This window comes from Sander lucioperca, chromosome 15 (assembly GCF_008315115.2).
Source record: "Sander lucioperca isolate FBNREF2018 chromosome 15, SLUC_FBN_1.2, whole genome shotgun sequence".
NCBI classification, from domain to species: domain Eukaryota; kingdom Metazoa; phylum Chordata; class Actinopteri; order Perciformes; family Percidae; genus Sander; species Sander lucioperca.
In genome coordinates, this window is record NC_050187.1 from 20,378,661 (window position 1) to 20,522,839 (window position 144,179).

Here is a 144,179-nt window from a genome sequence, read left to right on the forward strand (position 1 = left end):
AACCATCTCTGGTAAAAGTTAGGTGCTGAGGCGGAACTGTTGGGGAACATATCACAGTGGTTGCTTAAATGCCTCACATGCTGGTTCGTTTGAGTATTATAGCATTTGTGTTATTTTTCAGAATGATTTAAAATCAATAACAATAAGCGATTTTCTAAGGCTTTTTACAGTCATGTCTTAGACCAGTGATTCCCAACCTTTTGGGCTTGTGACCTAATAAAACAAATCTACTTGTGACCTCTTGTCCCAAAAATTACCTTACTATTCACAAGAAAAAAAGCCTAAATGTAGAGAAAAGTCAGAAAAAAATCAACCTAATTTGGTGCAATAAAACAGACAGACATTTATATGGGGTGCATTTGGGGGACTCTAGGGCTCCATTTCTGCCTAAAAGGCTTGGATCAAAAGCACTGAAACAATCCGGTGATCTGAATTCTTTAAATTGGAATTTAAAGGATGCATTGCCCATAAGAACAATGGGATAAGGTTGAAAATCATCCACACCCTTTCTTTGATGAGGCTAATTTGCTTGTTGACATCCAGAACAGGGGAGCCAGGTGGTTACAGGTGAGCTCCTCATCGTCTCTACTCCGCCCTGAACTCTCAGGCTGAGAGATTCCCGCCCACTGCCTCCTGTCCACTCAATCACCCTGGAAACACAATATGGGGGCTTCTCTTCTAACCACAATAGACTGCCACCTGCCTGATTCATCCATGAAAGAGGAGCTGTATAAATGGCGGAATTACCTTATTTGTTAGAGAGATTTGATTTCCACAAGGTCTTAAGGAGCAAAAACCCCTGTCAAAATGACCAGTAATGTTAATAATCCATATAGAGTTATCCGAGCATCCTGCAGGTGTGATAGATTGGACGGTGATATGATGATACATTTACACATAAGTGTTCATGGAGAAAAATGGTTTTGTCTTGACAAATTGCATCTTGTTTTTAATCTTTCTGGCAATGTGTTTAATTAATCAGTCCGTTTTCTTTGGTTTGGACATGTGGTCCATAGTGAAAAAAGATTTCCTGGGGATCTTTGTTGCATTTCGTGCCCTCTCTCTCTGCCCTGATTTTCTGTCATCTCTCTATTGTTGACTCACTTGTAAAGGCATAAATCACCAAAGATTCTTGAGAAAATGACAAGTGTTTCAAGAAAACCCCATGATTCCCATTGATTTCTTCTGCTCCTTATAAGAAATATTTTATGACTCTATGACATTAAAGAGCTAATTAAGGTGGATTCTCCTGCAGTGCAGTATTACATCTTTACCACATATGTGATGTAATCAGTCCTCTATACTATTATATAAAACTGTAAACAGCTCAAACATTTTTTTTTTTTTTTAACATTTATTTTATACAATTTTCAAACTCAAAGTACAGCTAATATTTTACACCTCTGCCTCCACAGCATCACCTTATGTCTTTGATGTTCAGCCGGCCCTCCTGCCTGAGGAGAAAGATATTCAGGAGTTCTGTCACTGCTGAACTCCAACTGACCTCTTCTCCTCTGCGTACAACATACCAATTTATATCCTGCACCAATGCCAAGTACGTAACCACACCTCTCCTCCTCTGCCCCCCTGTTTCTCCTCCTGCTCATCTCTCCCTCCAGATTATCACACACCTCTGCTCTTTTTCTTCTCCCTAATCCCAAGCATCTCTTCCTTCTCTGCCACATTCAGCCTCCGCCCTCCCAATTCACCATTTCAGCCCTACTTTTCTCAATCCCTTTCTCCTTTAAATCTCCTCCATGGTTAATTTCAACTTCAGGCTTCGGCAGCCCACAACGCTAATATGATTTCCAGCTGAAATGAAACGTGCAAATGTGCTGCAGCGTCTCCTTTTACTCCAGTGGGTTCCCATTGGAGTCTACTTCATTAGGCTGGGGTGGCTGGATATTTTTTTGAACTGCAGAAGATTAAAGTTGAACATTTTATTGGCTTCATGTTTGTGGGTAGAGCATATTTTTCCAGCATTACAAAAGCAGAGTTAGTTTATTGCCTTCTTACATAATATGCAAATATGTGTGTGCAGCTATGTGTGTGTGTGTGTGTGTGTGTGTGTGTGTGTGTGTGTGTGTGTGTGTGTGTGTGTGTGTGCGCTTGCTTGGATCCTGTGTGCTCAAGTGTATATTCTAAAAAAAGTCCTTGCCCTGGGCAGCCCATGAGGTTCATACAAGACAAGACTGTTTATTTCATATTCACTGAGAGGTCAATGCTGCATTTGCAAAGCAGAGAAAACATTTCTGCTCATCCGATTTTTTGTGATGTTTTTGCTAATATTGGGTGTTTTTAGCGGTGTGGCTCCAGGAATGGCAAAATCGGTCTCAACAACTATTGGGTGGATTGCCATGAAATTTGGTACATATATCCATGTTCCTCAGAGGATGAACCCTAATAACTTTGGTGATCTCCTGACCTTTCTTTTAGCACCACCACAGTATTTATATATATATATATATATATATATATATGCTGCATTAGTCCAGCCATCCACAGCAGCTCTGATACCGTGAGAACAGGCAAGGGGCTCCTAGAGGGGGGACTCTGAGAAACAACTCTACTAACACATCTCACACAGTGTTTGGTGTATCAGCTTCTTAAAGCAGCCATATTATGCTCATTTTCAGGTTCATAATTGTATTTTAAGGTTGTACCAGAATAGGTTTACATGGTTTAATTTTCAAAAAACACCATATTTTTGTTGTACTGCACCGCTCTCTCTCACTGCTGCAGATCCTCTTTTCAGCTGGTCTCTGTTTTAGCTACAGAGTGAGACCTCTTTTCTTCTTCTTCTTCTTCTTCTGTACTATCTTTGATTGCACTGCACATGCTCAGTAGCTCAGACGTAGATCATGTCAGCTAGCTGGCTCCATAGACAGTAAAAGAAAGGCTGTTTCTACAACTTTGGTCAGTTACAAGGCAGGATTAGCTGGGAGACTTCTAAATGAGGGCGCACATGTAAGTAGTTCTTTTGTAGATTATGGTGAACTTGTGTGTGTTGTAGCAGTGCTTTGCTATTGAGAACGAGGTAGCATGCTAGCGTTAGCATGCTAGCATTAGCCATAGCGTTAGCATGCTAACGCTAATGGTTGCGGTTAGCCTGCTCGTTTCGGCTTGTGACGTCACAAGCCGTGCCGATTTTGAACAGCTCACCCAGAGACTGAAGGCAGGACACATTCAGGAACCGTATCTCACTCTAAACAGCATGGGTGGATTTTTTTCAAAGTTTGTATGTGTGTGGAAGCACCAGAGACACAACATAACACCCCAAATCCCAGAAAAAGTGATTTTTTCATAATATGGGCACTTTAAAGCAAGATGAAACTTTAATGGATTAATGGAGAATGTCTCACACCTCAGCAGAAATAATACACTGCAAGCCTTTGTTTCCAGTCAGCTTTGGTCTGTCTGTGTGTGTCTGCATGAAGGGCTAAAGCCTAGATCATATGACTTACACATGCTCTGTCCCCTCAGGGTCTTCGTCCACCGCCAGATACCTGAACAGAGCCCGACCCTCGGCCTCAGCATGATTCAGAAATATCAAAGTTACCCTGGCGGTGTTTCTAAAATTATTCACAAGAACTTGACAACATTCCTCTAGTGCATTATTGCATTTTTTTTTCTTCTTCTGTTTGTAAATAAAGCACCCTTTACTCATCCAACCTTAATGTTTAATTAATCATAGTCTGGCTCAACGGATGTAAATTGCTGGGATCAAGTCTGACATCCAGCGGGTGAAAGATGCGCCGGATGTCCCTCCCCTCTTGCCATCTCCTCTATCGGGGCCTAGCGCTGCCCAAGATGGTTGTGATTGATTTTAAGAAATACAAACAAGCCATAGCGTTTTTATCCCCTATCCCAGAATCGATGGGTGGTGTTACAAGACCATACTCCAGCGCTGACACCGTGCTGTGGAGATAGGTCTGGCAATGCAAGACTAAATGACTCATGAATTGTTCATGCCTCGTTTGCCAAATAGATGAATTTTAGCTATTCAATGAACAATGAAGCTCCAGGATGAATCTGCCAAACAAAACAACAATGTGGGATTTTAAATAATGCCATTATCTTTGTTTGGGTCCTTTAAAAATGCATCAAGTACTCTGACATCTCTGTCAAGTTCCCAATTAGAGCTCCCCAATCCCAGAGCTGAAAGGTCAGCACTCGGTGGAGGTTTATTTACATATTTCTATAATGGTCAAATCAGGAGAGTGCAGTGTAGCATGAAACACTTTATTACCTCAAATTCCAGCTCTGAGCCTGTGAGCTCATCCAATGTCAAATTCTTTGTCTATAAGCAGAATGAAAATGGCTGGGAAGCAGAGGAATTGGGGCAGAAAACAGCTTCATCTCTGTTCTGATACTGCAGTCTGTTCAGAGCTTCTCATCTCAGCTCAGTTTCTCAGTTTTTGACTAATTCTATGAAATACTTGCTGCTGCTGCAGTCGGGGGCCGTGGCAGCGCAAACTCCCTCACACCGTGCACTGAAGATGATTATTTAATACCACTTTTCTACACATACTCAGTAGGAGTATGTCTTTGCAACAAAAAAAACACCTAGATCATTTATTCAGTCGCCAGCCACCACTTTGATCTTTCTTTTATTCTTCCGTCCTAATGCACTTTGGTACATTTTTAATTACTGTCCCATATGTTTATCCATCCCCTGCAACACTGGTAATGTAGCTGAACTCTGACTTATAACAAAATCCCTGCATACAGGCAAGATATCACTAATACTCATAAAATATAGAAATGCAACCATAACATGCTTTAAGAATGACAATAACAGTTTGGGACAACATTTTCCACTGTTCCAAGAACCCAAATCACCAGCTGATTCACTTCAACATATGTCATAGGACATATTGGACTCCTCAGAAGAGAAACGTCTCTAAAGTCATTCCCACTCCCTATTGCACGTTCTGTCAACCTGAACAAATTGGAACTTCCCTGCACATGGTCTGGGAGTGTGAACAGGTGCATGAGTTCTGGACCTGAAGTTATTGTTTAAAGGACAATATGCTTGTAGTCAAATTTAAGCTCCAAATTACTGTTACTGTAATAAAACACCTTGCATTTCTGTAATGTAGTTTGGTGGTGCATTTTTCTGGTTGGCTTAACATAAATGATGTGACCTAAGGTTGACATTTAAAGTCCAGCAATGGTACAATGTAGTCTGATTGCAGAACAAAATATGGCAGTCTAAAAGCATGAATGTTAGTTTTATTGTCAGAGCTTTTAGTTAGAATCAACATACAAGGATTTCTTTCTCCATTGACGTTTGAAAATCATAAAGGGAGAATCAACTGAACAGAGATCAGTGAACTACAAGTTTTGCTTATAAGTAATGCTCCATCAAAAATCATCTTTATTCTGCACCTCCTTGTGATGTGAATACACTGTAAGCACAGCAGAGAAGATTTCCAGGATACCAGATTAAAGCTAACTACCTTCAATAGCAAATACCGCTTCTCAGCCTCAACCTCTAGATTCAGGATTTTTTTTTTTTGTTGCAGCGGTTCATTTTCCTCACTGAGCTGAAATGGGATGCCGAGAGCAATCCTCCCTGGATTATTTAAACAGCCACTTCAAAGGAGAGCAATTATAATCCTACATTATTGATATGGGAAAATACAGTGAGTAAATGTCATAGTAACTAGAAGGGAACTGCCACAGACATATTGGGACGAGCAGAATGTGAGTGCATGATAAGTGCTTTTACGTTTGAGGGTTTAATTTCTTTATGTGACATAAGACGGTAGGGTAGAATTAATCTTACACCCTGTTCGAATACACAAGATACATCTACTTGCACCCACATACACTGTTAAATGCTCTCACTTGCTACGGTATATTTAGGAATACATGGATATATGGGCCTATTTGTGCACTTGGGTCATGTATTACCTGTAATTCTTTGTATTTTTTTATGAATCACTGGAGCAACTATTAAAAATATATAAAATAATAAAATGCAGTTCATACTTATACACCAAATAGCTGTAGTGTAGTTTATAGTTTGTATTTTTTGTTAAATGAAACCGTTTTGTGCTCTCACATTTCATAGTAAGTGTACTGACCCAGATTAGAGCATGCATGCGCGCGTGCGTGTGTGTGTGTGTGTGTGTGTGTGTATATAGTTAGTAGTAAGTGGCAGTAAATTATGCTGCGCGTGTCCCAGAGACCTCAGTGCAGATGGTTATTTTAGTCAGGCAAAGGCTGTAGGCAGCATGCTGTCATGTTGTGTAAATCTGGCTGCAGGAAAACACTCCATCCCTGCAGGTTAATGATGGGACTACTGCACGTTTTGAGAAATGATGAATGAGAACACTGGAGAAAAAAAATGATATTATGTAATGCTCAGCCAAGCAGTTGTGATTTTACATTCTGTAACCCATAACAACTTTCTGTTCATTGCCATCAGCTCTGCATGAATAATAACATTTTATGCGTCAGTGACCTTGGTGGATTCAAAGTTTACTGACCTTTGAAATGTCTGAATCAGGACCAAATGCTTTTTTGTCTTCAGACCTTTAACTCCCTTTTTCAGCTCACTCCCATTATAAATCCATAATATATGTGTATACAGTATAGTATATATATATATATAGTTTTCTGATGACTCTGCAGTGGTTGGGTTTATAAGTGATATTTGTAAGAGATTGTAAGAGTAGAGAACACTGGAAGAAATCAAAATCTGAACGTGGCCAAGACCAGGGAGATGGTGATCAACTTAAGACGGAAGAGGACGGCTTCACAACATCTGTGTGTTCTGGGAGGGGATGTTGACGTGATGGAAGACTACATGTACCTGGGCGTCCACATCAACAACAGACTGAACTGGAAGACCAATACCGAGGCTGTATATAGGAAGGGGATGAGCAGACTATTTCCTGAGGAAGCTGAGATCCTTCAACGTGTGCAGACGTCAGTCTGTTGTGGCCAGTGCACGGTACTTTGCTGTAGTCTGCTAGCTCCAGACTTCATTGAAATTGTGGTGAAGAGGACACTGAATAAACTGTTATCCATTGTGGATTAGCCTGATCACCCTCTCCACCACCTACTGGACCGACAGCAGAGCTCTTTCTCAAACAGACTGGTTCGGCTTCGCTGTCACAAGTTTACAGGAAATCTTTCCAAAGCAATAACTCTTTACAACACCTCATCTCTGAAAGAGAACTCTCAGAACTCTATCTATCTATCTATCTATCTATCTATCTATCTATCTATCTATCTATCTATCTATCTATCTGTCTGTCTCTCTCTGTCTGTCTCTCTGTCTGTCCGTCTGGCTTGTGTATGTTCACAATATTAGACATGTTGAAGGTTGGACAGTGACATGTTGATGGGGTTGACTTACTGCTTCCTGCCTCGATGGCAGGATCAAGCTACCAGCATGTTTCTAATATCAAAACAGATCAAGGACATGGCTGCAGGACAGCACTACTCTTACAGTAAATCACCTCCACACCTTTCCACACTGACACGTGTGTGAGGAAAAAGACACAAAGATGCCTTAGTAAGGAGTTTGTGTGTCTCCATACTCATTCACACCACATACAGGAAAATAATATATCCAATAAATATTTCTTGAATCAAGCGAACTTGCAGACAGATGCGCAGCTGTGTGGAAAACAGAATGAGGGATCTTAGTTTCACAGTTTTTCTCATCAATCGACTTAGCATATTTACTGAAACAAACTTACAATTAAGTACAATCCTCACACCACGTGGTACATTCAGCACAACACTCAATGTGACCTGCGAAAGGTGATTACTCAATCAAAAAAAGTAACTCGTTTTTCAAATGTAAATATATCCATCAATGAATAAATCATTGTCATCAAAACAGAAGGTTACTTTATCATTACTTAGACCAAGACAGTCAAAATGCTACATCTTGTCAAATGACTGTGTACTCTGAAAGTGTGTTTGTTACCCACTATGTAATATTTTCCAGTTGCTAACATTGTATATTTAGGCAGCTGAATAGTATTGATGTCAGCCATGGCACACACTACACTTTCAACAAAACATCTATTTCTTATTGTATGTACACACCAGCCAAACCCAAATACATAAAGAAAGCAACCCAGTAGCTTGTACAGAAAAAAATATATACTGTACAACATCAAAATTATCATGAACTACTGCATGATATGTGCAAAAAAAAAGAAAATGTGCTGCAAATGTATGAAGCTCATGGGTCATCCAATCTCTCCTCTCTGTCTGGCCACAACATTTTATCAACATCACACCTGATATCCTCCCTTGCAATGCAACAAGGTTGTTTCCATCTAGCCTAAGTCTATCCATCTGACAACTTTTACAAGTACCACATATGTATTATGTATCTAATATATATGTGTGACAGGTTATTGTGATTGCTGGTTGCTCTATTTTGCATGTAGGGATTTACACAATGAACATGTGTATAATTGCATTTGAGAGTAATATGATTCAATAGCAAATGAATGCAAACTATTTTTGATTGCAAGGCTTACTCAGTGCATTTTGTGCCCGAGCAATTATAAAGGACTAGGTTTGATAGTCAATCGACGATTGTGCCAAAGCGACTGTAAACAGCAGCTGTGGAAATGTTTAGGTTGGCTGAGGTGATGCAAACAGCGTGACTGTCTCCAGACACTCAGCAGATGTACACACACACACACACACAAACACAATCTGCACATCCTTTTACTGTCACAAACAAAGAAGCTGTGCATGACTCATACTGTGTTCCTCGGAGTTCAAAGACCCTGCAACAACAACATTTATGGCTCCAGTTCAGACATACTGTAGCATTAGCAGGACAGGCACTATAAATTAATGTCTTTGTGTGTGTGTGTGTGTGTGTGTGTGTGTGTGTGTGTGTGTGTGTGTGTGTGTGTGTGTGTGTGTGTAGAAGACAGTCTCCTGAGCAAGAAATGGAATACATATACATAATACATACATACAAACAATACATACATATACTGTATCTGACCCTGACCTTTGACCTGGCGCAAGACAAAAGATTATTTCTCCACCAGTATGAATAAAGTAATATTGTTATTTTAACAAAAATGTTCACTATTACCAGATAATGTATCACCCACACCCACCCACACACACACACACACACACACACACACACACACACACACACACACACACTCACTCACACACACACACACACACAATGTATTGTACTGTTGTTTACGACAGCTTGACTTTAGAAGGTTCATCTCACTTGTTTTCATTTTAAACAAATTGTATATCGAAATACAATACCCATTTTCTATACTGTAGGCTCAGTCTGCCACTTTTTGCAATCATATTTCAGGGTGGGGGCCGGTGCCACCTAGTGCCCCCCTTCTAGCCCCGCCCCTGGAGTTGAGGAGGAACTGAGAGACTTTTTATGTCACAAGATAAGAGGTACATGAGAGAGGAAGAGAAAAAGTTAGAGGAGGAGTGGAAAAAGGGTACACTGCACTAATGCGGGGAGACAGGGCGAGTCTAGGGAGCATCTGTTTTTAGAGTCTCTAAACACTCTGAGTCTCTCTTTGATTTTGTGCCCTAAACAGCCTGTGTTTCACCATCAGAAAGCAAAAACCAGGATCTTCTCCCAGAGGAGTTGGATAACGGCAAGCCGAGACAGCAAGGCTGCAGTTATTTTTTGGCAGCCCAGGGTCAGTCAGGGCTGCTCTATTTAATAGCAGAAGGCTACAAAAATATTGAAGTGTTATTACAGTGGGGGCTTGAGAAATAATTTAAAGCGTGTGTGTGTGTGTGTGTGTGTGTGTGTGTGTGTGTGTGTGTGTGTGTGTGTGTGTGTGTGTGTGTGTGTGTTTGAACCATTATTACATAAGAGATTAGCATTTGCAGGTCTGGATGCAGAAACAAGGATGAGAAAGAAATGAGGTGAGGTTTTAGTCTTCTGCCCTTGTTTATTTCTCGTCGCCATTCAAACGGGAGAAAATCTGGAGATGATTTGATGTCAAGCAAATCTCAATCACACAACGGTCACAACAAGTTTATTTGATGGTTGTTGGAATTCAGCCAACTGAACTCTGCTCTTTGTAAAAAATCAAAATAAATCTCCCTTCTCGTCAGCACGTTTCTTCTTATTTCTCCAGTGTAAAGGAGGATAATTTGCTGACAACATGCTTGTCATGCTCCTCCCATGTCCTCCTCTGAACCACAACTATTTCCCTCTGTTTGCCCAGGACCTGAAGGCTCCAAGTGGCCTCTCAGGACAACTACATCATTTCATCCTTATACATATTTCACTCAGAGAGAGAGAGAGTAGGACTGGGTGTGCAATAAAAAAGAACAAACTCATGTAGTTACCGAGGCCCCTGGGTTGACCCTGGGCTCACTAAACTGAGACACACCTTTAAAACTCCCATCAGCCATGATCAGGAAGGAAGGAGAGAGGAGAATTCAGGAAGAAAAGAGAAGAAAAGGGCTCTCTGTAAAGTCTTAGAGCTGCACTAATATCAACTCCGGAGACTGTCTGACCTTCGCTTTCAGCTTAAACAAAGCACAACCAGCAGTAAGAAGCAGAACCATATCTCAGAAATCTGACTTTTGGTGGAACATACTGACATTTCTTTAGCAGCTCTGCTTGTTTGCATAGTTCTCCTCAATCCTTCTACGGATGCGAGCCACGCTGTTGTAAGACCTCACAGATCCTGGTGATTAAAGTTAAGTTGATAGCTGTTTGCTTCCTAGATGGATCTCTAGCAGGTATGATGCTCCCAGGTTATTTGACCAGGTATTGATGAAGATGATGATGAAGGAGGGTGAAGGGGAGTGGGGGGGTCATTGAAACTGCTGCAATGCAGAGCTCTGAAATGGATTCACGCACACACACACACACACACACACACACACACACACACACACACACACACACACACAGAAATTGTTCCCTGCTGATTGGACACCTGGTACTGTTGTTTCTATTACAGTAATCAATCACCAAAGCAGTAATACCCACACAGATTTCTTCATCATTTTATGCCACAGTTTTGTATGCTTTTGTCTGTGAATCATTTTGTTCTGGTGCTGTGCTGCTGTGGTGCGTGTGTGTGTGTGTGTGTGTGTGTGTGTGTGTGTTTGTGTCCAACTGGGTCAAACCCCTCTGTTGCCTCTCAGATAGTCTATTGGGAGATAAACACAGAGAGATGAGCTTTAATCCAGGATTGGAGCTGGATCCACTAACTCATTTAAACACACACACACACACACACACACACACACACACACACACACATAGCAAATATCAAATCTCCTAACTATAACCAACCCTAAAACTAAATCTAACCCTTTCATCGCCCTATCCTAAACCTTCACATTCACTTACACACATTCATGCACCACACTTATGTATGATCTCTCTCTCTCTCTCTCTCTCTCTCTCTCTCTCTCTCACACACACACACACACACACACACACACACACACACTGTTATCTCTGTCATCTGTGCTCTACTGCCTGTATTCTGGTGTCTGTGTGCTGTGTGTGATGTAACAGCAGTCTGTCAGAGATTGCGTTGTGTTTTTGTCTTTCACTCTAATAACTCGTTAGTGTCCTTAACAATGAAGTAAGCACAACAGTATTGTAAATGGACCAAAGTGTGTGTGATTTGTTTTTATTTGATAAGACCCTCTCAACTCAAGGTTCACTTACTTGTTTGTTCTAGAGCTCTTGACCAAGTTTCAAAAACATTATTTCCTATGTTTATGTTGTTTAGGGCTTCAGATTGAAAATTCCAATAATACTTTTTTTAAATAAATTAATAAATAAACTCTTAAAGGGGTGATAGAATGATTATATAGGGTATTTCACACTGTTCCTTAAGGTCTCCTAATAGGGTATGTAACATTGGTTGGGCTGAACATTGCTGGAATGCTATTTTATGGGTCCTTAACTACCCTGTGAATATGGCTCTATTTGGAACAAGAGCTTTTCTTCCAAATATGGTATGCTCATGAATATTTAGATGAGCTGTGCGCTGATTGGTTTGAGCGAACCACATACACATCCATTGGAGACTAGACAGCAGGTCTCATATTTCAGACACTGCAAAGTTATACATTGTTTTTTCGGGCTATTTTCATTATTAAATTCACTTCTGAGACTTTTTTTATGTGAGAAAGCAACTATATAAAGCTAATATAACATATACCCCAAGGTCTTATAAAGCTAACAATGGTGTCCGATTTCAATTTAATGCATTTTTGTGAACATTAGGGATTTCGTTAGCTGCTACTGTCCCTTCAATCCTATGGATAAAGATCGCGGCTAGCTGCAGGCCCTGGAGCTCCATCAGGGCCTCGGCATTTTGTAGTCCAGTAACCCAGAAACGGTGACTTTGCGCAGGTATGGAGCGCCGCGGGCTTCCCTTCGTGACGGAGATCCAGCTAGCTCACGGCGAGCCGGAGTCTATGAAGTAGGACACGCCGGGCGGCAAGGCAGCACTGGCCGCTGTCACGTAGCCTGCTGAGCTCCTGCTGAACTCCGACACACAGTCGGACAAAATTTGCAATTAGCCATCAATTTTCGTAAAACGTCCCATATTTGACCTCTACATAGTTGATTTCTCACATAAAAAAGTCTCAGAAGTGAATTTAGTAATTAAATAGCGGACCTCTAGAGATCTGCATGACCTAGCTAGATTCAGAAGACTAAGCTGACCTCAGGTCAGTGGTGTAGCCTATGCAAATGTTGGGGCGTGACAAAGACTAGGAGTTGAGATGCTTACGTCAACTTTTAGCTTTGTTCAGATTTGCCCGTTTTCAGCGGCAATTTCAAAATGTGAGATTTGCATAGTAAAGGGGTATCAATGGGATTTTGAGCTTCTATGTATGTCCTATTTACCCACCGAACTGTCGTTATTCAACTATGACAAGGTAAAATCGGTTTTGCATTCTATCACCCCTTTAAGATTTAATGCACATGTGGCAAAAGAAGGCAGGCCTAGGTCAGCGTGCCCTCCACCATCATCCATCCATCAGTGTTGATGCTGGTACTGCTGCAAAAGTAGCAGTAAGTATCAGGTATCAACAAAGAATATTTCATTTAAATAATTTGACAGTGTATTGACGCAAAGACAGCTCTGACAACATGTGCTTCCAATAAATGGCAGGACGGAATGATGGAAAGAGGTAGAAAATGTTGTAAGTCAGCAGAAAAACACACATGTCCACACACGCAGGCACGCACGCACGCACGCATGCACGCACACACACACACACACACACACACACACACACACACACACACACACACACACACACACACACACACACACACACACACAATGTCTGACTTCTCCATCCACCTTAAACAAGAATGACACTGAAATACAGACACGTGTTATTGTCGCTGAAGCTTGAAATTGCCTTTCCTTCCTGCTGTTGATTGTGTTTCACACTCAGTGAAACAAGAGCTGGGACCCCATGACAGATTCAGTGTGTGTGTGTGTGTGTGTGTGTGTGTGTGTGTGTGTGGATATCTAGTCTTATTCATTTGTGCCACGCTCACACCAATTTGAAAGAGAGTTGACATTCTGCTTGCGAGATTGAATTTATGCATGGAGGTTACCCGCTGATCAACAAGAGAGCTTTCCGGTCAGTTAACCAGCCACCAATCTAACTTCTCTCCAGTTAGCACGACAGGACTGCACTGAGTCCTGTGGCTGTGCAATGTAATGCTCCAAATAAGGTTAAACTTTATTGCAAATTAATTTATCTGAAACACCAGTTCCTTACTAACAGTCTCAGCATATAGTAATACTGTATATACCTGTTTATTATATACTTTATAATATAGCATTTTGAATATGGTCATGATGTATAATGTGTACTTTTACTTTTGCTGGTTTAAGTACATTTTTGTGACAACACTTATGTACTTTTACTTGCAACAAAGTAATTTTACATTGTGGTATTTCTACCACTTGAGTACTTCTTCCACCATTGGTGTTACTGGTTCAGTGTGTCACTGTTATCCTGTAATTGTCACTTGTGGCCACAGTGGCTGCTGTTAACAAGCATGTCTTGTTGTAAAGGAGCAGTATTTGGGCTGTAATTTTATTTTGGGATGTTTACTGGTTTTAATCTTAGTTGCTGGTTTACACATTACTTTATATATTGAGGAAGTTGTGTGAAACTGTGATTGGTGTGTATGAAAAAAATACAAAACCCATTGACAGTAATATTTACATCAGTTATGTTGATGTGGTGCTTAACATTTGCATTTCCTTCTGGGTACTTTTCTCATTGCACAGGAAGGTCAGAGGTCAGCTATAGAACAGCGCCTCTTGAGCTGGCAGGAGTGACACATGCATCAGGTTGGTTTGCTGACATGTAGGATTGATGCCAGGTTTTCAGGTCAAGGTCAGTCTCCGACTCACTATGCCAATCTGCAGGCTTGTTTTAGTTGGGGTTGTGATTGTCTTATAGGACAGGACAACGAGAGTTGGACAATTAAAGGAAATCAACTCTGGCTTATTTGCCATAATCTGAATTGGCCTCATGTAGAAGAAACACAAAACGTTGGCTCTCCATTCAGACTTTCATCACTTACTGAGGCTGTTTGAGTCGGGTCTGTTCCACAATCCACCTTGCATCAAATATGTGGAGAGAGGTAATCCTGCTCCTTCAGCCAAGATGTCATCCAGCCAGGCAGGCAGTGAAAGATTTACTGGCCTCTGGACTAGGAAACAGTTAATACTAATACACACATAATATATGAAACACAATTAGATTACTTACATCTCTGATTGTTTTGTCTCCTTGAAATTATTTCAACAGCTGTTTTTTCAGACAAATGTGTCCAGCCAACAGGGAAAATATGATTGAATGTGTAGAGGCAGGAAACCTAATATTTTTGGAGTTATACTGCAACTTTTAGCATATATTCCAGTATATTTGCTGGTGATTTGAGAATTTATATTGAAGGATTTTCCACGGGCAGACTTTCTATGACCTCCAGTGGTAAACAGCAGAAGTACATTTCACATTATTAAAAAGAAAGAATCACTAGGTGGCGCCACAGGTGTAGGAATGAAATGTGTCAGGGTGTGAGATCATTGTCCAAAGGGTAAACCAATGCATGGCCTCTGGGCAACACACACATACAGAAGAACACAGTAATTAATGAAGCACACGTGATTAATACCATAACATGCAGCACAGCTTCCTGGGCCCCAGTTTAAAAAGAGTGCTCTCTTCTGTTTGACCAGTTTTAAACATTAAAGCTAAACAAGACATGTGCTCTGGGCTGAGAGATGTTTACACACCGTCAATATGTCAAAAGTCCAAAGGTCAAAGATCAGACATTTTGTCTCTGTCTCTCCAGGATGTCAACAGACGCTGCTCTGTGTGAATCCTCTTTACATATAGGTACCCAACACCTGAGCAGCAGTCTGTGTTTGTCTAAATCTGTTCAACTGTTATTAATGCAAAGGCCAGGAACTAAATCGTAATCAAGAGCCAGTTTCGATGTTATTGCTCAGAAAGTTTCAAGTGAAACTGCAGTGAGCTGCTATCAAAACAATCTATCTGGAGTGAAAAATCAGAAACACCTGAGACACTCACTGTGTGTGTGTGTGTGTGTGTGTGTGTGTGTGGTTGAGAATGCGGTGTGACTATTGTCATCCAGATGACGTGTCACTAGGAAACAGTCACCTAGGTGTGTCTGGTGCGGCTACAACTTTAATTTCCTTCTCCTGTTACTTCCTCCACTCCTACTGAATGGTCAGAAAACCACATGGTATTTTTTTAATGCACTTGCTTTGAAAAAGCAGCCTTTGTATTGATTTTATTGGATGCTGTCAGAAAGAAATTCTGAGGAAATTGGCTGCTGTTTAGGAAAGTACTGCAAAAGCCAAAACCCTAGAGTGGTTTCTTCTTCCTGGCTTACCAATACACTTTAAATGCTAGTTTGTTTATTTAGAAAATATTTTTTTATCTCCAATAAGTAGTCATGGGGGTTTCTAGGACAAAACTTGAAATTCTCCACAGGTTTATCTGGTTTATCTGCAAATGCCAGCCTGTCTGAGTTTGACAGGCGTGTGTCTCGTCTGAAGCAACTGTGACAGACAGACAGACAGAAAGCCGGCGAGCCAAGCTGAGGAAGCAGATAATGGGCTGATTGATATGGGAGTGTGGCGTGTGACAGCAGAGACACGTGGCTTTTCTGGCTTCAAACCGGTCTGGGAGGGAGGCAGAGTGAACCAGCAACAGTATCTGTTTGTTTTGGGGGGGGGGGGGAAAGTGCAGTGACACACTTCCCTTTGTCAGTTCAATAGACAGGCTTTCATAATGGTGACATCCACAAAACAATTTCAGAGTGGAAACAGCAACTAACATTATTACGACCCTGTGGCTGTACAATGGCTGCACACAGGAATAACAGTGTACTCTGAACACCATTAGTGTTTCCATTAAATCAACCCACTGATTGAATACAACATTTGGTTTTCTCTTACTTGTGTATCCATTTTTTGGATGTGAGACCACAGGGAGGACTTAAAGACGGCTCTGTGTCACACTTGTCCCAGTAGCATTAGCTGTACTGCACTGTACTTTACTGGAACTCCAGATCCTCCTTATTCATGCTGGCTGTCAAAACTCAAAACTCAATACCACTTCTCTGTCTGTGTGACATTTCCAACATCACATTGGGAGCAAAGATTCAGGCAACCAATGCAGAGTCGGGGGATGCCTTTTGATAGGTAGATGGGGGGGGGGGGAACAAAGGTTAGAAATTAACCTTTAGGCATCAAACATCAGACATGAAACCTTGAATTCAGCTGAGTAGTTCTCATTTCTTTGGTATATTGTATCCTCATCACAAAGCAGGGAGTGTATTCAGCAGTTGTGCGGGTAGATCGTCATGTAAAAGCTGTCATTGTACTTTCGCCAATCTTAATGACTCACACTGACTTTGCTTTCTGATTTGTTCCATATGACATTTTCCACTTGTGCAACTGTGGTTTAATATGTATTAGGACACACACTTTTTTGGGTGTGTCTTTTGATTCTTGTTGTTTCTCTGGCAAACACAAAGGCACTGCTGCTGCTCTCGTCTAAATGAGAATTTAGAGCCATGAATAAACAAGACAAGAGCAGAGATGATATAGCCAGCAGAACAAAAAAATAAGAACAAGAGGAGTGGGAACTATGAACTGCACCAATATGATTCCTACAACTCTACACTTTCTACTATGTCTCACTGAAGGTTACCTTGATATATGATTGATTGTCTGCAAGCTAAAATCTTATTTTTCACTATCATCTGTCACTGACAGCCCTTTCATCTGTCTCTCCTGGGATGATATTCACAAGGAAGAAAAAATATCTGTTGAAATCATTTTTCTCAGAGATGTAAATCTAGCCCAGGAATAGAATAGATGTTTTAATCTCAGACTAAGTTACCTGACATGTTATTTCTATGAGATTCTTTACAAATAGCACAGGCAGATAAATCGCTGTCAGTGTGTCTGAACAACGAAACAGCCCAACTCTAACAAATAAGATGCAGTTGTAAGTTGAATAATGATTAGAGTGATAGTGATTAATGTTGTGTTCAGTCCTTCATTGCCTCTTGGAAGAATGTCTGTCTGTTGCACAGTATGTTTATAGTGTATTTAATGTGCTTCTTAAATGATTTTGCATGTAACTTTTACTGTTATTTTTGTATACTTATTTTTAAGATAGTTGCAGTATCTTTGACAAGACTGTTTCATTGTATGCAATAATGACAAGAACGTTGGACTGAATTGAATTAACTTCAACCAAATGAACTTCTGGGAATTTTTCCCCAAATATAAACTCTCTTGCAGACCTTTATGTCACCTCCTTCACCTCATCCCAACCAAACTCTAATCTTAAGTGGCTAAAACCTAAAGCCTGTTGGAAGCAGGACAGGTATCTCAGCCTGGGAATCAATTCAGGGCAAAATATAAATAAAATCCCTTTTCCACCTAAATGTCTACAATCTATAGGAACACAATGTCTACTTGCAACCCCTTGTCACAGGTTGATGCAGAGCAATTTGTTTTCCTTGTTTTATTGAAATCATTTTCAGAAGCGCAAAGAGGCAAAATTATCGAGTTATTCAAGAGAGAACAAGACTGAGGCTGTACATTAAGCTAAGTACTAATACCACCATGCTGACATGCTCACAATGACAACGCTAAAATGCTAATGCTAATCATTGGTAATGTTAACATCATCTCCATTGTAGTCCATATGTTTGGTAATCAGCAGCACACACAAAGTACAGCTGATGGGAACGTTATTAGTTTAGCAAGTTTTTAGTCGTAAATGATGGCGCTAGAAGAAAAGTCAGGGGATGACTAAAGTCATTATGATTCACCCTTGTGGTTATTTTTTACAAAATTGTATGTGAATTAATTAGGTACATGTTGAGATACTGAAGTAAGATTTATCTTGTGGCTGTAGAGGATTCCCTGCCCAGTCAGTATAGAGAATACTCACAGCCATTGGAATGGCAGGAAGTGAGAGGAAGTCAGCAGCTCGCAGGATGGGGGAGGCAGCAGAAAGAGCCTCCTGCTGGTTATGGAACAGGAGAGAGGAGCCAAGCTAAAAGCCAGGAGGAGGAGATGGGCAGTGATTTGGCCACCACTGCTGACCCGCCAACGGGAGGGTGTTACAGTTCAGGGTCGAAACATCCAATGAACGTTGGACACAGTCTGACGACATCAACTCCTCCCAGCCAAGGCTACATTCACCAAAGGTGAATGAAGGGGAAGTATCTTTTTTAAGATGTAATTACTCTTGTGGGGGTTTCCCCAGAGGATCCCCCTCCTCTGTGTGCCACCCTGTCTGTACATTTAGACTGTAACACCTACACTCTACAACTTTCAACAATTCATGTAAAATAAGAAGGTAATGTGTCATGGCTGATCAGCACACATCTCATCAAAGCAGCAGCATTTTATTTACGCTACACATTTTAAGTAAATGAAATCAATATATTCAACTCTGCCACTGGAGAGGCAGAAAAGGCTCTCAATGCTAACCCTTAAATAAAACCGAAGAAGCATTACGTTAAACACACCACCCATGACAGTTTGTTAATTACGTCAAGCTGTACGCACTGCGGGTACCTGGCACTTTTACAATCTACCCTTTGGCTGTGTTAGACTGTGTTTCCATGAAAAGGCTGTCCTATTTATGGGTGTTTTGTCATGCTGCAGGTAATATATTACGACAGCTGTGTTATTGTCTGATAGCTGGGTGTTTCCTTCTCACCCAGGAACATGAAAAAAAGGTCATACGGATGATGGAAAAATCTGTGATATATATTGACTGTGGCATTACTGAGAGATCAGTTCAAAAGGGTGCTCTTTTATAAAAGAGATAAAATGTTCTCTTGTGATGCCATGACTGGGCATGTACTGTATGTTTGGGTATTGGGTTCTGTTTGACACTTGGATCTCAGTTGGATCTCAACCAGTCCTAGGACATCAATATTTTCCGTACCACTCTGTGCCGTGCTGTTTTACAGCCAGTGCTGCAGGAGCTCAGGCCTGCGTCCAGTAACAATGCAGAAGCCAACTTTTTTCCCCGAGTGTCTGACAACATTCACCAGCTCATACAATATGCTCAGCCTCCTCTTAGATACAAAATACCGGTCTCATCTACCTATCTTCTACCTATGTGAATGATGAGGCGAGGAAGAGGTTGAAGTACAAAGTTTTATTTTAACTCTTTATGACTGAAATGTGAAAGAACCCACTTTTTTTGTGTGTCAGTTTAGTAAAATAATTAGCTGTGTGCACAAATGGGGGGGGGAACATGCAAATAGAGATCAAAACTCATAAGTGGCCATTACAGTGACAGATAAACTGAAAGATCCCTAATTAATAGGTTAGAGTGAATACGTACATTGGTGTATTTTATTCCTATTAGTAGGTTATACATATTAAATTATGTGGTGCTGGTACAGCCTCTGCATGCTTTTGGCTACCGTGCTTCTATTTATTACATTTTGTGCAACACAGGCAACTTGTGACCCCCTTGTCAGGAGGGTGTCTCACAAGTAGCACCTAAACAGCAACATTGACATTAACTTCCAAAAGAGAATGTACAAAATAAATATGTTTCTTTTTTTAAATCTTTTCTTCTGGTTTTGCAATAAAATGGGCTCAACGTTTTTATAAAAACATCAACCCTTGGCACTTTTCATTAATATTAAGATGAGTCCTTGTTGTTTTTTTTAGACTTAAAGAAAAAACAGCAGTGTCAAAATATAATTCATGCAGCAAGTGTGAGAATAAAATCGTTATACGTTGAGTTTGGTCTACAAAGTTTGCATCAAACAGACGATGCTCTCTGCACACAAAGAGCCGCTGAAGAACAACCGTTGCTCGATAAGACACTGCAGCCAACAATTTTCATTCCAGTTGTGGGGAAGCAGAGCTGGAGGTTCAGAGACTCTCATGCTGAAGCCCTTATCCAGCTTCTCTTTCTCTTCTGGCTCAGCTGTCCACTAATGATGCTGAATGTCATTTCACTGCTCATTAAAAGAACATCTGCAGCGGGTCTTGCCACCTGACGCTAGTGGAGACATGGTGTCCCCGAGAATGAAATTAAGAGAAACTCAAACTGACCTATGCACATCAGACCTGCAATGAGAAAGGAGAGTAAAAATATTCAGGTATACAGTAAGTGTCTCCATTGTATGTTATTTTAAAAGCATTACAGCATCAGATCTACTATATGTGGCCTGGGCTTTTTCAAACAGTATTTTCAACACACAAGTATTAACATTTAACTACCACTCAGTTTACGTGTTTTTGCAGGAGTATGGAATGAAAACGCCCCATTATCGTGTTCACCTTCTCTTGTGCTTTGAAATGAGGTCAAAGGGCTTTAATGAAGGCTTTTAATGTCCAAAGTGTGCAGCTATGACTTCTCCTTTCATGTCTTTGATCAGTGCCACTGACTGGAAAGCCTGGCTTATTGCAAACCACAGCAGCACGTACAGTGTCTCACACCCTGACATCACAGGCTTGTTAGATTCAATCAAATGTGCAGTTAGTGCAAGTGTGCCTAGGAATGCCTTATGGTGGTGTATGAATGGCTATATGTGCATATAAGCATACGATGTATACTTGAGATGTTCTTGCATTTCTATTTTGACATAATACAAAGCCCCAGTCTGACCCTGAGGGTAGAGAAAAATAATTAGAGGCTTGAGAGTGTTTCATGCTGTAAATCTCTAGGGAAGATCTCTAACTCTGTCTCTTCTCTCCCTCCTTCAGCAATAAGGTCAGACGAGTGTTTAATTAATGCTGCCCTCTGACAGAAGATCAACAGGCGGATGCAGCAAGAGGACACTGATAAGGAAAATAAACAGTGTGATATTGAATGACCAAACTAGTCTAAAGATGAACTTGTGATGTAAGTGAAAAGAAGACAAAACTGCAAAAGAAATGTCAAGAATGAAACTGAGAGCCATAGAGAGTCAAGCATGAAGCTCCTCCGTCACCCTGATTTCTAGAAATTAAGCCTTAGTTTGTTTAATGCCATCAATGGTTGGGTCCCTCACGTAAATGAAATATGCTGTTTGAGGTGATACAGTACATCTGTGTATCAGACTGTAGCAGATGTTTTCATTCGGGCATCTCTGAACCTAAACTGTTGCACAAATCACAAACAACCCAGCAGTCAGATCAACAAGCTGTTAGCGTACAGATGGATTTCAATCCAGTAAACTGAGATAACATTGTGCTGCCAATGTTCTGCATGCATCCAGTCTTTAAAACACTGGTGCTGTGACCATGCAACTCCATGATCTATTATTTTAAGTGCTTGTTTGGCAAAGTGCCTGTGTAGGACAGGTGTTGGTAAGATATAAAAATGATTTACCTTGGATTTTTTTGGCAGTCTGTCATTCTGCATTAAGATCTCATGCAGGGTGTTACTCAGCGGTGGATTGAGGCTCAGCTGAGACGCAGTCAGTGTTTTCCTTCTAAACCACTCGTGTCAAACGAGGTCCAGCAGACAAAGCTGTAGCCTTCACTGCTGTAGCTCTTCATACTGAGAAACGACCAATCAAAAAGCGCCTCCAGCCTGCTGGTTGTTGACAGGTTGCAGAGTCAGATTCTATAATAGTGTCTTTTACCCTTCCCGAAGCGCTTTAAAACGTGCATTAAAATCAATAATACGGTCATATTTTCTTCAGGTTGTCTATTAACACTTGGTGAAATAATCATTATTTAATATTCCTTCAATTATGTAAAGGTAAAATAACATTATTTTCTTGTTTAATCTTTAATATCTTATGAATTTGTAGGAAGAGCAGACATGAGTTATACGTTAAAATAAAGGCCAACATAAGGCTTCACCCTTTATAACCATTTATGATGAACTGTGAGCCTCAGCTGCAGCTGTAAAGTACATTTATGCATATTTGTGTTTGCAAATATTGTAACAGTAGTCAAAGGTTTACCTGCATATCAGGTAAGTACTAACAAACTGTTCATTGTGGCAGTCAAAAGTTATTGATTTAATTTCTTACCATTTTTAACACATGTAAATGGCTATTTGAATTATTAATATAGTCATTCATTAATGATTAAATAAGGTACATTATGTCATTAATGATTCATATAAAACAATGGAATAAATGAATACATCTTCAATTACTTAACTCCAAATAATGGTTAATAACAATATTAAATAATGATTAGTTCACCATTTCTTAATGATGGCTGGTGTAAAGTGTTATGTGCAGTTATGAGTTACTGTTTGTTGTTGTTTGTTGGTTATCGCAATTGATTAAGTCATTATTTAAAGTGAAAACATTGCAAACCAAATTCCCTCGCTCACCACGTCAAGCCCCCCTTTAAAATGTATAAAGTGTGAATGTCATGTTTTAAAAATGCATAGGCCATCTGTGCACTTGTCAGTGCAAACCAACTTTGGCTAGCTGCCCTCCAGTTTGAATCGAGCCTTCACATGTATTTATATTCCCATGGGGCTCCGCGGTGGAATCTGTGTGTCCCGCTTTGTGCTTTGTCAGCGATCAGAGATCTTTCTGTGGCTGAGATCTCAGCCCTGATACTTGGATCATATTACAGACTGACTGGGCATGATTTAGGTGAGGTAGATTGCACTTGCTTTCCACTTCATGCTCGGTCCTTCACTGGCATTTCTCATTCTCACGTTATGCATTGGGCAAATTGGGAATTTATGTTGACAAGCAGCTCAAAAGTTAAAAAAACAGAAATGTCTCAATGTGGACTTGTAAAAAAAATCCAAAGTAAAGAATGAAGTAAAGACTCTCATTGCTTTAGTCCAATGAGTCTCATGAGAGGCACTTCAGTACCAGGTAAGAACACAGCAGTCCTCCCACCACAGGGGGAGCTACATCTCTCTACACAGAGCTCTCGTCCGGCCTGGGCAGCAGCTGAGTGTGCTTCCTCTTCTCTAAGATCCTGTTGAGCTCCTCGGCAAAGGAGTAGCAGAGCGGTGATGTGCTTTCAGACTCACTCTGCCTCAGCAGCACATAGCTGTTGCCGTTCATCCTCCTCAGGACGCTGGGCAGCGTGGCCGACAGCCCGTTGGGGAAGTCACACTCTGGAGAGGGATGTTGTGGGGTTGGTGGGAGAGGAGGGGCCGGGGGAGGAGGCTCCTTATTGGATGATGGGTGACCCTCACCGGGGACGATCTGGAGGAAGCCTCCGTCCTGAATGTCGCCGTTGTGCTGTTTTGAAACTCCATTACAAATGCCGTTGCCGTTACAGTGGCTTGAGATGGTCTTCAGCTCCATGTGGGAGGAGTTTCTGTGCTGTTTTCTGTGCCTGTTCTGCCTCTTACTGTTCGGGAAGGCAGAAGCTGCGGCTCGTATTGAGTACTTCCCTCTGTTGCCCACTCGCAAGCAGACGCCCACATAGATAAGGACCACGGTGAGGACCACACACAGGCCTCCAAGGATGGTGATGAGGGACAGATACATGGCCTCCATGTTCCTGGGGGAGAGCAGCTCTGAGTGGGGGAGGTGAGGGGCCGGGGCTGGTGGCAGGGGCCTCTCAGGGGAGGGACGCTCAGTGGGTGCTGGCCGGGTGGCAAAGTCACTGTAATGGTCTTCAGTTGGCTCAACAGGTGGGGGAGGGGGCAGGTCCAGGTGGATGGTGATGTTGTAGGTAACTAGGGCAACCTTGATATTGTTCTCAACAGCGTAGCAGGTGTACAGCCCGCTCTGGTCCTGCCGGGCCTCGATGATCAGCAGGCCGTCTGTGCCGGTTCTGAAGCCAGAGTTGAGACCGTAGCCCCGCAGCTCGCCGCCATCCATAGTCCAGAGGGGTGTCGCCAGGTTGGAGCTGAGCTCACACTGCAGCAGCACGTCATCACCCACCCGCACAGAGCGGCTCCGCACGACAATCTCTGCAACATACATATTAATACAATGAGTCTAATTTCACATTAAGTTTAGAGGAAAACTCACAAATTTGACTCTGACTCATTTTATATGTGAATGAATTGTCTACTAAATGTATCAAAGGCTGTCCAAAGATATTGAGGCATCAATTCCAAATCTTTTAATTCCTGCCATCCTTTTAACTTGTACAGGTGAGAACGACAAAGGGGCAGAGATGATGCTACATTTTATCAGATTGAAATTGTGAGGAGATGGCATTTGTCTGCCTTGAATATCAAACAGATTTGTCTCCAGAGATGGCAAAAATGTGATTAAAGAAGGGAGAAGAGGATTTTGCCAACGCAGTGTGCTTAATCAACTTTCAAAGAGGCCTTCATGCCATCTGATGACAACTATGCGTCTTTCGAGTCCTTCCTAACAATCTCTATTTTTAATCTCCCTTTCATCATTCACTGCGTTAAAAGCAAATTTTTTTAGGCAGCAGCACCTAGCTGCAGATGAGATATCTGTGTACCATTTTGTGTATTTTCACATCCTTTGCTGCCCTGCTGGATGTCCTGGATTAAAGTGGATCTGTGAAGAGAGAGAAAACATAACTATATCAGTGCAAAGAATAAACACGTGCTTACTGTAACATAACAAGATATTGAGTATTGTTGGTACGTATACAGAAATCTCTATTTCTTACTATTTCTACTTCTGTCTCATATAATTTGTTGCCTCCATAAGCACTTTCTACTGAGTAAGCAAATCTGTTCAGGTTAAAACAGTACACTGCTGCATTCTATGTTTAGTAGAACAGACAGCATCAACTTTCTGCTTACGCAACAGTTCTGGAAGCTGACACTGTGACAGGGCACTGTTATACTTTAGGTTAGTCAAATCAAACACACAAAAGGGCACGACAGACAGACACACACAGACACACACAGACACACACCTGTCTGCTTGTGCCATTATGTCTACACACTGGGCTCCGTTCCAGGCACAGTGAGGGTCCTTGGCAAAGACACAGTCGTAGCAGGAGGTGTATCTGCGACAGTTAGAGAGGGGAAGCTGCACCACGCCTGATGGAGAGCCCACGTACACACTCATCTGGTGGGGAGAAAGAAGATTTAAATACTGCAGGGCCGAGATTACTCCTTACATGTGTTTGTGCATGGGATGGTCAAACCCACTACCTGTTTTGCAGATAGCAGCAGGTTGTTAACAGGTTGGGGTTCCTCAAACAGTTGAAGCTCCTCGATAATGTGAAGCCGACCCTCAATTTCTACAGCTTTATGTAACCAGCCTTCATCTGATTGACACATACAAAGAGTAGAAACATTAGAATTAAAAAGGACCATACCAACACGCAGTAGCCTGTACTACCAGCAGAATTTAATATGCATTTCTGTATGTTTTCAAAACATATTAGTGTTTTAAGTTGATTTCCTGCCTTTAAGTCAGCCATTGGATTCATTAATTTCAGTATGCAATATACAGTAAATTAATTTGCAATCACTTAAAACTAACACTTAAGATCCACTTTTTCTTATCGTAGTTAAAACATTGTTGAGTGCGAGTGAAAATGCAGCTATAGTCTGTGCTCTCAAGAAGGTTCAGACATCCAAGATGTGGAGTTCTCTCACAAAAACAATGGTTTTAATGCAAAAAACTAACTAAATTCCACTTGTCCTATTCACGTTGTTTCTTTAAATTTTTTTGTCTTGTGGGTTGGATTCTCTGAAAACCTGTAATGCGTTGCTGTACAAGCCACTTAAGCACATATTTGTGTTTGGTAAATTGTTTGTTTTGTTGATTTTGGCAGATTTTGCTACCTTTAAAGTAAGACAGGCCCCCTGTTTCCGGTATAACTAACTGTCTCTTGGCTGTACTGTAGGTTCATATTTAGTGAACAGACATTAAAGTCAATCTTCTGATTTAACTTTCGACAAGTATTTTCTAAAATGTCGAACTATTTCTTTAACAGATTGCACAATTAATACCTTACATGAACTTATACACACCTGTGCCCAAGTACAATACATGGTATGTTTTTCCATCCAAGCCTTGGATCATGTGTACGGCCATGTGTGTGTAGTCTGTAGTCCGCCTAAACAAAAGGGGACGTCTGTCTGATGGTTGGACCTGCTGGGACATCAGAGGATGCCTCCTGACAAAATTCAGCACATCATCAGGCAGAGAGGTGGAGAAGTTTATGCCCCTGGCCCTCAGAGCGTCTGTTATACACTGTAGGAAAAGAAACCAAAAAGAGCGATGAGAGAAGGGACAGTGAGCAAGTAACAAGGCACGATGTGGGCTGCAGGGCAAAGAGAGACATTTTTGGCTCATTTGTAATTAAGTTCTCTGTAAATAGAGACGGATAGTGGAAGGCAGAGAGGATGTCACAAGGCTTAGCGAGATGGTCTGCAGGGAAAATTAAGGGATCATGAAGAAAATGCGAGCCTGTGGAAGATAGTGTTTGGGGAAAATGCTACTTTTCACATGACAACAATGAGCCTGTGTGAGTTCAGCAGTCAGCTTGAGCTGACATGTGGGCGACTCAGCTCTCTCTGCACCTGACTAAGGGAACAACTTCCCTTCAACCAACTCCTCTAAGAGGCTTTCATGCTCCCAAGTTAAAGCCCTTGACCGCGTCTCCTTTCTGTTTAATAGCAATGTTAAAATTAAGTCCTACAAAGTGTTGAAGTGACACTACAGTGATAACGTCTGCCCCTGCCGCACTAAGCCATTGTCGCCAAAGCTACAGGCTGGAGTTAATCGCCATGGAAATGGGTTTCAGTGACATAAGCTGCTTGTGTTTTGAGCCTCATCGTTGAGGCTGCCACACTCTATCATTTCCCCTCCATCTCTTCTCATGCATCTTTACTTTGCATCAGTTTCATCTGCTCTCTGTTGTGGTTTTCTGGTTTGAGTCCTTGAGGCCAAGAAAGAGGAGACATTGTTTCTGGGCTTCTTCTTTTGTTTAAGAGAGGGCAGTAGTGCCTGTCTGTGTGCATGTGTGTTTACCGTTCCAGGTCGTGGGTCAGGGATCTTTCCAGTGTATTCTTTCCACTTAAAGCCAGAGTCCTGGTTCTCCATGTAGGGTCCTTGAAAGGCCTCTTGGACTTCAGACAGAGAGAACCGACACACTGCAGAGGCCTTCACGTTTTTCCTAAAGACACACACACACACACACACACACAGTGAGACAAAAAACAGAGCACAGGCCATGAACAATAACAGCAGTAAACCCAGTGTTGCCATAGGGACAGCAGTAGAAGTATAGTAGATCCGTGGCTCACCTAAAAGATGGAAAGAGACAAATGGGAGGAAAGCACATGGGACGGGAGAGGGGATAAGCACTGTCAGAGATAGTACAAAGATGATTAGAAGTCATACGTCTCTGAAAAGAGTAGGAGGGAAGGAGGAGAGAATTACAAAAATGGTTTCATAAAGGTGTAGTAGGAGTTAGAGACAAGAGAGGTAGAGCTCAAGAGGAGACAGCAGCATCCCAATAACAAAAACAGTTTGTTTGTGTTTTCCACACCACAAAATGCATTGCTTTGGCATGACATTCCCTTTTCAGCCGATACATCCTTGCAGTGAATGAACCACGTTAAAAAGTGGAAACTACTTTGTACAAAGGGCCATTACAGTTATTAGTGGTGTCAACAATAATCGATTCGGCAATGCATCGCAATGCGGGGCATGCACGATTCAGCATCGATGCGGTTAATTTTCTGGCCTTGAGTGGACAATAAAGTTGTGAAGTTTCAATTACTTCCGAGGGCATAACAACAACAATCAAGATGGCTGAGGCAGAGGGAGATGACCGCGATAGACGGGTATTAAAAACACACCCAAAGCTTGGAAAGCGGACATCTGGGCACATTTCGGATTCTACGAAGTTAATGGGAAACTAGACAAGACTTATGCGGTGTGTAAAACCTGCCACACTAAAATCAAGCACGTTGGAAATACAACTAACTTCACGAACCATGTTGATCGTTGGCATCCTGAGTTGGCTTCAACAACAACAACAACACAAAAAGTCGACACATCCCAGCCAAGAATTGACGAGTCGCTAGTGTCAAAGTTGCCACACAACTCCGAGAGAGCAAAGAGGATCACACGATCGGTGGCATGTTTCATAGTGAAGGACCTATTAGGGATAGGAATAGGATCCCCATTCTGTGGTAGAAAATGCGGGGTTTCGCCACATGCTTAAAACAATTGAGCCCCAGTATAAGCTACCGAGAAGAGCTACCTTCACTGATTCTGCGCTTCCCGCATTGTACAAAGAAACCAAAGCAAAGGTAATGGAATCAATGTGTAAAGCCAGTCGTGTAGCCATTACAAGCGACGCCTGGACTTCAGTCGCAACAGAGTCCTATGTGACCATAACGGCACATTATATTAGCGAGAATTGGCAGATTGTATCACATGTGCTGCAGTCACTGCTGGAAAAAGTTGGCTGTTATTGCTCTATTTAATTTCAAATGGTTCTAAAGCAGAGAGAAGAGAAACATTTCTCATTCAAAGCACTGAAAGCAGTGATTTATGTTTTCTTTTTCAGGTTTGAAAATGCCATATCCAATACCCTGTACCATTACATTTTATTTTATTTAATGACATTTATGTCAAAGACACAGGAGAGTGATAATACACACATAGCACCCAATAAAATCTATTGTTCAATATCCGACTGCTTGTATTGCATCATGACTGATGAAAAATTTGCCTTGTTGTGTGCAGTAGAATTTTGATGCATCGCAATGCATCGTAGAATCAAATTGAATCGTTACCTGGTGAATCGTAATCGAATCGAATTGTGAGGGCAGTGCCAATGCACACCCCTAACAGTTATAATCTTTAAGATTTTCCTAAAATTAAACACCATTTTTTATACTGTTAATAGTTAGCATTTTATCTGCAATAGCCATTTGATATATTGACATTCAGTAATTACTTCTCTGTATAGTGGTTGTTTTTTGGATAACATTACAGCCTCACTGTTACCTGTCCGCTCTCTTTACACCGTGTCAAAGCTGTATTTACTGCTAATGCAAACTATGCAAAGGGATAATGCAATGGGACCAACATTAGTGCCCTGCTGTTGTGTGGGAAACTACTTGCGCCATGTGCAGCAAAAAATCTGATCATGGTTGCAATTATTTATGCCTGACTTCTTTATTTAAACAACAGGAGTTTGGTTGGTTGTGCTGTAAAAGGATTCCCCAGTTGCCCTTGTGTTGTATTTCTGACAAAGTAGCTGCTCAGCTGGGTATTTGCCCCATTATTAGACTGCACTCGCTGTTACCACGGTAACCACAGGTGTCACCAAATCCACCAGGACTGAAATCTTATGGACTACAACTTTAACTTCTTTTAAGCCAATCTAAATCTGCATGTCTAATTAATATTCTCTCCTCAAACTGCCCTACAATTCCTCCATCTAACTTCTTTTTTTTTTTTCACATCGTTTGGATAAAAAAGTTCTCCTCTCTTTCAGCTTGTCCCTTCCTGTCTTCTTCGACTGCCTCAATGTATTGATTGCTGCCTTTCATCTTTATCTCCCTCATTTACATATGCATCCTCAAAGTCCCTGTCAGTCAGAGACCTTGACAACACACAAGTTCCCACTCACCACTCGAGGCCGAAGATGCCGTAGAAGAGCGTGTCCTGCGGCGTGAGGCCAGGCATGACAAACACGCTGCGCAGCATGTTGAAGTGGAAGTCGTATTCGGGCAGAGAACATGTCAGCCTGGCCTTGAGGAAGGAAGTCCACCGTTTCTGGAGAGTTAAACGGCCTCCCCGGTCCCCCTGAGGGAAGAAGGGTGGGAGAGAAAGGAGAAAGAGGAGGGAGATGAGAGGGTCATATGAGGTAAGGCCTGGATAAATGAAAAACCGACTGAACACCCGGCTCAAGGCGGCACACAAGGGGAAGTGAACCTCCTAAAGAGTGCAACAGATGGCATGGGAGAGCAATAACGATACTTTTAATAAGATTATGGGTTCCCATAGGTAAGACTCCCCACTGTAATGTACAGATTTGTATGTGTGTGTGTGTGTGTGTGTGTGTGTGTGTGTGTGTGTGTGTGTGTGTGTGTGTGTTTTTGTTCCTCAGCAAACTGCAGCACATCTTAAGGTTAAAAAATTCTTGACAAATTCACAATGGAAAAGCTTGACTCAAGGCCATGATGATTTTTGAAATCCAGCAACTGACATCATCTAGCCCTTTGATTTTAACTTTTAAATGTATTCAGCCTGTGGCAAATTGCAAATGTCACACATGCTGCTGCCCCAAAACATTTCTATTAAGATGAAAAAACAAATATGCTTCCAAGCTTTCAAGGAGAGAACTTGTGAGCTGACTTTAAGGTGCCACAGTAGAGAACAACAAGGTTATTACACTGTACAGTTAGCTCTCACTATTCTTAACTCCTTCCTGGGCAGCATGAAATGTAAATCCACATTTTAGGCATCAGAGGATGCAAAACAGTCCGCCTCTTCCTTGCAGTCATCCATCCCTCTCACTTGGAGCCAAACTGACTCTGCAACCCATTCATCAGCTACACAGTCTGCTCTTCTAATCACCCTGGGGCCTTGCGACAAATGCATTCCCCATCCAGCACCTCATCTGTTATAGCACCCTCTCCTATCATCAACCAAGACTTCACTCAAGCTAGTCTGATGCAAGGCTTCACTCCCAGTTGTAAATCATATCCTGCATCTTTTTAAATCTGCACTCACCTTACAAACGCGCGCCACTCGGGCCACCCGGCTGTGGCTGTAGGTTGTGGTCTGCTCCTGGCTCCTCTCAGTGAAGAAGTAGTAGATCTTATCATCATCACCGGTGCTGCTGCCCAAACTCTCCCTCACCAGTGTCGAGCCCACGAAGTCTGCCTCTGTAATGGGGGAGAAAAAAGAATGAATGGAATGAAACTGGGTATAGTAGATGTCCTGAGCAAAAAAAGTTACGTAGTATTCTTCCTGTCCACCTGAGGTGAAGAAAGGAATGGCAAACACAGATGGTGAAATTGAAAAGTCAAAAAAGGAGATGATGTTAGGATGCTTCAGTTATCTGCAAAACATCATGTTTTGAGTAATTTAAACCGAAAACCAGGTGTCTGGAGGAATATATTAACAACACTAGGAGTCTACAGTCATGCTAGTGGCTCAAAACCGCAAATGTCAACCTCATGGTGATACTAAAGGAAAAGTCTGGGGATCATCAAAGACACAAGATAAATTGTCTGGGAACCATGAATGTCTGTACAAAATGTCATGGCAATGCATGCAGTAGTTGTTGAGATATTTTAGTCTGGACCAAAGTGTTGGACAGACCGACTGGGATTTAACACAGAATTGTCAATGCATGCAAAACTAAGTTGTAATGCTTTAAGAATTAGTGGAGCAATCAGTATGAGTCAAAGTTAAATAATGCATTATTGATCAACTGGAGCTGATAAAGAATCAGTATCTGAGTTGCTGTGGCTACTTCAGCAGATTAGGTGGGCTTAAACATTGTATTAGCTGGTTGACGGAGAGAAGCTCTGACCACTTAGACCACCCTGCTACCTAAACAGGCTAAAGGGCTTTTATCATTCCAGGAGATTAACCCACCATTCAGCCAACGTGTGGGAGCATCTTCTGTCTTCAGTGTGGGAGACGGAGAGTTGCGGCGGATATCTGGAAAGCTCCTAAACTCGTACTGGGAAGCTGTATACATCTGCTGGTCTGGAGTAAAAGAAAATTAGCACTTTCTTCAGTTTTTAGTAAAACTCTGGAGGTGACTGACAATGGTTGAAGGGCTTACCGATGAGGAGGGCAGTGTAGCCCGTTGTCGGGCCGTAGGGACATTTGTCTTTGCCTTCTTCAGGCTGAGATGACATCACAAACCTCTCCTTATCCTATACAGGACAAAACATTTGGGTAAAGAGTAAGGCATTTAGATCCACCTTGAATCCACAAATGAGGAATCAGGAAAACCCCATATGTATTCAGTAAATGCAAATAGCAAACAGATAGATAAACATTATAGTAAGAAATTAACATGAAATGTATTCAACAACACTGAAAGGGCTGTAATGTGTATTGCATTGACATACTATGTATGCACAGAGGGGACTGAAGGCATGAGTCCCACACATGTAGAGATGAGTCGAGTTGAACGTCTGGAGGAATCGGATGTGATTAAAACACTCAGTCTAGAAAAGGAAGAGAAAGCCGGAAAAGATGGAGAGGAAACGAATATCAATACATACTGTAGTAGAGAACTAAATGCAAAAAGATGAAAAGAAAGAACAGAGGGAGAAAGAGAAATGAAATGCCTACCGTATTGTCTTTTCCCTTGAGCAGACACTGTAGCTTTTGCTCGGGAGAGGCTTCCCACTCAATCTAATACACACCACATAACATACAGCAAGACAGAAAAAGCGCACAAGTTGGATGGTTTAATATCACTATGACTTGCATACATTTTAGCAAAATACTACAGATCTGACAGCAGATGAATGGAGAGTAATCTTCTTGTTGCTTTAATAATTCATATATTTGAAATGTTGACCTCACTGCATCTGAATTTTCATTCATTCATTTTATTATAATACAGGACAACATTAAAAGTAACATCTATTGTGTTGCATTTAAACTGGCCTGCCTCAGTTAAAAACTGGTTTACAGCAGGTTCCTGTTCTGCAGCACATAAAAGACAGAATCACATTACAATACAAAATAAAAATAGAAACAAGACAACAAGAAAACATAAGCAGCTACAAAGACAGCCACAATTTAATATGTTGTTGAACAGCAGCATTTTTATTTTTTAAACTCTTCTTTAACAAAGAAAGTTGTAAGGTGTGTTTAGAGCAGGAGAAGTAGGAGTGCATGCGAGGGAATGTTATGCACACACCAGCAATTATACTTTATGACAGACACCATTGCTGTATTAACATGATAATTAGCATAATAGCTCATCACCAGACTGTCACCAGGTAAGAAACACAGCAGCAGGACAAGTGAAAGAGGATTTTCAGCTTCTATGAGTGTATAAAGAGACGGTCAACTTTAATGGTATTATCCTGCAACATGCAATGGTTTAAAGGTCCTACCACTTTTTGGATGGTTTTATATAGGCCTTCGTGGTCCCCTAATACTGTATCTGAAGTCTCTTTCCTGAAATTCAGCCTTGGTGCAGAATTACAGCCACTAGAGCCAGTCCCACAATGAGCTTTCCTTAGTATGTGCCATTTCTGTGTCTGTAGCTTTAAATGCTATTGAGGAGGAGAGAGGGGGGGGGCAAGGTGGAGGGTGGGGGTGTGGCCTTGACCAACTGCCACTTTGCTTGTTTGCAAGCCATGATGTCTCTCGCTTTCTCATGGGCGGGCCAAATTCTCTGGGCGGGCAAAGCAGAGAAAGGGGAGGTAAACATGCTCCTTATGACCTCATAAAGTGTGTTTTACATTAACCGCAGCCCAGCTGGCGCGCAAATGTGACGTCATGGAATCGGCGTAACCATTTATACCCGCGCTGGTGGTCGCGACACTAGTTACAGTCTTCTCATGAACAGAGGTGGCGCTAATGAGGAAGGGCTACTGACTTTGCTCTTTCTACGGACTAGAAGAAGAAGAAACAACGGCAGAACTGGCAGCAGCATTGACGTCAATGCTTCGATTTGATTTGATGACCTACTTCGTTAGATCAAGCCTTTCATTCTCCATAAAATAACTCATCTTAACCCAGTAAGTTTACAAGAGAGACTTGCAGTCACTCTGAGAGTCCTGGCATCCGGTTGCCCAGGAGCTCGTTCATGCTTCCCGTTTCCGCTTTGTCGCGCACCGCTGAAAGATTTACGTCATTTTGACGTCACGATGGCGCGAGCCACCTTGGCTGCAGCTACTGTAAAACACGCATAAGGAGCAGATTCCAGATCGGCCCATCTGAGCTTTCATTTTCTCAAAGGCAGAGCAGGATACCTAGGGCTTGGTTTACACCCATCGCCATTTCTAGCCACTGGGGGACCATAGGCAGGCTGGGTGAACTCATTAAAGCGTAACTCTCGCCAAAATGCAACCTAGGGTCTTTTTGTGAATGTACCTGAGTCAAACTTTCGTTTAAAAGCATATTTAGGACGGAATCGCCACTTTTAAGATTTACCGTATTTTCATTTTTCGGTCAAATGGCCTTTTAAATGGGAGTCCTAGGGGCACTTTTATGCTAGCCTCAAAATAGCTATTTTTAAAACACTAAGAAGGCTCGACACAACATGAAACTTTGCTTGAAGTATCACCAGGGGCTCTACACCTTAACGAAAGCATTGAGAACATTGTTTGTGTACACAGAGTTTACTAAAAAGAAAGGTTTTGAGCAACTCACTGTAGCTGTTGTTCTTCCGGTCGCCGTCTATCGAGCCAGTCAAAAATAGTCGAGGGAGGAGAGTAAAGATGGAAAACTCCAAAAGCTTAGTTCAATATAAATGCACGGATAATTCGTTGTTTTGTCGTTAGTGAAACACAATATTGACCTTGTAGTTGAAAAAGGAGCCTCATATAAGAATGACATTTCCTCCTATGGAGTCCGTTCATTCGCATTCGGAGATCGACTCTTTTTGACTGGGAAAATGGCGGATAGCATAAACAACAACTGCTAACGTGAGTTGCTCAAAACCTTTTTTAGTTAACTCTGGGTACATCTTAAAAGTGGCAATTCCGTCCTAAATATGCTTTTAAATGAAAGTTTGACTCAGGTACATTCACAAAAAGACCCTAGGTTGCATTTTGGCGAGAGTTACGCTTTAATGTTAAAAAACCTCATAAAGTGAAATTTTCACGCCATGGGACCTTTAAGAACTAGATGCTAACAATGCACTCTAAGGAAATGGAAATAGACAAATGTTGCCAATAGCTATGGATATCATTTATAAGTTATAATCATTAAGATTTCAGTTCTACTTGATTTGGTGACACCTAAGAATATCTTATCTGAAAGGAGTCCCAGAGTTCTAATCAAATTACACATTTATCGATCAGCGTAGGCAGAAAACGTGCTGTCTGCAGCTAATAATATACAATATGCAAGTTTATGCAGCAAGATGCTCCTGTGGTGAAACAGTTTGCCTCAAAATGAAATATTATTGCCTCAAAGAGTTTCTGCATTGTGGAATGCAAATGAAGCTGTGGCAGAGTTAAAGGTATGGCAGCTGAGGAGCACAACATGCAGCAACACAGAAACAAACAAACTCACAGTGAGAACAGAGCTGACTGAAATGTCAGAGGCATTGAGAGCGAATACAGCCCCCCGGGCCCCGACGTAGAGACGCTCACTGTCAGCCTCCAGGAACATGGTGCTGTAGTTGACTGCAGAAGACTGGAAACGTCTGCAGCCCTGGAGACCTGAGAGAGGAGAGGAGAGGAGAGGAGAGGAGAGGAGAGGAGAGGAGAGGAGAGGAGAGGAGAGGAGAATTGGTTGTTAATGAACATGACTTGTGTAAACCCCTGACTGGTTCTGCAATATCCATTTATCAAAACAGCTCCTAATGTTCTTTAAGAAATACAGCATAGACAACAAAGACACCAGACAGGCTGAATCAGAAATTTGATTGGTTACATTTTAGAGATGACACACTGAAAATTAGTAAGAACAAAAAACAGATTTTCTTTTGTTGTTGTACTTCCTCAGATAATATCAGTGGCGTATCCCCAGTGTGAGTATTGGTCAATACAAGTGGTTGAAACAGCCTGATTCTCATTCATAAGGCAACACCCATTACCACCTGGGCATATCTCAGCACAATTACTGTCCTCTGCTGCTATTAATTATGGTCTGTCTCTCTCAACTGTGGGTCAACAAATAATACTTTTCAAAGAAAAAGCATCCTCTGTTCACATTAATTTCATCAAATACTCTATTATAGACTGATTACTGTATTATGTACACCTAAATACAAAAAAAGCTTATATTGTCATCTGGATTTCTATGTGATGATTTGAACAAAATACAATGAAAAAATCCACACTGTTGGATATTCATAAACTAACACACATCTCCCTGAATGCCTTTAGAAAAGCCCACAAATGTGCATAACGTTCTTGCCATCAGAGGTGGGGCATAAGCGTGAGCACTTTTTCAATCAAAACTGACAGCATGAGAATAAAGGGAGGAATAGAAATCTATTCATCTTCTGTGATGGATTTTTCGCTGTATGATTTCCAAACATCAGTGCAAAGTGGTAAGAAGGCCACATTCTTTGATTCTGAGGGAATCGGTTTAAAATCAGAGATTCTTTTTTAGACTGCTAGAAATAAAAATTATTCTATTAAACGATTATACTGTAGCTGCACAGAAAATCACTTCACGTGACCTCACAGTTCCCTGTGTTTAGTCAGAAATGAGGGTCAGATAGAAATGTATTTTCAATTGCTCTGTACGTATATCTGGCACATATTGCAGAATTGACAAATAAAACTGACTTGACTTGAAAAAATACACAATACCTAACAAAATGGGAGAAGCAAGATACATAGCTGCTTCTTGACAGCATTAATATCATTTAAGGCTGCGTATCTACTAACATTCCCTTGCTCATTTTTAGTGCTGAAAATATTCGTCAATTATCAATTAGTTGTCAGACAGAAAGTTTATCACCAACAATTTTTATGATCAATTGTTCGCACCAACCGCCTAATTGCAAGAAGCATGTAACATGTTTAAGAGTCTGCAGCTGATGGAAAACTCATGAGTTTTGCAGGTTAACCCTAAACCATAAACCAAAGTATTGAACAAATTCAAATTTTCACCACTAGGCTATATGAAAAGTCAGAGAACACCAAAGTTGTCAAAACTCATCCTGAGGGGAATAAGTAGATAACCTTTACAGTATGAAATAATCTAGTCTAATTTAAACGGCAAGATCTCTTTTGCAAGATACTATAGACCTTATGGAGACATTTCACTCAAAACCACAAATATATACCACATGGTGGCACTAGAGGAAAATTCTGATTCATCAAAATCAAAAATAGTTCTTTGGTGGACCATTGCTATACATAAGAGCCCCGCTGCTAGCATAAATAAAATGACACATTTGGTGGTTCCAGCATTACAAACTTGCTTTTCTCAGTTTTATATATAGCTGTATATAGCCCTGACAAGAAATTAAATTACAACCCCACATTGGACAATAAAAGCCAAGGGATTATGCTTATCCTACATAGCTCTCCTGAGGAAGAAGAAGATAATGAAAAGAGGCCCTACACAACATCAGATTTCAGAGATCCACTTCTGCTTAATGTGGGTTTCTGTTGTTCAAGGTTGTATTGCTTTGTGTGCATGTCCCCCGTCCAGTTTTCCAGGCTATATTGGGATACATCTGTTTTGACAGGACAAGATACTAATGACGTTCACTCATACAAACACTCAGCAAAGAGACATGCTGTACAGCACATGTACACACGCTTAATCGACAAGTCATGAAAGTTCTAAACATACTATCTAGCCGGACTCCTCTTAGCTTGGGGTAAACATGACACCACGGACACACACGGACACACACGGACACACACACACACACACACACACTCTAGGCATGCTATAACCACAACAACATCTCCACAAGACAACTGTGATGTGACCAAACATTGTTGTCACTTGTGGAAAAATTACAGCAAAGTTGTAATTTATTGTCTAATTAAAATATCTAACGTGACTCATGCTGAGCAGGTTATACTACCAGCTGGGGTGGAGTGCTGACAGCAATTAAGAGCCATAGAAATCCACTTTTCCTGCCTATTGATGAGTACTGTAGCTCAAATCGGCCAAAGTGTCAGACTTCCTGCATCCTCAGCCACTCCACTTCCCCACCGAAGACTGCATGGTTATCAAGTAAGCTGCCATTAAGATTCCAATCAGCTGCTGCAAAACACAATCCACTCTGCTTACTTCAGCAGCAGCAGTCAGTTCCCATCCCAGACTGCTCCTGGGTGATCAGGTGTCAACTTTACCTCACTCATCACATCATCAGCAGGAGGAAGAAGAGCATTACCTGTATGGGATTTTCAAAACAATAGCTTTTCCTACATGATACAAGTGCTTCATTGTGAGCGAAGACAATGCATTACAGCAGAGGCAACACCTATGTTTCCTCTGAGTAACCTGAGCAATAGGACACATAATGCCTGACAGCTGGAACCAGGTAACTGAAAACAACCTCTCTTGAGAGTGTGACGCAGCAAAGAAAGATTTAGTAACTATCATTGGCAGCACATTTTAGCCTCAGCTTACAAGATCGTGCGAGAATAGGCACGTTGGATTAAAGCTATTAGGGAGAGAAAAAGAGCAAGAGAGGCAGATAGAGAAGCCCAGATGATATTATTTACTGAGCAAACACTTGGAGGGACCTCAGCTGATCAGCACAGTACACAGTGTTCAGGGACACACACAAGCACACACAAGCACACACAAGCACGCACACACACACTTTTGTCAATTCAAACCAAACCAGTAAACACGGGCTGATCCCTGGTCATGACAATACATAGGATCTGGGTCTCAACCCGGGAGCAATGCATATCAATTACCTCACATGCTAGAGGTGGGCGGGGGAGAGGGGGGGGTTACACATGATATTCAGTCAACAACTAACGTTGTCACGTACTCCAGTCGAGCTTTACGCCACCAGTTTTGTACAGTAGGCTCTCTGCAGCCTGCAGTTTGAAATGCTCCATGCTGCAGAGATGTGCGCCGTGAGCTAAAGCGGAACAAGAGAGAAATACAGCTTATTTTATGATTTCTTTTCACAGCGATTGCGTTCTAAAGTACAAATAAATAACCGTCAAACGCTCAGATGGTTTAGTGGAGACAGGCAATCTTATGGTTTCATTCTCCTCCTCTGCATTTCATTCAATGGAGGTGCAGCAGTGAACTTGGAAGTAGGCTACTCTAGTATCGGTTTATGACCATTTCAGGACAAGGGGAGAACATTTCTCTTTGTTTCATAACAATAAATGTAGAGTAAGGCTTTGCTGTCGGCTTCCCCCCCATTTCCAACCCATGACATAATTTGTCCTGCCCCGGTTGTTTGCGACCCTGGTGTGCAAATGACATTGAAATCGACCAGCACACGACCTGCATCCGACCCACCTCTCGACCTAGGTCGTGAAGCTGAATCGATCAACACAATTAACCCTTTCAAACACAAAGTCAATCCTGGTTCAAACCTGGTTGAGTATTCTGACGGGCCGACAGGCAATACTGAATAAACAAAATAAAATCCACCAATTGTAATTCCCTAAATACTTGACAGGTTAAAATCAGTGTGCGTGATTAAAAAGGTATTTAGACGAACACCAGTTTTCATTCTTTTTGACAACCTGCTATCTTTCTCTGTTTTGCCAGCTTTTAGCCTCCCGGCTCCTCAAAATTGAGCACTGGAATTCGTCAACTTAAGAACCATTAACGACGACCCTCCCAAATTCACTTATGGTGATTTGCAATGAGGAGAGAACACAGGTGTGTGTGTTTGACCGTGTGCTTGTGTGTGTGTGCGTGTGTGATTTAACTACCCCACACGTTTGGAGGCTTGGCCTTTAAATTGCTAAGAAACCCAGAGATTAAATGGATTAGAGGTAAGTTTGCATATCAAAATCTTCTCATCAGGAAGAGGGAAGCAAAAGTAACAAAGACTAGAGGTAAAGGCGAGGTGAAGGAATTAAAAGAGGGCAGTGCAACCATGAAAAGTAAAAACTAATAAAGAAAACATTGAGGAAAAAAGACAGAGCTTAGGTGCAAAGGCAGAGAGATGGATGGTAGAGAAGGGAGAGTGGATGAGAGAGTGATAGGGCAGCAGACAAGGAGATAAGTTGTGTAGGAGGACCTGTGGGCAGGCTTGAGCACTAACCGATGATTTACAAAAACTGAGATAAAGGTATCAAGAGAGGTTCATAGTAAGAGGAGGAACAGAAGGGAAAAAAAGATGGATAATGAGTGTAAGTAGGTGATGTATTGTGTAAAACACAACTGTTTAGAAAAGGGAAGGGGAGAGGAGGGATATTGTTCTACAAGTAGAGCATAAGAAGTGAATTTGGCCAAGAGTCAAGGTGGAGACGTGAGAAAATGTCTTTCACAGGTCTGTGTATCAACAAATAAAGTCCAGGATCAGATAACAGTACTGCTTTAAGGAGAAACACACACACACACTTGCCCACACATGCACAGAAGAAAAATACTGTATACAGCCGTCTTGCGTACTACAACAGTTGTCATGGTTACGCTGCTTCTGAACTACCTACAGTGGTGTCAGTCTCCCTGGATGCTCCGCAGGGATCCAAGTGTAAACCTTCACTCATCTGCCTCTATCTCTGTAAAAACTCAGACTACATGCCATCACTCTCACAAGGTAAATGAATAATAATCACACTAAGAATGAATGTAGGCAAGCTGTTGTATGCGCAAGTTGGTGTGCACACAAACGAGAATGAGAAGAGTGATCCGAGAGTGAGGGAAAAGAGGAAAGAGCTTTGTCAGGAGAGAGTAGAAAAATAAAGAAAACTGAAAACAAGAGAAAGAAGGTGCCACCTGCAATACTACAGAAAGAGACTGAACATAAAAAAAAAGTGCTTACCACTGCTCAACACGGTGACGCGTGGAGTCACATCCAGGTCCAGGGGTGTTCTGAATGGGTAGCCGGCTGTTGCACACACACAGCAGCTCAGCAGCAGCAGCCGCACCGCAGAGGATCGCGCTCCCTGCATCTCCGCAGAGCGTCTCATGGGACACACACGCTCCGACCAGGGTGTATACACACGTGAAGGCACTCACACAAACATATTCACCCTACGACTCACACAAACACTCACTCACTCACTGGCATTGGAAGGCAAGCAGGCAACTTCCTTCACTGTGCTGTAGAAAGGACCGAAGGAACCTGAAAAAAACAAACACAAAACCAACAGTATTAGTAGTCATGTCTACACTGGAAGAAATGTGAAAAGGAAGGGAAGCTGGTGAAGTTGAGTGGCACAGTTCAAACACATTAAATGAGCTTATATGGAGGATTTCACAAGGATGACGACAGAAATATGAAAGAAACACAAAGCACATTTGCTAAATACAATTTTGGGGGCTTTCGTAGATAAATGGCGCTGTATGAGACTGGGACCAGTTCTCCATGTTGCAAAGTCTTGCAGTGTGTGAGCAGCAGCTGCCCAGTCTAAACACATGACTGCAAATATCTTTAACCAAACAATGACTGTCAAACAGAGCTACATGCCGATATCACAAGCAAACACTTGAGGATTTAACAGCGATGTGGAGCAATCCAGATCGATATGGTGTGAAACCAGTTCAAAAAGCAGACGTAGCTGAGCCATATCCACGAGGGGAAGCATTGTGAAATATGATTATCTTCAAGATGTGTGTGTTGCGAATGCCAATGTTGTTCCAGCAGGACAAGACCCTCTTTTTGGAGGAGTGAAGGAAGAGATGGTGAGAGCAGGGGAGGGAGGTTTGTGGCACTATCTTTGTGGGGACCCGTCATTGACATAATGCATTCCCTAGCCCCTTACCCGAACCTTAACCATCACAACTAAATGCCTAACCTTAACCCTTACCCTAATCTTAACCTAATTCTAACCCTACAACCAAGTATTAACCCTCAAACAGCCCTTAAAAATTGTGGGGTCCAGCATTTTGGCCCCACAAGTATACTGGACTCCCGGTTTTTGGACCCCATGAAAACACACACACACACACACACACACACACACAATTGCATAATGAAACAGACAAACACAGTAGCATGCAGGTGTGGATACTAGAGATACTCTACTTACTGTTATTTTAACACTAGGTAGTAACAGTAAGACGGGGAATCACATGACACTGTGATTTTATAACTTTTTACGACACACTGTTCCACTTACAGTACACTAGCACAATGTAAGACTTCATGGACTTCAAGTACTAAGGAAAGTTACATGAATATAGACCTAAGCAAATAATAAGTGTCCATAGATAGAGAATGCCCTGTAGAATATCACTAAAAACTTAAAATCATGGTATCTCCAGGGGGTGGGTGTTAAAGGGTTATTCTACTGGTTTGTTTTCGGTTTATTTAAAAAAAAGACCATAGATGTGGTGTTGCATGTTTTAGTCAATAAACAAATCATATATGTATATACACATGTTATTGCTGAACATTTTACAAAACAATCAATTAATGAATTGATTGATTCATTTTCTATCTTCCTGCTGTCTCCACTGTCTGTGTGTCAAAACAAGGACAAACGGTCCTAGTTTTGCAATTGAATCTGTGTTGGGCCAGCTGCCAAAAAGGTATTGTTGTCAGAAAATAAAACCACAAAGACAATAAGAGAAAGAAGAAAGCGTAAAGTGAATTTGTTTAGTGCTGAAACAATCAACTAATTAGTCGATCGACAGAAAATTAATCAAACATTTGCTGCTTTACAATGTTTTACTCGGTCAATTAAAATACCTTTGGGTTGGGGACTTTGGTTGAACCAAACAAGCAATTTGAAAACGTCTTTCACTATTTTGTGACATTTTATAGACTAAACGAGTATTTGATTAATTGCAAAATAATCACCAGATTAATCAAAGATGATTTCAAATGATCATTATTTGTTAGTTTCTTGCATTAAAAAGATGACTTCTCAGCAGCTGGCTCTAAAGTCTTGGATGTCAGACTTTCCCAGAATACACTGGCAAGAAAGTGTTTTAAAAACCATCCCTGATGGCAAATTCATTATTCTGACAGAAAGGACTTTTGAGATAAAGTAAAGTCAACTAAATATCCACAGTGATGTATTTCAGGTCTCTGCAAAGGGATATTTCTACTGTACTGAAGTGAAATGAAACCAACGGCTAGAAGGTAGGAAATCAATCTAAATGCTTTGGAAATGTTATATGGGGTGAAGAAAAAAAAACTCTGTATGCCTCTAAACCTCAGGATAATCTCAAAACACAGTGAAAACAAGGTTGCTTTTAAGTTCCTGAAATGAAGCCGTTTGGGAAATACCACTTTTTCACTAGTATCAACTACTTTTTAAAAAGGTTTTAACACTCTATCTTGTTCCCAAAATGGCAGATATATATTGGAGACAGTAATGATCTCTTTCAGGATGTGCTACCTCTCCTGAAGCCTGTCAAACACTGTAAAGGTGTGCCAATCGCCCTCCCAGACCCTTAAAAGGTAGCAGAGGAGGTGCACTCAGGGGCTCTTTATAAGTCATTTATCTGACTCATTCACACCAAATCACTCATATGGGCTGTCAGGGTCTATCCTTTCAGTCAGTCAATCAGGCAACCACCAGGGTCCTGATGTGGTCTTATAATCCTGAGAGAAAGAGTCTATCCAGATGGAAATGTTTCACAGGAATATGACGTAAGAGAAAGAAAATGTGAAATAGAGAAAGCAGCGAGCAAGAAGGTAAAATGCTGTCGGAAAGTCCAGCAGCGCAGAGCAAAGAGCCAGTAATTGTGACATTCCAGATTCTCTGTCATCTAAAATCCATTTCTCCTGACTTGCTGAGTACCCTGGACCCCCTAAATGCAGAAGCTTTCAATAGTCAATTGGCCACAGAGAACACCAGTCAAAACTTGGAGCAAATGTAGAAAGAGATGTTGAAAATAAAATGAGGGTTGACCCAGAGGAAATCACAGTGACTCTACCACTCACAACCTAACCTTTCTAATCTGTCTTCCTCCTGATCTCGCTGCCAGCTCTTAGTCCCAAGACATTGATTCACAGAGATGGATTTTATCAGGCAATTATAAAGTGTCTATAAACCTGCCTGAATGGAAGAGATTGGAGCACTGTGGTGACAGCTCCATCAATAGACGATTGTCCCAAAGAACTTAAAACTGTGTGTGTGTGTGTGTGTGTGTGTGTGTGTGTGTGTGTGTGTGTGTGTGTGTGTTTACATGTTTGTGTGACAAATAGTAGAAAAGATTACAGTCAAAGCCATTGAGCTGTTCTTCAACTGAGAGACAGACTGCTTTAAAAACGTTCTTGTTTCACAGACAGACAAAAGGAAGCCAACTGACTTGAACTCTATTTGTTCCCAGTACTGTAGCTTTAGGCTTTACTTTGTACGGTCACTTTGTGAATGTAAGACTGGGCTCTTTAAACCGACAATGGAGATATTCTGAGAACATGACAAAAGGAGACAAAACTGTGAATTGTCAGTGTATTACTGAAATGTTCTTTACCATCATTTATAATTGCGCATAATAGAACCTTAGAACAGCTTATTTGTGTCATTTATTTGAATCTTTCCACTCTCTGGGTTAATGGCAGTCCAATTGTGGTAATGGTTTAGAGTCTAAAGTCTAGAGAGAGAAGTTTAGACCCTCAAAAACCATGATCATTCTCATTTAAGATAACAAGAGGCTTACAGTCAATTCAGACATACCTTAAAATGCTGTTATTTAGAGTATATAACCTAAAATCCCAAATTTGCCTCAAAGGGCTTCCAATATGGACAGCATACAACACCCTCTGTCCTTAGACCCTTGATTCGGTGAGGAAAGGAATCCCTCTTCCAGTACAGACAGGAATCCAATAGATGTTGATAGAAATAAAATATACTAAACTTACGCTGAAGAGAAGCAGAATTACAATATTAGACAAATTGCAAAAAATACAAACATTTATAGGGTATATGGGACAACTTTTGTTATGTTGCATGAACATATAACATGTTTGCAGTGTAGATGTAGCAAAGAGAATACATTTCATTAAGATGTATATGTTTGCTCCGTTTGGACTGTGCTAAATCATTATGAGTGGCTGCAGCTGAATATTGAGTTACTCAAAACTAAAAGCATTGGTGAAGTCATTATAAGGGCACGATTAGAAAGGACCAACATTTGAATATGGTAGAGCTGAAAACCAGTTAAGATCCTTTGAAGAATGAGGTAAAATAAAAAAACAATAGGAAGACAACATCAAGGACACTATCTACATAACAATTACATGCTTTGTGTTTTATGACCACATCTTTACAAATCTTACAAGTGTTTTCTTCCACTTACCATACCAGTACGTCTTGAATTTCTAAAGATTAAGCAGGTAGATAAGCTGGTTCCCTGGGTTTCCCTATCCTGATTAGATCATAGTTACAAAATCATCAGCTTGGACAGGAGATGGCTGATTACCCATCTTTAAAAGATCATGTTCTTAAAGCACCTTCAACATCACCAATGTGTGATGTCTGATTTACTCTAATCAGAGCTGTTCTTGCCACATTTTCTCCATATGACCCCCAGGCTGCAGCTTTACTTGCATGTTGCCCAGTTCGCCCACATCCCTGTTGATAGGCTATCTTACTGATTGAAAGTCAGTCCACCAAATGCAACCCCTGATGAGTTGGCCACAATAGGTCACTGGGTTTTAAATATAGCAATAATTCAATTTTAGACACACACTAATGATGCCAATTCTTGGCTCAGTTGGTGATCTTACACCTGCCTGTATTGGCTCAACTCACAGGCAAATACCCCAATGAAACGTTTAATTACCCCATATTAGAGAATATTTTACAAATAGCATAAGGCGGTCTACCATTGCAAGATTTTAGGATATTAAAAATATACCTCAACGACAAATAATTATACCACACAACTAACTGTATGGCCATAGTAGAAAAATGTACCACAACAAAAATAGGCTACCAAGATAAACTCACTGCTAAGTAAAGGTATTTTATATGGTTGAATCTATAGCAACGGTCGTTTAACGTTAATGTTCAGGGTGCCTTACCTGAATCAAGAGAGTCCAAGAGAAAGATACCAGTATGTACGTTTCCTTGAGCTAAAAATAATCCAAGTGGACTTTAAACGCCGAAACACACTCACAAACACCCACTGAACGAAACACAATACTAAGTGGAACTGACTCGAGGTTCTTCTGCACTCATTCGCCGTCACAGGTGGCCCGCCCTCCCACGACGCTCACTTCTTCGCCTTTTTTCCCCCTTCTCTTCACCGACATCTGAATCGGGTAGTCCGTTCCCTTTTTCCACAAGCTCGTTGTTATTTGATGATGTGACGGTTCCTGGCTCGTTGTACCACTTTTTTTTTGGAGGGGGGGGGGGGGGGGCTTACACGAGCTCCAACCAGCGCGAGGACAGTTAGAATGAGGCAAAGTGAAAAAGGTGCAAGGATGTGCAACCTGTCCATTTTAATGCTGGAGGGTGGCGTCACACTGACACCTAGCGTACACTGAGGGGATTACACACAACCAGGTGTGCTGATTATACTGTAGAAAATAGACACATTTAATCCAATCTTTTTTACGTGACGACGAGATTTAACATTATAAACAACTATGGATTTAATATTTCTTATGTCAGTACTCCCTGTATTTATTTAGCTTTTCTTATTGTTGGCTGGAACCAAAGTTGCTTTGATTTCTCCTGACAAAAAGGAGATAGCTTAAACTTAAGTGACTACTTGGTTTAAAAATCTCATCAAGAGTTTAAAGCTGCAATAACAGTTTGTTTTTGTGGCCACGTGAGGGCGGGGCTGATCTCAACACAAATGTTATCACCTTATAAGTTGATATGGAAAACAGTTGTCAAACAGTCTGTCAGAAATGGAGCACTTATCAGAATATAGCGTAGAAAATAGAGATATAGGAAAGATTGGATAGGATAGAACAACGCAATGTAATTCTGCTAAATAAAACAACACATTCATTATTAACCTCAGTTGTTTTCATTTTAAACAAATTGTATATCAAAATACAATACACATGTTCTATACTATAGGCTCAGTCTGCCACTTTTAAAAAAAATTCTGGTGCTGGTTCCATGGTATCAGAATTTTGGATAGTCATCATGAAAACATTAATTGGTCATGTGACAAGGGCTGGGAAGATTGGCAGAACAGGCTGCCAAGTGACAGTAGGGGAGGCCTGTGCCACCAGTGCCCACCTTCTAGCCCTGCCCCTGCTCGGATAGAATATATTTTGCATCTCTAGATGAGGTGAGATTCATCGTTCAACAGATCTCATATCCCAGTAAATGTGGATGTTATGTACACAGGAGCTCAACACTTAATAAGGGTGCCTGTGAGGAAAGCCGGCTCCATTACTCTCCCGTTCCTATCCCCAGAGACACAAACCCAATGAAATAACACGCCTACAGGAGGGACCTTAGTCATTATATTGCATAAGGCAACTGCATAGATCAGATATTTATCTGTGTGCACACAGTACACCCGGCAGTTCTCCACACAGCTCATAAAAACACAAAGGGTGTGTGTGCTCAATGAGAGCTCTGAGTATGAAGGAAGGAAGGAAGGAAAAAAAAGCAGCTATCTGTCATTCCACGTGTGACTTCCTTCTCTAATTTATACAGAACTTTTAATCTATTATGAATGTATGTATCAATTATAAATGCAGTTAGTCATGTTCAGTGGGCAGTGTTGAAGTTGAATTTAGCCTTTTATCTCAACTCTATTGCAATTCAGCAGAGGATTTGTGCAGCGTATGGAGGTTTGTCTTAAACATTCAGCTGCATTAACCCCATAAAAACTCACAAAGGGACACAACAGAGGAACTTTACTGGAGCCTATGGAGGAAGGAGCGTCACTATTGCAGGTTACCATGGCAACAGAGGTACCTGAAAATGTGGTGGAGTGATTCGTTCATATAAGGACACGCAGTATGTTGTGGATATATTAGTTACATCACAAGGTGCAGCACGTTTTTCTCCCACTGTGTTCTTGCTAATAATAATAAAAATAGATTGAACTGTTTTCACTCTGCCTGCCATTCTGTTACAGAAATCTGCAGATACCTGCACACAAAACACAGAAACACAATTATTACTATTACTTTGCACCTTATACTATATCTTATAGTATGATATAGTAGGTCTACAGTATGCCTATATACTATACTATACCACATCATATACTATATTTTCTATTAATTCAGACAAGATGCATTACCACTGATAGCTGCTATAGATTCTGTCCCTCCAAAAATCTCAGATTCCATAAAGAGTCATTGAAAAATATTTTTTCTTCTCTCTTAAGTGAAATGTTTTCACAAAAAGCTTCAATGTCAGTAGCTGTTTTCCTTTTCTTTACATTAGATAGCTGGTATACAACTTTGTGCATCCATTCAACACTGCAAACACTACCAATTTACAGGATCATTAAGTTAATTTAGCCTAACCTTACTTAAATATGGGTTCTTTAAATCCTGTGTGCTCCCGCTCTTTGTGAAGCTCAATTGGGTGTGTGCTATTCCCACGTCTTTTTCTTCTGCTTGTTATTTTCCTGTTGTAAAGGGACTGGGAGAGAAAATTAGCTTATTTTACAAATTAATGTACTTAACTGTAAACTAACACAACAGGTGATCATGTTACAAGGATTGCCCAAAATACACTTTATCAATATCTGATACAAGTAATTTAGTTATAACATGAACAGGAAGCTCAGAGCGGTCTACACATAGACTGAATATCTTTATTTATAGTCTATGTGTAGAACACTCTACATCACATTGGTACTCAAAAAATGGTTTTGTTTTCATGAAAGCCTGAATCAAGTTTTATGTACTGTATCATTTATATAACAATTTTATAACCTGCTCCCACGCCTCAGTTTCTTTTCCACATTTGGACTCATGCTCTGGGAGGTGAAAGTGTCACCTTCTGTCCAGCAGAGGGCAGCAAATATTGTGTATAAAAACAATAGGCATGGAGAACCACGTTTCTATTAACTTTTATCACAATGATCATAAAATTGGAGAAAAGTCTGTATTTGTGGTCAAACAAGAAGACTATACAAACTTAGTATAAAGTATTTTATTGTAAATGTTTGAAATACTAGAGTACATTGGTGGTTATAGTTCTGACCAAAGGGCTAAAGAAAAAAGTAACAAAAATAAATACATCTGCATTGACAGAGATATGTGATGAGCTGAGTTCTGGAAACTGATATTGTATAGTTCCATCTTTTTTATTATTTAATTTGACTTAAGAAATTGTCTATGACTTTACGATATAGTGTCCTCATCGCTTAGCGATTATTACAAAACGTCAAGGTTTCTGGTAATTCGCTTGCCTTCTTACATAACTGTATGGTCATGAAATGGCTGTAAGAAAATATTAAATTCATACTTCATGACATTTTCCTGGTCAAAGAGCCTCCTAAGAGTTTGAAAGTCCATATTCATAACAATATCATTCCTACAGTAACTTTTCATTATTTTTATGACAAAAACACATGTATACACAGTATCTATGGCATCTCAACCATGTGCCAATTCAGGAAAGCAGACTGGCTTTCTGGGTATCATAGGCCACAGAATGAACAGCAATAGATCAATCAAATCACCGTTTTTGTCGTCTCATTTTCTGTTTGTTTAGCCAGAACAGTGGTGGTCACAACTGAAACTTTACTTCTAGTGCAGTTATAAAGACAGAACAGTCACTCAACACAGATGACGAGAAACAAGCCCACCAAAGATTGTCATGGTAACAGAGCATTTCAAAAGCATCATTATCATCATCATCATCCACTTGTTCACCTCATCCAATGTTGAGCCCCAAGTGTGTAGCCCAGAAAACCCATTTTAAAAGACTATTTAAAAGTGTAAAAATTACAGGGAGCAATAAAAATACTGCTTGTTCCATTTACATCCCAACATTTGAGTTTGTCAGTTCAGAAATAGTTTCAGACACTAAGTACAAAAACAACAAAAACAATGGAGTAAAGGAAAACAATGCCAATAGTGTCTTTAGTACCCAGTACACAGTGTGGCCTGGAAAAATAAGTGAGGGAGAATCCCTCTGTTGTAGATGCAGAAAAAAAGTGCCAGAAAGAGTTCATAGTTGATCCTTCATATCTTTTGGTCTGTCCTTGTCTCTTCATTTCAGCAGTGTCCTTCTCTTCCCCAGTCTGTTTAAGCCTGTGGGTGTGCATGAGTAAGTGTGTGTGTGTGCATGAGTGAGTGAGTGAGTGAGTGAGTGAGTGAGTGAGTGAGTGAGTGTGTGTGTGTGTAGAGTTCTGGCAAACTGGAATGTGCAGGGATCTTTGTGTTTTAAGCCAGGGTTCTCTGTCTTGGCTTTATTCGAGGGTAGAGCTGTTAGAAAAAACAAGAAGACATGTCAACAATGCACATTTGTACATAAAATGCTTCTACATAAAATATACACACTTATCATCATTACAGTTTCACTGACTCACCCCTAGGAGGTTTCGGGGAATGTACCCCTCATTGTCGCCCATGCGTGCCCACCACCATTCGATCTCGTCCTCGTCTTCTCTGCGGATGATGGACATGCAGTCTCCCTCGCGGAACAACAGTTCATCAGGGTTTTCGCCATTGTAGTCCCACAGACCGTAGACCACCCCCCTGTTCATGATGCCCATCTTCTCTTGCACACCTTGAGGGTAGACAATATGATATTTAAAATAATAGAACAATAATAAGCACAAAAAGATTTCGAGGGTAGTGAGCTTCTGACATAAACATGGACACAGGACACAATAAAATTAAAAATGTAAAAAAGGAACAAAGCATGCACAACATATAACAAAAAACACAGACAAAAACAATAAAGCTTTCACTGACCATAGAGGAACTGAGAGCACTGGGTATAGCCCTCCTCCATCTCTTCACATTTATCAGCTGCCGTTTGCATGTCGCTGTAAGTCATAGCAAACACTGCCGCGCCAGACTCCACCAGGAACTTGCACACTTGCACATTGTTGCAGGATGCAGCACAGTGAAGAGGTGTCCTGTGGGTGGGTGAGGAAGGAAAAGGAAGAGGAGGTAAGAACAGAGGGGCGGGAGATGAGGAACACTAACCACTATAGAGTAAGACTTTCAAAATACTTCATTTAATGACTTGGATTTTGGTGATTACAATTGGAGGGACTACACTGCATTCAAGTTTATGTTGCTGACCAGCTCATACTGCAGGATGATAATCAGAGTTGAAAAAAACTAAATATATAATAATAATATAACTAATAACAGTTGGGACTTGTCTGAGGCTGACCAACCACGTCACCAGTGAACTTGAACTTACCAGCCGTCACTGTCAGCAGCATTGACATTGACACCAAACTGAACCAGAAACTTGACAATCTCCGTATGTCCGGCACAGACGGCATTGTGCAGAGCAGTGATGCCTTCATCGTTGGGCTGACTGGGATCCTCCACCTGTGATTGAAAAATTACAAGAGGGTGAAGGGAGACATTTCATTTCATTTTAGCACAAGCAAATAATAATAAATAAATAAAAAAATATTACTACTTTTGGATATTTCTAATATAAACTTTTGTGATACAACGGTAGCTGACTAACACAGCAGAAAAAGAAGCCAAATAAAACACTTTCATTATGTGGTTGGTTTTAAACATTATAACAATGTTATAATACATAGCAAAAGTTTCTTGTGGAGAGAATGTCTTACTTCATAGATGATTCTCTGGACCAGATCAAACTCTCCCTCCAGAGAAGAGTCCAGCAGCAGAGCCAGCGGGTTGAACTTCACTCTCATGTCGTGGTCGATGCGTACAGAGCCAAGCTTGCGTAAGTTGGTCCTCTTTCCCTAAAGACACAATCATAACAGTGTATCACACAAATGATCAGCCATTACAATACAGAGAAGACAAATATAACATGAGACTGCAAAGTCTCATCCTGAAGTCTGTCCTGCTGAGATGGAAGCGTCCACTCTCAATTCAATTCAATCTGGACTGAGAGCAGAGGAGGGACTTGTTTTCCAGCTCTAACTGCATTGCTAATCCAGTTCATCCAGAAACAAATGGATTTTTTCTAAAACCATGATTATGCAACCAAATAGGTCTTAAATTGAGGTGACAAAAGGAGGGAAGCAGGGGGGGGGGGAAATGGGTCATAATGGCATTGGTTTGCTCTTTTGGGTTTAAAACCTGCCACCTCACCACAAAATCCACTTAAGGAGTTTTACTAAGAGCTTAACAAATGTAAACTGGTCTTTATTTTCAATACAGAATGGGGAAAGGTGGGGTGGGTATCCGCTTAGTGTAAGCAAATAAAAGGCCCATTTTCTCCAGAAACAATAGCAGTACTTGATTATCAAATTATATAACATCAGACCAGGTCACTTCTGTTAACAGCAGGTCATTAAATTGTAGAATTTGCACTAACTGTAACTCATGATCTGCCCCTGTGGTACTAACAAACAAATGAGTGTGAGGGGATTTAAAAACACATTCAGCACAAAAGCACACAAAGGTTAATCTATACTGTAGACTTAGGACTGTAGTGACAAACAAGACAACTGAGAGCTACACAATAATAGTGATTCAGCAGCTTAACATTGTGATTCATACCGGTGGCAGAGTGACCTGGCCAGTGACCTCAGGTGCCTTCATGGTAAAAGTGTCTTCTCCCAAGCTGTCCTGCTCTGCTCCACTGGGGTATGGGGGTGGTGGGTAGGGGGGGAACTCTTCCAGGAAGCCTTCTGGAGGTGGAGGGGGCAGGCTGGCCATTGAGTCCTCCAAGCCAGCAATTGGTGGTGGTGGGAAAAGAGCGTCATCTGGCCTGGGAGCTGGGTGGGATGGGGGAGGAGGTGGGATAATGTCCTCGCTCTCTGGGATGGCTGAAGATGGTTTGTTCTGTTCAGCAGGTGCTGGAACAGGGACATTAGCACCTGGGATGTGAGACGAGAGCTGACCTCCCTCCAGAGTCTGTCCCGTTTCTGATGGGTGGTTCTCTGCACCACTCGGAGGGCTTGGAACATGTGGCCCCACAGATCCCTCCGTCGCCTTCTCTGCTTCACCAGCATAGGTGGGAGTGGTTGGTGTAGTCACAGTCTCCATAGCTGCCAGTGTGGTCTTCTGGTAGAGGAGTTTCTGAATGTTGGGCCCTGCAGGACCCTCTGGTTCAGTGATGGAGCTGCGTTTCTTCAGGGGCCTTGGGGCATTGTAGAGTTTCTTTCTTAGGGCTTCCAGGTCACCATCACTCTGATGCCTGTATGGGTTGGAAATGAAAGGAAGCAGCTTGGTGGGGCTGAGGGGCCGGGGGGTGCGCTCTGTTTCTGGTTGAGGGCCCTCAGTTGGGCTGGGACCCATGTTGTTGGCTCCATTGTGGTCAACCTCAGATTCTAGGGCAGGGGAGCGTCGGTCCATGTACGGGTTCTCTGGATGTAGGGAGCCTCCACTGGGGATCACTGGTTTACCGTACACTGCAAACATAGATAGGAAACAAGTGTTACAACTGCCATGTCTACAGAGATACTACCAATACCACACTAATTACCTAATGACTGTCCCTTTGTTCTCTATCACTTACAGTATGAACTACTTTCTTTCCCAAAGCAAATTATCATAGTGTGATAATTACAAGATGGAGCCTTAAACTGATGATAACAAAAGGAATAGCACCATGCTAATTAATCGTTTAGTATCCAATTAAGATACTGTATTCAAACCCTACCACCTGACTTAACGCGCTAAGCAAAAGATGCAGTGATAAATACTGTTAAGACAGATCAGACAAAAACAAGATACTTTTTCCACCAACATATTGCTTGAGTTTTTTTAATGGCTGTAAAGATATCTGCTCGTTTCATTTTTTAAACCTGTGGCTCAATGACATTTTTGTATTAAATATAAATTATGGCTTGAAGGGAACATTGGTCAAAAATGTTCACCTGATATCAATTATGGATGCACTTGAAATACTGTTCTGGTAATTTATCTTTGAACTTAAGCTATGAGACATTAAATACTGCACACCTTCATAATTCATAACTAACAACTGGCCATGCTGAAGTCAGTACAATGTTTTTGTTTTTATAAATCAATTACAAGGTCAGTCTAAATTACGGTATAACAATTACTTAATTGGACCTATTATACTCACTCTCTATTACACTCAGACTCGGTACTTTGTCTTTTCCATCTCTATCTGCCAGGAGGGGATCTCTCATTTATTTATCCGTTTTTTCCTGTTTCCCTTAAATGTCTATATAATAATAGTATCGTATTCTACAGATATTTTACAGATCTAGCCTGGATTACATGAAAATCCTCAGAACAGACAAACATGTGTTCCATTTCCTTTCCACAATTCCAGTTAGAAGCAGCAGGTACAGTTGCCTATGATTGTGTTTGTAAAGGGAAGATGTAACAAATGGCTTAGCCTCCCTAGCTGCTCCTCTGGTCAGTGGTGTGTGAATATTTCTTGTTGAGGATGCTGAAGAGAAGCAGGGCAGATTGACCTTACAGTGAATATATCTCCAGTGACACAAGATACTATTAAAACCCTTGTTTACATGTAGATCTTGTGTTTAGATTTGGTAGTCATAACTTGTTTTTGTACTCCAGCATTAGTCTTCAGATTTAATGTTGATTTCACTCAAAATGATACTTACTTCAGAGACTGATATGTAAACCTGTAGCTTGACATGTGCACATATACTCTTTGATTTTGTGTGTTACAGCAGATTTATGTTTAACTCAAAGTGTGACATTCTATTTCTACGTGTAATCTATCTAAATGCACTGTGTAACCGAAGCTTGTTCTAAGACAGGACCCTCTCAGATCATGGAAGAAGTAAGCGTATAGACAAAGCCTATAGACAAATAATGCGTTCATGACCTACTCCTATTGAGGCAACTATCTAGAAACCCAAAGGACAATGACCCTATTCATCTGTGTCACCTCAACAACACTGTTCATGGACTAAATTCAAAAAAGTTACTACTGGATATTCTTACCACTGACAAATCCATTGGTGCGGGTCTGAGACCTGTTGAGAGCGCCTTGCACCCCAGGCTGGTTGAAAGGCTTCCCTGAGCCAGGCTGCTGCGTGTACATGGAGTAAATGGAGCTGGCCGCTAAGGTCTGGGGCTTACTCAGGCTGGCATCTTTGGAGGAGGGCAGCTCTGGGGTGAAGGGCCGTACCGTGGCTGCAGGTGGAGTGTCCTGCTTGGAGGGTAGGGGGAGTGTCTGGCTTTGTGAGGGCGGGAGAGGGTTGCGGCCCTGAGCAGCCGGGGGCTGCTGGCTGTGGGGCTTGGCTTTGGGGAAGGTGCCCGTGTTGAGACCTGGTTTGCCGTAGGGCATGGCACCAGGGCCTTTTGGTTTGGTGGGAACAGGAGGAGGCACCTTGACTGGAGCTTTTGGAGCAGACTGGAGAGATGAGAGAAGAAAGAGAGATAGCAAATTAGATGCCAGGGTGTATTCCTGCTGATAACCAAATCTGACTAGTGATTTTTCCTGTGACGATGTAAGGAGTGTGTTTCCGTTCCCTCTCACCTGAGCGTCCCTGACCAGGTCATCACTGCTCTGGTTTTTGCGGAGGGAGGTAGTGGGAGCCTCCGTTGGCTCGAACATAGAAAATGGACGCACCTTCCTGTCCCGCTTCAGTTCTGTCTCATCTTAACACAAACCCCATGTAAAAGCAGTAATCAGTTTTGTTTCATGTTCAGACACAGTGTGATTCTATAGAAAGACAGGATAAAACCCCCTTTGGAAGTTTTTGTTCTGCCACATTACTGTTTTCACAGTTGCAGGAAGGGATTGCAGTGCAGTTCATGTGGAGAGGCTGTATGTGCACAGTGCACGTGATGTTTGTGCGTGTCCCTTACCTTGTTCTGTGTTAGAGTTGGAGTGAGAGGTCATTCGTGGCAGTGTTGAAGCTGAACCATGACCGTTGGTGGTGGATTCTGGACCTGAAGAGTCCCAGTCTGCCAGCTTGGATGGCTGAAGGCCTGGGGGATCAGCAGGAGAGGAGGGAGAGAAGAAGGCACAAACGAGAGGCAGAGAGTGTTTAAATGTTAGGATGTCATTTTAAATTTTACACATAGAAGATAAAACAAAGCACCAGTACACATCGGAAACTAGCTTCAGCCATTATTTATCCATAAGTTCCCATAGGTGTGTGTTATACCGAGTCACACATCATAGATTTTTGAAAAAGAACCGTGGATTCTGTAGCATTTTTGCCTCCCTCGTTACTCATCATTTGTTGTTTTGGTTGACTGACCAAGACCCAGCCAGTGGCCATGCATGTCTGCAGACATCCACAGTTAGATGAGCCACAAAAGCATGGGGCTCTTGCAACTAGCAAGATTAGCATCATTTCAAAGATGGTAAATATATGATGATTTCCATCGCAGTGCCTGCAGCCTGTAGTTAAATGCTCCCTCTCAAGAGGTGTTGTACAAATATGCCAACAAACGCACACAGATTTTGCGAACAAGAACTAATTGGGTTGGTCAGAATCCACAGAGAATGTCAGTTCAACTGAAGGTTATGCGTTTGTTCCAACTGACCCATTTAAAGCGGCAGAAAAAGAACTGAGGAGAAAGCTCAACAAACCCGCTTTAACAAACAGCAGGAAAACAAACAAACAGGACCAAAGATCCAGCTAGGAAATTATATATATATATACACACATATTCTTTTTCAGTGAGAATCACTCCCATGAAAAATAAGCACAAAGGAACGAAGCCATTGAGAAGCACACATGCACACAAACACACAGAAGTGTGTACCTTTTCTCTTAGCCCGCAGCTCTTTCAGAGGCTTAAGCAAGAACATGGCTTCTGAGGAAGATGTATTCAAAAGACAAGAAAAACAAAAGTAGCCTTAGAGCTCCAGATCTCCCTTTGCTCTAGACAAGCTGTGGGCCCAGGCAGGGGCCCCTCTGAGGGGCCACGCAAAGACCAGCACAACCCCCAGGAGCCTGCCTGATACTATGCACAACGTCCCTAATCGAGAAGAACTGGGAATGGGTGTATACTAAGAGCAGTTTCCTCTGCGCACCCGCTCATCCCCATCTCTCTTCTTCCCATACTGAAAATCAACTCAGCATGCAGAAATAATTGCGTGCAAAATCATGACAGACTAGGAAAAACCTGTTACTTTTACTTCCTGTATGTGGAATTGCTTTAAATAGGAAAACACAGGCTGATGAGGAGGTGAGAGAGGGAATGAGGGAGGGGAGGGTCCCTTTTGCTGTTGTTTTGTAATGACTAATTTTAGTGTTGGCTCATTCATTTTTAATAACATAAAGCGCACTGCTGGCCCACTATCCACTGGGGGACTGAGTTAGGGCTAAGAGAGTAAGTCTAGAGATGGAGCGCCTGAGAAAAGAATACTGAGAAAGAAAATGGCACAAAGAACATTTTTTAAATGGGATATGTTGCTCTTGTGCTTCATTGGTTTGGCCAGACTTCGTTCCCTTCCATTACACAGCACACATGCTACTGGAGTCTGTGGGGAGAGGGTGCTGGTGTAACGACAGCTTACTCTATACCGTCTCTCAAACTTGATTTTAAAAGAAAAAAAGAAGAGTGGCACAAAGAGACTTATAATAATAAAAACTGTTTCAAAAACCGGTTCACTCACAGCAAAACATATCAAAAGTTCTTCAGAAAATGCAAGGAGACGGAGGAAAGACTTTAAAGTTCAGGCTCAAAACACACCATCCAGGAGGTAACTAGATACCTTCTGAGCTCAGAGTGACATCACAATCAGCATGTGTCCCAGACTCCTCTGCTCCTGCTGGAGGCAGGACAGTCTTGTCACATTTCAATTACAACAAAACATACCCAACTCCATGATGACATTCACAAAGAACACACGGAACAGTAGTTGAGGACTCTTTACTGTTGGTTTCCTTACAGATTTGTGATCTGAAAATGTTAAGCTTCCTTTTTTAACTCTGCTCCTGAGTGAGCTGGTGCAGACTCGGCAATCGCCAAATTTAGCTGAAGAAATTATATGTAAAAAAAGACAGGAGGGACAAATCGAAGACCTGCTTCCAAGTCAGAGATCTGAGTCATGGCCAGAAAGGAAAAGGCTTGGGTTAAGAGGTGAAAGGCTGCCGACAGTGTGTTGTCTCTGGCTGCTCACCTGTGCCGGCCTTGCTCTGTGGGTCGTGGGCTGGAAGGGTGGCAGTGCCGTCCGGGTAGGCTGGTTTTACAAGCAGGTCGTGCCTCATTGGGCCCCTGGGCATGGTGGACGACTGGATGTATGGGCCAACCGCCGCCACGCGAGACGGACCTGACTGCTGTCCAGCTTGGCCATCAGAGGGCACCTGTACAGTGAACGGGTAGGAGAGAAAAAAATAAGAGGAGGCTGTTAGAGTGTCAAAGGTCAGTGAGAGTAATCTATAAGATCTTGTATTACAGCAGAGAGAGAGAGAGAGAACACACTGTTCAGACTCATAAACTAATAGATAACAAAATGGTAAACAAAACCTAATCTGATGTTTTTTATTAATACAAAAAAACATTGAGTATAAGTATAAGTATCAAAGATTAAGTTAACATTGAGGCACTAATCAACAACACTTAAAAGTCTATAGCAGCCCTCTGAGGCTGTAATGTTCATTATGTAACAAATTCTTTTTAGATAATATGATTAGATGAAAAATAGGGAGACAACTTTCATATTCTTACATTATTACATTACTAGGGAGGCTAAAATGTAAACTTTAGCCTGAGGGTGGCGCCAGAGCGGGCTATAATGCTACTCAAATCAAAAAGATTTAATCTGGTCAGTGTGGAAGTGTTCGAAGATTTGTAAGTCAGTCTTCTTCATTTTTCTAACCTGTGGATGGTGCTAGCAGAATGGGCATTACAGTGAGACACTCGTGACATTTTTTTAAAGGTTTACATATCATAAAGTGACGTCTGGGACAAGTGGAATTTTAGGTCATGTTTCTCTGAGGACCATGGATCTCTATAAATGTGACAAATCGGCAATCCACCGAGATTTTAAATATTCATACCCTCTCATTTTGTTAGCAGCATGGTGCTTTTTTTTTTTTTTTTTTTTTATAAAACATGCAATGGAACATCTTGCAGTGATTTTAATCCACACTGGCAGTACAGCCTCTTAAATCCTGTATCTTAATTTAAGGCTTAATTAGAGACATCTTGAAGTTAGAAGATATTGACTTTATCATAGATACAACATCTTACAGAAGAAATGAAATGCCAATAAACAGAATGATTAACATTCACTTCAAACCTGGGTTAAGTACTTAGTACCTCTTTCAAAAATACAGCTCAACCCCTGGACAAAAACCTACAGCTGATTTCATTATGACAAGCTGTCCCTTTAAAACAAGATAAATATGGCTCCCTTTGCCCATCAAGAGTCTGAAGCAAAAAAGAACTAATAGAATCGGATGTGTCAAGTCATACTGAAGAGATCAAATCAGAAAGAAAAGGGACACTTATGTTCCGCTCCAGTACTAGTTTAGTTACCTGAAGATGAGTGTCTTTTGAAGCCCTCTCTTTACCAGGATAGCCATTCTTGAAAAAAACAAAAGCACAAACATGCAACAGCAGTTCAAAATACCAAATAATTCCCTTTTTCCAATCTAATATGAGCCTTTTCTAAGTGTTTCCTGAACTATGTCACTAAGACGGTGCAGGATGACTCTAGGCTGGCAGCTCTCTTATACGTGCTTGTTGGGTGATGTCAGCCAGACGCTTGCTGTTTGGTTGGAGGAGAGAGCAGCTTGGATGGAGTGTGTCTTTGTGCTAGTGTGAAAAAGGCCTACTCATTATGATTCCAGGCAGGGTGTGGGTAAATCACCTCTTCACTAAGGCCTATTCAGGCCTGCACACACCTTTCTCTGTTCTGTTCCTATTTTATTATATTAGTCAAGGGAACATCAAAGAGAAGTTGGGCTTCTTTAAAGTTGGATAGGGTGCAGGTTGCTACTTTATCTAAAAGGCTTCCAGCAGAGCTTCAGAAGAATATATTAAATATAAATTATTTTTTATTATTTATGTTCTAACTTATAAGTCACTTTAGATCTTGTAAAGTAATGTAGAGTAAACATGGCATGCTGCAAAATAAGAAGGCTATCTTTTGTATCTACTGTACAACACAGAAAGAAAAGAACCTGATGGCACTGAATGCAAACAGCTTTGTGATTTGAGGTGACAAAGTTGTGAATCAGTATTATATAATGAAAAACAAGTGTTGAGGTTAATTGGTTGAATGTTAATTTGGTTGAAAGAAAGAAAGTTAATGTTGAAGGCCAATAAAACACATTAATTATGTCTGAGAGGAAGTTGACCTGATCAGGGAAACATAATTAAAGAAATGACTGCTTAGAGGAGTAAAATGGCTCATGTTAACTAAGAGGGTAAACATAAAATCATCCATCATTTAAGCAGAATGTTTATGTATTCTTTTTGGCCACCCTTACATCTTTGCTATCCTGACACAAGCATTCAACCTCAAGCAGTAAGCATGTTTTTTTCTTCCTTCGTCTCTGTTGACTCTTATTTACATTCCCATGGCAACCTGTGTTCAAAACAACTCCTAGAAATGAGAGAGAGGTGCAGAGGAGCAGCGAGCCACCAGGCAGCGAACTCAAAGCCAAACCTTTAACACTTATTAGAGCTAGTACAAACACTGGATTATTTAGATTGCTAATTTCTAGTATGGGTTAAATCCAGTCATGTATTTTAATATAAATGTGTTTTGAAAAGGCCATGTTTTTTAGTTAGAGGTTTTTTTTTGCTTTAAGTCAACTGATTATTCGCCCTTTCCGGTTTCTGTGCAGCCAGAAAAGATAACATCTCCTCTGACATTCCTGCCCTACTGAGATGTCAGCCTGCACTCATTACTCCTCTCTCATATTCAGAAGTTGTTTCTGCCAAATGGGACTGAAAAGACATCTGAGTGAAGAAGTGGGAGTGTAAACTCAAATGCAACTCTGTGACATGCTCAAAACAATGATATAACCCCACGAGCTAGCTCAGAAAGAGAGATCGAAGAACGAAAAAAGACGAATAGGAGTGGACTCCTTCAAGTGAGGGGCTCACTAGGTTTCCCACACAGAAGATAGTGAGGTTAAGAAGCCTTACATTGGCATGGGTGAGCTCTGAATGCCAGGGAATCTGAGGCTTCCGGAGATAAAGAGAGACACAAACAGCCTTTATTATGTGGCCACTAGGGGGAGCTCTGACCAAAACCATTCCCATCACTTATATGCAGATATGAATAATAATGGCTTGACAAATTTAGTTAGAAAGTCACAATAACAATTAAAGCTACGTGAACACAATACACAAAATATAAAAGTTGACACCTGAGGGGGGTCTGAATCAGGTTTTGTGATTGTGTTTATGTTATTGTGGTGTGATAATACTTACAGGCAAGTTTTCCTTCTGCTGCAGGGCTGCCTTCTTCTTCCACAGCCGATCTCGGAGCTCACTGATCCGTTTGTCCATGGCAGCCACCTCCAGGTTGCGCTTGTTCAGGCCCTCTCTCTGCTGCTGCAACTTAGAGTTTTGATCGTGGTTGAGCTTGTTCCTCAGCTGACCGCCAAGAAGGACAAGACATTAGGACAAAGAGAAGTTAGTGCAACATTTATGCTCATTAAAACAAATATTGTCTTTGGAGCTCAATTTTGTTCTTGTGTTGAATTTTATCTTGTCAATTTTATTTCTGCACACCTGTAGCTCCTTGTAGAGGCGATCTAGTTCAGCCACAGAGCTCTGGTTGTCATTGAAGTTGTCCATTTTGCCATTTTTGAGCAACTCCAGCTGTCGGCTAAGCTCCTCCACCTTGGACGCAGCCATCACTAGTTCTCTCTGCTTCTGCTGGAACAGGTTGTTCATCTGCTCTATTTCCTCCACTGGAGAGGGAGAGGCATGAAAACAAGAGGGAGGTGGGGAAAGGGAACCACAGGTAGAGAGAAGGTGCGTGAAGATGATGGAGCCGGGGAGGTGAGAGACAGAATATCATGAAGACAGAAAGTTAAAGAAAGAAACCCTAACCCTAAGAAAATCAAATACCCCACGCTTCCAGTCATACAATATTCCGAGCAGGCCTCCATTCATAAATTCACTAAGTCCATGAGCTTTACCCAGTTTGCCATTACTGAGGCGCTTCTGCTCCACTTGGCCCTTGAGGGCCCGGACCTTCTTGAGCCGAGTTTCCTGGTTCTCAATATTCTCTCGGAGGCGCTGCAGCTTCTCCTGCTCCGAGGCCTGCTGCTGCTGACGCTGCTCCTGCTGCTTCAAGTAGCGCAGCCGCTGCTCCTGAAGAGACAAAAGAGAGGAGACAGGGAGCATAGAGGAAAAGTCAGAAACATAATTAAACAGACGTATTCCTGTTAACTTTCATTTATGAGTAATCCATGACCAAGTTATGCTTTCCTCAACAGCTGCTGTCCAAGTGTCCTCAGGCAAGGCACTGAACTACCCACTCTGGTAAAAGGTTAGGGGCTAGCATTAAAAGGGCTGACGTAAGAATATGATTCCCCTGTACTGTAACTGCCCCTGCAGGCTGTTAGGAATGCTTTTTATATTAACATACATGGTTAAATAAAGATTAAGATACTTTTAAAATCAATCATCAGTCTTGAACTATGACACAGTGTGTTATACACCCGTCAGAGCTCTCCCAAACAGGTTCTAAGAGAACACAACAGTCTCTTTTCAGGAAAAGTACCAGGCGATGTGTGCTGATGGTAATGCCTGTTGTTTACTTGGCTTGTATGCAAATATACATGACTGTTTGAAGCTACATTCCTTGGAATGCTATATCATCCTCAGGCAACAGTTGCTTGGATCAGAATGCTAAAGTGGGTCAAGGACACAGGTTGCAGCCTGCAGGGCACATCTAAATACATTTATAAAAAATAAAATAAAAAAAGACAAGTTAATTTTTTTTTTTTTTTTTTTTTTTTTTTTTAAAGCTATCTTAATACAGTACATATGTATGGATCAGCAGAATGGAAACATTCTAACGTGCCTTAGCAGGAACAAAAAAATGCATAGGAGGAAAAATGGTCAGCCAAGTATTTAATTATATCACGCCTGTCTGCTGTCTTTCCCACCATCCTGAGTAGGCTGAGAAACACGTCCTAAGCAAGAAAAAGACATCTTTTAAATATCAGACGAGTCCTGCACAGTGAGAATTGAAGGCAGGCAGCTGTCTCAGGCTTCTCAAATTATAAAACACTACACCTGCAGCCATCCACAAGTCATCTAACCTGTCTATCACAACTACCACATGCACTATTAGCATCTTTATTTCCGTAAGTGCACTAGACTTGTTTAGTACCTTTGTTTTGTGTACCATCTCCCCACATTCGCTCAATAACCCCCTCTTTAATCTTGCTCCATTATTTTGTCTCTCCTCCTATGGCTTTGACTTTGATCTCCGCCACTTAAACCTCCTCATCCCCTGTATCTACCCATCTCTCTACCAGTCCCTATCTCCCCTTTCATCTTGTACTCAGTCTTTATGCACCTTGGAAGCAAGGAGCTGTTGTTGAGCTTCTATTTGTTGCTGCTGTCTGGCAGCCATCTCTTGTAGTTCGGCCAGCGTCATGTCCATCCGGGGTGTCGCCACCTGGGCATGGATAAATAGAGGGACAAAGGACAAAAGACAACACATTCAATCCAGTGTTGTAATACATGTTCTATCGACAGTCATTTAAAGTGGAACTACTATGCTTTTCTGTGTTTTCTGTCATATCTATAACGTTATAATGCCAGATTTTCATGTTAAACGTGGCTCAAATAATGAGGTAAACGTATTTCAGAGAAATCCCCGCGAGCTAAAACGTTCAGATTTCCAACTGTTCTGAACGCTCTGGTTTCAACAGTTTTTTCTTTCTGCTTAGTGTTACGCAACTACACGCCGGCCTTTTATGATTGGTCATCTGCTCCAGGCTGGAACGACTGAAATGTTTTTTTAAGCTACATGTTGCTACATGTAGTTACATGCTAACGGCAGTAAAAGATGTAATCTTGGCTGCCAATGTTGTTAAATTCTCCCGAATTCCAGGTCACATTACTCCTGAAACATTACCAGTAATGTAGTAATTGGTTTAAAAGCCTTTGTCTGTGATTTTTGACGGTAGAAAGTGTTGCTATAATCTATTAGTGTCCACTGCTAACTACAGTAGCTGCGTGCTAACGCCAGATAGCTGTAATCTTGGCGGCCAATGTTGGTAATTTCTCCCCAATTTCGGGGTTAGGGTCACATTACTGCCGGAACATGTGCAGTTGTGTAGTATTTGGTTTAGAGCTTTTATCTGTGATTTTTGATGGTAAAAACTGCTGCTCCATTCCATTACAATCTAACGTTAGCCTACTGCTAAATATTAGATAGCTGCATGTTAACGCCAGATAGCTGTAATGTTGGCTGCCAATGTTAGTAATTTCTCCCCACTTTCGGGTCACATTACTGCTGGGACATGTCCGGTTGTGTAGTATTTGGTTTAGAAGGCTTTATTGGTGATTTTTCATGGTACAAAGTCCTGCTATATACTCCGTTGCACTCAGTCTCAAGCTCCGGAGTGAAACAACAGTGGAGAATCAGAGACTCGCGGACATGCCCTGACCAATCAGAGCAGACTGGGCTTTTTCTGGAGGGCTTAAGAGACAGACGCTCCAACAGAGTGTCTCATACAGTGAATACAGTAACAGTAAAGTGTTTTTTGAACATTACAGCAAGTAAACATGTTCTAGTAGAATCACAAAAAACAAGTATGAACCTGAAAATGCTATATAATAATAATAATAATAATAATAATAATAATAATAATAATAATAATAATAATAATAATAATAATAATAAGTCCACTTTAAGGTCTAATACAAGACAACAAGTCTAGCCTTGAAGTCAGAAATGCAAAAGCAGCAAGAGACAAAACATCCCTTTACCTTTCTATTCAAACCCTTAAAATGAGGACCAATGTAGGCCTTTTTGTGATTTTAGAATTCATAACAGCACATTTATTCTCAAGTGACATTCTCAACTTGATAATTATTTAAACAGTCATGTCCATGTTATGATGCACTGATACATTTTTCATTCGCATTTATACACTGCAGGGTGTTTTTGAATTGAATTAATTAGTTGCCCTCAGCAAATCATCAAGTTGGCTTGTTGTTCATTATAAAGAAACAAACTAGGTCACAAAATTTATGTTAATAATAAAAATATATGACCCACATAACAGGAATGAAAGTGGTGGTGGTGATGCATCAAAATATCCTCTACTTGCAATGAGCCAGGGAAGCTATGACTGTTATTCTGTTATTCCAATGAGGTGCAGCAAAAAGTCTGTGTAAATTAGTTCCAGGGCTTTTGTTCTTCTTAAATTAAAATTATTAAAATTAAAATTAAAATTGTCTGTTTATGCTTGGGGTGGACAACAAAACAATAAAAATACATCAACATAGACATATCAAAAATAGTCTGTCAAAAAAACAATGGAAGCATCCTGCTGAACGCATTTCAAATTGTCTAAAAAGAAGACATACAAACTCACCCCATTCTCCATTCTTCTGTCTGGGGGACCCTTCACTCCATTCCTCTTCTGCTCTGAGCCTCTTGACCCACCTGAGTAACCAACCAAATAGTAGACTTCATCAGATATCACAATCTACTGTAGATCTTCATCTAAGGCGACTGCCTCACTTTAGTCCAAACCATGAAACAGCTTTGGCCTTTGCCGACAACTGTGAAAAATTAACTGAAATGATAAAAGAACGTCCCCATGCCTTTTTGTCTGTCACTTTTCTGACAAAAAAAGGGTACACACTGTACAGCTTTATCTAGACTTGCTGCAGAGGATGGTGTAGATCAGTAGACAGCTCGGCAAAACTCGCACTGGCTAGTGCTGAATGATCTTAGCTCCTCTGGGAAACAACTAGGATCAGTGCTCTTTGTGACTTGCCATAATCTCAGGATTTAAACGAATACATAACCGTCTGTTATGGGTCCCACAATTGTGTGTGCATGTGCTTGTCTGTGTACATGAATGCACTTATATCCAACCATGCTACTGGCATTTGACAGCTAAGGGAGGGGGGGGGGGGGGCTGGCAATCCAGATCACAACCTTAAAGCCTTGGCACACAACCAAAGCCCTTTAGCTTGCATAATGGTTTTAGATGACCCTTGACATACAGTACCACATCTTAAATACATGCACTGGTTATGTGTTGGTGTGAACATAACACCATGCTAAAATTTAATAAGTCACATTGTGAGATTACTTAGCTAGCTCAATTGAGCAGAGAATACTGTATATTTTGTCCTTTCACCTGGTGAGAAAGCACATGCCGGCACAGCATCAGGAAGTGTAAACATTTAAATGACTCATGACTACAGGACTGAGTACATCAGTATTTCCATAAATAATATTAACACCACAGAAACAGGAGACCAAATGCACCTGTCCTTAAAAAAATACAGCAAAAAAAAAAAAGAAAGGTCACCACTGTGTTGCAAACACTGAGCTAAGTTAATAGTGTGGGAAAAAAGAGCAGGCTAAGATAACAGGAAGGGAAAACAGCCATCTAATCCCTTGGCCAGACTCAAGCTGTGAGGGGTAAAAAGGCTTAGTTACGCAACTAGGGGCTGAGAGGATAGCGCACGACCAAACTACTAGAGTTTTCTGTTTTTTCTTTTCCTAAGAAAACTGAAAAGTAACAGGCTTATGACGATGTGACTGGGACAGCCTGGCCTTCAACATTAAGGCTAAATAAGGCTTTTTCAAGGATTTGAGGCCTGCTAATATAAAATCCTTTCCTGAATAAAGGCAGTCTTTATAGTACCACCTCCAAACCTCTGTAGTGTAAGAGGAGAGGTTGTCTGGGTCATTCTCAGCCTCAAACGAGCTGTTAATGTACATTTCCTTTCATGAATCCTTAACGCCAGAGTGGATGTGTGTACGTTTAGAAGCTGCAGGCATCTCTGGAGTTTACTACATTGGTGTCAAATGTCTTTTCTCTGAGGATTGCCCTCATTCAAACCCTGACTCTGAAGTGAGAGAAGTGACCATAGAAACCCTTGCTTCTGCTTCATTATCTGTTGTTTGTGCGGTTGGGCTGTGTGTTGGAGATGGACACCTACCCGATTCCCTGCTAGGGGCTCGATTGTGACGCAGGAAGAAGCGCACCTCGGCCCTATGTTGTCCCCATCGTTGGAGCACATCCAGCATCCTCTCCCCGTCACCTACAGCTCGTTCTGCAGACAGAATACATATATGCGTCAGCACTTAGGTGTGAGATAAAGACACACCCATAAACTAAATATTGATTTTTTTTTTTTATTATATTTAATTTGGCAAGGTTAAAACGTGACAATACCAATGTAGGCCAAGTGTGCATATAAGGTTTGCGTTGTAAAATTCTGTTCAAGCACTAGCCTGACACTACCGACCTACACTAAGGGGGATTCATTTCACCAGCACCATCTGCATGTAGTTGATCTTTCTGAGTAATGACCTCGGGGAAAACAACTGTGATGTGTTGTCAATTATTCTAGCTGGTACTGAGCCAAAATGTTCATCATCCATTCCTCAGACATTTTCTTCAGCCTGCTTAAGATCACTTCATTACACAAATGGACAGACATTACAGTCAAATAGAGGTCAATGAAACTGATCTATTATAATGTCATGACTGCAAAACAAATCAGTAATAACTGTAATATTTGGGTTATTAAAAGCTTTATATCTACATTTGATGCAAAATGTCATTGCTGTGTTTTCAAGGAGAGTCAGCAGTCTCGCTCTGTAGAGAGAAATGGCTGCAAAATGAGACAATCTTTTCAGACTACTTGTGAAAGTACTCAAACACAATAATTGGCACTTTCTTCACTCTTATGGCAGCATCACCATGGAAACAGCTACAAAGCCTGGCTCCTTGAATTTTGATTCTAAATACTTCCTGACTCTCAGAGATGGGGGAAAAGGGGGAAGGCGTACAATCTCAACCCCCCTCCTGCCACCTGAGAGATGTCTGGGTGCTTGTGTTTGTCACAGTGATTATGGGCTCTGCTTCATTTGCATTGCAGACCCAAAAGAGATAAGCCCTTCAAAAAAGAAGTTGACCGCAAAGCTAATCTCCATATATGGTCTACTTCAGAAAAGCAATTTCTCTCCAATTAAAGGAAGAAGACAAAGAAGTGCCTGCAGAATGACTCCTGTCCCTTGGGATACATCCATATTCCACAACCAAAACACCATGTGACTGAAAATCTCTGCATTATGTGTAGATGGATCAGGGTAACACTGGGTGAACTGGCACCGTAACTCACCAGATCCACGCCACATCTCAGACAGGTGGCAGTCTGCCTCCCCCGGCTCCTTGCACAGCTCCACCACATCCCGGCACAGCGTCTCCGGGGTAACGGGAACCTCAGTAAAATGCTGGTCATTGTTACTGAGGTACACTGTCAGGAACATCTGGGACAGTGGGAGGAAGAGAAAGGCAGATTAGATAGAGAAGTTAAATAATAACGTGTGTGTGTGTGTGTGTGTGTGTGTGTGTGTGTGTGTGTGTGTGCGTGTGTGTGTGTGTGTGTGTGTGTGTGTGTGTGTGTGTGTGTGTGTGTGTGTGTGTGTGTGTGTGTGTGTGTCTAGCACTTTCCAGACATGGAATATGTAACATTGCTGGCATTCTGTCATTCACACCGGTAACTTTACGTTAATGTTGAGTGAACCGTAAATGTGACTTGGTCCCACCTAGTAAGACTGCTGTCATGACTTTTGCGTGAAAGTGTCGAGGGTTCTTATTCAAACATCAGAGCGACATGTTAAATTGTTGTCAGATTAACGTAAAGTGGTGCATGTCTGAAAGGACCTACATAAAGCTGTATCTGTTTTCCTCATTCCTCTGTGTCAACAGAGAAATCTCCCAGAGGCCAGCTCACCACACACCATCTAACTGCTAACTAGCACTGTCACCATTGTGATCTCTCTCTCTCTCTCTCTCTCTCTCTCTCTCTCTCTCTCTCTCTCTCTCTCTCTCTCTCTCTCTCTCTCTCTCTCTCTCTCTCTCTCTCTCTCTCTCTCTCTCCCTCTCTCTCTCTCTCTCTCTCTCTCTCTCTCTCTCTCTCTCTCTCTCTCTCTCTCTCTCTCTCTCTCTCTCTCTCTCTCTCTCTCTCTCTCTCTCTCTCTCTCTCTCTCTCTCTCTCTCTCTCTCTCTCTCTCTCTCTGGACATGCTGGATTTGTATGTCAGTGTGTGATTAACAGATAGAGACTGGTTTAGGACTATCTTAATAAACACTGAAGTGGAATGTGAAAGCCTTCAGCTACGGCTGAAATAAACACATTGACACTGAGCAGAAAACTGAGCGGTTATACAGCAAGCATCCTGAAAGCTGGCATTCCTGTCAAATTCCAAACTAAAACTATGGCAGCTTCTGTATTGCTTAAAAACATTTTAAAGAAATCCTGAAATCAATACTTGCAGGATATTGTGTATCTTTATAGTTATGATAGGCATTGGGAGTCCAATTTAATAAAAGAAAGAAGGCGTATACCAAACTAAAGCCTTGATAGGCAATATGAAAATAAACATCTGGGACTGAAATGTCATATTCTGTCTATGTGATACTCTAAAACCTATACAAAAACTGGTAGTAAACATGAAAGTAAAAAATTGTGTCTCTGTGTAATCATACACAGATGCTTAAGAGGCTTTTAGGGCCGTGATGAAATATGCTCCCATCTGTAATCTGATTACACGAAAGGAGAGTGAGAGCTTTGATAAGGCCGTAACAAAAACAATATTATGACATGACACAGGTGTCCTGGGGCATGGCGTGAATTGAATCTTTTTGTTTTAGCCCCAGGTTTTGGCACAATATAATGTCTTCACAGGGACTTCAATAGTGCTCCAATAAAAAAGCAGCAGCCCAAGAACTAGAATTACCTGGAAAGTGTATAATTGTTAGAATAGTATTGTTTGTGTCCTAAACCTCCAGGTTGGACTGTCAAGTTTTTCTATTCTCAGCAGGCTGCCGTGAACGGCCGTGCCTACAGGGGCCATGGTGGGAACATCAGGTCAGCAGGGTCACGAGCACAAAGGACTTGGGGGGCGAGCATGCAGAGCAGCTGCAGCCATGGTGCAGAAACAAAAGTTTTTTGAGTAGCTTTTGAACTGTGGGGTGCACTGAGCAAAAGCACAACAGGCTCAAGATAAGTTGCTTCATCCCCCTTTTCTTCCTCAAATGAAGCTTACCGAGTGAGTGGGCAGGTGACACGTTTCCTCTACATACACAACCAGAAAAGGTTAGTTTTTTTTCCACAGCGACGTGAAGGTAGGAACAGGAGGTAGTGGTCTGACTCAGAGGACCATTACATAGAGATGTAAATGAAAGATCCCGTCAATAGAGCGGATCAGCAGTGAGTCATCCTTGTTAGTAATCTACAGTACAAAAAGCTGTAAACAGACATTGCCCCTGGGTTCCTCACTGGCCGTAGAAGACCTAACAGCTCGGTGGTGAAAGACCACCCTGGAGAACAAAGCCAAAACTATGACTTTTCCTTTCCTGTCTGCTTATCAGAATAGTTTTACCGTTTGTGGTATGTAGCTAAGAACTAAACTTCTTAGAAAAAAAAAATAGTTAATAATAAATTACACTGTCAGGGCCGTTAATTAAAATAAAACCTCAACTGGCATCAATTTCATCTAGTCTGCCTTTAGCAAAAAAAAGCCATTCAGAGATCAGCACAGAGCAGCTGACATCATCACAACTTGCCAGCAATGTAGGACATTCAAATGACCCTGTTAATATTTGGAGAGTCAAAGAGAAACAACAGAGCGAGGGGGGGGGGGACTGAAAGAGAGTGAGGAGACAGGACACATTGATGGGAGGGGAAAGGAGTTGTGGGGGTTGCAATGCCTACACTGAAAGCCAATTCACTTCAGCACTAAAGTTAATGATCCAGGGCCACTACCTGGTCCGAGCTTTGATCCAGATGACCTAGCCTCCACCTAATGCATGCAGCCACTGCTACGATATCACACACACATGTGCAACATATACATTGGGAAAATTAAAAGATGCAAAATAGTGTTAGGTAATACATTATTTATTATTTGTATCTCCTATTACGGTATTCATATTGAAAGATATTTCTTAAACACTGTTTCATAATATACAATATTGCTGTTGGAATTAACACGGCAGAGGGTCCACTTTGACTTTCCATTATTAGCAGACCAATGTGTGTGTGTGTGTGTGTGTGTGTGTGTGTGTGTGTGTGTGTGTGTGTGTGTGTGTGTGTGTGTGTAAATAAACTACACAATTTAACATGTAATTCTTCATGTAAAAACAGATACATTACAGTATATCAATATGAAGAAAAAGTCTCCATATTGCCCAGCCCTACTGCAGAGCCTGTGCTAGCTTGATTAACCCTTGTGTTGTCTTCCCATCAACCATGCAACTTTTTGTTTTTCTGGGTCAAAATTTAAACCTTTTTTTTTTTTTTTTTTTTTTTTCCAATGTTTGGTGTTTTTGCGACACTATTGTCACTTTTCCACGTTTATGTCATTTTTTGCGACCGGTTACTTTTCCCGACCTTTTTGAAGCTTTTGCCGACATTTCTGTCACTTTTTCCCGATGTTTTGTCGATTTTTTTCTGCACTTTTTCTTTTACAGTTTTATTGGGTTTTTTAAGCTTTTTCTGACATTTTTATCACTTTTTTCAACGTTCTTTTATCAAATGTTCTTTCAAATGCTATACAATTGAATAAAACACCCAAATTCAATGAAAGTAGTGAACTGATCATTTATTTTAGGTGTGAAGAGTGTTGCATGGAACCATCCATGTTATTTTTTTTGACAATTTGGTTGAAAGAAACCCAAATTTCTGACATAGAAACTTTTTAAAAAAACTAAAAAGTCAAGTCAAATTTGACCCGAGGAAAACAGGAGGGTTAAGGGGAACTGCCTAAAGTGTTCTACCGACACAGACAGGTGAGAAGACTGCCCTGACTCCCCATTCTGACTCAGCCAAACAACTTGAGTCTATTAAATATACAACAGCGAATACAATTAAACAGCTCAATAACAACCTGATAGGCCTATTTATAAAAAATAAAAAACAGTAGCACAACAGCTCACCAGAAAGCATTGTCTTAGGTAACCTACACAACCAGGGAGCTGAGTGGCACCAATTTAGTTTGCATATGACAAAAATATTCTACACTTGCCTTCTGTCTATCAGAGTGGATGACAGAAGCAACTGCTGAATTGCACTTCCTGCCTACCTGAGACAAGGCAAAGAGATCGCCCTGGAGAAGGAGAAGGGGACGAGTTGCCTCTGCTGCTGCGGTCCACTATTATAACGATACATTTCCAATTCCATCACAGCATAAGCTAAGTCAAAGCTGTTTCTCGGGGTTTGGGAGTGATGTGACAGCTCAGAATTGCAAACTGACAATTACAGCCAGTGCCACGAAATGTGGCTGCCCACGTTGCAGCCTGTACTGTAGATATTCCAAAAGCAGAGCTGCTATAAGGCTAGGTCATTGAGGCTATATCTCAGGGATTAAGTTAATCCGCTATATAAAAATATAGCCTTTAAACAGACTACTGTCTCAGTACTACAATAGTAAGCTTACATTCAATAGCCTGCAGCTAGGCCACAGCCACTATGCCTTAAGTTTAAAAGAGAATATCCTTGTGGGTAACCAAAGGCCCAAGAGTATGCAGGTGTTCATTCTCATAACCAGATCTCACAATTAAGTGCCTGGTTTACGGTGCTTAAATCTATAGAATTAGGTACTGTAGTGAGTTGGGTAGAACAAATAAAAACTACACAGTCTTGAGAGTCAATGGCCTATGCTTAAGAACATATGTTCTAGATAAAACAGATAGGAGTGTGTGTGTGTGTGTGTGTCTCTCAGAGATGAAAGGCTGTAACATCAAACCCTCAGACAAAAGACACTGAACACATCATAGAGAGAGAGACTGACTGCAGCTGGCAGCACCTACTTGACCTGCCCTGTTGAAAAGGGCCGAGAGGTTGAGAAAGAGAAACGTGAATGAACAAAGATATACTGTAACAGTTGTTCTCGGATATTGCATTGAAACAGGCTTCTATGTCAATGTACAATGTCCTGTACAAAGTTAAATAAGATGCAGTCCCTGTAGGGAAGTGCAGGACTACTTTGCGATACACTGTAAACTGAAGATATCTACTACAAAGCCTACAGCCCCATAAGATGCTGATTTGGCCCTTAAATGTGTAATTTGGATCCCTTCTCCCATTAAAGCCTGTGGGGCCCTGAAGCAGATGCCATTGATTGCAGGTCTGAGCAGAACAGGCTTTTCAAGGATCCATAGTTGTTTAGACAGAGGACTCTGAGATGACTTGAGTTTAAAAAGATCAACACTGTACCTGTAGCCAATTACAGGAAGGAATGCTGTGGTGGTGTGTGTGTGTGTGTGTGTGCTACTCCCACTGATCGTTCAGATAACGAACGTGCACTGCAGCAATAAAGTGGCAATGATGCAAAAATATTCTGAGAGGTCCAAGGAAAATTAAAAACAAGTTGAAAGAATATTTTGACGATGTTACTTCAAGCAGGCCAAGTAGCATATCAATCCCTGTGTCCAACCTTGACAATCCACTCTCTCCTTGTGAGGGTTAATTCTACTGTGTCTCAAGATCATTGTCCAAATGCAATTGGTCCCATATTGAGTTAAGAGTGATCAAAACTGTCTGCCTCTGCAGTTTCCCTTTTCCAAGAATAGACAAACCACATGGGATTGTACTGTAATGGAATTACTCTGCAATATCAGGAGAACTATCAAATGAAAGCCCATCCTGTTACTAAGAATTCACATCAACACAACTAAAAACACCCACAGCAACAAAGGCATTTAAAAAACATCCAATTAGACATCCTTACTGATGTTCCCTGTAACATTAGCAAGTGACTCATTTTCTACTCATAAATAGTGCTTCAATTTGGTCTATGTTGAAGCCCGTCTACGGGCCGGTTGTCATAGTGTTGCATGAGTCTGTGTAATCTCAAACAAAGAACATGTAAACCCATGCATATTATACTGTGTTGCTGTTGTCCCTGGTAGACCTCCTGCTGATAAAAGGGTTAACCCTAATTTGACATTAACACCAATTTGGTAAACCTGCATTATCCTTCAATATCTAACAGTGTTAATGAATACTGTGCGAAACACTCAAATTAAGTTTAATTTACATCTACATTTTATAAATAGCAAAGTTGTTCTGACTATACCCTTGCTTTGGAAGAGCATGGGCATAGTCAGATCAAATGAGGCAGAGTGTCAGACAGACGTGATATAACACTCTGGGATTGACTACCACATATACACACAACATCTGATCTAATGCCTAGGGGAGAAACGGGACAACTGGGAAAGTGGACAGAGGCTGCCAGGCCTTCTGTCCACACACACTTTCAATTATACGTATTGCTGTGGTAAGCGAATGAGTCAACTAGGTCTTGTTGAGGGAGGGAGTCACCTCTGAGTCTGATTATCGCAAGTTTGTAAGACACTGCAGCATTATCTTCCTGTGCGAGCGTCTCCGTTCTCCCTGCCACAGCTTCAAGAGTTGACACAGTTCCAGCATAGCAGTCCTTCAAAAAGGCAAGGCAGCAGAAAACTCCCTTATGGCTTTATGCATTATTCCTCTTCATCTCACTCTCACTTTTTTTATGCTGCATTGAGGGGATGAGGGGAGCGAGGGAGAAAAGGTCAGGGGTAACAAAAAGGAGAACGCTGGGGGAATCAGAACGCACAGTAGCCTCATTCAGCTGCAACATCTAGAAGAAAAAAAACAAGCAGCTTTTACAACACACTGAAGCAGCAGCGAGCTGTGACTCTTCCATCAGGACAACCTCTACTCTCCGTCTGCATTGCAGTCCTTAGCCTATCACTTTATAATCTGCATCCTGAGTTCCTAGTCTACGTAATGATACCGTTCCAACTTGTGCTTATCTAAGGGAAATGGCAGTCAAAATGAAGTAGAAGGGAGAGGATGTATCCTTTTTTCCAAGCCTTCTTGACAGTTGGATGAAGTAATTCAGAGTAACAACAAGGCCACAGCAAATTGGAGGCTATTACAGATCGTCAACATAGGCTAAAATTACCTAAAAGTGCTTTAGTTAAATGGAATACCATCTTTTATCAACACTTATCTCATGAGGGAAACTAGAAGCCAAGAGGTAGCGATTCAAAATGTGGCAGACACACTAATTGGCTTCCTAAAATAAATGCAGGCTGGATGATGTGTTGTGTGCCGTTTAATCCGTCATATGCAAAAAAAAAAAAAAAAACTTTGGTGAAGCAGGAGAGTGGGTAATTGGAAGAGACAGAGTACAAAAGCCCTTTTCCAAAGCAGGAACTTTTCCAGAAACCTTTTTGGGACTCAGGAACATTTGCCACCTTTTGACCAGAGGAACCAGGATCTAAATTCAGATCCAATAGTTTCTGTCCCCACAAAACCCTGGACAAGGGGTGTAACTCACAGAGCAGTAACTACTGGTTTCCAGTAGTATCAATATAAGGACTACAAATTCTTGGATGTAAATAAATGTCAATACATTTTTAACAAAAGCTATATAGCAGAAAAAAAACATCCATTTGAACATCAGTCGCACAGTAGTCAATTAGACTACTAAGAACATCGTAACAACTGTTTTGTTGTCTCTTGAAGAGAAAACTGCTTTCTGTTATCAGTCTAATTCACCACATAGTCAAATGAGGTGAAGTGCAAAGAGGATGGCACAAAGAAACCTTTTGATTCCTGACTTAGTTACTGCGACTATTAAATGAAAAAATGGCAACCAAACTTCCTCGAATGCCAATTCCCAGACCCCCCTGGGTACACTTCTGAACCATGGCTTCCCTGTTCCCCATGGATAGACTAGTGGTTCAACCTTAAGACAATGCTGTCACAATGCCCTTGCTGCTTAAAAAAGGGGTCTTTCTGGAGTTGTACCACTTTAATGTGTAATTCTGCCTTTCACCTGGATTCCTCACAGATGGGAGTCACTCAATACTCCATGGTAGGTAAGTCGATACCTGCTCAGGTGACTCTGGTGTGCTTCCTCTCAGAAACCAGGCTAATGTGATGCTGGTATTGTGACATTAGTGTGCTGCACAGTCTAAGAGCTGTTACACACCAACCAGACGACCGACCGTCGGCAGAAAAGGCAGTCAGACTGATCAGTCGGGTCCGCGAGGTCCAAAAAAATGCCTCAAAACACACTGAGGCGACGCTGAATTGAGCGTACGCTCTGCGCGTGCGCGAAACATAATACTCTCCATAGCAGCAGGCGGCGCTTCTCTGTATTGTTTCCCAGAAAATGAAAACCGGCAGCTGATAGGACGAACGTGTCACATGGGTCTTTTTTCTCCCGAAATTCACAGCCAGACTGTCATGGCGGCTTGTTCAGAATATGATCTCATATTGTACTAAAATAGTTCACCGAAACGTGTTTCTGAAAACATTTTAAGCGAGGAATAGGCCATACAGTTGCTGAATCTGTCTTCATTTCAGATTGACAAAGGTCAGTTTAAAAGATTTTCTTCAGATTTTAAGAGGCTCATCCGCTCGCCATTTCCGGGTGAGTCCCGACTGCCCTGTCTCCGACTGAGCATGTCGGGTCGGCCAAAATGAAGGCCAACAGCTCCTCTGACAGACGACAGCACGGAACACACCGAGTCACTGACCTCGCCAGACTGTCCAACGGCCGATAATCGGGTTGGTGTGTCAGGGCCCTAACAGTATGCCATCCATCCATCCATCTTCTTCCGCTTATCCGGTAACGGGTCGCGGGGGTAGCAGCTCCAGCAGGGGACCCCAAACTTCCCTTTCCCGAGCCACATTAACCAGCTCTGACTGGGGGATCCCGAGGCGTTCCCAGGCCAGGTTGGAGATATAATCCCTCCACCTAGTCCTGGGTCTTCCCCGAGGCCTCCTCCCAGCTGGACGTGCCTGGAACACCTCCCTAGGGAGGTGTTCCAGGGGGCATCCTTACCAGATGCCCGAACCACCTCAACAGCCTAACAGTATGCATTCAAGACAATTATTTAAAAGATCATCTTTGTTCTTCCCTATGGTGAATAAATGAGGCTTGTGTACAAAATGTTATAGTACTCAGTGCTATGAAGATGACACATAGATAACCAGCTTGCTGAGTTCAGAGCAAAGTGTTTTTAAACTACTCTTTTAGGCGAATACAGTCATAAAGATAACTCCTCTTCTTCAAATAAATGTCAAAACATTGCCCTTGAAAGTCCTTGGCTATCACTGATGAGGCGGCTTATGTAACGACCACATACACTCTCCTACAGATTAAACACAAAGCCTGTGGTGGCCGCATCATCTCATTTTCCCACAATCATAAGACGTGAGATTTGTTGCGGTGTAACTTAGACATGGTACAAATGTGTGTGGTCAAACAATGCAAAACTAAATAATGCAGGCCAGGCAAAATGCTTGAAAATCTACACAGCAGGCAACTCGTTTCATGGCAGAGGAATGAGGAAGTGATATGTGCCTGCAACACTTTAAACCCCAAATCATGCTGGAACTTTTCCCTGACTCATCTTAACAGTTTTGATGTTCTTTTACAGAGTGATCTCAATAAGTGGCGTATGTATGACTCGCCAATTCGTATGCCATTTTGGCGTGTTATCAAGACGCATAATCACTTTTTTGCATGTTTATCAACGCCGTTTGGCCTCCATTGACTTACATTACCTTGCGATTGCGTGTCAATTTACGCCGTAGCGAGTAGTATGAAAGGCCGAAAATCTGCATAGGGAGGTTGGTTGGGGTGGTGGATCGGTAAAACAACACAGGACTTTCACCCAGGAGACCAGGCATCGTGTCCCGCGTGTCACGTTTCCTAAACCCAACCGTCACTTTCTTCTTTTCCTAAACCCAACCCAGTTATTGTTTTCCTAAACCCAACCGTCCGAAAAGCGATTATGTCTGTGTCTTGATAACACACCAAAATGGCATACAAATTGGCGTGTCATATATACGCCACATATTGAGATCAGTCTGCAACCCGTCCGCTGTATACGGCGTAGACATACGTGCGGATAGCTGTTCAAAATGCAACGTGCTGTATACGGCGCAGACGTACACGCGGATAGCTCAAAATGCGTACAGATAACAAGCCACTTGGCTTTAGAAAGTGGCGTGTATGTTAACGCGAAGTCATGATGTCACGTTGTCAGAGTAGTCTACTGAATATAGTTAATCTTGACAAAAAGTACACAACAATGAAATATGGGCTAATAAACTAGCAGATTATTCAAGCCTAAATGTGGCAATAATAAATGTCTGCAGAACAAAGCCTGGGTTAAGTAGAGATGACAGCAAATCAGGGGTAAATGAGTTATACCATGCTTTGGTTCAATAAAGGGTGAGCATCCCTTATCAGGGGGCTGCCACAGCACAGGCACACACAATGTGCTCTCCACAACATGCTGTTAAAGAGTCCCTGCAGCTCATTGTGTTCAGGAAACAGTGACCCCTTATTTATCATCCCAGCCAGTAATTACGACACTACATTCTCACTATCCCCCCTGGCCTGTACAAGCAGGGTCATGGGCTATGGGGTGTAATTTCTAAGACAATACCTCACATCAGACATGGCTATATAGATGCCATTTTGTGTTAATCAGGCGAACACCAGAAGCTGTATCTCATGCAAACACATAAACGGATATATTCTCGGGTGACAGAAGGGCAGGTCTCCTATAATAGAATATGTTTAAATAAAAAAATAAAAAAGATCTTTTATGAAAAAAATTTAACAGTGACAATTCATAGTGGTATCCACAAGAACCAAGATTGGTGATAACAAATGGCCATGTGCCAGTAGCAGACTGAGGTCATGCACAAGACAGGAGTCATCCAAATACAACTCTGTTTACACAGCTACGATTATTAATTCACTGATCAAGCTGTTTTACTGGAAGCACAGGTCTGAGCAGAGATGGGTATCATTAGGAGAACCTGAGCATACTACCACAAAGGATTGTACTGGATTTTTCATTACTTGTTAACATTGTTGTAAACAAAATGTACTGTATGTTGTAAAGCGTGTGACTTAACACACTGATCACCAAAGACACAAAGGTCCAGAATTAACCAGAGAAGCTGAGACAAAAACCAAAATAAAACCAAATAACATAATGTTAACAGTCAGATAACAACTGCCTCTAAACATCTTGGCAACTAGTGCTGGACCGGCATTAGTTTTGAAACAATTAGTTTGTTAAGCTATTAGCCGATTATTATTATTATTATTATTATTATTATTATTATTATATTACTACACCTATTTCGACAACAGATTATCATTTAAGTCAGTTAAAGACCAAATGCCTCTTGTTCCAGCTTCTAAAAGGTGAGACTTTTGTGCTTTTCTCTGTTCTTTATAATTGTAAAGTGAATATATGTATGTTATTATTATTATTTCATAGAATTCACAAATATCAAGAGAAAAACTGACACAATTAATAATGAAAATATGTTTTGGTTGCAGCCCTATTTGCCATGAATAAATGAATGAATTATTAGGGTTAGGGTTATTCAGGTTAATAAATAGGTAATTTAGGTAATAGGTAATATTCAGGTGAATAAATGCTAGACATAAGTATTTCAGCTGGGTTAACACTTAGGCTACTAGTTACCAATGCAGCCATCACTAGGCTACTTTGAACTTTGCACCTTTACCAGCAAGCAGGCAAAGTCACAACAGAGAAGTAATATCTGCATTAGTCAACAATTTGTCATTATTTCTATTTGTTGGGAAGGTTATTTCTCTACAGTGAGCATATACAGGCAGACCACTGTCTGCTGCCCTCTCTATATACATCAAAGAAGTGCTGAGAGATAGAGGCTTTCACTGCAGTAAAAGCAATGAACCTCTGGTGATGATGATGATGATGATGATGATGATGCCATGGCAGGAGTCCAGAGCTGAGGTTAGCGTAGTGCCATCCAGACTTGGCAGGTGCCTTCTGCTTGTTGTGTGTTCTGAGCAGGACGGATGTGTGTAATACTAACGAATCGTACAATAAATGCATCTAAAGTGAAGTTAATGACTATCTTGTCAGGTAAAAGTCATCTGTCCCAAGACTGGATAGAGATACCAAACCATTTTGACGCAGGGGACTTTGACTGGTTTACATGTAAGATAACCGTAGTTATATGCGTGGAATAATATCACAGAAAGCAAATAAATGACATAGCTTCTAACGACATGCACCGATCACACACACAACAACTGTCACAGCTAATAAACTTCACAACAGAAGCTCGTGCTGCCATGGTAGCTTCTGACACAAAGTAGCAACCGCATCAACTTGCCACGTCAATTTAAATGTCCAGGTAATTCACAGTGGTAACAATGCGGGGTTAGTGCCGTGATTTAATGTCGAAACAGAAATATTAAGCTACAGGACAACGTTGAAACTTGTAGTCAAGTAAATAAAACATGAACTCACCGGCATCATTTTAGCTTCGTACCGCATTTAGCTAACCAACACAGCATGAATCCCTACTGGCAGTTTCGACGAAAGCTGTGGGACTGGCGATCACTTTAAACCCAGAGCCTAAACCCGCGATGGGCAAGGCTACTTTCTCCTGCTTGGGGGTCCCGTCCTGCATTAAAAAAAACAGCACCTCGTTATTTCATAAATCCAACCAAAGTGTCCAAAAAACAAAAATACACAAATGTTAATTGTATCCCGTGTCGAGGACCTGTTGCAACAAATAACAAGGCCTTCACGACAAAAGTTTCCTTGTAGTTGTGTGAGCATCGCTTAGAACTTTGAAAAGACAATACTTAAACCCCTCGTGTTTTGTGAGAAAACTACAGATAAAACAAATTATAAACCTATGCGTGGATTATTTGATATTTTCTAAGTTTTGCTTACCCGAGAACGCCTAGGTAACCAACCCGAAACCCTGTTGACTGACAGCGTTGCTCGATTGCTCGCAGCCTATCCCAGAGTGACGTATCGGGAGGAACTCAATCCAGTTTGGAATTCAAGCTCCGCCTCGTTTTGGAAATGAAAACACGCCCAACGGCTAGACGTGTCCGGTGAAAACATGCAGCGGTGTCCTTTACATTCACTTGCAAGAAATACATAATAATAATTCACTAAAGTGTACTACAGTTCGACATGATTCGGTTAGATAAAATTCTTAGCAGCAAATTAAACTTAAAAGATCAACCAACCTGCGTTAAATCGGAGAAAAGTAAGAGGTCTCACTCTGCTTGTATTTGACAAGTTGAAAACCAAAGTTGAAGTGGGTGAAGTTATGTCATGTAGTCAGTAGTCAATGGTGGAGGAAGTACTAATACCACACTGTAAAAGTCCTGAATTTAAAATAAATATTTATGCATATTAAGGAAAATGTAGCCTACTTAAAGTATGATTGTTACACGATTATATAATATATCATTAGATTATTATTATTATTATTATTATTATTATTATTATTATTATTATTATTATTATTATTCATGCATTAATGTAAAAACAGGATTTTACTGTTGGTTGTAGCCTAGTTGGTTTAGGTGGAGCTCATGCTCATTATGGATTAATCTGCTGCATTTTTTTCTCCATTGATCGATTTGATTGATGAAAGCAGAACATGTCTCACATTTGAAATGTTATTAGGGTTCTAATTTAATGTGTTGTTTGGAAATATATCTTTTTCACAGAAGACATTTTCATTTTGACATGGCACAGTAGAAAAAGCAAAGGTCTAAATAATACAATTAATTATGGCTGAATCCCATTGAGCTGTGCATGCAGGCTCACTGTTACATGTATTGGGACACTTGAATAGAACACACCTGTCATTAATGTTATTAGTAACAATTTTTGTTTTTACTACTGTTACAAGTCATGTTTGCAGGGGCCAGGGGGTAATAATAAACGCATCTCTTGGTGATCAAATTTGACCTTCCATTTCATTTCTTCCAGGCTGGAATGAATACAAATCAGTAAAACAACTGCTTGCTAGTGAGATAAGAGAACAATTAACTATGGAACCCCAATGCAATATTAAAACATTAAATGAGAAATGATTACATTAAATACATATAGGCCTTCATAAAAATATAAATAAACCAATAGGCCTAAATTGTTAAATCATTTGATGAGCTGAAAGGTTAGGGGGTAGTACTGGTGACCAAACTCCACTGTCATGACAAGTAACATTAGGATACACACATAAGTGTAATAGGAAAATTCCGTAAATGAATAAAAACAGGCTTAAAAAAATCATTTTGAAATTTAAAAAAAATCTATAATGAAATGTCATTTATATTAAGAAAATGATGAAACAATATATATATAATATATTGACTAATTTGTTGTGATCATTAATTTCATGTCTTATGAAATAAGACGAATTCTTGGGGCTGTCAGGCATGTCTTTTATTTTGAATTCAGGAGTGATTTCTCTTTCAGTACAGAGACGATCTTTAAAGGAAATTGGCGCTTCTACTACAACTCCCAGAATTCCCATTCAACGGCGAGCCAAAGGTTCAAACGCACACGTTGTGAACGTTGGTACCTCCCTGAGGCAGAGGTTACGCAGCTCGTGCAGGTGTTTTGCATAAGGGAGCTCCTCGCTTTCCCCTTAACAGTGTGCCAGACGCTACCTGAAGTCATGGCTGACCAGGTGGCCGCCATGTGTGATCAGCTTATTAAAGCTGTAAATGTGATGATGGATCCAGAAACAGACCAAATTTACCGACTGGAGGCCCTAAAGGTAGCATCGTTATGGGTTGCTAGCTAGCTGCTAGCTAGCTGAGCTTGTGAAATATTGTTGCTGTTGTCAAAGTTTTTTTTTTAGGATTAGTGGTAACAGCATTGCTCATGCAGTTTGTTTCCTGCTAACGTTTTTTAACGTTAGCTAAATTTGCAATGTTGACGGTCAGATGCTTTGCGAGCTAGCCGGTAACGTTAACAGTTAACACGTTATGCCATGATTATCACCTCACCGCTCCATCCACTGTTTATTCAGTATATTTATTATAATTTTGCTAAGGCAGCTGTTGCTGTACGTTAGCCTCTTAACACTGACAAATTACATGTATAACTGTTACGACAAGATTAAGTTAAGTTCGGTGTCTGTAATATAACACGCTTCATTTTTCACTACAGTTTTGCGAAGAGTTTAAAGAGACGAGCACCTTCTGTGTCCCATGTGGCTTACAATTGGCCGACAAAGCCCAGACAGCTGTAGTGAGACACTTTGGTTTGCAAATTCTGGAGCACGTAATCAAGTGAGTTTGAAATTAAGTATAACAAATAATTACATGAGAAAAGCTTCACATTTAAAAGGAAACTTATTTTTCTAATAGGTTTCGATGGAACAACATGCAACAACAAGAGAAAGTTCAGTTGAAGGAGTGTGCCATGCAGCTGTTATCAACTGTAAGTATGATAGTAATAGGCTGTTGGCAACATAACCATCTGTCTTGGGATTCAAATTGAACTTAAATTCTGTCTCTTAACTCTGTCACAGTAGTAGACACTTACCTGTTTTGGGTCTTATCAGGGTACTCATACTATCCTGGAGGAGGAGAGCCACATCAAAGATGCCCTGTCAAGAATCACTGTGGAAATGATAAAGAGAGAATGGCCTCAACATTGGCCAGATATGCTGAAAGAGATGGAGGCTCTCACCAGCCATGGGGTGAGTAACTTATGTAATGCAGGAAACCGTATGTCCTTGCATATCAATAGTTTCCTTTGCCAGCTTGCATGACATTTGAATACAATTATGTAGTAACTTACATGCAAATAAGTACTAGTCAAGGATAAGGCTAGTCATGGTCATATTAATGTGTCATCATCATGCCATCTTTGCCACTGGGAGATAACGTCATTTTTCAGTAACTATGAACCTAAACAACCTCTTTTCCACTTGATTATTTTATCTGTATTCTTGGCCAAAAGATGCAGCCCTTTGATCCTGTTGACTTTTTAGTCACCACCAAGTAAATAAAGTAAAAACTAAAATTCACTTGTGTCTTTTCATAGGAGGCACAGACGGAGCTGGTAATGTTGATCCTGTTGAGGCTGGCAGAGGATGTGATCACCTTCCAGACGCTGCCCACCCAGCGACGCAGAGACATCCAGCAGACACTCACCCAAAACATGGAAAACATCTTCAGCTTCATGATCGCCATTCTGCATGTTAATGTCGAGGACTATCGTAAACTGGTCAGTGGGGTCTTAACTTTTATATTTTAGAAATAAGTAGCATTAGGATTAATTTCTCTGTATTATCATGGTTCTTATCTATTGATACATTGTTGTTTATGTTGCTAAAAGTAAACATTAAACATTAAACAGTAAAGTGACTATAATATTTGTCTGATTTGTGTTTTTCTTTTATTCCAGAAAGGGTCACCTGGACATGAACTGCAGGTGAGAAAGCAGCACTGCTTCTCTGCTCTAAAATAAACCTCTTATGAACTTGATTAGTTTCGTTAGTTTTTCGTTAGTTTTGTTTCAGTTTCTGTGTCACACTCTTCCCTTTACCCTCACGTTCCCCTTTTCATGCTTTCTTTTTCCATGCACAGGCCAGAGCTCACTGTCGAGTTGCTGTGGCTACACTGAACACACTTGCAGGCTACATAGACTGGGTGTCTCTGGTGCACATTACCTGTGGAAACTGTCATCTACTGGAGATGTTGTGTTTGCTGCTGAGTGAACCGGAGCTGCAGCTGGAGGCAGCAGAGTGTCTGCTCATCGCTATCAGCCGGAAGGTGAGTCGCAGGGAAAACACCGTGTTGAAAGGCCATGGTTAAGCCATAATGCTAGCTGTAAAGAGATTAGTCTTTCAGTCCATAGTTTTGTCTCTGTGTGTGATGGTTACTACTAATATCTTTTTAAAAAAGGATCTTGGGATTTGTTGGGACAGTTGGACCATGGGTTATGGAAAGAAGTGGTGCAGATTCAGAGCAATAGCACTGCCGTGTGGCTATTTATAATACACTTATTTTGGCCCATATTTTCTGAACTGAGAGTCTTTTTGTCACAGAACTCCTTGACAATCACACCAGATTTTAAGATATGCCTTATCCTTATTATAGAACCGTAGTCCTGATACTGTATGCCTAGAAAGTTTACATTAAATAAACAAAAGCCATGTGTAATCCATTGTGTCATTCTGTTGTAGGGCAAGCTGGAGGATAGGAAGCCATTCATGCTGCTGTTCGATGATGTGGCCATCCATTACATCCTTTCTGCAGCCCAGTGAGTACAACTGCTTCTCTCCATCATCTCTGTTTACAGACTTCAACCTTCCATTGTCACTGTTGTTGAATGGTTTGTGTCTGGTTGCAGGTCAGCCGATGGACTTGCAATATGTAAGAAATCCTCTGACTCACAGTAAGTAATGTGACACATCTGCCTACTGTAGAGCGCAGATGTAAAACAGTTATTAAAAACATGTATAAGTAAGTTTATTCAGTACAACTGGCTGTAACTTGTAGTCCTGTGTATAAACGCTTTTAGAGCAGTGGAGGTGGTGGAGCGGCGTTACATCTTCCTGAAGAGGCTGTGTCAGGTCCTGTGTGCTCTGGGAGGCCAGCTCTGCTCGTTAGTGGTGAGTTTGCCTTAATTTGGCCACACATTAATTCCCGGGTTCACATGGTCTTTTATCTTGGCATGGTTCATGCACACATCTTATGTAAGATCACAAAAGCATGTTTTAGCAGTTTAGACTTTTTGTTTAAATATAATCTACTCTCCACAGGGTTCAGATGTAGAGGTCGAGGTACCTGCAAATCTCAGCAAGTACATGGAAGCCTTTTTAGCCTTCACTACACATTCCAGTCAGGTGAGATAACAATACTGTTTTGGTGGACTTTACTTAAAACTTTCAACTCTAAATTCTTTGTTAAAGACTGCATTTGAATGAGTAGAATATGAATCATTCAGCTGTGTTTGATCTTTCTTGTGATTTTTTTTTTTTTTTTTTTTTTTTTTTTTTTCCCTTCTTTTTCTGCAGTTTTTAAAGTCATCCACTCTGGCTACTTGGGGAGCTTTGTTCAGACATGAGACTCTGTCAAAGGACGTGGTTGTTGTGGATAAGGCCATCAAATACCTCAGAGCGTGTATGACCAATCTAGTCAAGGTGAGACACTGATGTCAGTGCTACCTTTCCTAGGGTACATGGAAGCCAAACTGGTGTAAAAGTTTTGTCTTTCTCTCCAGACTGGATTTCCATCTAGAGCTGATAACCCAAGTTGCGAGTACTCGCGTGTGGACTTTGACAGCGACGAGGACTTCAATTCTTTCTTTCATTGTAAGTATTAAGGATTCAGCTTTACTTCACTTAAGATTGGTTGGTACTCTTTCTTTCATCCCTTGATGCTTTTTACAGTGTATGTTCATGCTCAACAGCTTTCCGAGCACAGCAGGGAGAGGTGGTGAGGATTGCATGTCGCATTGTCCCTCTGGAGGCTTTCCAGATAGCAGCAGAATGGTTACAGTATCAGATCGCCTGCCCTATTGATACCGGGGCTACCACATGTAAGTGTTGGTCCTAATTCTTGACACATGTTGGGGAGGATTGTTGTTGTGGTGGGTTTGGTTAATTTAACATGTAAAATATGCAGCATTATGGAACTAAATCTGGGCTTAGAAAGATTGGTTAGATGTATTACAGCAATCCCCACTGCCCAATCAGGTACAGTGGACTCATTTTGAATGGGACGTAGGAATGTCTATGCATGAGCAAAATATGTTTTTGAACTTATCTGACCATTCAATTGAATGCGACAAAAACTCCAAAGTTTAATTTGCATGTTGATGGCGATGAACCTGATGAACTTGTCTCTCTGCATCTCACTAGCTAAGACTGCTGAGGGCCTGTGCTCCCTCCTGTCTCCATCAGTGGTCCAGTGGGATGCAATGACCGTCTTCATGGAATGTATGGTCGCACAGATCTTCAAAAATCTAGAGGAGGAGGTAGCAGGAATAATTTCAAGTAACCAGAACAAAATTGTTTCCAAGAAATAAAGTTGATTATAATGATGTGAAGGTTTGCCCCCCCCCCCCCCCCTCCTTCTGCCTCCTACTGTGTAGAAGTTGCCCGTAGATCAGAGCATGGAGCTGCTGCAGGCTGTGCTGAACTACGACACCAATGACCCGCTCATCTTGTCCTGTGTGCTCACCAACGTCTCTGCCCTCTTCCCATTTGTCACACTAAGGCCACACTTCCTGCCACCGGTCCTCTATAAGGTCAGCGGAGTCTATTGTATATACAGTACCTACAGGCATATGGAAATGGATAATATAAATATTAGGTGGTTTTATGATGGTAATATGTGGTGATTTGGGTAGATACTTGTGGAAGACATTTGAGTTTGGTGTGCATAAAATCTCTCTTGGTTTTTATTTTTAGTGTGCCTGATTGTGGCAATGAAATTATGGTCAAATCATAAGTGAACTGTCTGGAATTAATTATTTTTGCAATTGCAGTTTGTCCGTTTTTGAAAATATCAGTTTTCCAAAAGTATCATGTTACTGGAAGACACACATTTTAAAATGCACATTGGCTCTGTTAATAACAAGTATTAATAACACTGACCTTATAGTATTTTTTTATTATGTCTCTACAGCTGTTTAAAGCCATCACATTTGAGGTTGGTCAGGAAAGTAAGGTGAGTTGTCTTCACACAACCAAATATTGTCACTTTTCCTTCATCCTTTACATCCAAGACCAAAAAATATGTTCTCCAACTAACATCTTCAGGCACCTCGAACCCGAGCTGTAAAGAATGTAAGGAGGCATGCCTGTTCTTCCATCATCAAAATATGCCGGGATTACCCACAGTTCATCTTGGTAAATATATCCATGTATACCAGTTAAAGTAAAATGGAATGACATAGATTAAACTTGCTTTCAGTGGATAATATTTGTGCACAAAATGTGTACCTGAAGTGCACAAGCATGAGTAAAGTTTGATTTTGAAATAATTCATTTCTTTCTCTGCAGCCTTGTTTCGACATGTTTTACAATCACGTAAAGAAGATGTTCTCAGGGGACGCCATGCTTACTAACATGGAGAAATGTTCACTGATGGAAGCTCTGGTGCTCATCAGTAACCAGTTCAAAGACTTTGCAAAGCAGAAGGCTTTTCTAGATGAACTGATGGCTTTAGTGGTTGCAGAATGGACCTCGGATGAGATGAGGCAGTGCGTTTTGATTTCTCTCTATTTCCCTCAAATTGTTTACGACGTGTTTAAATGTCATAACTGATAATTGACTGTTTTGTCTTCTCTGTGTTTCAGTGTGCTGTGGGACCCTGCTATGTTCCTGTCCTTTGTTGGAGCTGATCAGGTTGTCACTGAGCAAAGTAAAGATACAGACACAGCGGCCCTTAATAGGGGGCGGGTAAGTGTGTAGGTGTGGATGGAGTTATTATGTGATCTCTAAGCACTGTAGTATTTCTGTCACTGGGCTTTTAGAGAGGATCTAGACAGTTGAAATCAATGCAGACTTGCCTCCTTCACACTAATGTAGAAGACACGGCAGTTGGAAAAATTTTAGTCTATATCCACGACCTTCCACTTCCGGGATTGCCCCGTTGCCACCGGAAATTCCACCGTATGTCCTTTTTTTCGACCAGATTTCCATTACCTAACACTTCCTTTGTGTTGGAATTCTAAACTCCGGTGGATTTATGAGGATTATGGTTAACTGCTCCTCAGATCTCTGCAGGGTAAATCCAGACAGCTAGCTAGACTATCTGTCCAGTCTGAGTTTTCTGTTGCCTGACTAAAACAACTTTTGAACGTACACACGTTCCACAAGTTCCTTCCCGAGGCTATTTTCCAGCGGCACCGGGGCTCTGGCGCCCATGATGATTTTAATTGATTTAAAGAAATGCCCATAAACCAGAGCACGTTTTTCTCCCATCCCGGAATGCTGTGTGGACTAGCCAGACCCTCCTCCGCAACGTTGTGGAGGAAGGTCTGGCAAAGCGAGACTAGAAAAAATTAAACACAAGTTAGCCATTGAGTGCTCCATACTTGACATGTTTTAACACTGCAGGATACAGAATGATTAATAATTACTCAACTTAAAATACGGCAGAGATATTTAAAGTTTTCAAAGCATTAGGTGAACACAAGTCCGGAGTCACTTATGGAGCTTACTTCTTTTTGTCAACTGTTAGGTCAGTGTTACCAATCCTATCCAATAACGACAATCCTGTAAAGTCTTATGGTAAAGTTGTAAACAAGACTAGGACTCTACAGCCATGCTAGGAGCTCAGTAGACTGTATTGCCACCAGCATGCTAATATGCTCACAATGAAAACGTTTGCCATGTTCACCATATAAATTTTGTGTGGTACATGCAACATTGCTTATTACCACTAAACAGGAAGTACAGCTGTGGCTGATGTGAATGTCAGTTTTGCATGTATTTGGTCATTAATAAAATTATTGGACAAATAAGATTTAAACCTGATGATGACGAGAGGGGACATGAACGAACGCACAAAATGTCATGGCAATCCGTCGAATAGTTGTTGAGATATTTCAGTCTGGTCCAAAGTGGTGGACTGATCAACAAAGCGCCTTGTCATCCTTCGAGCCATGTCGCTATCATGGCTACAATTTGAGTGCAGTCAGCTATAATGTTGTTAGAATTATTTAACTGTTTATCTCTGCTTCTCTGACTTTCCTCTAGTTGAGCTTCTGCTTGTATGCCATGTTGGGGGTGGTGAAGCGGGCACGCTGGCCTGTAGACCTGGAGGAAGCCAAGGCTGGTGGCTTCGTGATGGGCTACACTCCTGCAGGAGCTCCCATCTACAGAAACCCCTGCACTGCCCAGTTTCTGGTCTTGCTGCCCAACCTGCTGGCTCTGATCAGGTACGCCTGTTGGTTGACACTGTACCTTTGCATTACTCCTTTTTATACCAACAACTTGTGTTCAGCCATATCAGGCCATTAACACATGATATCGTTATGGCATGGTGTAATGTGTGAACAACCACGTTTTCTTTTTTTGCCCATTACACATGTTATAGAAATGGGTCTGACTTATGTGGGACATGTATGAGGGTCATTGGTGTAAAAGGGTTATCAGTACTGTATGTCTAATAGTGTCTCAATAATACCTTCTGGTATTATACTGATCTGTGACCAGTCTCCTTTCTTTACTCCTCACTGCAGGACTCACAACAGTCTGTACATGCCAGAGAACATGGCTCGTCTGAGTGTGACTTTCTCCAGGGCCCATGAAGTGATGGATGCAGAGAAAAATGTGGTTCTTGGTAAGAGGAGCTCTCTGCACACATGCTTTGTGCCCATTAGTGAGCCGCCATCAGATAAGGTTGTGGTTAAACCTTCTCAATATGTGCTTTCTCCAGGTCTCTCTCAGCATCTTCTAGATATTTATGACTCTCCTGTGTATAGAACCAACCTGGAGCGAATGCAGGGATTTTTCACCACATTGTATGACAACTGGTGAGAATTTTCCCCAAACTTTTCCTTTTTGTATTTTATATACCTCACATCCTGTTGCGGTCTAAATATTACCTCTTCTTCTGCTCTCTTTACCTCTGTAGCTTCCATGTGCTGGGGAACGCGGGTCTGTCTCTGCAGCAGGAATTCTACACCATTGAGAGATTGGCAGAAGAAATATCTGGCTCTGCTTTTGTCTCCCTCGACCATGTGCCTGACCACAGACTTCGCCCTATGATTCATATCCTTATTTGCTTTAGTCAGTGGTTTGAAATACATGGAAACATTCTTTTCACTACACCCCATTTTAGATGGATAATACTCGACATGACCAAAGCTGAGCTATTGCTTTATGTTAACATGGAATTTCCTTAACAAGTGTACGGGTTTTTCTGAGGCAGTTGGTGGTGTCATGTCCTCAGGAGTACTACAACAGTCTACTCTGCCCCCTGCTGGGACCTTTGTTCGCCTACATGCTGCAGGTCAGATCTCCGCACTTCCCATTCTGTAACAGTTATCATTAATCTCATCATTCTCATGGTCTTGCTTCTGTTTCATACTACAGAGACTCAACGCCAAGTGGCAGGTCATCAACCAGAGGACTTCTGTCAAGTAAGTTGTTGCATAATGTTTTTGTGTATTTATCAGGAAGCTGGAAATGATGTACTTTTTAAAATAACAATTCCCTTACTGTAGGTCCTCAGTTGGGATGGCTATGTTTAAGTCACAATGGAGGCTTAATTGAACATATTAATTGAATACTAAAGTTAAACATGAAGGTATCTCAAATACAAATCACATTTCACACTATAATAGGGCTGCAATTTACAGATTCTTTTCTATTATTTTCTCAATCAATCATTAAGTTGTCTGGTCAATAAAATGGTGGAAAATGTTGTTTCCCAAAGCCCAAGATGACGTCGCCAAATGTCTTGTTTAGTCCACAACTCCGAGCTATTCAGTTTACTATCCTAGAGGAATGAAGAAGGGAAGGAGAATTTTTTTGTTTTCATAAAAAATGACTCAAACCAATTAATTGGTCATCAAAATAGGTGGCGATTAATTTAATAGTTGACAACTCATCGATTAATCTTTGCAGCTTTACACTCTAACTCCAGTATTTTTGTTTAACCGTAGAACAACAAAACATTTGAATGTTAAAGAAAAGGTCTATGAAACACTGTTTCTTGGAATCTTTATGCATTTCAAAACAAGCATAGCTAAGAGCTTTTCTCAAATCACGCTGAAGTCTATTGAATATACGATATATTTAATTATTTGACTCTCAAGCTGGATATGTGGACTTACTGGTAACCTGTGTGTTGTGTTTTTAGTGGGGAGGACGAGGAGGAGGCGGTGTGTCAGGAGAGCCAGGTGACGCAGGAGATGTTTGAGGAGCAGCTGGTACGCCTGCTCACCAGGGAGGTGCTGGATCTTCTCGGTAAGTTTCAGAATCTCTAGTAACTTTTTCCATTTCCATAAAAGTATAGCAAACAATGGTTGTGTTACAAAGAAACTAAAGGAAATTGTAACCTGACAATGTATAAAGGCGTGGTAAAACGTCAGACAAATGCACACTTCATTTAATGCTAATGCATTACCTGAAAATGATTTGATGTTGCTATAAATGGATTATTTTGAAATAAACTGGAATTTGAGAGTGAAAGAAGTTTATTAACTTAGTGCTATGCGCCAGCCACTTTGCATTTTGTTGGCATAAGTATTGATGAAATATAAAAAATAAAATACTTATTGCAAAACAATGACAGTGATGGTTTAAGTGTGTTTGATTAGGACAATGCACATTAATCAACGTTTCTGTAAATGCGCCAGTGTTAGCCAGTCGGCTAATTTTCAACTGTAGTCCTAATTACCTAGCATGCATGTCTTTATGGTGGGAAGAAACCGGAGCACCCGGAGGAAACCCACGCAAACACGGGGAGAACATGCAAACTCCACACAGAAAGGCCCGGAACGACCTGGATTCAAACCCAGAACCTTCTTGCTGTGAGGCAGAAGTGCTAACCACTGAGCCACCGTGCTGCTGTTTATGACCGCAATATAATGACCCTGTCTAAACCTGCCTGAAGCCTGAAGTGAAGCTCAGGGCTTATTCCTTAACAATGTTAATGCACTTTAGTCATGTGGTAAGGTTGTTTGTGCCAGCTACACAAACTACAAACAGTTTCACAACGCATCAGGGAACTGCAAATATCAGCCATAGTTCCTGGATAAAGCTGAGACTCTACATATTGTGATAGATGAGACTGTGTTCCTTCCAATAGGATGTGTCTTGGGTGACTAACAACCTGCTGCCTGGGTTTAAAATCATTTACCTCCACTGCACTACCCAACAAAAATAGCCAAGACATTGATAGCTATGAGGGTGATTTTTGATGTTGTGTATTGAGAAGGTACTAAAAAAAATATAGGCGTGGGAGTTTCAGGATATTGCACACAACTGCCTGATCGGCTTTTACTCTTCAGGCTGTCGCTTTGTGGGGCCATAATACTTCTTTCCTTTCTTCTAGCTGTGAGCTGTATTTCCAAAAAAGGGCCTGAACCAGCAGCAAATAAGGAGGAAGTAGATGGTAAGTCAAATTTTAAAAAAATTTAAATAAATAGATTTTCTTTTTTTTGTATAAGATTTTATTTAGATTTTTTAATATATACAATACACACTTAGAACATCAACAAAACAAAGGCCCACCATCTTAATGACCAAGCAAAACAAGACAGGAAGACTGTTGTTTTTTTATTCTGACAAGTGTCTCATCACTTTGCTGAAATGTGCTCTTGTAGAGGAAGACATGATGATGGATTTAGTGCAGACGGCGTCTCCTGCCCAGCCCACAGAGGAGCTGACTGAGCTGGGAAAATGCCTGATGAAACACGAGGTCCGCCTAAGACTCATAACATTCAGAGGACGGCATGGTCACTCCTAAAATGCTGTATATGAACTCGTTGTCTCTTGTTCTTTGTCCAGAACATCTACATGACCCTGTTGACCCTCTCTTTCACCTCTCTGTCGTGGAAGGACACCACTAACTGTCACCGCACTGCCTCCATGGTCTGCTGGACACTTTTGCGGCAGGTAGCACATTCAATGCAACAAACATTTAATAGAAGCCTGGCTCTTTTTTTATCCTAGTCACACTTTTCTTTTAAAGGATAAGGATGTCTACAGCAGGATAAGTCTACAGCACTAAGCTACTTCAGGCGTTGGATACACAAGAAAATACTTGTCATGGATTTTTATTCAAACCTTTGCCACCTTTCTGACCATTAATTTATGTGTATCCCTCTTAAATGTACTATTTTTGCCTTTGCCTTTTTTAATTAATTGAATATATCAATTCACACATCGACTGGCTGTAAAAAGTATCTTACTACATATTCCTAAAGATTTCCTCCCACATTCACTCTGCCTCTCTTCAGGTCGTAGGGGGTAATCTTCTTCCTGAGGCGGTGACATGGTTCTATACCAGTGTTCTTCGGGGCCTTCAGGTTCATGGGCAGCATGAGGTCTGCAACTCTGCCCTCTCTCAGCTGGCCATGCTCATCTATGAAAACCTGGTGAGGCTAAAGGCAACCATCTCGACCATAGCTCCTCTTTATTTCTGCCTTTGTTGGGTCATTTTTTCCTCTAAGAGTTAAAGAAGACACCTAGGACTGCAACTTACCATTATTTTCATTATCAATTAACCTGCCTGTTATTTGTTGTTTTGATTGTTTCGTCTAAAAGATGTCAGGAATAGCAAAAAATGACTTTTAAAGAATTGACGTCTTTAAATTGTTTTATCTAACTTACAGTCCAAAACCCAAATATGTTCAGTTTGCTATCATAAATGACAAAGAAAAGCAGAAAATCCTCATATTTGGGAAGCTTGAATCTGTGAATAGTTGAGATTTTTGCATGAAAAATAACTCCAAATGATTGTTATCAAAGTAGTTTCTGTTTCATTTGCTTTCAGTCGACTAAATGTTTCAGCTCTAAAGTCATATAGTACAGTGGTTTTTTCAGAGGTATGATATAGAAGTTTCCTCTGTTAAGTTAATTACAGAGAATGCCACTCTTTTAAATTTCTGTTAATCTGTCTGTCTATCTGTTTTAGCGTCCTCGCTACGTTGAGCTGAAAGCAGTGATGACCCAGATCCCAAACATCAGTGTGGAGGCTCTGGACCAGTATGATCACAGGCTCATGGACCCCAATGCCCCGAAGGTTGGAGACAAGAAGAGGAAAGACCAGTTCAAGAAGCTCATCGCAGGAACTGTTGGGGTAATGCCACATTTAGCCACTAGAGAGCAGTGCTTCTCTATTATATCCCACTGTAGGCCGCTCATTAGAAGGGACCAGAAACATTGGCCAAACAGTGCAAGTCATTACTCCGCAGTGTGATTCTGGCTGTGCTGTAAATCTCCCATGCTCTGCAGCAAAAACTGTGCAGCAGCTCAGCAGTGCTGGACAATCTAATGAAATTATTTCTGGTAGATCTCGAATAGCTCTGTTTAACCTCTCCTCTCTCTGTTCTCTGCCAACAGAAAGCTCTGTGCCAGCAGTTCAGGAAGGAGGTTCATATCCGGAATCTTCCATCGCTCTTTAAAAAGCCGAAGCCAGACAAGGATCTGCTACCGAACAGTGAAGCATTGGGCCTGGCAGCTCTCTTCTCCCCGGAGGATAATACCCTGTAGGAACACATAGTGGTTCTAATGGACTTCTGACTGAAGACGGAGTTGTGTACAAACCAGGGTTTCCCCTCACCGTCCTCCAGCTGGGGCAGTGTGGCTTTACCTAACATAACTGCTAACAATCCTGTTTTCCAATAGGTAATCTTTTTTTGTCACTCCTCGTTGTGCCACAGCACCACTCACACTCCTAAGTAATATCTTTCCACTAGTCATTTGTGCAAGCAAGTATCACACATTAGATCCCTTTTTTAAATCCTATTGCACACTTCTTCTCCATTCCCTTGCTCATACCAATAAAGTAGGAGCTACGGAAATGTGTAGTAAATATAATGGTCTGTTTCTGTGTTAGATTGTGTTAAGAGACCATCTTAAAATAACAGACTATTAATATTTGCTCTGCAGCAGAAGCTTTATTAAGCCACAAAACTATCTTGAAACAGGACGGTTTTGTATTCTGTCGTTTCACTTTAGACCGTTTTCATTTTAAAGGGCAATATTTGCCCAGTGCTCAGCATCATGCACACTAAGCATGTCAGGTATATGGGACAAGGGGAGCCCAGTTGTGGTTTGATAAACAGCATAGAAATTAGCATCTAATCATATCCAAACAAGAAAAGCCAATATAGCCAATAGCTGCAGGAGTAGCCTATTAGGAGTGTGTGTGGTTTGTGGAGAGGGTTTTTTACTTAAGTGCTTTTGTACTTTTTCTTTTTTAATTTTAATATACATTTTAGCGGTTGATGTTGGCAGATATGTTGTGTGAGCACACTGCTGCTGTCGAGGCTATTATATTCTGGGTCAAGAAGAAGAGAAATCTTGGACATATCCATGTACACATTTCCGTATTTGCCGTAATTTCCTTTGACTGGACAAGCTTGAATGCAGTCTCTGATTCTGAAGGATGTGCTTAAGGTGACTCAGGTGTGACGTTCCCTGAGACGGGGTGAAGATGCTTTATGGAAACATACCCTAAGAGGAAAAAAAGCAGCTGGTTTGTGTTTTCATGGATGGTTATTGTAGTTAATAGTTAATATGTGTAACAGTTTTCTAGTTTGCAGATAATACACAGTAGTTGGTTTAGGCAATGATGGTTTGCATTTTGCCAGTTCCTTATCAGTACAAACAGCCCAAGTAATATCTTTTGTTTTGTTTTTGTTTTTTAATTTTTGGGCATTGCTGCCTTTATTGGATAGGAAAGCTGAGATATGAAAGGGGAGAGAGAGGGGGGGGAGACATGCAGGAAAACCGTCACAGGTTGGATTTGAACCCTGGACCTTCTGCGTCAAAGAATAAACCTCTGCATATGTGCGCCCACTCTACCAACTGAGCTAACTGGCCACAAAGTACTATTTCTTTTTCTTTTTTTTTTTTTTTTTTTTTTTTTTTAATGCAGTGCGCATATGCTATAAATAATACAGCCACATTTTGTGCCAAAACACTCATGGTAGACATGTTTGACAAATGTGACCAGACAATTATGTCTGAGAAGCAAAACCTAATAAGATGTACCTTTCATAACGATTATTTAATGGTGGACTCAACAACTAATGTGTAGCTTAATCCAAGTCTTTCTGTTGTTTTTAGCTGTTCATTTGGTGATGTATTCTGTTTTTCACGTTTTTTGTGTTTGTACTGGTTTTGCCAGCCATAGGAAAAAGATGAACCAGCACTACATTCCTTCATTGTCCAAGAGATTGTTTCTAAGCATAATTCGATGGATGCATTTTGCTCTTATGGAGCTGTCGTAGTAGAGAGTGATTTGTTTTGTGTTGTGTAGATTATACCAATACATAGAGATATAGACCAAAAATAAATGGGAGTTATTTTGGCATGGAGTGAGCCCCCTTTAAATGTATAAAGACTGGTCTGATTCAGATAACATTTTTACTAAAAACACATGATACTTGACCAGGAGTAGCTTGACTTTCCAATGATTTCCCTGTCTTTGTGATGATTTTATGTTAAAGTGGCCATTTTTTAAAATGCTTGTTCAACACTAAACTGTTCTGTACAAAAGAAAAAATAGGCTTTTTAAAAGTGCAGTGTGGTTTATATTTTGTCGTTTTTATGCCTCTGCCAGCGATAGCCGTGGTTGGAGGAATTATGTTTTTGGGTTGTCCGTTTTCTGTCCGCCCATCCCATTCTCATGGGAGTGATGTCTCAGGAACTCCTTTTAGGGATTTTTTTTCAAATTTGGCACACATGTCAACTTGGACTTGAGGATGAACTGATTAGAATTTGGTGGTGAAAGGTCAAGCTCACTGTGACTTCACAAAACACGTTTTTGGCCGTAACTCAAGAATGAATACGGTAATTGTGACAATTTCACACAAATGTCTTAATAGGATGAAGTGATGAATGAAATTATTTTGTATCCAAAAGGCAACTTCACTGTGAAATCGTAATGTTCTGCAAAAACCCTTATTCAACGCCATGACTCAGGAACAGAAGGGGAGGTTGTGACTATTTGGTCAGATACTGAATTGGGTTATACAAGATTGCTTTGATTTCATCCCTCGTCTTCCTCGCTGCCACTGCCTCCTCAATGTCCAGTTCCAACCTGATCACCTAGCTGGCCTTCCTTAACAGCTTGTTGAGACTGCTGACCTCCAAGCCTTAATGCCACCACGGCGAAGCACTGCTACAGACTGATAGAAGATCTGCAGAAGCCTGTTGCACAAACTGAAGGATCTGAGTCTCCTTAGGAAGAACAGTCTCCTCTGTCCCTTCCTGAAGAGGGCTTTCGTGTTGGGAGTCCAGTCCCGTTTTTTTTTTTTTTTTTTAAATTGGACCCCATGTACTTTTATTTTCTTCTCTTCCTCTCCCTGGATGACAACCACGACAGGGGTCTCCTGTTCCTACAGTAGTCCACCATCAGATCATTGGTTTTGCTGATATTGAGCTTCAGGTGATTGGTGTTGCAACATGTGACAAAGCTCTCTATCAGTCCTCTGTATAAAAAAAAAAAAAAACTTTGCCAAAACACTTCATACCTTTTATTACATTACTTCAAAATCTTCACTACATATGAGTCTGGATAGACATGGATGTAAACTGCAACTTCACTGCTAGGTGGAGGCATACAACCGTAAGGCAGTAATTCTAGTTAAATAAAAAAAAATAGAATAATTTCAATTTAAAACTTTTGTTATTTAGAAATAAGTGAAAAGTAATTAAAGTTTAAAAAATTTTTATTTCTTAATTTCTACAGATGGACATGTTTGGGTGTTATTATTTGATCTGTTTTTCTGGAGCGTTACAATATCTGAATAGAATTAATAAAAGGGGAGGGGGTGTGGCTCTATATGTGGATAGTGATCTGAAATGCAAACAAGTTGAACATGACAATGTAATTGATGCTTTAATGGAATGCATAACTGTGGAGATTGAAATGGAAAAACTGAAACATATTGTTGTAACCTGTGTGTATAAAACACCAGGAACAAATGTAGAAACTTTTAAAGACAGCATGAAAAACTTAATGAATGGGCTTAAAGAAAGTAGAACAGTTAATATTTGTGGAGATTTCAACATTGATTTGATTAATGTATCTAAACATAAAACATATTGTTTGGATTTATTTTATATTAGAGGAATGTACCCAAAATTACAAAACCTAGTAGAATAACCTCGAGTTGCGCAACATTAATTGATAATATATTTGTAAATATTATTGAATTATGTTAAAAGTGGGCTGATAATAATGACAAGTGATAATTTACCAGTTTTTCTAACTTATAACTGTCAAATAAAGAGTAAGAAGAAGGAAAAACAATATAAATATATATGAGTAAGAAGTGATGACGCAATAAACAACATTTTCAAAAAAAAGAGTGGAATGAAGTTTATGTACTGTAGAAGAGGTAAATGATGCTTATGAAGCGTTTTTAAAGAGCTATTTGGCACTATATGATTTATATTGTCCAATAATACCATGCAAACAAAACCTTAGCTACAATGAAAAGCCCTGGATAACAAAGGGCTTACAAAATCCTTGTAAAAATAAAAATAAACTTTACAGAGATTTTTTAAAATTTAAAACAAAAACAGCGGAGAAGCAATAGGTTTATTAAAATAAGTTAACATTGATAATGAGACAAGCCAAGAAATCATATAACAAATTGTTGAAAGAAAATCAAAATAACCAAAGGTATTTGGAAAATCTTGAACAGGGTAATAGGAAACAACACTGTGTCAAAAGATTTACCAAATCATTTTACCAATGACAATAAGGTTACAAAAACAGGAAAGAAGTGGCAAATTAATGTAACTCCTATTTTGTAAATGTTAGGGCTAATTTGGCAAACTATTAATAAAAGTAATGATGCACAACCTGAAGGTGGTTGGAGTGGGGACAGTAAAGTGGTGCAGTCCATGGTTTTAGGAGAAGTGAGTTAAAAGGAAATAAGATTAATTGTAGCAAAACTCAAGAACAAGACATTGATAGAGATAGGTTGGACATGATTGTAGTGAAAAAAACTGTTGACTGTATACTCAAAGCTCTTAGTTATATTTTCAATCTTTCCTTTGACCAGGTATAGTTCTTGATAAGATGAAAACAGCAAAGGTCATCCCACTTTTTAAAACGGGATAAACATAGCCTGACCATAGACCAGTGTCTCTGCTTTGACAATTTCAAAGGTGCTTGAAAAATTGTTTGTAAAAAATGATGCTTTTCTTGAAAAAAACCAAAACAAAACTAAATTGCTGAGCAAATCGATCTACAGCCTTAGCATTAATGAAAATAGTAGAAGAGATTACAATTGAATATAGTGTTTTAGTTAGATTTTTGGATGTGATAATGGATGAAAAAATTGATATGGAAATCCCATATAGCACATGTAAAAACAAAGGTGTCAAAGAATATGTCTGTTCTAAACAAAGCAAAGTATGTGTTAGATTATAAGGCAATGCTAATGCTGTACTGTTCACTTATTTTGCCTTACTTTAGTAACTGTGTGGAAGTGTGGGGGAACACATGCAACTAACATAGAGCCATTGTTCATTTTACAGAGCAGTACGAATTTTAAATAAAGTGGATTTTAGAGAACACACCAATGGACTGTTTATCAAATCAGGATTAATGAAACTTAAAGATATTGTTGAATTACAGACTTTGTTGGTGATGTTTAAGGCAAAAAGCAGAGTACCAGAAAACATACAAAAAATATAGATAATTGGATAATGATTTCAAAGTATATACCAATATCTTTCAGTTCAAGACAATGTATAGGACATAAAAAGTATACAATATGAAGTTGCCAGATACATGTATTTTCTTGAACTTCTTATTTTTATTATTATGATTTTTTTTTAATTTTCTTTTATTTTCTGTTTGCTCTCTCAATTTGTAAAATCAACTGTTAACTGACCGACAGTCTATCTATTATATTATAGAAAGGGGCTGGAAAAATGTTGACAAAAAGATTGACGAAAAGATTTTTTTTTCATCCAGTTCCTTTCCAATCATGGATAATGTTATTTGTGGTTCAATTATGACAATTGTCTGTGTCCATGAGCAGAATAAAAACATTGTGAAAGTGAAAGTGTTTTGTTTTGCATTTGCAACATTTTGCAAAATGACAAAAACAACATACATTTGGGTGAAATGAAATCCTAAAAGAAAAAACTACAACGTGGAAAGAATTTATATTAAATCAACTACGGTATACCTTTTAAAGAACCATAAGCTTATGTTTCATTTTCCTCTTGTGGACATTTAATTATGGTACTTGTTGTAAATTATGATATATTTCATTTCCCCGCTATGCTATACTGCCTCTAAAAACACATAATACATTTGGAAAGTTGGAGTTTTGTTGCTTGGATATTCTGTTATTTGATACATGCTATTGGTCATGAGAAAAGTATGATGTTATTAAACCTCCAAAATTTAATAATTACCAGTGTACCCTTTAGGGGTATATCGTGAAGGAATATTGAATTACTAAACGAGGGAGAGACCATAGACTGTTAATACTTACAGTCTATGGGAGAGACTTTGTAAGCATTTTCGTAGAAATAGTTCAGACTCCAAATCGTTAGGGGGCGGTAACGCGCCATTTGCTATTCGCCACCGTAATGAGCTTTAAAGACGCGCAATGAAGAAGAACAGTGTTGTTGACCATGGCTGTTACGTATATACTGTCTATGGTTTTATACTATAAGCATGGCTGTATTAACGTTAAACGTCGGTGTCATGTTATGGATTTTGGTATTATAACATATTGGGAATGAATGCGTATGTTTAATATTTATGGTCAACAAGCAGTCGTTTATACCTCGAAGTTTTAAACGTTCAACCAACCTCCTAAAAGCTTAACAGCCAGCGGTGAGCACAGACACAGAGGTAACGTTACATTTTGAATTTGTACAGTAAAGTAGGCCTACTGCAATTCCCTGTGCCTTTGTAACCTGTGCCTATGTAACCTGTGCCTTTGTAACCTGTGCCTATGTAACCTGTGCCTTTGTAACGTTACATACATTTGCACTAGTACTGTTGCTACCTCCATTTTTGAGGTACTATTAATAAGTATTTCCATGTTCTGTTACTTAATAATTCTACTCCACTAACGTTACATTTCAGAGACAAATATTGTAGTGTTACTTTTTACTCCACTACACATATTTAACAGCTATATTTACTAGTTAAGCTACTTCACAACTTAAGTATTCTGCATACAAAATCAAATCTGTTATACATTTGTAAAAGACGAGGCATTGTTACAGATGAAACTAACGTTACCCAAAAGTATATAAAGTGCTGCTCAAAAAGTTGCATCAATAATGGTCCAATAAAACACTGACAAGTGCTTGTACTTTTGATACCTTGAATACATTTTGTTGATGATACTTTTACTGAAGTGTGGAGTGTGATATTGTTATCTATGTAAATTATCTTATTTTTCCACCACTGCTCTTATGTAATGAACTGTCACTGCTGTTTACTCTTAACAATCCTGACATTCTCCTAAAATCTCAAAGTTATTTAAAAACAAAAAACACAAATATCACATAGCTGTTCAATGTTTTACATTTAATGAAGGAATTTAAGTATTTTTAAATGGCAGCACCTTTATGTCAAATGGAGATTGTTAACTTGGTATACAGTACTGTAATGTGTATCAATTTATGTTTGCCTGTGACTCAGTATGACATATTTGGTATCTCTGGAAACTACTTTCGACAGAATTTCCTAAGCTTTTAACAAAGCTCATAACGATCTGCATAACGTATTTGTAGTGATTGGTTCTGCAGTGTATAAGAGGTTTATTAAAAGATGAGACGTTATTTTTCTTTTTCCTTCCCCCCGATCTGGCGGCCACATTCTGCTTTATGATGAATCATGCACAAGTTAAAGGAGCTGGGATTACATTTTCACTGGAATTGGACCTTCTAAAATTTCATATGACAAATACAAATTGATTGATTGATTGATATTTCAAGTCTATCTTAATACAACATTTCGATTCCCAAATGTACATTGAAAGAATTGTGAGCTTCTGCAATTGAGAGCTGAAACAATTAAGCTATAGTACACTGACAGATTATTCTGCAACCATTTTATTAACCAATTAATCGTCATTTATCTAGCAAAAATGCCAACATTATCTGGTTTCAGCTTTTTAGATTTGAGGATTTGCAGTAAATTGAATATCTTTGTGATTTGGACTGTTAGTCAAACAAAAGAAAGAGATTGTAAGATGCTACGTTAGACTGCGGTATATAATGGGAATTCAATATTTGAACTATTAATCGATTAATTGAGAAAAGAATCGCTATATTAATCGATAATGAAAATAATCATTAGTTTTAGCCATACTGTAATAATTCCTCCTCTCCATACTGGCTGTGGAGAGATACAAAACAAAAAAACAAAACCCTGCACCCACATTCAGTATGCTGTCTCCCACCCACGCTACATAGTGTCTCAGGATTCTGGATAACCAATGCTTTCAAGTACAACAAAGGAATGTCTTCTGTTTTATGTCATTTTTTTTTTTACAAGAAAAAATATCCAAAGAACAAACTCTGTAATTGCTTAATTTTCAATAATCCCCATTTCCCCCCATGTCTTCTAGGGCCCATTGCCTTCTCTTGCTTTGCCCATCACTTCTGCCTGGATGCAAGATCCTCTCACCAGCGTGACTCTGCAAACTTGAGCACAAGACATTCCACGTCATTTGTCTGCAACAGTCCCTTTTTCTTGATGATACATACAATAATTTTGAATTCATAATCCAAATTACCCTGCATAAAGTTGCTAAACCTGCTATTACTCTCAATGTTTAATTCAGTGACTAGACAAGAAGTAAATCTTAGTTAATATTTTCTGATGCTTATCCTGAATGATAATAATTATTTGATTATGATATGATTTGTGTTACTGTGAGGTATAAAAATGGACTGCTCAGGAGGAAAAACAAGATTCTAAATTGCAAAAAAAGAAAAAAACACTGCCTATAAAATGTATTGACCATTCTTGGATTTTGGCATATTAGTTTTCAACATCATTAAATCAGTGGAGGCTTGATTGCATATGAGTGGATTAGTGGTTTCACCATGCATCTTTGCAAAACTGCTCAATCTATACAAATTTGCATTGGGGAGTTAAAAGCCATTTTCAAGTCCTGTCACAAATTTCAAACAGATTGCAGACTGGACTCTCATTTGGCTTTGTGTTTGGGGTAGTTGTCTTGTTAGAAAATAATTTTGGCTGTTTTACAGACTGAAGCAGTTCTTCCTCCAGGATCTTTCTGTATTTTGCTGCATTTATTTGACCCTCTACCTTCACAAGCCCTTAGGGCCTGCTGCAGAGAAGCATCCTCACAGCAGGGTGCTGCTACCATTAGGCCTACACTTACACTAAATATGGCATTTAGTATGATGAGCTTGTAGCCCCTTGCTCTAGTCAGATTTACAGCAGTGCTATTCGTTATTCCTATTTTAAGAGATATGCCCTGGGAATTTTGTCATTTCCCTGACTTTTCAGTCTTGTTATGTAATGGCTTAGAATGTTCCTTTGGTTTCATAATGTAGTTTTTGCCACGAAATGTGGTAACCAGCTGTTGGACCTTAAGTAAAATCCCTTTATTACACACAGGTGACCTCCATTCAGTTTAATTAAGTTACTTCTAAAACAATTGGCAGAGTGGACACCTGCGAATTTTCTTTGTATATATTTTATAGTTCTATTTTGATTTTAAAGTAGCCTATTTTTGTATTGATCAGTGTGGAATGTATACATAATACACCCGTGTCAGTGTTGTAAAACAATAAATTACAATGCTGTTGCAAATTTGGTATTTTCTTTGACTTTTAAATATTTTTATGAAATATGAGCAACATTTTGTTGCAATTGAATTTAGGCTTCTGTGACTGATGAAAATCATGGAGGGGGTTGAATGTGCCAATCGTGATCAAATGGGTCACAGTCACACCTGTGCTGGATGATGTTTTATCATGTCTACATTGCTGTATGTTTCTAAAAATAATAATTTGAAGTGTTATTCCCATACTAACATAGGTACTAAAATTATATTTATGTATTTTTCAGTCAATTAACGTATGTTAGGCCTACTTGTTCTCCACCTGCTGCTCTAGTTTCAAGGCAGCTTAGCAACGCAGTTGCCATGCAACACAGACGTTTCTGGTCGTAGTAATGATTTTCAGTTCAGACATTCGTCGGAATCAACAGATAGGCTAGCTAGGTAACGGTGTGCGTTTCTCTAGATAGCTTAACCCGGATTTGAACACAAACTCAGTCACTAAGAACAGATAACAGGACTCTTAATAGGTACCTCAAAACTTGTTTGGTTGATAATGTTCATCTGGTTTTATATTTTCGTTTGTGCTTCGGCCGGTCGCTTTGTAACCGAACAAATGATGGTCGGTCAGCCACAAGAAGTCCCGGTAAACAGCACCAAGGTTTTAAATGCAGCACAGTTTGCTGTGGTTGAATTTAACAGAGCCAATGCAAAATACAAGTTTGCTTACAATACTGTGAGCATAACATCGGCCAAAATGCAGATAACCTTATTCTAGAGTCGTGGCCAACATACATTATATACCATAAACATCATACCTATTATGAGTCCTGCTGTTTCATGTAATTTAGATTGTCACAGGAATAAACTAACTAGCTACATCCTGTAAATGCAGCTGGGACATACAGTGCAAGAGAAGCGACACTGCTGACTACGCTGTCAGAGTAAACCATGTGTTTTCCACTCAGAGTCTGAACCCAAGGCAAGTTCAAGATTTTAGGTAACTGTTAAGTCACCCTAAATCCCCATATTTTTGCCCCAGTGCAGATTGTCAATGTTGAAATTGTAAAGATGCACTAACTGTTATTTATTTTAGGAATTTCAGTGCCACTTCATCGTTACTGAAATCCCTTGGGAAGACTCATGTGTACTTACTCAAAAGAAGTATAAAATGCCTAAACATTGACTGATATTCTGATTGCTGCTGGTGTTGCCAAGTAAACTGTTATCACTGAACAGTGTTTGAGTGTTTCAGAAATGGAGCTTATTAATATAGGCTACTGTCCACACCATGTATTTGTTCATGAACCAGGGATTTCATTGGCTCCCAGATATGCCACTTGTTCTAACACTGAGTTGAATAAGTGCAGTGACCTGCACTCATGCTGTATTGTATAGGGTGAAAAATGGCATAATTATTTCAGTGAGTGACTGGGGCAGCTTTACTGTGCTTCATCTCTCAGTGTGTCCTGGCAGCTGTAAAGCTCTGGTTGCGTGTCAAGCTTGGTCAGACAAATGGCTGTTAAACGGAGACAAGACTACACCTCTCCACACTGCAACCATGGTCTCCAGAAGGGCTCTGCATGGAGGATTACAGGCATTTTCAGATTACTGCTCAGCAAGACTGAACTGTCTGCTGCTCTGACCCCCTTTTTTTACAGGGTGAAATACACAGCTCACTGATAATATGCAGATAAACACAGCGCAGAGGGGAAATTGTGTCACATGTATAAGGGGCAGCAGTGGCGTATGAGGGGCAGCAGTGGCGTATATAGTTATTTGATATAATTGATCTAGTACTATTTCAATAATTTTTTTGTTACCACATTTTTGCAACACTCTTACTGTAAAAGAGAAGGAAATGAAAAAACTAGTATTAGTTGATAAAATGTCTCAGTTAAAATAGCAGATATTGCTAAGTGGTGTGGGGGCAAAAGGGGCCACGTCTGTTCAGCTTTGATTACAGTAAACAGCCTCATGTATAAGCGACACACACACACACACACACACACACACACACACACACAGACACGCACGCACACACACACACACACACACACACACACACACACACACACACACATACACACACACCCTCTCTTCCAGCCCATAATGTCCCTAATCATGGATGTCTTAATCAAACTGAGCAAAACATAAAGAATTGGCTGGCACTGTGGATTAGTTGGCAGGGGTCAGGAATGTGGGGGAAGGGGGATACTCCTTAACATAGGATGACTAACATTGAAGCTCTGGTGCCAGGAGTATGCCCTGTCCATCTGCCACTCACCCACCCACTGACACACTAACAGGTGCGTGCATGCAGATACACGTGTATTTTCTGTGCACGCGCTCAAATACTTTACTCCGCACTCTGGCCCTACCCCTGTCCTCACTTAGCCTGGGCAGCAGATGGTGAGGGGTAAGGCTTGTAGCCCCCCTCCCAACTCCAAGCCACCAGCCCATCACCCCCTATTTCTTCCCCCTACGAACACCACCCCACCCCTCTTTGTGTTGTTGAAGAGCCTGAGTGTTGAAAGGCGAGCCCCAGCTTGCCCCCCCCTCCCCCCCAAAAAAAAAAATCCTTGGCTGGCTGCCATTGGCGGGACTCAGTCAGGTGTCCTAATTCTTCAGTTAGGGGAGGAAACGCTGGTTAATCTGCCCATCGCGTGCCACCGGCCATGGCCTGGACTCTTTGTGTCTGGCACCCCTCTGATCAGTCCCTCCACCCCTTCATCTGTCTTTCGCCCTTCTCTTCCAACCCAGTTTCTTTACCCCAAGACTGTGTCATCCTTTCTTAAAGATCATCCCCTCTTCGTCTCGATGATGTGTTGTTAAGGATGTGTTTTATCTACATTCTTTATTAGACTAATCCAGTTGTTTTGATAGTTGTACTATGTACATGTAGTGTATACGTTGATGGATCGGACTATTTTATTATCCTGTCTGTCACAAACCCTTCTCTATTTTGTGCTGACTAATCACCAGTATACTTGCAAATGCATCTTACATGAAAATAGTTGCTATTATTGTTGCTAGTATTACACAATTTTTTATAAGTTCTCTGATGCTTCTCACCTACAGTAACTAGTCAGGCCTTTCAGTGTATGCCATGTGTTGAGATGTATAACTCCAACCATGATCACTTTGTCAAAGTTATAGTACATCATTGCGAAATAACATATTTTATCAAAATCGCTCCTAAAGGAATACTTGAAGTTAATACAAAACTGCTACCAATTACATTGAGGTGTTCATATATAAATGTCCTGTAAGAATGGATTGAAATACACAATTTGAAATGATTCATCTCTTGTTAGGCTTTATCATCTTTTTCTTGTTTCATATTTTGCTCTTGATATCTCATTATAGAGGCAGCTTCATCCCGTACTCCTGGAAGGTGCACAGCTCTGATTAGGATGAATGATGCTTGGATGCTACTTGGGAGAGGCTGATACGGTGTGGTTGCGTAACCAGAGAGGGGTCATTACCATTTGACCCCTGCTGACCTAATTTTTGATTGACCCTGGGTTTGGTCACTGCTTCAGAGCACAGGCAGGAGTTTAAGGTCAGAGTTCAAAGTATCCTCAGCTGTGCTGTCATGGAAACAGTAGCGTTTGATCTTGTTATGGTCAGTTTTAATCTAAGGACATCTAATCTGAGGTTCATTTAAAACCTTAGAGTTTAATTTGTGGACTGATAGCAGATTTGGAAATATTGAATACATAATGTTTTGAGGATAATGTGGCTGCAAGTAGCATTGTGAACTGCTCCTTTACAGATGTTTTTTTTTGTGCTTTACCTGCTATTTTTGTATTTGTCATGCTGTCTTGGGGTTTCCATAATGTGTGCTATGTGCAGCAAAGCATAGATCAGTTCAGTGTTGTGACCAAAGCTTCGGGATCCGCCATTGTGGTCAATCAAAACACACCCGTGGTTTGTTTTTCCACTTCCTGTTTGTGGACCGTTGTGAAGGGTTTCCTTGCAATCAGTGCTGCGGCGGGGGGTGGGGGGAATCAATACTTTCAATGTAACGTGTGGCCAATGGAATAAGGGAATGATTTATGTGGGGATGGCTACTCCGTATCAGATGGGATTTGTGTTTAGTGGCCGGATGAGTAGAGAGGAGGGGTGGTGGCACAGAGAACCAGATCAAGAACAACTATAAAAGGTTAAAAAAGTGTGCTTCACTGCTGTTGATCATGTCACCACTCCTCTCCTTTTCCCACTGTCCCTCCTCTCTTTTCATCTCTCAAACACACCATGCTCTCTGACTGTCCCGCTTAATCTTAGCACTGTAATATTATGAGACCGACGGGACGCGCACACACAACACACATACACACACCAGGAGTTTAGCAGGTTGTGGACCACCAGCCAGAAACAGCATATGCCCCTCTCCTCTCCAGATTAATATGAGCATGTTAATATAACCGTACAGTCAGAGAGGAAGGGATAGGGGCAAGGGGTAGGGAGGGGTGGGAGATGAAAGCTAGAGGGAGTGTAAGACCCTTGCAGACAGACTGAGATTGAGAAGGAAGTGTGAGGAAAGAGGAATGAGAGCAAATCTACGAGGGAAGGAGGATGAGAGCAAGTCTTGGAAAGAAACAGAAAGATGGAAGTGTGGAGGCGGGAAAGAGCAAGAGAAGCGAGGACATAACAACCATAGAAAAATGTGTGTGTGTGTGTGTGTGTGTGTGTGTGTGTGTGTTTGCTTTATTGCAGTGGCCCCACCTACCCCTCCATCCTGTTAAGGAGGCACAGTCGTAAGGAGGAGGGGTAGGATCCCCTCCCTCAGCCACTGACACACACATACACACACACACACTCTCTCTCTGGCTCATACACATACTCTGCTCCATGAGGGAGCAGTCGCTAAAGAGCTCTGGATAGACCATGTAAGGTTCTGCAGGTGTCCCACCCTTCTCTCATCACATAGATGCTTTAAAAGGTACTATTTCCATTTGTTTCTTTTTCCTTTCTGCCATTATCCCAATTCTTTCGTTATTTTTTTTGATTTGCTGTTTCTCCTTCGCTCAAAGATTTCCTTATTCATTGTTGAGATTGAGTAATCTGTAAGCCTCTGTTTCTTATGTGTTTGTGTGAGATTGCATGCGCGTTTGTGTGAAACTGAATGCGTGCTTGCATGATTGTTTACAAGCTCTACTGTAGCCGCAGGTCTGACAACTTTAGTAGAGTGGATTCTATTAGCTACATGTGTTTCAGCTCAATTTTATTTTATCATCATGTACTGTAATGCCTTTTTCAAAACAAATTGTATGGGAGTCATGGCTTTGGCTGTTTGTTGGATTATTTAGCTTTGCATTATATTATTTTTTATTGCCGCTCAACTCTTAAGGGTGGAGAGAGACAAAGCGCATTACGAATTCTCTGTGTACACTCTCTATATGTGTATTCATGATGTTTGGGTAGATGCTTTTAGTCAAATCAAGTCTAGTAGAAATACATGGCAGCATTTTTTACAGTAAAAGCAAAGTGGTGCGGTTTTTCGTGTGTGATAGTGATGATGGTGAGTGTGAAAGAGTTGGAGATGTGAATTTTAAGTGGTTAATGGTTGTCACATTGCCCAGAATTTGTTACAGTAACACAATTAAAAAAATACAAGTTGAGTTGTGGCCAAGCTGTGTATTGTTTGTCTTTTTATCATAAAAAAGTAGATTTGTGTTTCACAAAACTTAATTAGTCAAAGGCTAACCAGATTATATGCTTTGTTAGAGAGAAATAAGGGAGATGGCAGCAAAAATGGCTAATAATCCTATAATGTGGAGTGAGTGAGTGAGGGAGGGAGGGAGGGAGGGAGGGAGGGAATGAATGAGGGAGGGAGGAAGAGCACATGTCTTGCATGTAACGTGCTGTATTGGCGGACACTCAATACACCCCTCTTCTGCTGATACTAGAGATAGAAGTACAGGAGCAGCACTCCTCTGACTATATTAATAAAAATATTTACTATAGATATTTTATTTCTATGTGCAACATAATCTTAAGTTTTAAATTTGTTTTAATTCTACATTTAACATCCCTTCCATTTTATGGGACATATTTACAGGCATGAATGAATAAGCTAAAATGCTTGCATTACTTTGTTTTGTCTAGAATTTTTTTGTCTTAGACATTTGGCTCACTTTCCTGGCTTTTGTGTGTTTGTTCAGGACACAATAATCACCGTACCTTCTGTAAATGACCATATTTTTAACAATGTTGAAGTTTTTAGGACAGCGCTACTCTTATTGTCTATCAGTAGTTTTCAAAATTTGTCCAGGTCATTACATCCCTGTTTGGAAATCAAATTGGTGGCCATTTGTTCAAACAGACCTGACAAACAACCTCCAAATCCATCCTGCAAATCTGTTACTTCCACAATATCTCCCCCCATCCTGGTCTTCTGCTCATCCTTTAGGTTAAAGCAGCGACCCCCCCCCCCTTTGTATTGACCTGTTAATAGTATTATCCACAGAGCGTGTGGCAGGGCCAGGGTCACATCCCTCTAGGGTTTGGACGGTCAGCCCTCTGGCCACAGTTTGGTCAGAGAGCGGCCAATAGGACCTAAGCTGTGGTCATCCTTCAATCTAGCTCCTTTCACATCAGAGGTCACACGAGTCAAAGGGTAATAAGTTTAATCCCTCGAGGGATGAGAAGTCAGAGGTCACAAACAAGGATATAGGGAGAAGGTTTGCATCATCAATCAGTGGCACTCCTGGTTATATTTGCACATATCGATGACACATGCTCCCTTCTGCCAATCTCATTTGCATGGCTTGCCAAACACAAAGGGCAGCCATTATGATCGTATACATGTGAACAAACATAACATCGCAATGATGAATAGGCTGGGTAGTGTCAGTTTTTGTTCCGGGTTATACAAAATTATATTTCATTGTGTAAATTTAACACACATTATGCAGACATTAATATCCTGATTAATGTTTGTAATGCCATCCACTTTATTAAATGGTAATGCTGATCAGTCGATTTTCCCCAAAATGCCTGTAAAAAAGAAAACCTATACTCTTTGCAGGAATCAGCTGTTCTGTTATCTTTTTTATTAATGCCTTAAATGTTTGTTAATGCTAAAAAAAACAATGATTTGATAGATGATTTTTTTATAACTAATTTGAACCACTAATGTACCAATTTATCCAATACATAGACTGGTTATCTGTGTTATATGTGTTTGTTGCTCGTGCATGCTACACCCTTAATACCATGCTGCATTGAATGTGAACCACTGAAAACAAGGACTATATCAAAATTTTGATCTGTTTTTCTTGATAGGGAAAATAGTAGTCGTTATTTATGATGGCTTTATGTGAATGATCATAGGTTTATTTGTAGGGGTGTGGCCTTTTTAGTGCATTGGCACAATTTTGTGCCAATGTACATCGTCTAGGCCTCACAGATGTCTTAAACTACATGTAATTATTCAGCCTTTAAAGGGGATGTTATTAAAATAATGTCCCACAATGATAGTGTGACATTTTCTTAAATTCTACTGCAGATGAGAAAGTGCATCTGAAATGGTGCTGTGCTGATGTTTCAGCATCTCTCAGAGGTCTCCTCTCCCTGGCTGATGTTAGCGATGTGTCAGCATTAGGCTAGGCCTGCCTGCTAGGCTGCTGGGGCCGTGGTGGCGACCAGCCCAGCCTGGCCAAAAGCCAGACCAGACATGTCTTGGCACCAGACAACAGAGACGTGACAGGATTAAGCATTGGGGGAAAATATGCTCATACAGTATGCTATATTGGTGATCCATATTACCAACAGAGTACAACAATATGTATGTTATGCACATTCCTGAAGGATTTTAAAAATTAAAGATTGTTGTCGCCTGTTTTTTTTCTTTTTGATTCAACAGTGTACCGTGACGGGAGAAAGAAACAATGGGAGGGAGCAGGGGATGAAAGAAGACATTCGACAAAGATCCCAGGTCGGACTCCAAACGAGGGTGTCGTAGTTAGGCTACATGGTATGTTCCTTCCACCAAATGAGCCACAATAACGGTCCTGATGTGTATTACTGGGAGGCTCCACATGCACATTACTGTACATATATGGGTTGTGGTGCATATATGTTAGACTGAGCACACTATAGGATGTGTGCATGCCAATAAGTGTGTGAATAAGAGAGATATACATGTTGCTCAGTCAGCTATTGCACAGACAGAGACCATCAATCACAAATGCATGTTGAGCCGCATTGCTCTTTTCCTGGTCCCTCAAGTCCTTTCTCTGGGCTGGAATTACACAGCACTTTACCTGCAAAACAGCATTTTTTTTCTACTTTGTCCTAACCCTGCACAGTAACTCAAGCAACACATTTGTGTGGTGCCATGTCTTTTTAAACTATGACCAAAGGTGACATTTTATGGTGTAACTTATGAATCAGCCCAGTATACGCTGTTTCTATCAGGTTTGGATTCTCTAGTTGCAGTAAAGTGTTCACACGGATAAGCCTGTAATGTCCGTGGCTTTCACACTCTCTTAAAATAACGGTATGAGTACAACATATGTTATTAAAAGCCCTTCCCTTGCTGCAACTACTGCACGCCTTTTATTAGCCTCACAGCAATGCTTCTCCATGCCTGCTTGACGTCTTGTTTCCCTGCATATACCTGATGTCAGTTGTTAAAAAGCTCTGCATGCACCTCACCCCCATATGAACTGCCCGTTTCTTTTTGTCCTTATGTTTAACCAATGTGGTCAATGTGACATTTTTCCTATGCCTTGTATTTTCCCTTTTATTATTTTGTATTGTCTCACAAAAGTCAATAGAAAACTCTAAATTTAACAACACATTTCATGAAACTAAGCAAGGACACTATTAAATTAACTAGAGCTCTATGGTATGGGCAAAAGCCAGCTGTATTTGATAAATGAGCGTAAAGACCTTGGGCTTTGGATAAGACATGAGAGCCAGTATGCTGAGGGCTCTGTGCATTTTGCAATACTGGCGACGGTTTTGGAGAGCGCGTGTGATAATCAGCAGGTGGGCTGGTTATTGTTCTGATAAGAGGAGGTGATCGATCATGCAGTCAAGGTCTTGTCTTTCAGACATAGTTTGATCAGCTGAAAGGTTCACTTCATATTTGTCCCCTGAACTACAACAGTGACTAACTTACTGTGTGTGGAAAAAAGCACACCATATACTTAAGTAGAGTTAAAACTTTTCAAATAGGTGTAATATATTCTGACTCTGTTAAGTGTGGAAACAATCTTTTAATTCTATTGCGGCCACTTGAAATTTAGTAGAGTAGTAGAAAATAAATAGAGAAAAGCTCATTAAAGGAATGAAATGTTTAGCAGTATTGTGAAGGGGGTAGAAGTTACTATTAAGACAACCTACAGTGGCGCCCATATATCTCAGGTGTTAGAACGGGCGCCCACATATAGAGGTTTACTCCTCGACGCAGCGGGCCCGGGTTTGACTCCGACCTGCGGCCCTTTGCTGCATGTCATTCCCCCTCTCTCTCCCCTTTCATGTCTTCAGCTGTCCTGTCAATTAAAGGCCTAAAATGCCCAAAAAATAATCTTAAAAAAAAAGAAAAAAGACAACCTACAGATGTTTTTCCCCCCAATGAATGCAGAAAGAAACCTGCCCTCTGATAGGGTCTAACTGAAGTGATGCGGTGCCCGAGTTGTCAAGAAATGCTTTGTAAAGGTCACATATTACTGCTTGCTATGTTGTGATGCGGCCAATAAAACAGCCAATAATTGACCCTGTCAAACATGCACTAATTAGAATGCTTTGTCAAGGGTTTTATCCTCACGATTGAAAATATGCCATTTAAAGAAATAATCCTTCAGCCTTGTTCAATAACTGTGAAACTATGCACTTAAGTAATGACTTAACCAGGATCCCATAATTGAGTAGTTATTAAAAAACAGACTTTGATAAGCAAATTTAAGATCAGATATGAATGAAGTTCCGTCTGCTTATGTAGGTGTCTGTAAGTTTGAAAGTATACATCTCTGTAGCCCGAGGTGAGCCATGTGCTAACATTGTGAACGCCTTCATACAGTAATTCACCCACACAATCGTACAGTAGCACACTATTAGAACTGTGGTGTTTTTCTTTCAGCTCAGAGAGGAGCAGAGAAGACTTCATTAGAGAAACTTTTTTTTGTGGTCTATTCTTAAACATGACTTAACATTTTAAAAAGTGATACCTTTTGCATACAGTGTAATCTCCAAGTGTTCCCTTTACATGTATGGCAAGTTTATTATAAAGATAATGTAACTGCAATTTAATTGTGCATAATCACCTTTTTGTTCTGTGTATTTTGACGATTACGAAATATTCATACCACAGGAACTGATTACCTTTAAGTTCCATCCAGGGAACTATTTTATAGATGTGGCCCATGTTTAAGAGCATAGGGATGGGAGATGCTTGGAGTTGCTGTTCTATTGTTCCCTACTAAGCTTTGTAAAAATGAGTTGGTACTTTATGTAAGATTTGGTGATACTGTATTTAGGTAAGGAGAGAGGTTGATAAGATGGCGCAGCCTCATTCTGTGCCGGTACCGTCTGTTAAATCAAGGTGATGAACAGGGACCTTGAAATGACTAGAGGCCAATAACAGAATGCTCCCTGGGAAAAGGCCAGTCCTCCAGTGGGCCTAAATCGACTCCCCGCTCATTTAAGTGAGACATAAATTCACATTTAAATGGCAGAAAATTGCTTGGGTGGCTGATACACTGGGGCATATGAAATTATAATTGTAGTCAGCCGCGTGTATGTGTGTGTGTGTGTGTGGGTGATATGAGATTGTAGAGATGTGTGTAGGAATGATGTGTCCAATAACTGAGATGGGATGTAAATATGGTCAGGACAGTCAGTAGTCTGATGTGCTATCGGCCCATCTCATCTGAGACTGCAGTGCAGGGGCTAAATGGATGCCAGTCCCACACCGAACAAATGGCAAATCAAAACTGGTCTCCACAGTACTATGGAGAAGTGTTCTATGTGAAATGAAGTATCTAGTCTAAATGGAGTGTTTGGCTGCCAGCAGAATCTTACCCTTTTTTGTATAGGTAAGATTAGTAGGGCTACAACTTTCTCGATTAATCACTTGGTCTGTAAAATGTCAAAAATATTTTAGAAATATTGAAAAATCTCCAATATGATGTCATTAAATAACTTGTCTTGTCTGACTAACAGTCAAAAACCAAAGATAATCAGTTTACTGTGAAATAAAAAGAAAACAGCAAATCCTCACATTGGAGAGGATAAAACCAGAGAATGTTTGGTGTTTTGCTTAAAACGTGACTTTGACGGTTATCAAAATAGTTGCTGATGAATTTTCTGTCCGCAAACTAATTGAACAATCAACCAGTCGTTGCAGCTCTAAAGATAAGTAATTCTGGTGTATAAATGCACATGACCACTGACAAAAACCATTGAGGGAAATTTGACGCAAGACTAATCACTGAAACAATGACAACATGTTCACTTTATATAATACACATTCTATCTAATTGCCCTTATATTTCCCTTATATTTGGCATAAATAGCTTTAACTGTTGCAGTTAATGCCTTTTACTCTGCCAAAGATCTGGTTGTACCCCCTCCTCATCCTACTATCCCTCTTTCTCTCCCTTTCTTTTTTTCTTTCACCTCTACAGTAGGGCTCCTCCAACAGAAAGGCTGGAACAAATACACATGTCACATCAGTTCATGGAGATCCCAATTGTTTTTGGCCAGTATGCACCTCTGAGAGGTTGATGGGTTGCCTGTGTTTCTTAGCATGGCCTCATATCTACAAACACAATTCATCTCATCAACGCATACATTGTACATCTACATTTATCTGTATTCGCTCTAACACACTTGTTTCTATCTGAATCTCACCACATGTCATTCAATCCAAACTGAACCATAAACAAACAGTACAATATGGCTCACCAGGAGGCCCCTTACAGGCCTGTTTTATAATTTGGGCTGCTCTGTCCATTGTATCGGCCTCCTTTGATAAATTTACCTCCAACTGATACAATGCGTCAGTCTTTTTGTTAGAGGAAGACAATTGCTTGTACAGCGAAGGTCCAGGGCCTTAATGAAGTGCTAAAGCTACTGGGCACAAAGGTCATTTTTTGCTCTAACATTAGATGACAGCTAACGGAGCAGACAACACTGTGGAATGATGGAGACTAAAGTTCATATGGTGATATCATTATTTTATTGTTCAGTGCTGTATGTGGAAGTCAGTAAAGCGTAAAACAAAATTGTTTAAAACTGAATTTTAAATAACCATTGATGAGTCACAGTGAGAGACTAACTGAAGAAAACAATGAGTTGTGGTTTGAATAGGTTGTCTGTGTCAGGCCAATGTGCAGCAGGATCTTGACCTTCCCATGCTATGTCTTTACCTAAAGCCGTACATGGTAAAATATTAAGTTTGAGTAGCATTATTTGCAAAATTAAACCTTAAAAAAAACAACACTTTACTTTCATCTTTTGTTAAGGAAAAGTTATTCGTAGTCCTAAGACACTATTCAGGGGTCCCCAGTATCAGCTTAAATTGACCATTTCATCCTTTTTTTCTCCCTCCCCTTTCAGTGCTCTGGCCGTTCTGTTCTTTATTTCCAGGTTTAACTGCAGGGCTAGTCAACACTAAAAACAGGTGTAGGCAAAAAGAGATACACAACATAAGATAATTTACTTGTTTTTTTTTAGGTCATTAAACCTGTTAAATAAAAATACATCCACAGCGACTTTTTTTTAAAGAAAGCTGTTTTGCATGTTCTGAAAATCAAATTATTTGGATTACAAGCACAGTTATTGTTTGCAAAGCATTTAACCTGGGAGGTGAGATAATATCAAATGAGTAGAATAATCTTATATTCTGCCTTAATAGCAGCATTGCATGAATTTTATGCTAAAGTGTTGGGGGACAGGTTGGGGGGGCCTCATGATGTTGGGACAGATGGCATTTAGCTCTAGCTGTGCCGAGCTCAGTGGGACCCGAAGCTTAAGAGGTTAGGCCTGTCAAAACCACTCTGTTCATTCACTGCCTAACAAAGTGTGGACTGTCAGCCTGTTCCGTTTAATAAACTTAAGATTTTTCTTTTGTTAACGTGTGAGCAACACTTTGCAACTCGATGACCTGAATATCCCAACATGCATCATGGCTCAATGGAAAAGATGGCACCTCTGGCTAAAGACTTTCCAAAATGTGCGGACATATATCTGATCTGGTCCGTTAAACTGCAAAAGCTGATAGTGTTTTGTTAATCAACATAATAAGGTTGGGTCAAGAGGCTTTTTTAGCCAGATGTGTGCGTGACCATAATGAATATGTGGACATATTACATGTTAACATAAACAATTGTGTTTTGTTAGAATCCAGCATGAAGTGGCTGTCTAAAAAAGCTCAAGGATAAAAGGCCATTCAGTATCTCATCCTTTTGATACACCAGTGCAACAAATCTCATCATTAATAAGACAATGCCTTTTTCCTGGCATTTTGCCCTTAAGTAGATAGTTTACAGTGTAGCTGTAGACAAGAAACACTGGAAAAGAAAGGGGGACAACATGGGACAAAGCTATTAGACTAGACTCAAACCGGGGTTGTTGTGGTTATATGGCATTAGTCTTAAACCCTAGGCCACCAGGACACCCCATATTCTGCATTTTTGTGCCACACTTTGAATGAAGTCCACATCAAATTTGACATTTTCAAAGCATCATACTTCACCACAAGAGGGAGACATACTGTAACATGCGGCATGATTCTCAACCATACTGTACATTGCCCACAGGACTACACTGCTAATCTGCACTCAAAATGCCCGAAACACAGCAGATACATACATTTTTCAGAATATCCTAAACTGTCATGTGATTGTGCAGAATTACTGAGTAAATATGTTTAATTTTGACATCTCGTCCTCCCCTCTCTCCCCCATCTCTCAATTTGTTTTAGTGTTTGTTGGGGTCAAAGGCTGAAAGCTGGTGAGTGGTGACCTGAGTGAGAGGCCTCGGTGACATCTGACCTCTAACTGGTTGTGCGGCTGATCCTGGAGGATACAACTCAACAATGGGAGGCACGTGCCTTGGCCTTGTCACCATGGTAACACAGGACATTTTGGAACGGTGAGGGGGGTGGGGGGTCAAAGCTGGGTCTTTATCCTGATCTGTGTTAACCGTCTGCTGCCAATTACTTTTATGTATATAAGAACGTACCCACCACAACACAGCGCATGTGTGTGTGTGTGTGTGTGTGTGTGTGTGTGTGTGTGTGTGAGAGAGAGAGACGGTGCACGGGTGAAGATAAATAGGGGCTGACTGAGTAATCTCTGCAGGCAACTGTGATGGTGCTTTAAATTCTCACAATCACCTGGAGAGATTCTGCAGTTTGTCTAATATGCCTTAAAAAAACTCCATAATACAAACCTTGTTTCATCTCCATTCTTCGTATCACCAATCAGAGCAACTATGACGAATTCTTTGCCATTGCAATACATTACATTTTTCATTTGAGTGTTTTCTGCAACATGTTGGGAGACCAAATTGTTTACCAAAGGTTGGCTCAAAAACTGTCTGCCTCCGTGAAACGGTGATTCAAGAGGATTTTAACACTCTCATTTGAGGTAATGATCATTGCACAATAGAAGAGATGTTACTATGACACTTTTGATTAATCTTTTTATGCCTCACTATTACAAGTCAAAACAGGTGGTTGTTTAAAAGAAGAAAAAGGGGTAGGTTATTGAATTACAGTCCTGAATAAAGGCCAACAGGTGCAGTCCACCTGGAAGAAAACGTGTTTCACACTTTATACTTTGCCTCTTTGATGCTGTGCGAGCTGCATGCTCACCACAGATCACCACCATCATACAACCATCCTGCCACCCCTAACAACACAGCACTATACCTACAATATTACTCTTCAAATTCCATGTAATGTAATATTTGACACATCTGCATTTTTGTCTTCATTGCTACTACCAATCTTCTTGTTTCTAGCCTGAGTCCTTTCCCCACTCTTACCCCTCCTCCACCTCTGCTTTTCCTGTCTCATCCCCTTCTCCTTGTGTTCTGCTGTGTTTTGGTGAAATCTCAGCTGGCAACTGTGAGTCGTTCACTAGCTGCTCTCACAATGGCCTCTGGGATTATGCTAAACACAGCGCCTCGGCTGCTCTCCCCATCGACCGGCGTCAGCGACGCCCTTTGGAGCACACAGGAAAGAGATGGAGGGCTCTCAATGAAGATGTCACTGCAATTACACAAGCGCGTTTCACAGACACCCTCTCTGTCTACTCAACCTCCTCTCGCATCCCCCTTCCCCACTTTTAAAAAATTTCTTTTCGACAGTCTTTTGAAGTGCAGCCTCATCTCTTGCAGCTCTTTCATAATGCATGCCCATTTTGAATTTGCATGAATTCACTTTCCAGATGCTTCTGCTGCCATCTTGACTTACAGTGATGTGTACTGTACAGTATTGGCTATTGAATTATGATAGCATGAAAAGAATAATAATAATAATGGCTTGTTTTTAGGAGTTTTGGTTATTTTTGTGTCACTCATCTCACCGTTAAGAGATATTGTGAAAGGATCAAAATGTGCTGTGAACTAGTCAGCTTTTGTTGCCCCTGCACTGATGCTGGGGTGAAGGAAGAACTTTCTGATGTGGATGATACTGCATCAGGAACTGATTGGCTGATGCTCAATAGCCAACAGTACCTGATGCATTGCCTTCAGCATCGAAGGAAACGTCACAGACTACTGGCTCCTTTAATGCTCTGAAAAATGTACTTACATAGTTACACTAGTGTATTAGCCCTTTGTATATGAGTTTATTTTTGCTCTTAGGACTGTTAAGCAGTGATAATGAACAGATTCTCAGCAATATACCTTACACACTTACCATGTGATTGCCCCAGAGCACATGTATGTGCATGTGTGTGTATGTTAGTCACTATTGTGGGCTGGGGGATTAGGTAATAATGATCTAAGAGATGTTGTTAATCGCAAAGCGGTATTTATGGTAAGCTACCATTCCAATTTATCACTCTTGCATTTAAATGTATGTTGGTGCGATCTGGTGTATTATGTTACCCTATTGTTCACTTAAGTCTAAATCGGTTGTTTTTAGGTCATATGTTAGCATGTTTTTCTTGCAGGCTAACTTTTCTGAAGGAAGATGTTTTAATACAATGTTTAAAGTGCACTTCTGCACAGATGTTCAAATGTACTGTATCAGAACAGTGCTTTTGTAACATTAATGTGAGAAGGATCATCTGCTTTGACTTTAATAGCATTTCTGTGGATGCTTTCTCACACCTAGAGGTGCACCCAGTGGGGTGGGAGCTCGCCAGGGGAATGTTCTCTTTTCTTCTCTTTTATCAGTCTTGGATAAAATCTTCAATTTATCTCGATAAACTGTTTCAAAACGGCTTTGATTAATCAAGTGCTTTATCTTAGTGTCTCTGCCATTTTTGTGCATCTGTTGAATAGATTGCCAAGTAAAATAAACTTTTAAGTGAAGAGTCAAGGCTTTGTGCATTTTTTGGTTCATCCATGTTTGGACAAGTTATTTATATGCATATCTGTAGTTTATTTCTGTGCCATATTCTGGTTCATTCAGTCATCATGTGAGCAGACATGAATATTCATACAGTGCAGGACCAGAACTCTGCTCTTAAATTTACAGTTTTAATATGTTTAACTTGGTTAGACTCTCACTGATTTCAATTTAAATAATCACATTAAAGATTAAACACTGGATTTGCATCTTGGAAGAGAAGGATCCAATTTTAATTAGGAAATGTTTGAGTTTGACTCTGCACCTACAGGATATCACACCATGCAGAATCTATGTTCAGGGGCGACCTCTAGCTCACCCAGTAGAGTGTACACCCCATGTAGGCTGAGTCCTTGGTAGCAGCCTGGGTTTGAATCCGACCCGTAGCCTTTTGCTGCATGTCGTCCCTCCTCTCACTCCCCTTTCCTGTCTTCAAGCTGTCCTGTCGATTAAAGGCCATAAAAAGCCCAAAAAAATTATCTTAAAAAAAAAAATCTATGTGCAATCTTTTTGTCATCCACAACCTGCGAGGAAAGGTCAGAAGGTCAGCATTAAAGGAGGTGGTGCCAAGTCTGTTCTATCCACTCATATCAGTAAACTGTTGGCACACACATGCATACACACACACAAACACACAATCACTTGCTGTCTCTTCACCCATGGGAAATCCAGGAAGCCATGCCAATTCCAGCAGATGTTCCTGAAGCCCAGGCATCTTGTAAACACCATGAAATGTATTAGAGGCTAATGTAGCGGTTGCTGACAGAGGTCTTCAACACATGATTTGATTTAACACCTGCTGCACACACATACTGTAGCTACATATATATTATACACAGGCACTAAAGTCCCTAACTGCTTGACAGGGTCTGCATGTTACAACGCAAACAGTTATGGAGGCTCATTCTTAAAATGACATTCAGAAATGGTGTAGGCCTTTAAAATGTAAACGGGGTATGGCTCCAGATTTCCTCTTCGAAAACTATTGAAATCATGCAAAAATATCACTTCAAACTCCCTAAGGTGGTGTTAAAATTACACCGGTACAAGGACAGACAGATTTTATTAAAGCTTAATTGAATAATAATTTGTGTTATTACAGCAATAAATTATAGGTTCAATGTTTACTGCATTAGAACCAAAGTTTACTTTGGTGTCTTAGAATGATGGGAATATTGTTCTGTGCAGCAATATAATGAGTAAGTAGTACTAATATATTATTTCTGAGCTTAGTTTTCCATTGATAGCCGTTTCTTATGATGATTACCTTTTTTTATCACTAGTCATCAGTCTATAGAGGGAGCCACTGTAGCCTGCTGATCGTTTATTGCTCCCCGGTGAGAGAGAAACCCGGAGCTCAACCTGCCCGGTACACCGCCCCCAACATGTCATACAGTACGAACCGCATGTTCATCACAAGTGCTGTTTGCACTCCGACAACCGTCTAACATCCACGGCACCGTTTGCAGAATAAAGACCAGCCTGCTACGCGTTCACCCGCTCGGATTTGCAGCAAAAACATAAACCGGGGACGTTTTCTTCAGCACGCCAGGAGAGTTGGAGGTCCGCAGGTACAGTAATTGCAGGTACGTCGCCAAGGCGCCACAGGATGACAAAGATACTGCATACAGTACAGCACTCTGATCAGATAACAATGAGAGCTGTTCCAAGGAGTGTGAATGGTGAAACAATTGACAGAGAGAAAAAAAAACTGCAGTAGCACTTGCTACTTATGTAGTTCACTTGTTTCAGGGACTGACAAGTGTCAGTATCTTGAAACAAGGCTGCAAGGTGAACATGGCAGAATACTATTTGATTGTGCAGCTTGTAGAATTAGATGTTTTGTGCAAATATAGGATTCTAATCAACATGAGCTCTGCATGGCTAATTAACTCGTTCATTTTCCTGACACCGACTACAGGAGGGCATGTTTACGCACGATCTTGACGCGTATTACGCACTAATCCTTTTGGAGAAAAACAGCAGAAAAACACTTCACTTAGTTGAAGTCGCAGATTTAGCTGGATCGGTGCCAACACAAACATCACGCCAGCAGCGGGAGATGTTGGGACTTGTTAAGCAATGCCATCAATGATGTAATAACTGGTATTAAAACTTGTAGGCTTGTCAAGCGAAAAATGATCTTGCACGCTCTATCCATTTGGTTCCTCTGCATCTCGTTACAGTGCTGCTCAGACGTTTGGTCGTCATGCTGGGCATCTGCGTGTGTCTTTTTGCGGTTTTCACACATGTCCTCTCTCAGGAGGCTGAGGAGCCCGTCTTCTACACAGTAAGTGAGATATCTTAGTGTTTTTCTTTATAGGTTTAACACAACTTGGCATGCTGTGTAGGCTACTTTCATTTGCTGAAGTTCATGTTTTTATTTATCATATGATGCTACATGACAGGGCACTAAAATGTGTATAAGTTAATGGTAATCATTATCTGTCCTTCACAGTGCACAGAAGGGTATGAGTATGACAGAGTCAGAGAGCAGTGCAGAGGTGAGAAATGACAAATTGCCTTTAATGTTAAGCATTGGTTATTATACATTTGTGCAGCTATTCATGCTTAATGACTTTAATTATGTATTTATTTTTCATATATTTTCTATTAAGCTTAATATCAGTTGCCTTTTAACCAATCAAAAGAATTCTAATACAGAAAATGCCGTATCTTATGTCTTTCTTTTTGTCATACTGTTTTCCGTGTCAGACATCGACGAGTGTGCCTTGTTAGACGATGCCTGCAAAGGAGGGATGCAGTGTATCAACCACTTTGGTGGATACCTCTGCCTCCCTAAGAGCGCCGTCATCTATATCAGTAAGGAGGGTGAGCAGGTGCCACTGCCGAACCCTGTCCCTGCTGTCCCCGCTGTCCCTGCTGTCCCACCAAGCCAGCCTCAGGGGTCCAGCCAGATCATCCGCTGTGCACCCGGATACACTGCAGATGAGCAGAACCTCTGTAGAGGTAAGATCCGCTTTCCCCTTCTCTGCTTAGCTATAAAATGATACGAAATACCATCAAAGTAACTTGAAAAAACTAGCCTTTCTTTTTTTTACGGCTTTACACCAACACATGGAGACGGGTCTTCTTATCTCAGCAAGTGGTGTTGACAAGCTCCTCAGGAGAGAAATTGGACTCTGTCAGCAGGAGAGGAGGTGTAACCACAAAATATGGTCTACAAGGGATGGCTGCCACACTCTCTCCATAAAAAGTTGCCCACTCATGAAATGTGGGTGCAGATTAAAATCCCACTGTATGGACTGCTTTGTCCTGCAGTATACTGGCAGAATTAAATGTCGATATTGAGATGTGTTTTTTTATCTCATGAATTTCATGAATATGCTTTTGTTGCCCTTAGTTTTTTATCTCATGAATAGTATGCTTTTGTTGCCATTGGCCAGCTGTGTAACTGCTGCATGGAAGAATGTGTCTGAATGTGTCTCTAGCAGGTCTACTTAGGTATTTGATAATTACTTGCTAATGACTTTAGAGCTTTGATAAGTAGAGCTCCGAAGGTGAACTGTTCCGTCACCAACAGCTAAACCATGCATAGCAGCAGATGTGTTGCAAGCTTCTTGGTTTTTCTCACTGTGATGTCATCCTTTCTAAACATCATGCTCGCAGCATGATGTTTTGTTTTTGGAGTTCAGCTTCTTCTTAAAATATAAGAAATTGTTCTTGTTTAGGGTGTTGATGTCCTCTGTTTCAGGGGCAAATCAAGGAGATTTTGTAATATTGTGGCAAGTTCTGTACTCACATATAGCCTTTACGCCTACAGTATTAGTTCCCTGGGCCGTGACCAGCTTGAGATTTTGGTAGCTATGCAACATTGTGTGATCCTGAATTTGGGCGAGATTCTTTGATCTTTACAAATGGGGAGTGGTTTAAAGATTCATTCTGTGTCTCACTAACACACACACACACACACACACACACACACACACACACCAGTGCCTTTCGTTGATTTGTGCCAGATGTTCATAGCTGCACCTGAGAGAGAGAATATCTGATATCACTTGTAACCTCTTAAAGCTTTTACTTTGCCATCTGACTTGGTCTGTGAGAGTTCGGGAATGTGGATATGTAGAGTAAGCTGTAGACGTAATGTAAGGCAAAGTGCATTACCATAAATTACATCTGTTCAGTGGTTAGGAGCTCCTCTTGCCTTGCCAATAGGCAGAGCTGTGTGGTGAGTGGCTGTGTGGTGAGGCTTGCGGTCACAGAGCTCCAGTGAAAGTAACAAATTTAATTTTACACCTGGGGCAAAGATATGTGTGAGGTGCTTTATGTGTTTCTCTGAATTAGAACCCAATTAGGTTTTATTAGAGTGTAAAACATGGCAACATATCAGCTAAAGTAACCACATAAGCGAGCTGGCATGGGTATAATACTTATTCATTTGCTGGCGTGCTGTTTCAGTGCATGGGCTAAACAATGATAGGCTGTTGCTGTCAGTGTGATTGCTTTGAAATGACTGGAGTTTTAACTGGAAGGCGTCTCGTGCCGTCTCATGGGCGTATATTTCTGTTGGTGGAGTGATATAATCTTTGTTTACATCAGTCTCTGGTTTCTCTGTCATTACCTTTAACTCGCTACAATGAGCCAATTGTTCTTGGACACAGAATTGTCTTTTCTCTTTTTTTGTTCCACAGTGGTTGTTTTGCACAGCTACGTATCTTGCTAGCGAAGGAAATCCCATTAACTTTCAATGGGGGGAGGGGGAGGGGGGAAACCTCAATGTATCAAATAGCGCTTACATCAGGCTCCTTCCTTGCTAACCCACCACTCTGTAGAGGAAACCTAGAGTGCCAAGTCAGGTAGCGCAAAGGGGAAGATGAAAGGCTGACACTGACTAAATAACCACAGAAGTGCCGGAGCACTGACCAAGCCAGGTTGGACCAACGTCATGGGTTGTGCTGCTGCTGAGGTGTTTTGGTGACTTACTGCTGAGTGTGTGGCGAATAGTAGAGAGATCAGCTAAATGCCCTGGAAAAAAATGAAGCCAATTTTCCAAAGCACAACTTAAATTGTTAAAAAAACAAACAAAGAAATAGCTTCTCTTAAGTGCACTATTATAAAAAAGAAAAGAAAAGAAAAAGTGCACTATTATTTATGCTGATTAAAAGCGAAGCAAACCACAAATTATATAATGGACAATTTTTCCTTTTAATCGTGGCTTTAATATTCATTCCCATTTTGCAAATGGGCAATAAAGCCCTTTGGCCCTGAGGTAACCCGAGCCTAAGTGTGTGTTGTTGCAGTGACACATTGGGGAAGTTGGCACCCTATTCCAGCCCCGGCCACACAGAGACACTATGAACCTTTACTGTATGTGTGACAGCTTAATGATGCCTCGCATTTCCATGACCTCCCCCCACCCTCCAAACATACACACACGTACTTACTGTGTTTACCCCCGGGAGATGCCTACAAGTGGCTAGTTGTAGTCGTATGTATGCATATGAACTCTTATTTTCAGCAGAGGTGAGATCACTTCCTCCTAGAAATGAAGGTTGTCCATCAAAAGCGGTCGATCAGTCATTAAATCTGATGAAAAGTGGAAAGCAGCTATGATCCTCATTTACAGTTGAACACTGTTTGAGAGTACTCATACTAACTCAACTGTACTTTCAGTGGCTTCAGGCATATAATGTTGGCCAAGGGGAATGAAACATATCATGTTATACACTTTCTCATATTCTCCTCACAAGTCTTGAGTTTACTTATTTTTCATGTCTAAATTAGATACTCATGCACTGCAGTATGGAACATGAAAGGACATGCCATTCCTGTTTACCTGTCTGGTTTTCTGAGGTCATGCAGGCCACATTACCACCTGCATGCCTGACTGATTTTAGATATGTCTGGACGCTCTTCACCTGCAGTGGCTGGAAATCTTTCCTAACTATGTTCTATTAAGGCTGTTAATCCCTGTGTGACAGAGAACTTGTGTACTTTTCCGAACAAGGCCGAGTGCATGCAATAACATTTTTCCACACAGATGCAATGCACTTGGGAGGAATATCTCTGGAATGTCAGTGGTGGTTGTTTTTTCCATTTGCTCCCATCTTTTGTGATGGTAGGAATTACTCACCACCTTTGACAGATAAGCATCGGATCGATCTGCGAGGAGCAGGAATGCAGAGAGCAGAAGAAGCAGAGGGAGCACAACATGACGCTGCTACATGACTTGACCTTTACAGCTCTGCTTGTTGTCGTCTCATCCTGACATTTGCACTTGAAGAAACAAGCCCCAGCCACCCAGTCTTTGCTCATCCACAGACAATGTAAAAAGATGTGAGCACAGAGAGCGATTACAGTTTTTCAGGAAATTCCTTCAGATGTTATCCCGTCAGTGTTTGTTTTTTCCAAACATCCATCAGAGATAAGCAACACAGATGAGAAAAGGTTATTGCATAGAGAAGGAAGACCTGAACAATGAGGTGAATGTGATACAGGATACACAGGATGTTATATTTAAACATTCTGCTACGACTTTGTTGAGGAAGTGGGATCAAACACAAGCGGACCCACTTTGTTTAGGGTTACTCAAACAAAAAGACACCTGAGGCGCACCTTTGTGCCTGTTGAACCCTCCTATTACCAGCTAAGCTCTTGTCTTCCACCTGTTCTCAGACTGATGATTTGCACTGTCCTGCATCAGTGTGTCTTCACTATGCGATTGTCCCAGTGCCCTACAGTAGGATTTCCCTGTCCAATTCATTGAACCTGTTGTTTCTAATTCTTTAAGGCTCTTTTAACTACTGGATGTATTTTGACGTCAGTGTCTCTATGGCAATAAACACTTTTCTAATGTCAGAGAATGACTTCCAGCCCTCCTGTGTTTTAACATGCATGACATGGTTACAGTATTTCATCAGCTTACTGACACTGCCAGAGAAGACCAGAGTATCTTTCAGACTGTGAATATAATCCAACCATCCTGCAGGCAGCCTCTCCTTTGGCCTGTGCAGTGTTGCTGTACAGTATGCTGTTATTGCTTGTGGTTTCGCTGCTGGCTCTTCGCTGCCATCACATCAACGATGGCAGAGAGGAGCAGGAGGGGAAGCAGCTTTGCCATGCCTCCTCAGCGTAAATGCTTAATGTTGTTGTTATTATTCTCTCTGAGGTCGGTGCCTGTCCAACGGCCAGCTGCTTCCTCCTCTAATGTGCTTACATGTGTTGCTCTTTCCAATTACCTCATGATGGAAAGGGACACAGGGCTGCTATAAATCACTATTGCGCTCAGCTGGGTGACACTCACATGCAATCACAGGATTCATTTTTCTTACACTGTTTCTCCTTTGATTCATATTATCACTCTGTTATAGGGGTGTAACGGTACACAGAAGTCACGGTTCGGTTCCCCGGTTTAGGAGTCACGATTCAGTGAGAGTTCTGTACAGTGGAAAATAAAAAACAAATGCATAAGCATGCATTTCTTTTCATTTCTTTTGCAGACAGCAGTGCAAGTGACAAAGACCGACAAAATCTTCTTGCTGGGAACTGAAGCATCTCTTGCCATGAAATTGAAAATATAGACTATAGTTTGCTATTTCTTGGCCCAGTGATCGGCACATCTGGGTGATGCATGGGTTTCTATTCACATACCTTACAACGGTGGAGCGCCGATACACCGTTCATGACAGTGTCATGTCACTCTTATGTAGATACGTTCAAGTAAAGTGTAACTGACAATTTTTTGGACATTTTAAGCCTTTATTTGGATAAGACAGCTTAGACTTGAAAGGGGAGAGAGAAGGGGAATGACATGCAGCAAGGGGCCGCAGGTCGGAGTTGAACCCGCAGCCACTGCACCGAGGAATAAACCTCTATATATGGGTGCCAGCTCTACCAGGTGAGCTAACCAGGCACCCGTGTTCTTTTATTTTGACCCTATTTTCAGGTTTAATTCCTTCAATGCCACAAAAATGGCTACAGCGTGACTACTGCCATGTCAGGTTGGCAGAGTGATTGATAGCAGGAGAGTTGCCCAGCACTTCTTTTTTTTGAAACATTTTCAGAGTAACAGGAAGGATTATTATCAGTAAGGAATGTCGCTGGCACACTGGACGGATTTTCAAGAATGTCAAGACTCTGCCCGACCTTTAGATGAGTGTGGAACAAACTCACAAACCAGTTAGTGTCAGCATGACTAAAACTCCTGCTCCTCCTGAACAATGAGAGCAATAAGAGAGGGAATCTTGGGAGTGGTGAGAATAGCAAAAGCATTGAAATATTTCATGCCCTAATTCGGATGGAAATACACAGAATATAAGGATAGAGTGTCTTGCATTCTTTGATTTCTTATCTGCTTTGTGTTTAAGTGTGCTTTGAAAGGGAAACACTACCACTCCCATTTGTCCTGAGGTGGAGTTCAAGCCTGTGATAACTGCATTTCACACTGCATTGCGGGGAGAATTATAAACAAATTAAACAATGTGCAGTGCAGCGTTTGCCAGGAGGGGTAATATAAAAGTGTTTGAGGTTAAGCAAAACCAAACACTCAGGGTCCGGTGTATGACATTCTAATAAATTTGACATTGTGAGATTTTATGGGCTATTAACATCACACATCTTGCCCCCTGCTTTCCCAAAGATTGAATTATCCAATAATCAGAGGGAAACCAAGATGCCGTCCAACAGCAGGATGGCTCCAACTGTTCTTTGGAACAGCTCCTGCTTTCCATTGCAGTGGTTCAGTGAAAACAAGACTAAATGCTCTCAAGTGATAATTACAACAAGCCCTATCATGTCAGTTTAAATCTGGAGCAAATAACACAATGTTCTGAATTCTGGCCAAATAATTTTTGTCCCTGTTTTAGACACGTATGCTGTTTCTTTCTCACCCATATGCACGCACTAACACACTAAACAAGTCTTCACAGTGTATCACCCCATTCTGTAAAACATTGTAAAAGGCCATTTAATGTTCGAGCACCTCAAACAGGACCTCTGATGCACACACACCCACTTGTCCATTACACACACTCTCGCATTCTTTGAGCTGCCGCCATCCCCGTTACTCCCCCAAACTCCCACAAGGCATTTAGTATTAATCTCCCTGAAAAGCAAGGAGTTTTTAACTCTGACATCACATATGCACACACAGCCGTAAATCTAACATCAAATCTTAAAAAGCCCTTTTTTGTTTAAAAAAAAAGCCTCCACCCTGTCTCCTCATTCTTTCCTTCCACATCTTCCACTCTCCTGCTGGACACCCTTATCTTTCTCTGTGATGTTACAGCAGGCTTGCTCTTAGAGGAAACTTGTAAGCTGTGTTAAATAAATTCTGGAAAAAAAAATCTGACCTCAGAGAAAAAAGTGACTTTTCCGCACACGCAACACATCATCACATTTGATGGTAAAATCTGTTTTCCTGGGTATACTATATGGACTGTACTGCATGTGGTAAGCTGTGGAGGCTTTATGGGACCTAAGAGCCACACACACACTTGTACACACGCACAAACGTCTGTGGAACTTTGTATTGGCAGCGTCTTAAAGGTTTAGTGACAAAGTAGCAGTTACCACAAGATATTCCTGTGAATGAACATTTGGATTGCATTCAGCACATATGCTTTTATTTAGAGCTCTCAAAGCTTTCTTAAAGGGAGTGAGAATGACTTTTCCGTACACAGAACTTCTTAGGAAGCATCGCTGCATTTTTCACATTTAAACAGTTTACAGTTAGCTATGTGCACTTACTTCAAACAGTTGGTTTCTACACCTTATGTAGGAAAAGTGTTGGAACGTCCAGATGTCTGCCCGACACCTTGTTTGTCTCACAGGTACACAGTGGCATGTGTTGTACGACTTATGGCAGGTAATTCACGGCCAAATCATTCCAAGTGCACCTGATCTAATTTGGGTCGGCAATAATGGTCCAAAACTAGAGCAAATGCAGGGGGTGATTCTTAGCCCAAGTCTGAATTCTGAACAAAGATGAGGGTGCCAACTGCAATTGGTCAAACTGCCTATCTGATCTGGCACCAATCCTGTCCAAGAAAATAATTGCTTACACCAATGGACTGCTCACTGTTTAACCAGTCACAGCAGTACGGAAATAAAAACTCAAAAACAAAGGCAATGTTAGCTATTAAGAAACCTTTTGACTAGCTAATTGGTGCTTAGCCACACTTGGCTATTTGCCATGAAATCTCTTGACCTAAAGAGGCTCAATCTCAGGATGAACTGCTAAAACTTTAGTGATTCCCACACATTTTATTGCCACCATCAGATTACATTCTGTCCAGTACTTCTGTTTACCAATATACCTGCAAAAATAACAGCATTCCCATCAATTTATGTTTAGTGCTAATTTGCAATTGTTTGCACGCTCACACGCTACTGGTAAACATTATAAACAGTACTAGCATTCTTAGCATGCTAGCATGCTGATGTTAGCATTTAGCTAGGTGTTGCTGTGCCTGATACAGCATCACAGAGCCCAAGCATACACTCTCAAGTCTAACTGTAGTTTATCAGTGCGGTGACACATCTCAAGAACTGAAGAAGTTGACAAATTTTGTTTTCTGTTACTAAAACCACAACATTTCACTGGCATCACAGATTGGTTGTCTGCTTCTTGGCACCATGACAGCATCAACACAGGACTTTATTTTATCAGGAATTAATCTCAGGCTTGTTTTGTCTGAATATATTGCCGGAAGGCAGGGCATTTCCAGACCCAGTGAGTCACCAACCTCCAGTAAGTAGGTGTGGTTGTGATTCACAGGGCTTTGATCCCAGCTCCAACTATTTGTTGAAATTCATTTAAATTTTTCATTGGTACTCTATATACACACAGGATTTTACTTTTTCTCTGACAAGCACATCGCCCTGTTATTATTTAAAGGGTTAGCTTGTGTAGCTGTCAAGGCTAGCTACTGTGGCTTCTGTATTGTTGTCTTCTCCCGTCAATGTTCTGCATGTTCAAACCACAGCATAGATAGGTGTTGTTTTTGTAACCTGATAAAACCTGATGAACCTACAAATCTCTACAAATCATACAAAAACAAAAACGGTTGAGTGTGGATGCACCTGCATATCTGTGGCCATAAACACCACGTGGGGAAATAGCATATCTCAGATCTCTTGACCTAAGAGGCTGAATCTGGATGCTGCAGGTCTACCGCTCACAGTGACAGAGACCCTCTGATGCACCAGGACTTTTAAACAGCCATGTCATGAAGCCTTTGGGCTGTTGGGTCAGCATCCCATTGTGTGATACTGCTGGAATCCAAGCATTGGGTTTCTCACTCACACTTGGTGCTGGTTGTGGATGCACTTTCCCAGATGCTTTTTAAGCCACATCAGAGCGTTAGAGTTTCCAGAACAACACTGCTTTTATCTTTGTCCTCTACGAAGCGGGTCAGTGAGCAACAAGTCTTGTCTGTGCATTCCTCCCTAAATGCAATTCACACCTGTTGTCTCTCAGTGGTACCTTTGTAGATAAGCACTTGCTTTTGTCCCTAATGTACTGAGTTCATCTTATCACTGTGCTCCCAAAGAGTTAAGCACATTTTAGCCCTCTTCCCTTTCCTCCCTTTAAGGAGTGAAGACAACTTACCTTCTGTCAACCTTTTTGTGTCACGGCTCTTTCGCAGCAAATCAAGCCAATTTCTCACAGGCACCAATCCCACTGGATGGTGGAGGCTGTGGGAGTGGCATGTAGGACATTTGAGGCACTCTGGGAAGGGCATGATCCTTGCCAACTGAGACCTCATCACATGAAACATGTCCAGGGGAATATCAGTTCGAGATATCTATGCAGCAGCAAGTTGAGCTTTCCGGCACTCATTTTAATGGTTTGATAATTTTTATGTTTGATCTTCGTACACTCTTTATGAATATGGGCTCCATGAGTATGTTTGTCTCAGGTGCATTGATCATCTAAACTCTGCAGGAGGGATAATACAATCATGTCTGTCAAGGCAGCACAGAGTTCAACTGAAGGTTTTTCAGTCAGGTTCTTCTGACTATTGTTAGGCTACACGTGTCAAATCACAATGCTGTAATAATACCCCCCTTCCTTTCCTGTGTGTGCGTGTGGTATTGAGGATAACCGTCTGTCATGCTTTTAAACTGATGCCCACTGGCTGTCTGCATATGATGGGTTGTGTCAGACCACCCAAGAGGATTGCTGGTGGGCCCACAGGGATGAGAGTATACAGTATGGGCATATTTCTAGTGTGTGTGGGGGGATGGAAGATGGAAGATGGAAGTTCAGAAAAAAGGGTGCGAGGGAGGTTATAGTGAGAAAAGCTTTTTTTAAGATGCTCTGACTCCAAACAAACCAAAATTGAGAACATGTTTGCAGGGGCGAGATAAAAACGAAAATCTTTCCTCTGCTGTGTCGTGTATGGAAAATTCACATTTCTGCTGAAAACGTAACTAATAACTTGAGGGGAAAAATTACTTTTTGGAGGTTTTACACCAGTTATAACTTCACCTTATCATCAATTCATCGTCCCAACATTTACACTGCTGATTGTATGTACAGTACCATTAATATGAGTTAATCTGGACATAACTTTAAAATTTGCATGGGTAACTTTTGAGTTTGCATTTCTGAAATCACGTTTATTATTAAGTTTATTAAGAAATGATTAAGTCGGTCAGTGATAAATGTGCAGAGTTATTTAAAGTATATATATCTTAAGCTGCAGTAATTATACTCCTGGCAGGAGCTTTGTGTTTTTAAGCATAATTTACTAACATCAAACTATTGCTTATGATGTTATATAACTTGATAATGATGAGGTAAGGGATACAAAGTGGATCTGTGGGCTTTTGGGTTAATGGATGTCTGATGAGAGAGTGTTATGGTAGAAAGCACATGAGTTCTCAGTAGAGCTCTCTCTCTCTCTCTCTCTCTCTCTCTCGCTCTCTCTCTCTCTCTCTAACACACACACACACACACACACACACACACACACACACTTCCCCCTTCAAAGATATGTCCTGTTAGCAGAGATATGATCAGTGTTTTCCCCTCCACCCGGAGCTGCTGAATAAAAGCCCGCTTTATTTAATCGCCTCCTCTCTGTATGAGCATGTGTGTGATGTGATGGTGTCAGTGATCACAGATTTTTTTTACTGTCTGTCGAAAGCAGTTCACACATCACAGATCACAGAGTACATATAGTCCAGACATGTTGCCTTGCTTTGTCTGCCACATGTTCCTGCGTACAGTAGGCATTACCGCAACTTTGTGTCGCTTCCTCTCAGTGTCTGTTTCTGTGTGTTTATTGCAGACATAGATGAATGTGCGACAGGTAGACACACTTGTGGCCCTGAACAGACGTGCTACAACACCAGAGGCTCCTACACCTGCCAGTGTCCTCCAGGCTACCAGAAGAACGGAGACCACTGTGTAGGTGAGTCGTTGAGGCAAAACACACGCTCTCCTCTCGCTTTATTACATGATTAAAACTGGTGTCAAGCTTTTACAGTAAAAGGTTGCTGTCATCTTTAATCAACTGATTTAAAGAATTACTTTTTGCAATGTATCTTACCTCTCATATCTTCATGATTCTCCTGTAAATGTGTATGTTTCTGTTTTCCTGCAGACAGAGACGAGTGCGCCCTCACCCACTACTGCATGCACAGATGTGTGAACACACAGGGCTCATACTACTGTGAGTGCAACGCAGGTCACAAGTTGGCCAGCAACAACCACAGCTGTGTTGGTAAGTCACTGTAAAGCCATGTGTTAGTGTGTACAACAAACATTTTGCTTCAAAGCTTTGTTATGCAGTGGCAGCCCGTCAGACATTTTGTGTTGGTATTGCTGACTTTTAATTGATATGCATGCTCAATGCATATGACAAGGGTTTATTATAATAATTATAATTACTGCTTTAGTGTACAACAAAACCACACACCAGAGTAAAAGAAAATATACATGATAAACCATAGTAAAGAAAAGAACAAATATAATTGATAAAAATGCATTAATAATCAGTTAGGTGTAAAGAGGTGTGGTGTAATACACAGCAGAGGATGTCAGCTCCGGTTTAGCTCACCAAAGTCTAGTGTTAACCCACACTGTTTCTTTTGTTCCTCAGTTTTCTCAGGATGCAGATATTTTAAGGTCAGGAATAGCTTTAACAAAACAAATGGTGCTCGAGCTGTTATTTTTTATGCCTGGAAGCTCAGAGCTATCATGAGATTGACCATGCAACCTGAACCCACACAGCAAACCTCCTGTGGAAGTCAAAGGAAGTTATTGAAAAAAATGGTGTGTTGTGATAGAGCGCTTGTTTATCTCTGAAACACATTTAGAAATCCATCCAAAGCCGTGACTGGCTCCCAGCTATCCTGAAAAATGTGTGTCTAGTTAGTTATTTCTTAAAGTATAATTCCAGGTGTTTTACAACTCTTACTTACATAGTGTTGGCCATCATTCCTATTCATTATGATAACATTGTACTCACCATACTAATTGCTGACATCTGAGTTCCCAGACCTAAGTCGGTGAGTACAGAGCCATTAATACTGGATTGATGGCCAAAACTACAATAATAAGTTCCAAGTTGTAATAAACCAGAATTATCCAATGATATCCATGTATGTAAAACATCTGCTTTTGTTCCAGATGTGAATGAGTGTGATGTGGAGAATCCCTGTCAGCACCACTGCTACAACCTGATTGGCTCCTTCCTCTGCCAGTGTGAACAGGGCTATGAGCTGGCACAAGACACGGTCTCCTGCCAAGGTGGACACACACACACACACACACACACACACACACACACACACACACACACACACACACATACACACACACACACACACACACACACATATATATATTCATGTATATACTCAGATATACAACTGCAGATAGATGCATGTTTGTAAACACCCATCACATGCCTAGTTTTCAACATGCCCTGCTCAATTGCAATTTCCCCATTGGGGATCAATAAAGAGTATAAAAAAAAAAAATTAAAAAAAATTACAGTATCTGTGTTATTTATGTGTGTGTGTGTGTGTGTGTGTGTGTGTGCATATTCTCTGTACAGACATCGATGAATGCAGCTTCTCCAGCTACATGTGTCAGTACCAGTGTATTAACAGCCCAGGAAGTTACGCCTGTGAATGTCCAGAAGGATATCAGCTCCAGGGAAACAGGGTGTGTCAAGGTACCGCAGTCCTCCTTTTTCCTCTCCCTTTTTCTTTTTTTTTTTCATCCCTTCTTAGTTTATTTATTTATCTATCTTACCCTCCTCTCTCTTTTCACACAAAACAAAGTTCCTCCTCTCTCCCTCCCATCCTCCTCTTCCTCAATTCTTTGAAGATTAATGTTAAGAGGAACTTGATCATTCCTGCCATCCACTATTCTACCTCTCAAGCGAGAATGAAAGCCACTCTCAACCGGTACTGTCATGGAAAGAATGCAGAGGTTAGGCAACACAAACACAGCAACGTTGTGTTGCCCCGCAAAGCCACCTCTGTGAATTTATATGCATGATGTTGGTTTCTTGAAGTGGATTTATTTGAAGCTCCGGCACTCGCTCAAAGGGAGAGCTGTTATTTTTTCCTCTCCCCCTCGGTCAGGTGCAGGCTTTATAGGGGGAGCCATGAATCCGGCCGGTTGTGTTAGAGGGACCTTAAGGTGATGAATCCAGGCTGCTGTGCCAGAAATAGCCCTGTGGTTTGGGGCATGTTTGATGGGGTTATTTTCATGGTGCTGCAGAAAAAGAGATGCAGTTAGGCCTGTGTAGAGTTGCTTTGGGGGCTTCCCTCGACTACAAATCTGCGGGCTTTCCTCTTGTGTTTTTTTTCACCTCCACAGCTACTGGAAATGGAGCTACAACCTGGAGATGAAATGAAATAGAGCTACACTGTTCACAAATTGTACACGTCCTGACCTCGACTGTGTTTTCACAGCTCTGTTTCATGAAGCGTGTAGAGTTTGTGTGTGTTTTGGAAGTGGGGGGATACTAGGATTGTCATCCAGCTATTTTTGACTACTCAATACTTTTGTTCTCTCTCTCTGTCTCTCTGCCAATCATAAGACATAAATGAGTGTGAGACGGGGACCCATAACTGCCAAGACGATGAAATGTGCTGGAACTATTACGGAGGCTTCCGCTGCTATCCCAGAAACCCCTGTGAGGCGCCTTACGCCAAAACCTCTGAAAAGTCAGTAAACATCATCCAGTTTTTTCCCCCCACTATCATCAGTGCGGCCAGTTTCACAGAGATTCTCTTAATTGTTTTGTGTTTGCAGTCGCTGTATCTGCCGGTCTCAGGCCGAGTGCCAGGGCCTACCGCCGTCAATTGTCTACAAATACATGAGCATCCAGGCCGACCGGACTGTGCCAGCGGACATCTTCCAGATTCAGGCCACCAACATGTACGCCAACACACACAACACCTTCAAGATCAAAGCTGGGAATGAGGCAGGAGAATTCTTCCTGAGGGTAAGTTGATGGGAATTATTATTTTTTGTGTTGCATTAAACGCTGAGGCAGGGTGTAATAGGTGATAATAGTAAATGCTTAACTGTTAAAATCTGCAGTTTCATGCTAATCCATTAAATTACTCAATAGTATCATCCTCCTTACTCCGCCTGGTACAATTGCCCAACCTTTTATCAACATATGGCCCTTGTAACATAGTAGTTACAGTTATGCTGTATCAAGATATTATTTGGCATTCTAAGCAAACAGTACTAAGAATCTACAGCCATCCTAGACTTAGACATAGACTGCTTTGAGCCAAATGCTAATGTCAGCATGCTAACATGCTCGAAATGACAATGCTAACATACTGATGTTAAAAGGTATAATGTTAACAATGTTCACCATCTTAGTTTAGCTTATTTACATGCTAACATCTGCTAACACAAAGTGCAGTTGAGGCTGGTGGGAATGGCATTAGTATCCTGCCTATGTTAAACTGTATTATAAAAGATATGTGATAAATCCTAGTTTTATATACAGTCTATGGATAAATCTGTATTCACATGCGTACATATTGACTGATGATATTTTTTGCAGCGTTCCAGCAACGTGAGTGCCATGCTGGTGCTAACCAAGCCTCTGTCAGGCCCCAGGGAATACGTCATAGACCTGGAGATGGTCACTCACCATTTGACCATGAACTACCGCTCCAGCTCACTGCTGCGTCTCACTATAATAGTTGGGCCATACGCCTTCTAAACACCGCAATTCCCAGCAGCCCACATAAGTCTGGTTCAGCACACATAGCAGTGTAACACTTGCCTGTATCAGCATAACATACTGTACATTTTTCATACAATACAAAACATAACATAGGCTGTCCCAGACTCATACAGCAGCACAGCAGTTCCAATAGGCTTGCTCATGACAGACCAGCCCATGCTGTAATGTGACCACTGGGCATCTTTTTCTTTCAAGATGCTTTGGAGCATTGTAATGAAGGGATTTAGTGTCCTGAGGAATCAAGCACTGTGTTTCAACAACAGCACTTAACAATAAATCATTTTTCATCTTTAAAGTTGAAACATTTTTGACTTTAGGTGCCTGAAGTGGACATAAGAAAGAAAAGCATGTTAGCATTTTCACTTTCACTGCTTCCATACTAAAAAAAACAAGTGGGAACAGAGCAGTGGCACTCAGGAAAAGAGGCCTAGTGGACACACATCCTAACTGTGATGGATTTTTTTGATGCAGCTGTATCTACATGTATCATTTTGTTTCAGACCAGAACTTACAATAACCTGTGTGTGTATCAGTGAGGCAATCTGTTGTAAGAAAAAAGAAAATTCATATTTTTTTGTATACTGTAAATGTACATGACAAATATCCAATATAAGCAGTTTTTGATACAAAAATAATTGACAGACCTTGTAAATCACAGATTCTGTTGATGTTTTTTGGGGTTAGTACGGCTGTGCCACGCTTTTTGTGCAAGTTTCTGTATAGTTTTACTCATGAGTAATCATTTCCAGAGAAGTCCAGAACAGTTCAGAAGTGTAAAGGGGGGGGGGGATTTGCCTGTTAGTTAAGAGAGTAAACTTTGCATGACAACAGGCTTGATGCTCGTACACTTTACTAACAGGAGTTAAGCATGTATGTACCAAGTCAACAAATCTGTGTGGATGTGTGCGTGTGTGTGTGTGTGTGTGTGTGTGTGTGTGTGTGTGTGTGTGCGTGTGTGTGTGTGTGTGTGTGTGTGTATGTGTGTGTGTGTGTGTGTGTGTGTGTGTGTGTGTGTGTGTGTGTGTGTGTGCACACGCCTCGCATTGTTTATGCATGCAAGCAAGTGAAAGTGTAATACACAGAGGGAGAGAAAGGGAAAGAGTGAGAGAGAGAGCTTGTTCTCTGCCCCCAGGTTCGGTGGATGTGGTTGAGCTGTTTATGTGTTTCTGTGATGCCATCCTTGCAGCCCTCGGTCACAGAGGCAATAACAGAGATTTTTTTTTTTTGAACTTGAGAACACGCACAGGAAATGACGGCTTTCATAACACACCTCGGCCAATCGACTGCTCACTGGTGCCACGGCGATTCTCCAGAGAAACAGCTGAGCTTTCTAATGTCGGTCCCAGTCAAGAAGTCACACTGGCACCAGGCTGGCTTGCGTGATAAACATAATTACAGTGCTTTGCCCCGTTGCTGGTTCACGTGTGACACAGGGGATTATTAAAATGTCAATACAATGCCACCACACTTTTGGCAGAATGAGAAATCTCTCACTACCTTATTTGCCTTTCGTGTCTGCTCTGGCTTATTGCTAAAACACTGTACACTGTAGACATACACAGCACTGAAAACCACATTGGAAACCAACATGTTAAAAAATGTAGAAAGTTGTCCATCTTTTATGTGGTTTCAGCAGCGATCATAGTGCCTTAGATGTATAAACACAAAAAACACAACACTAATCTTTCATGCTGTCAAGACTTCCTTCATTGAAATGCCTTAATGTTTTTCTCATCTATTTAAAATATATTTTGTCATATGTATCTTTTATTGATTGTACTCTGAAGAGCAAAAGTTATATTGTTGAATAAAATATGATGAATTAATGGGGCTAGGTTGTTCTGATTTTTTTAATATCCAACAACTTGTGTAAAAGAGAGAAACAACAAATGTGTGGGAAAATAACGCTGCTCTGCACGGTGCCTGCATGCCTGCCACAAGTAGATTTCATATACAGTATAATGGAAAATGCAGCAGTTGTGTGAAATGCTCCACTGCTCCGCCAATGCAATTGGGAAAATGTGAGGATGATTTCATCTGAATATAACAATGATAAATGCAGTGAACACAATGCCCTATAGCCATCATATATATCTTGTTTAAAGAGATCCAGAGGGGTATATAGTAATATAGTTGGCTATGTTGAGTCAATGTGTGCTGAGGGACAAATCATGAAGCATGCACACACATGCACACCCATACACAACTTATTTAGATGTGAAATTGGTTGGGAGGGGTTTTATGGTAAGTTGTTACTCAATCATTCTGCTGTCGAGAGCTTTAGTCAGAGAAGTGTTGGGAGGTGTAAGATGATACACGATGTGTCATTGTTCCCCTAACCCCATCTTCAGCTCGCCGCTCATTGGAGCTCTGTGTTTTTGCTGTCCGTGCATGATTCAACCCCCAGGAGAAAACATTGCTCACCCACTTTTTCTGTGACTCAACTATGTGCTGAACTCCTCAAGAAGAGCAACATTTTCAGGTTCTCGTTCATGATTAATATTCCACTCAGTGGAACGGTGCAGATAATTAACTTAATCTTCCTGCATATAGCTAGACATTTCATTAATCACTGTTAGATTTATTAAATATATCAAAGCCAAAGCCACTGGCTGGAGATCACAGAGAAGAAAAAAAGTTATGAAAGTTCAGTAAGTTGAATGTTTGTTACCCTCTGTCCTCTCCTCACTACAGTATCCCAGTGATGCAATAGCTGTCCTCTATTTCTAGTGTTTTTATACTCTGAACATGTTTGGGATCCGATCTTAAAGAGCTGTTCATAGTGAGTCATTTGTTTACACAGTCAAATTTTCCAATAAGCAAGTGGACATTTTAAAATCAAGGAATGTAACGTAACATCATCAGTGAAGATGATAAGTTGGTGGAGGTTAGCTGATGCTTAAATTCTGTACATCATGCAGTATACAGAATTTTTCAGGTTCTCTATTTCAGTTCAGAGAAGAAATACAGTACACCTGCATTACAAATACATACAATATGCAGATACATTATATTACCAACAGGGCCAGGTTAGGAGGCCCTGGCGTAAAAATGACATGTGGGCCCCAACTGAGCTAGGGGCATTGAAATTAATTATTGCATGAAAGCATCGCGATGCGGACGTGGACGATTCTGCATCGATGCAGTGACAGACCAGAATTGATTATTGCCTACTTGCTTACTTGTTGATTTTCCGCTCGCTGCTTTTTTAGTTTTTGTCTGTTGTCTGCTGTGTTCAGACTTGCTATATTCAGGAAGTGTCTTTTTCAAGAGCAGATACAATGAAAAGGGCATTTCATATACTGTATGTCTGACTACTTGAATTTGTCGATGAAAACCATATATAGTAATATATAATAATATTGAGGAGGTGACGCATAGTGATGCATCGTGATATTGAATCGATTCGATTCGTTGACAGGATAATCGTAATCGATTTGAATCGTGAGACCAGTGAAGATTCACACCCCTAAATTGAGCCCCCATTTCTCATTAGTTTAGGGTAACTAGATTGAGTACAATTTTATTTAGCACGTTTTTTTTGTGATGCCCACTAAAAAATGTATTAATTATTTTGAAAAGCTAGCAGCTCTGTGAGGTCGTACTAAGGTACCGTGGTGCTTTAAGCTAAATGCTTACCTCAACATTAGCATGCTAACATGCAGTGACAGAGTTAACATGTTGATGCTTAGAAGGTACATGTATGGGCAAATATTTATCATGTTTGCGACATTAACATGTTAGCATACTAACAATTGGAGACGTTTCACTCAAAACCTCAAATGTCAACCTCATGGTGGCGCTAGAGGAAAAGTCATAGGATTAACTAATTCATTAGAATACATTGTCTGGATGAATGAATGTCCGTACCAATCCTTCCAGTAGATGTGAAGATATTAGAGAAAACTTGAACCTGTTGGTGGCACCACAGGAAAAGTCAGTATAATTCTTCCTCTCATCTTAATCCATGCAATATATTGAGATATTTCAATCAGGAATCAACTGTACTGACACATTGTCATCACTAATGCCATGCAACTAGTGTGCCTAAAAACAAACACAATAAAAAACACAAATGGGATGGTGAAACAGTCTTTATGGTGCAGCAGAATATTAATTTAGACATTCACTGGCCTCAGAATCATCCAGGTTTAACTCCAGGGCCTACATCACAAAAAAATTGTTAAAACTTAAGTGATTAATCACTTCTCAATGGGAAATCAATCACAATCACTTCATAGCGTGCAGTTGCTTTATGTTGTCCTGTCTTGAGCTTTTTCAGAGTGGGTGTCAGGGAGAGAGGTAAGAGGTGTTTTTATGGCAGAGAGAGAGTGCATGAAGAGGTGAGAGTAGTTTATTGGATGGCATTTGAGATCAGAAAGATATAATGGGATGAGGTCACTTGTTAACACTGGCAAAAAGTGCCACAGAAGGGTGGCATAACCACACAAGGGCATTCACAGGGAGACACACACATGCATGCACACCACTCAAGAAATTGCTCTCAAGGTAACAAGAATATACACACGTCAAACAAATTAGCAGAACCAGCCGTCCATGTGTGCATGTTTGTGTAAATTGTTAACTCTGCTGGTATGGTATGCTGCCCGGTGCCACTGCATGTGGCTGTTGAGCAGGTGCCAGGTCATAAACAATCCCTGCCTGGTGCCCAACCACAGATGTCATTTCAATCAGCCTTCAGTCAGGCTGAAAAAATAAATCCTGGAGGTCCATACCTGTGTGATTACATTCTCTAATTATAGTTTGGAGCAGTAACTCTGAGATGACTAAACGAGATGGGCCCTCAGGGTGTTGTGAGTGTAATTATATCCTGACAATTAATAGGCCCGTTCCTCAGAGAAAAGTTTGTTACATGATGACGTACCTGACTGTTTTTAGCTCGCTGGAGAAGAGTTTGAAATTATGACATAATTACAAGGAAAACATGATATACAAGGATGATAATTATCCCCATGTGGCATTGCCTTTTATGATAAAAGTTTCTTCTGTGAGGACCTGCTACAAAGTGTAGTGTTTATCATTAGCTGCTTGGTCAAAAGAGGAAATAATTTGGACCTGGAGTGCATCATGTTAACCCACAGCTTGTTCTATGGAAGGGTTGCTTTATTCAGAGGATGCTTGATCTGTTGCTATAGTACAGAGTACACAAGCAAAGAAAAGTATCTAAGTTGCTGGGAGAAAAAATTAGAAGGTAAAGGCTAACAGGCCATGCATGCAAATAGTGGCAGACTAATCAACACACATTAAGAGAAGCACATTTGAAAAGAACATGCTGCAAGAAAATTATTTATTCTCCTCATTAACAATCTAGTACTAAATCATAACAAATGAGCATAACTAATGATGATATAGTAAGCATTATTAAAGCCCTTAGGTATGGCTTAAGGTGTGGCTAGAAAGTCTTACTGACTGATTCTTGAGTGAGGGAGGGTGAGTCCGCCAGCTGGGCTCTGATTGGTTCAAAGTCAAGGTGAAGCAGAAAATAGTTCAAGGGAGATCATCATACAAGGAAGGTCACTCAGGGGCTTCCTCACACATGCTACCCTTTCCTTCATACCTAGCTGCATTAAAGGATAGATTCACACTTTTTCAAAACTTAAAACAATAGTCAGGTGCCCATATGGACACTGACATAGTTTTGCTTGCTGTAATCATAACTCTTGTTCATACCATCCACTAAGAGATCCATTCCTAATGTGCTTTTAATGTAAGTGAGGGGGGACAAAATTCACAGTCCT

At 40.8% G+C, this 144,179-nt stretch overlaps 4 protein-coding genes and 2 long non-coding RNA genes across 14 annotated transcripts; 4 read left to right on the forward strand and 2 right to left on the reverse strand.

Moving 5' to 3' along the window:
- Positions 1-19,719: 19,719 nt before the first annotated feature.
- On the reverse strand, positions 19,720-46,533 carry LOC116054341 (semaphorin-4G-like). 3 transcript variants are annotated; one of them, XM_031305869.2, is made up of 17 exons: positions 46,188-46,533; positions 41,028-41,330; positions 35,654-35,802; positions 32,747-32,809; positions 32,521-32,619; positions 32,229-32,322; positions 32,036-32,149; positions 31,163-31,317; positions 30,057-30,232; positions 27,437-27,581; positions 26,434-26,656; positions 25,606-25,721; positions 25,365-25,519; positions 24,939-24,997; positions 21,910-24,429; positions 21,278-21,678; positions 19,720-20,663 (listed from the first exon to the last, which is right to left on the reverse strand). In XM_031305869.2, exons 2-15 carry the CDS (start codon positions 41,173-41,175, stop codon positions 23,420-23,422), a joined length of 2,706 nt encoding a protein of 901 aa, XP_031161729.1. In that variant the 5' UTR covers positions 41,176-41,330; positions 46,188-46,533; the 3' UTR covers positions 19,720-20,663; positions 21,278-21,678; positions 21,910-23,419. The 3 variants fall into 3 exon arrangements, with proteins under 3 accessions (XP_031161729.1, XP_035848152.1, XP_031161722.1); XM_035992259.1 differs by lacking the exon at positions 21,278-21,678 and having other exon boundaries at positions 41,028-41,335; positions 46,202-46,533; XM_031305862.2 differs by lacking the exon at positions 21,278-21,678.
- Positions 46,534-49,229: 2,696 nt separating this feature from the next.
- tp53bp2a (tumor protein p53 binding protein, 2a) lies at positions 49,230-81,310 on the reverse strand. 6 transcript variants are annotated; one of them, XM_035992182.1, is made up of 23 exons: positions 81,139-81,310; positions 80,707-80,863; positions 68,487-68,634; positions 67,299-67,412; positions 65,711-65,781; positions 63,679-63,780; positions 62,288-62,462; positions 61,875-62,056; positions 61,572-61,736; positions 61,284-61,322; positions 59,664-59,711; positions 58,303-58,486; positions 57,895-57,951; positions 56,940-56,990; positions 56,031-56,153; positions 55,699-55,820; positions 55,161-55,572; positions 52,770-53,623; positions 51,866-52,003; positions 51,478-51,611; positions 51,018-51,184; positions 50,630-50,829; positions 49,230-50,525 (listed from the first exon to the last, which is right to left on the reverse strand). In XM_035992182.1, exons 2-23 carry the CDS (start codon positions 80,731-80,733, stop codon positions 50,484-50,486), a joined length of 3,555 nt encoding a protein of 1,184 aa, XP_035848075.1. In that variant the 5' UTR covers positions 80,734-80,863; positions 81,139-81,310; the 3' UTR covers positions 49,230-50,483. The 6 variants fall into 6 exon arrangements, with proteins under 6 accessions (XP_035848075.1, XP_035848076.1, XP_035848077.1 ...); XM_035992183.1 differs by lacking the exon at positions 61,284-61,322; XM_035992184.1 differs by lacking the exon at positions 57,895-57,951.
- A 1,450-nt stretch (positions 81,311-82,760) lies between these two features.
- On the forward strand, positions 82,761-96,380 carry LOC116054354 (exportin-5). Its single transcript, XM_031305879.1, has 33 exons — positions 82,761-82,990; positions 83,386-83,507; positions 83,586-83,658; positions 83,783-83,920; positions 84,268-84,450; positions 84,631-84,657; positions 84,813-84,998; positions 85,412-85,488; positions 85,579-85,623; positions 85,750-85,840; positions 85,991-86,074; positions 86,246-86,371; positions 86,452-86,542; positions 86,641-86,769; positions 87,092-87,207; positions 87,325-87,480; positions 87,861-87,902; positions 87,995-88,084; positions 88,238-88,437; positions 88,534-88,636; positions 89,939-90,120; positions 90,424-90,524; positions 90,621-90,717; positions 90,819-90,955; positions 91,099-91,196; positions 91,280-91,326; positions 92,049-92,155; positions 93,246-93,305; positions 93,517-93,611; positions 93,701-93,808; positions 94,153-94,290; positions 94,830-94,994; positions 95,258-96,380. The coding sequence occupies exons 1-33, from the start codon at positions 82,889-82,891 to the stop codon at positions 95,405-95,407; spliced, it is 3,666 nt and encodes a 1,221-aa protein (XP_031161739.1). The 5' UTR covers positions 82,761-82,888; the 3' UTR covers positions 95,408-96,380.
- A 5,064-nt stretch (positions 96,381-101,444) lies between these two features.
- On the forward strand, positions 101,445-103,937 carry LOC116054361. The gene is made up of 2 exons (XR_004106048.2): positions 101,445-101,753; positions 103,486-103,937. It is a non-coding gene; the product is annotated as an uncharacterized LOC116054361 (long non-coding RNA).
- A 5,577-nt stretch (positions 103,938-109,514) lies between these two features.
- Positions 109,515-121,176, forward strand: LOC116054368. The gene is made up of 3 exons (XR_004106050.2): positions 109,515-109,618; positions 112,544-112,654; positions 118,613-121,176. It is a non-coding gene; the product is annotated as an uncharacterized LOC116054368 (long non-coding RNA).
- Positions 121,177-122,561: 1,385 nt separating this feature from the next.
- On the forward strand, positions 122,562-138,776 carry efemp1 (EGF containing fibulin extracellular matrix protein 1). Of its 2 annotated transcripts, none has more exons than XM_031305906.2 (11): positions 122,562-122,799; positions 123,400-123,503; positions 123,672-123,717; positions 123,929-124,183; positions 134,479-134,601; positions 134,794-134,913; positions 135,822-135,941; positions 136,252-136,371; positions 137,248-137,374; positions 137,463-137,655; positions 138,235-138,776. In XM_031305906.2, exons 2-11 carry the CDS (start codon positions 123,423-123,425, stop codon positions 138,394-138,396), a joined length of 1,347 nt encoding a protein of 448 aa, XP_031161766.1. In that variant the 5' UTR covers positions 122,562-122,799; positions 123,400-123,422; the 3' UTR covers positions 138,397-138,776. The 2 variants fall into 2 exon arrangements, with proteins under 2 accessions (XP_031161766.1, XP_031161772.1); XM_031305912.2 differs by having other exon boundaries at positions 122,570-122,784.
- Positions 138,777-144,179: the final 5,403 nt, after the last annotated feature.

What these genes read in the sequence shown, in the direction of transcription:
- LOC116054341 (XM_035992259.1), bottom strand. Translation starts at nt 41,175, where the DNA reads ATGAGACGCTCTGCGGAGATGCAGGGAGCGCGATCCTCTGCGGTGCGG. An exon ending in CAGTCAGCTCTGTTCTCACT is followed by an intron (nt 32,810 to 35,653) that starts GTGAGTTTGTTT and finishes GGTGTGTATTAG; the next exon opens with ATTGAGTGGGAAGCCTCTCC. An exon ending in TGTATTGTACTTGGGCACAG is followed by an intron (nt 25,722 to 26,433) that starts GTGTGTATAAGT and finishes TGTGTCAATCAG; the next exon opens with ATGAAGGCTGGTTACATAAA.
- tp53bp2a (XM_035992182.1), bottom strand. Translation starts at nt 80,733, where the DNA reads ATGCGGTACGAAGCTAAAATGATGCCG. An exon ending in ACCTGGTCAGGGACGCTCAG is followed by an intron (nt 55,573 to 55,698) that starts GTGAGAGGGAAC and finishes TCATCTCTCCAG; the next exon opens with TCTGCTCCAAAAGCTCCAGT. An exon ending in GCTGCTGACAGTGACGGCTG is followed by an intron (nt 51,185 to 51,477) that starts GTAAGTTCAAGT and finishes ACCCACCCACAG; the next exon opens with GACACCTCTTCACTGTGCTG.
- LOC116054354 (XM_031305879.1), top strand. Translation starts at nt 82,889, where the DNA reads ATGGCTGACCAGGTGGCCGCCATGTGTGATCAGCTTATTAAAGCTGTA. An exon ending in ACCACATTGTATGACAACTG is followed by an intron (nt 90,718 to 90,818) that starts GTGAGAATTTTC and finishes TTACCTCTGTAG; the next exon opens with CTTCCATGTGCTGGGGAACG. An exon ending in TGCTCATCTATGAAAACCTG is followed by an intron (nt 94,291 to 94,829) that starts GTGAGGCTAAAG and finishes TATCTGTTTTAG; the next exon opens with CGTCCTCGCTACGTTGAGCT.
- efemp1 (XM_031305906.2), top strand. Translation starts at nt 123,423, where the DNA reads ATGCTGGGCATCTGCGTGTGTCTTTTTGCGGTTTTCACACATGTCCTC. An exon ending in AGGAGCCCGTCTTCTACACA is followed by an intron (nt 123,504 to 123,671) that starts GTAAGTGAGATA and finishes TGTCCTTCACAG; the next exon opens with TGCACAGAAGGGTATGAGTA. An exon ending in AGTCAGAGAGCAGTGCAGAG is followed by an intron (nt 123,718 to 123,928) that starts GTGAGAAATGAC and finishes TTTCCGTGTCAG; the next exon opens with ACATCGACGAGTGTGCCTTG.